Source organism: Puma concolor, chromosome D4 (assembly GCF_028749965.1).
Source record: "Puma concolor isolate L17-30 chromosome D4, mPumCon1.1.hap2, whole genome shotgun sequence".
In the NCBI taxonomy this organism is placed as follows: domain Eukaryota; kingdom Metazoa; phylum Chordata; class Mammalia; order Carnivora; family Felidae; genus Puma; species Puma concolor.
In genome coordinates, this window is record NC_141679.1 from 31411808 (window position 1) to 31555986 (window position 144179).

At 39.1% G+C, this 144179-nt stretch overlaps 2 protein-coding genes, 1 long non-coding RNA gene and 1 other non-coding gene across 4 annotated transcripts; 3 read left to right on the forward strand and 1 right to left on the reverse strand.

Annotated features, from left to right (window-relative positions):
- The first annotated feature begins 37137 nt into the window (after nt 1–37137).
- LOC147574799 (uncharacterized) lies at nt 37138–99563 on the forward strand. Its single transcript, XR_015243516.1, has 5 exons — nt 37138–37423; nt 65026–65268; nt 72430–72535; nt 76226–76421; nt 99244–99563. It is a non-coding gene; the product is annotated as an uncharacterized LOC147574799 (long non-coding RNA).
- Nucleotides 68962–69067, forward strand: LOC112868757 (U6 spliceosomal RNA). The gene has a single exon (XR_003224352.1). It is a non-coding gene; the product is annotated as a U6 spliceosomal RNA (small nuclear RNA).
- FAM240B (family with sequence similarity 240 member B) lies at nt 90642–99329 on the reverse strand. Its single transcript, XM_086685204.1, has 2 exons — nt 99166–99329; nt 90642–90993 (listed from the first exon to the last, which is right to left on the reverse strand). Exons 1-2 carry the CDS (start codon nt 99306–99308, stop codon nt 90900–90902), a joined length of 237 nt encoding a protein of 78 aa, XP_086541330.1. The 5' UTR covers nt 99309–99329; the 3' UTR covers nt 90642–90899.
- A 30649-nt stretch (nt 99564–130212) lies between the features above and the next one.
- LOC112868735 (immunoglobulin-binding protein 1-like) lies at nt 130213–131299 on the forward strand. The gene has a single exon (XM_086685203.1). It carries the CDS (start codon nt 130231–130233, stop codon nt 131260–131262), a length of 1032 nt encoding a protein of 343 aa, XP_086541329.1. The 5' UTR covers nt 130213–130230; the 3' UTR covers nt 131263–131299.
- Nucleotides 131300–144179: the final 12880 nt, after the last annotated feature.

Below are 144179 nucleotides of genomic sequence, written 5' to 3' on the forward strand. Positions count from 1 at the left end.
TGTGTACAGAGGAAAGATCATATGGAGACACAGGCAGATGGTGGCTATCTGTAAGCCAAGGAAAGAAACCTCTGGAAAAACCAAATGATACCTTGATTTTAGACAGCTAGCCTTCAGAACTGTGAGAAAGTAATTTCTGTTGGTTAAGCCTCTCAGTCTGTGGTATTTTGTTATGGCAGTACTAGGAAACCAACACAGACAGGTACAGTGAAAACTATAAAATATTTCAAAGGTAAAGAAAAATCCTAAATCACAGGGAATCGTAAAAGGAGATCAAAATAAAGTACATCATTTCATGGAACATAATGACTCGGTATTATTAAGATGTGAGTCATTCCCAAATTGAGCACAGATTTAAGGCAATCCCAATCAGAATCCCAGGAGGGTTTTTGAAGATAACGGCAAATAATTCTAAAATTTATATGGGAACACAAAGAATCCATATATTCCAAAACAGTTCTTAAAAGAACAATGTTGGAGGACTTAGCCTTCCTGATTTTAAATTTTTTTTTTTCAACGTTTTTTATTTATTTTTGGGACAGAGAGAGACAGAGCATGAACGGGGGAGGGGCAGAGAGAGAGGGAGACACAGAATCGGAAACAGGCTCCAGGCTCCGAGCTATCAGCCCAGAGCCTGACGCGGGGCTCGAACTCACGGACCGCGAGATCGTGACCTGGCTGAAGTCGGACGCTTAACCGACTGCGCCACCCAGGCGCCCCCTCCTGATTTTAAAATGTATTATAAGCTACATTAATTAAGAGTGTAGTATTAGCATTAAGATAGACATATAGATCAATGAAACAAAATAGAGTCCAGAAACAGACCCCTCATATACTTTATGGTCAATTACTTTTTTTGACAAAGGTGTCAAGGCAGTTCAATGGGGAAAGAATAATCTGTACAATTATTGTTGATACAATTGGATAGCAAAATGTGAAAAATGAACTCCAATTCCAGTTTTATATCATATAGAAAAATTACCTGGCAAGGGATCATAAACCTCATATTAAACCTAAAATTATGAAATTTTCAAAGAAAACAGGAGGAAAGCCTTAGTATGCAGTAGAGGATTCACTTTACCCAGAGAAAGGTCTGGCCCTTGTCCAGATCCCGGAGAGGTAAGCTCTAGGCTCTTGGGATGCCCTAGTTGATCAGATTTTGTTTATCTGATTTATGGTGGGTGGGGCTTGGTTCACATGGTATCACCTGACCTCTGGAGGGGCTGGAGACTGAGGTTAGTCAAGCAGGTGGTCAACTATGCCCATATTATGACCCCCTATAAAAACCTGGGACAGCAAAGCTTGGGTTGAGTTTCCCTGGTTGGCAATACTCTGCATGCCCTGCCATATATTGTTGCTGGGGACAAAGAGTACTTCCCACATGACTTCACTGGAATAGGAAGTGATGTATACCTCGTGTCTCTTTTCTTTGTGGATTTTAGTCTGCATCTGTTTGCTATAATAAACCATAACTATGAGTACAATGGCTTTTCTGAGTTCTGTGAGTTGTTCTAGTGATTTGTGCAGGGGCCTCCCAAATTGCACTTAGTGACTCTACATTAGACAGAGATCTCTGCAATAGGGCACAAAAAGCATGTACAGCCTCATTAGTTATTAGGGAAATGCAAATTAAAACCTAAGAACCTGCAATTAGACACCCAACAGAGTGGTGAAGATAGTAAGACTTAGAATACCAAATGTTAGTAAGGGTGCAGAGAAACTAGGACTCTCATACATTGTTAATAGGCATAAGAAATGGCATAGCCCCTTGGAAACACCAACGATTTTTAGTAAAGTTACTTATACACTTACCTTAAGACCCAGGAAGTTTGGGGGCGCCTAGGTGGCTCAGTCAGTTAAGTGTCTGACTCTTGGTTTTGGCTCAGGTCATGGTCTTGCAGCTTTGTGGGTTCTAGTCCTGTAGCTAGTCTCAGCGCTGGTAGCATGGAGCCTGCTTGGGATTCTCTCTCTCTCTCTCTCTCTCTCTCTCTCTCTCTCTCTCACTGTCTTTCTCTCTGTCTCTCTCCCTCCCCCTCTCCCACTTGTGATGTCTCGGTCTCTCTCAAAATAAATAAGTAAACCTAAAAAAAAGGTCCCAGGAAGTCAACTCTTCAGTATTTACACATAAGAAATGACATGTTCACACAAAGGTTTGCACTCAAACATTCATAAGTTTTATTCATAATGACCACAAATTGGAAAAAAAACCCTAAATATATGTCAGTTGTGAAGTGGATAACAGATTGTGGTATATGTACACAAATGAATATGACTCAGGAATAAAAAGAATAAACTACTGATATACAATCAACATGCCTTATAAAAGCATTATGCCAAGTGAAATAAACCAAAGGAGAGTATACACTGTATCATTCCATTATATATAATTGTAAAAAAGTCCAAACAATTATGATAGAAAGCAGAAGAGTGGTTTCTAGTGGCTGCTAAGGCCCTGAGGGGCGGGACTAGAAGAAGGATGGGAATGACAGCAAGGGTTACAAGGACACTATGATTTTGGTGGTAGAAATCAACTGCATTTATTTCTCAAAATTCAGTGAACTGGACAATAAAAATTGCTGTTAAATATACTTCTACAAATGCGATTAATATTAAAAAAGAATAAATAGATACATTCTTGAGGAAGTCACATGGTAAGGTGTGCTTGCCACTGGGACAGTGGCTGTAGTTCTCCAGCATCACATTTCTATACTGGTCCTCTGAGCAGGGTCCAGCTGCTTCTAGTCCTCCTGGGTAAACTCTGTAGTCATGTCCTTGTAGGACACTGCTGCCTGTAATAGTTGTTACAACTGTTGACTGTTGTTAAAGATGATTATTATGGCCCTTTGTCTTATATTTTGAGGTACTCATACATTGTACAAACATTTTTCTCCTTCCTTAATTAATTTGTATTTATTTATATTATATACGTATAATTCCAGTTAATAAAATACTGATTTTGGTACATAGAATAATAGTGCCCTAAAGATGTTTGTGGCCTACTTGTGAATATATACCTTCCATGGCAAATGGGACTTTACAGATTTGATTAAGGTTAAGTACTTTGAGGGGGTTCCTGGGTGGTTCAGTTGGTTAAGTGTCTGACTGGCTCAGATCATTATCTCACAGTTTGTGAGTTCGAGCCCTGCATTGAGCCTGCTTTGGATTCTCTGTCTCCCTCTCTCTCCCACTCCTTCACTCACTCACTCTGCCTCTCTCTCAAAAATAAATAAATAAACATTTTTAAAAATGTTTAAGTACTTTGAAATGAGGATATTATCCTAAATTATCTGGGTACGCACATCCTAATCACATGCATCCTTAAAAACAGAACATTTCCTAGCTTTGGTCAGAGCTGGGTCTGACAACAAAAGATGGCTCAGGGAATGTGACACTGCTTGCTCGGAAGATGGAGGAAGGTGCACATCGTGCAAGGAATAGGAGGTGGCCTCTGGAAACAATGAAAATGCAAAGGAACAGATTCTCCTCTACAGACTCCAGAAAGAAATGCAGATCTGCTGGCACTTTGATTTTAGCCGGGAGAGGCTTGTATGAGACTTCTGACCCTCAGACCTCTAAGATAATGACTTTATGTTGTTTTAAGCCACTAAATTTGTGGTTCTGTTAAGGCAGCAACAGAAAACTAATACACTAATGAAGCTTAGTGCTTTATTTTTTTGTAAGATAAAATTATAAATAAGTTTCCTGTTTTCCTCTAGAGGACATTTACCCCATTCAGATTCTCTGCCAGGGTAATGGGGAACCAACAGAGAGATACATGTAAACCCCGGGAGTATTATGTATGACCAGATTTGTCTTTCAGAAACAATGCTCTAGAACAGGAGTGAAGAATATCTTAAAACAGAAAAAAATCAACTTAAAGGATGACCAGCTATCGTAAGGCAAAGTAATGGGGATGAAGCAAAGGAAACCAAATCTATAAGAGAGAAAAACAAAACCCAGTCATTAATTTCTTGGGTGTCTACAGAGAAAAGATGCATGAGCAGTTGGGTGGGTGCTAATAATGCCATAAACTGAGATTGCAAGAACAGGAGAATGGCATTGGGCAGAGGGTCATAGTGAGGCAATCATGCTCATACTGTACTCAAAATATCTATGAACAAAGTGGTGGAATTATCCACTTCACTTTATATAATTCTGGAGCTTACAAGGGATGTCTAAGATGAAGACAAAAATTTAGGAGACATTAGCCATTAAAAAGTAGTAACTGATTCCACTCTGTAAGTTTACCAGCCCGAAGGAACTAGTATTGATTAATGCAGCAGTGAGTGCAGGGGGCTGAGTGCACCTAGGAACAGCCCTCAACTAAGAACAAAAACCAGGGGACAAAATGCTCCACCTCCTTTCCCAGGAGGAACCCTCTGAGAGGCATCCCCTGTGCTTCCTTGGAGTGTTCCCACAGAAAGTGAGCCCATGACCCACTGTGATCACTGTGACCACTCTTAGACTAGCTTTCCCTCTTTCCTGTCTTAATCTTTGTATCCTCACACCTCTTTCCTGGGAGTTTGTTCTACAACGTACCACCTGCACTTGAGCCATGCTCTTAGGGTCTGGGGGAATCCTTCACAATGGCTGGTTTGACGTTTTGCTCCAGCAGGAGCCAGATTCCTTGCAATGGCCTTTGAGGCCCCACATAACCCACCCTCTTCATCTGTTACTCTCCTGTTACTCATTCACCTCCAGTCACACTGGACTGCCTGCTGTCATGGAACCCCTCCAGCATTACTGTCTCAGGACATTTGCACTAATTACTTTCTCAGGATAAAACATTCTCTAGATACCTCAGTGGCTTACTACTTCATTTTCCTTAAAGTTTCTCTCAAATACCTTGTCATGGAAGCCTATTTATTTTATTTAAAATTATAATCTGTCCTTCTAACCCCCATCCATGCAACTTCTGCTGCTTAATTTTTTCCCACAGCAATTCTTCAACTTCTGACATACTATGTGTGGGGAATAAGTTTAGGAATTCCCTGAGCTTGCACCAATGGGTTAACAAGACTTAGGATGAAAGCACCCAAGATTAAGTAAACAGGGCGGAAGTACCCCAACATAGTATAAAAGCAGAAAGCTGCTTTCACAGGACAGAAGGTCCAGAATAGGTAAACAGGTAAACAGGGCTATAGATGGCCAGCAGGGTAAAATTACCCTGAGTAGAGCTAATGAGTAAAATTAAAGTGCCTTGTTGACCCTGAGGTAGCATGCTGTATCTGTCTTATCCTCTAGGCTAGCTAAGATAACCATCTGCCTGGTGCCTGTTCTTTTCTTTTCTTTTCTTTTCTTTTCTTTTCTTTTCTTTTCTTTTCTTTTCTTCTTTTCTTTTCTTTTCTTTTCTTTTCTTTCTTTTCTTTTCTTTCTTTTCTTTTCTTTTAAGAAATTTTTAATGTTTATTATTTATTTTTGAGACAGAGAAACAGAGTGTGAGTGGGGGAGGGGCAGAGAGACAGGAATACACAGAATCCGAAGCAGGCTCCAGGCTCTGTGCCTGAGATCATGACTGGAGCTGAAGTCAGATGCCTAACCGACTGAGCCACCCAGGTGCCCCGATTTTGTTTTCTATTGACCCAAACCTCTTAACACCGCATATCTTCAAAACCCACCTTTTGTCTCACACACATGAGTTAATGTTCACTGTTTCTTGTCTCTTTCTGCACGTTCATCATGTTTGTAAGCCTTCTGATCCTAATAAAAATGGAGGAAGGACCCTTACTCAGGGCTTTTGTCTCATCCCAGACATTAGCCTCTCTCACTCTTAATTCTTTGTCTGCTCTCTTGCTAGACAAGAGAGAACTCCAGACTAAAAGTCTGTGACAACTATGATGTACTTTTAAAAGTTTATTATCTGTTTTTTTAGTCACTGGAATGTATGTTACATGAGGAAAAATTTTTGTCTATTGTGTTCACTACTGTCTTACCAGTGACTAGAACAGTGCCTGGTGCATAGTAAATGTTCAATTAAATGAATGATGAATGAACAAATACTTTGCATGTAAAATGTTACAATCTCTATGGAAGACAATAGTGCGATATTTATCAAAATTAAAAATGCATTTACCTCTGACCAGGTAACCCCACTTCTAGCATTTAACCTATAATTCCCTTTCCCCTAGCCTTGGACACACATATATGGAATTATATATATATATATATATATATATATATATATGTATATATATATATATATATGGCTATATATATATATATGGCTATATATATATATATATATATATATATATATAGCTTCAGAAAGAAAAAAAATTTCACTAAGTGCTGATAGGAATAGCGTCTAGAATATATTATGTTAAAAAAAGCAAGGAATGGAACAGGATATATAGAATACAAATTGTTGGCTAAAAATTAGGATAAGCATAACCATCTTTGCTTGCCTTTTCATAATTAAAAATTGAAAGGTTATACAAAAAACTTAGAACAAAAGTGGTTTCTTACAGCAGGCAGAGGACACTGGGATAGATGAAGACAGGGATGGCCATGGGATTTTTTAATGTATACTTTTGCAGTAGGGGATCCACCCTGTCCAAAGAAAGGTTTGGCTCTTGTCCAGCTCCTGGGACATACTCTCTAAGCCCTGGGGATATCCTGCCTGATAAGAGTCTCTTTGCCTAAAGGACTGTGTTATATGCCATAGTCTATGCTAACAATGTAATTTATGATGCAGGCCTTGGGTCATGCAGTATCAGTTTGACCTCTGAAGACAAAGGTCAGCCATGCCTCTGTGACTAATTATCAATCAAATCTCTGGACATCAAGGTTTGAGTGGGCTTCTTGGCTAGCAATATTTCATGTGTGTTGCCACACATTGTTGCTGGAAGTATACAGTGTCCACATGACTCCACTAGGAAAAGACAACTGAAAGTTCAGATCTGGATTCTGCACTATGTATGTCTTTTTTTTGTTGATTTTATTCTGTATCTTTTTTTGTGTAATAAACCATACCCTTCAGTATAATGACTTTTCTGAGTTCGTAAGTCCTAGCAAATGATTGAACTTGTAGGTGGTCTTGTGGACCTTTCAAACTGCAATGCCTTTTTAGATTTTATAACCTTATGAATAGGCTATTTATGCAAAATAGAACAAAAATGCTGACAGCTGGGGGTGGAGTTGCAAAGCACTAAAATGGTGAGTGTGAGTCCTCTCTACTTTCAGCAGTTAGACAATGCTGCTGGCAGAAAATTCCAAGACCACACACAAATGTGGAAATTCTGGATTTTTGATTAGGCCAACTAGAACATATTTTGTTCTTTTTTAATTAACAGTCTCTGCATTAAAATGAAATTTCAAAAATAACGCAAACAGGAAACGCAAACACAGAAAATAACTTTAAAATCATGAGAATACTATAAACTGGGTTAAGAAAACACATTAAAACATAAAACTATAATTTTTATGAAACTAATGACAAATATTAAAATGTAGAAATGAAAGATAAACCCATGATCACTTAATAAAGTAGTTCAATAATCAAAATCTTCACTTTTGTGTGATAGATATTGTAGCCCCCACAAGACCCTCATTGTAAGTGAGTTTCAGAAAAGTCTACAAAAAGTCTCATATAAATTATTAGAAAAAACAAAGTAGAGAAAGAGCAGGGAAATGTATCCCAGGTCCTTTTATGAGCCTAAAAGCATGATACTATAATTGGGCAGACATATTAGAAAATTATAGGATGAACTAACTTGTGATATAGAAATAAAAATTCCAAAAATAGTATTAGGGAAAAGATCTCCACAGTGTCTCTCTCTCTCTCTATATGTGTGTATATATATATATATATATATATATATATATATACACATATACATATACATACACATATACATATCTACCACACTTGATTGCTAGTAGGGTCTATGCAGTGATTCAGAATAAGTTTATATTAGAAAATCTATCATATGTTCACAATATTTATAAAGAAAATACATTATACCTTTCCTTCATTTTTTAAAACACAATGTACTTTTAATGAGTTAAGCATATAGCTATTTCCATTAGCTTCTATACACACGTTTGCAAACAATGTCTTAATGAAGAGGTCAGTTGAAATGAAGAGGTCAGATGCATTATATGTAGTGTAGTTTCAAAGAGGTAAGCATGTGGCTATTCCCATATACTTCTATACTTAACTTTAAAAACACTTATATTTTAATGAAACAAGATGTTTGTTACTTGAAAGATGGTTTATACACAGTGTAGTGTCCATGACTAAAGCATACAGTGTGTCCCATACGCTTCTACACATGCTTTTACAAACCCTTGTACCTTAATGACAGGAGATACTACTTGAAAGAAGGTTTACACATGATATACTTTCAATGAATTAAGCATATAGCTATTTCCATTTGCATCTACACACACATTTATAAACATTTATATCGTAATAGAATTACTTGAAAGAAGGTTTCTACACAGTGTAAATTCAATGAGTTAAGCACAGGGCCATTCCCATATGCTTCTACACATTCCTTACAAACAGTTCTTTCTTAATAAAAAAAAGATGTTACTTGGCAAATGGTCTATACATAGTGTAGTGCCAGAGTGTTAAGCAGAGGGCTGTTCTCATGTGCTTCTATAAATACCTTTATAGATACATATCTTAATGAAAGAAGATTATGCTTTTCCTTCAACAGATACAGAAAAAGCACTCAGTGTAACTCATTGCACATTTATGACTAAGTTGAAATATAAGCAAACTGGAGGGAACCTAGGTAGCCTGGCAAAGGCTAGCTACCAAGAGCCAACAGCAAACATCAGAGTTAATGGGGGAAATTGTGTATATTTTCCCCTCAGTGTTTACTTGATCTATTTCTATTCTTACTTTTCCATTTACTACATGGATCCTTCAAACTTCATAAGTCCATTAAAATACAAAGTAAGGCTCACCTGAGATGTGTTCTTTTTCTGAGTCTCGAGAGAGTGTAGAGAACTGTGGTCCAGCTGAGGAGAAAGAAAGAGGAGGGTACCATGAGATCTGGCCTGTCTTGCAACTGATACATTCACCTCCCCAAGTCTCAGCACCCCCTCTGGGGGGCAGTTGCCCCATAGGAAAAGACCCTTTGGAACTTGAAAAACCATGGGAAGGAACCATGTAAAGATGGCACCCCTCGTCCATGTGTGGATGTGAAGTGATCAAGGGAACTTAAACCCGTAGCGTTTCATTGGTTGGGGAAAAACTCTTTTTCTATTGACTTAATAATTAATGTGTTCTTATGATTAATAGAAAAACTAAGAAACAGAGAATTATTAAAATTAAAGTACATGAAAAGATAAGCTAAACCTTTAATGCAATAGATACAGAAAAGTATTCAATATAACTCAATGAATATCCAGGATTAAAATCAAATCTATGAAAATAGCAACTGATGGGAGGCTACTTACTCTTTCATTAAAATTGATTATGGGTGCTTTAAGCTAAGGGTTTTTTTTCTTTTTTATTATTAAAAAAAAAATTTTTTTTAACATTTTATTTATTTTTGAGACAGAGAGCATGAACAGGGGAGGGTCAGAGAAAGAGGGAGACACAGAATCTGAAACAGGCTCCAGGCTCTGAGCTGTCAGCACAGAGCCCGGCGCGGGGCTTGAACTCACGGACCGCGAGATCATGACCTGAGCCGAAGTCGGACACTCAACCGACTGAGCCACCCAGGCGCCCCCTAAGGGTTTTTTTTAAACTTTTAAATTGTCTGAAGTTTCTCAAAAGGCTCTTGTGATGTTTTTGGTGACTTACCTGTGAAAAGGGAAAGAAGAGCACTGTTTTTACCTCCTCGCTTTGTCACAAACAAAGTACGTGTCCCTGGACAATTCACTGTTTTGAGGCCCAATTTCTTTAAAGCTTTTAAATGAGATAGAGATGACTAAGGAAACCCTTCATGAACTATCATTCTGGGATTCTGTGAGGTCAGGATAAAGTCACTAGTATACATGTGTGAGTGCAGCACAGCATTTATAAAGAGTGGAGAAAGGAGGGACTAGGGGCCTTTCAGGGGTTAGTGAAGACAGAATTTCCTCCCTTTGCCTGGTTATTTCTTACCCCGAGACCCCACCCTCACAAGCTTCCCAGTGAAGTGGCCTTTCCTAAGCAGCTTGTCCCTGGGCCATCCCTGCTCACCTCACTCATCTCAAGGGAGGTCCAAGTCTGCTCACTGGCACACTGTGTGGTGACTTATGGAGGTGGCATCATCACCAAAATTGGCTCGTTTTGGGTAGGGGGATCAACAGCTGCTTCTGGCCATGAAAATCTAGTGTCTGCTCCCTTCTGGGCTCTTCTGTCTCTGCTCTGAAGCTTTGAAGAGAGATCTGAGGTCAAAATGGTGTTCTTGTTATCAGAGGTCCCTGGTTTCCTACAAGAGTGGCTTTGTTCCAAGGGAGCTGGGACCTGGGCCTTGGAATCAAATTAATTTTAGGATCACAAGCCTGACTCTCCTGGAATATCAGACTTAAAACATAAACTGCCTGCAGAGCAGAAGGGACCAGGATAGGACGAAGGGATCTGAAGTGACATTAGAAATATGAAAATATATTTGTCACATGGTGAGATCCCAGCCATATTTACTTAGAATTTTACCGCTGGGGATTTAGGGACAGTTGAGTCTTCTGGATGCTGTGATATAAGGAAGAGTTATGAGACTGGGTGTAAAAGACATTACTCTCTGAATGTAAGCTTTATCACTGGCTAGCTTGTGACCTAAGCATATAATTTCACCAATCTGGACCTCAGTGTTTTTTTTTTTTTTTTTATGTTTATTTATTTTTGAGACAGAGAGAGAGAGAGAGAGAGAGAGAGACAGAGTGCAAGCAGGGGAGGGGCAGAGAGATAGAGGGAGACACAGAATCCTAAGCAGGCTCCAGGCTCTGAGCTGTCAGCACAGAGCCCTACCCATGAACTGTGAGATCATGAGCTGAGCCAAAGTCAGTCAGTCACTCAACAGATTGAGCCACCCAGGGTCCCCACAGTTCGTTTTTTAAATAGTGCATTATTTTGGGGGCACCTGGAGCCTGCTTCAGATTCTGTGTCTCCCTCTCTCTCTGCACCTCCCCCACTCACACTCTGTCTCTGTCTCAAAAATAAATAAGCATTAAAAATAATTTAATAAAAAATAAATAATAAAAAAATAAATAATACATTAATTTTTAAAAATGCAGATAATTATACCTACCTCACAAAATAGTTGTGAGATCTAATAACCACTCAACAAAAACAATAGCAGTTATCACTATTCTTAGTGAAGATACTTGGCTATGTGGTTTTCAGGTGACATTCCTCTAATAGTGAAGAGACAGTCATTATAAATGTCCTCATTTTCAGATAAGAAACCCAGATAAGAAATTTCAGATAAGACTTACCCAGGTTCCTTCTGTCATTGTGGATTTGTCACCTGGCTTAAAGGTGACAGAGGTGGAATTCAAGCACAGGGTCCACACATCCAGCCCTCAAGGACACCTGCTCCAAAGGAAGAGTCTGGATCCACTTGTGTCCAGACAGAGCTGAAAGGGCTGGGGTCACTCCCCCTGCTGCAGACCCCAAAAGGTCCTAGGGGTACCTCCTGGTGCTCACCCTGCACAGGAGCAAACACAACAAAGCTCAGAGATGCCCTACCAGTGAATACCAGAAGAGGGAGGTGGAATGAGGTATGCACAAATGCAAAAGAAGCCAAAGAGAATGGTCCCAGAAGTATGTACTTGAGTCAGTGGGATTCAAGGCTACTACTCCTACATTCAAACCTCATCCCCTGAGGTTGAGGTGATTTCTATGGCTTTTCTGCATTTTAAAAACATTTGAGGGGCACCTGGGTGGCTCAGTCGGTTAGGCAACTGACTCTTGGTTTCCATTCAGGTCATGATCTCATGGTTGCCTCCTACCAGCACAGCATGGATCCTGCTTGGGATTCTCTCTCCCTCTCTCCCTGACCCTTCCCCCACTCTCAAAATAAATACATAAACAAAAAAAAGTTTAGAAGATGTCTGTGAAACTTGAATATAGTCTGGACATTGGAGATATTAAGGAAAATTACAGTTATCTTTTGCCAAATAAGAAAAGACAAGGCTGTAAAACAATAAAGCAAAGCTGTAAAAGAAAGTGCTTATTTGGGGTCTTAGGAATTGCAATTGGGGAGATAAAAATTCAGGCAGAAACCTCAATTATGTTCTGAGGGTCTTACAGTTTTTAAAGGCAAAGGAGGAATTTTAGGCACATTACATAAGTTGTGTTTTTTTTTTTTTTTTTTTTTTTTGGTTGATACTGGCAAGATTCCAGTAACACTTTTTTGTATATAACTGGTTGGTAAGATTAGTGCTAGGCACAAAGTCCATTTAAATCCATTCTTGCATGCTGCTGATATTCATTCAGGATTTTTGCAATTTTACAAGCCAAATTCATCATTCTTCTGAGACTCGAGACAGGAGGCTTGCATAGATCCCATTTCCTCAAAGTCCTTCTATTTTAGGTGATGCAACAATGTTTACTTCATTTATTTTTATCATTCTTATTAATTATGAAAATAATGTTAGGTTATGTAGGAAAATTTGCTTATTTTTAAGAGTTATGCCAACTGAAGTATTTAGGAGTGAAACCTGTAATTTTACAATTCTCAATTAGGCACATAAAACAGAACAAAGTTTTAAAATCTTATAAAATGAGAAAATATATATGTATGCTTGTTTCCCTATGTTTTAATTTTGTTTGAAAAATTTTGTAGTAGAAAATTTTCTTTGAAATAAAACTTCAAAAATACAATTTCCTCTACTAGTGTGCCATTTAAACTCAAAACTGTCAAAAGAAGCCAAGGGACACATTTCTTGGGAATAAAGGTGTGAAATGTAGAAATAAGGGTAGAACATAGAACAGCATTATGATAAAATAATACCATCTGTGACCCAACATCTTTACCTCAGAAAAGAAAAAAAAAAGCAAGATAGCTTTTCAAAAACACAGAAGTAATACGTGAAAATACAAAGAAAGTTAGAACATGGTTATTATACAATCGTGCATCTTCCAGAGATGGGCATATTATAGGAACATCTTTTGTTTTTTATTCATTACACATATTGAACATGTTCTTGCTCAATATTAATATTATTTTACATTAATTATTTCTTCTATGACAAGGGCAGATTTTTTTTTTTAATAAAAAAAATTTTTTTTTCCAACGTTTATTTATTTTTAGGACAGAGAGAGACAGAGCATGAACGGGGGAGGGGCAGAGAGAGAGGGAGACACAGAATCGGAAACAGGCTCCAGGCTCTGAGCCATCAGCCCAAGGCCTGACGCGGGGCTCGAACTCACGGACCGCGAGATCGTGACCTGGCTGACGTCGGACGCTTAACCGACTGCGCCACCCAGGCGCCCCAAGGGCAGATTTTTAAAAAATGGATCCTATTCAAATCGGAGGAAGAAGTGAATAGTCATCAAGAAGTTAGTGCAATCTTTGTGAACACAAGCGTAAAGCTTTAATACTCAGCAGCTTTTCCAGAAAACTGCACTTGGGTACCCGCCCCAAGCCTCGCTCAGCGCCCAAGCGTCAGGTCTGGAAGGGCCCGTTCAGCCACCTCCGCCTCCCGCAAGGTCAGGAGTGAGGGACGCGGGCGGGGGAGAGGGTGGGAGCCGATGCGAAGGGAGTGCACGCCAGGGGGCGAGGGAGGTCAGGGGAAGGCGGGGGCGTCGGGGGTCGGGGTGGGGGACGGGACGTGTGTTCAGATCGAAGCTCCCGGGCGCGTCTTGCTACCTCGCTCTGCTGGGACTGGGAGAGTTCCCCAGCGGTGCGGCAGGCTCTCGTGCAGACCTGGGCGCGGGGGTGGGGAGTGGGGATGGTGTGCCTCCGCGGCTGTTCCCCGGCCACGGTGAAGCGGACTCGGTTTATCAGGCTGGGAACCGAGTCCTCTGTGTCAGTCGTGGATGTGCTCTGTTAAGCGGACTGAATTTTCCGTATTTTGCAAAAATGGACCTTATTTGGTATCATGTGGCTTCCTTGGGGAAAGGCAGAAAACGCAAAACCATGAACCTTTAATGCAGAAGGTAAATGCGGTAGTAGAGGCAGTTTAATAAAGTGTCGATCCACCAGTGTTTATTCATTTTATGCAAACAGGTTGTTCTTCGTTTTTATGTTGTCTTAGAAAATTAAGAGTAAGCTTTTGTGGGGAGGGGGAAATTCCTCTCCTTCTTGAGTTCTTTTGGCTGATCTAATTAAATTGCCAAAAGATTAACAGGAGGAAAAAAAATTCCATACATCTAGAAGTTTCATAGTTATGGGACCTAAGAGGTGACCAAGATAAGCAGCTTTTATACTTTTTAGAAAAATAAATAATAAATTTGTGAGGAATTGACAAGACAAAGAGGTTTGGGTATTAAATTAGTGAGGAATCTAGGCAGAATTTGTGTATACAGACTTCCTGGTTTTGAATGCCCTATCTTTGGTGATAAGAATGTCTTTCTATCTTCTGTGGCCAGGAGGGTGGGAGGGTGCCTTCACCTGGGAGATTTATCCTGCTTTCTGGAGACAAAGCAGGGTCAGAGTGTCATTCATTCTTGCACTGGCTGTTTCTTAAGTAATTTTAATTTTAAATAATCAATATTTCACAATAGCATTATCTTGGGTGTCTTGCCCTGAGCACCAACACTTTGCAAATTGTTTTTTTTTTTTCATCCTCCTTAAGTTCTATGCTGAACAAGTCTGTTAAATAACCTTGTTATTCCTTAAACACTTCTTTGTTTAAACATTTATTTAAAAGTTATAAATGTATGCACAATTGATCAAAATTCAATGCACAGTGGGATAAAGGAAATTTCCTCTCACTCTCAACTCCACTTTCCAAACATAACCCATGTTAACTGGACTTTATTCAGTGCAGACAAAAATAAACACAAGTTGTTGTTGTTTTTTTGTTTTTTGGTTTTTTTTTTTTTTAATTTTTTTTTTTCAACGTTTATTTATTTTTGGGACAGAGAGAGACAGAGCATGAGCGGGGGAGGGGCAGAGAGAGAGGGAGACACAGAATCGGAAACAGGCTCCAGGCTCTGAGCCATCAGCCCAGAGCCTGACGCGGGGCTCGAACTCCCGGACCTCGAGATCGTGACCTGGCTGAAGTCGGACGCTTAACCGACTGAGCCACCCAGGCGCCCCTGTTTTTTTTTTTAAAAAAACCTCTATGTTTACTTATTCACTTATTTTTATAGTTAACATTGTTTTGTGGTCCAGTTGTCTGGTCATGCTTTGTGGATGACCATATCTTGGTCTTTTTCCTAGTTGCATATTATTCTATGCAGGTGTATTGTATTTATTTAAATACTTTTTTGGTAAGTATTTTCTTTCCAGTTACCATTATCATAAATTATGTGCAGTGAATATCTTTGTCCATATGTCTTTGCATATTTGTGTGACTTCTGCTGTGCAGATGCCAAAAATATAGAATTTTTCCATTGAAATGTGTACCCATGTAAAAATTTGAAAGATGTTAACAAATAGTCTTCCAGAGATTGCCAGTTTATGTTGTTTCCGCCCACACTTTCCAGCACTGGATATTATTACAGAGGTGAGAAGAATTTATTTTGTATATTCACATTTTTATTGTGTTTGTATAATTTTTCTCTTTGATGGGTAAAACACTTTATAAATGAGCTCTTCCTCATATGTGTTCCAAGTGTTCTGCAGTCTATGTCGGGCATTGTCTTTGGTAATTACTTAAAACTTCTTATTATGGTTGTGGTTGGCCAGTGAAAGTGTTAAGTTTTCACAAAGTCTTTTTCTTTTTCATTATTATCATGCTATCCAAATTCTAGATATATAAATATTTACCCATTGTCTCTTCTAATATTTTATGTGTTTTCTTTAAATCTTTGTATGCATTTAACTTATTTTGGATAAGAATTGAAAGAGTGATACAGATTTTTCCTCCCAAATTAATGTTGATAGAGTGTACCATAATTTATTTAATAATCCATTATTATTTTTTAAATTAATTTGAAAACCCACTTTTATATGTATTAAAGTCCATATGGACTTGGATCTATTTGTGGACTCTCTATTCTGTTCCCTTGATTTGTCTATCATTGAACCATTTATTTATTTTCAGAATTTTTCCTGGCTATTCTCTCATACTATCTATCAAGATAAACTTTAGAATAAGTTTTAGCATTCAACCTATAAAATAATTGTGTTGAGATTCAGCTTAGCAATCTATTAAATTAATATGAATTAATTAGTGAGAAATGACATCTTTCTGAGAAGAACAATATGGTGTCTCCACTTATTCAAGTCTTTGTTGAATCCCTCAACAGGCTAATCATGTTGAACATAGAGACATATACACAGAGGTTTATTATATTCAATCTGATTATTTTTATTGTCATCAATAGCTATACATATATTTATGTATACATATACATATATGTTTATTTGTTGAGAGAGAGAGAGAGAGCATGTGCAAGTGGAGTAGTAGTAGAGGGAGAGGTTGAGGGAGAGGGAGAGAATCTTAAGCAGACTCCCCACCGTGGGGCTCTATCTCATGAATGGTAAGATCATGACCTGAGCTGAAATCAAGAGGTGGATACTTAACCGACTGAGCCACCCAGACACCCTTAGAAATATATTTTTGAGCAAGTTCTCTTTACTCTGTTGATGGTGTCTTTTGATGCATAAACATTTTTAATTTTTTTTTTTAATTTTTTTTTTCAACATTTATTTATTTTTGGGACAGAGAGAGACAAAGCATGAACGGGGGAGGGGCAGAGAGAGAGGGAGACAAAGAATCGGAAACAGGCTCCAGGCTCTGAGCCATCAGCCCAGAGCCCGACGTGGGGCTCGACCCCACGGACCGCGAGATCGTGACCTGGCTGAAGTCGGACGCTTAACCGACTGCGCCACCCAGGCGCCCCAACATTTTTAATTTTGATGAAACACCATTTACCTAATTTGCTCTCTTGTTGCTCATGCTTTTGGTACCATATTTAAGAATCCAATGCTGAATCCAAGATCAGGATGATTTACCCTATGTTTTCTTTAAAAGTTTTATGATCTTAGCTATTATTTTCTTTTTCTTTTTTTTAATATGAAATTTATTGTCAATCTGGTTTCTATACAACACCCAGTGCTCATTCCAACAGGTGTCTTAGCTATTATTTTAAACCATTGACCCATTTTGAGTTAATTTTTGCCTATGGTGTGAAGTAAGGACTCGACTTAACTTTTTTCCATGTGGATATTCACTTTTCCCAGTACCATTTGTTGAAGAGAATATTCTTTCCTCATTGAAAGGTCTTAACATCCTTGCCAAAAATTAATTGGTCACACATATGGGTTTATTTCTAGACTCTCCAGTCTATTCTATTGGTCTGATATATGTGTATCTTTATCTAGTATGCACTGTTTTGTTTACTGTAGCTTTGTAGTAAGTTTTGAAATCAAGAAGGTTAAATTCGCCAACTTTGTTCTTTTTCAAGAGTGTTTTGGCTACTTGGGACCCATTGGACTTCTGTGAATTTGAGATCAAGTTTTCCATTTCTGAGAAAGGAAAAAAAAAGGCCATTGAGGTTTTGATAAATATTGCACTGAATCTGTAGATCACTTTGGCTAATATTACCATGTTATTAGTATTAGATCTTTTCGGGTGCCTGGGTGGCTTAGTCAGTTAAGCATCCGGCTCTTAATTTCAGCTCAGGTCATGATCTCATGGTTTGTGAGATCAAGCCCCCATGTTGGGCTCTGTGTTGAGAGCACAGAGCCTGCTTGGGATTCTCTCTCCCTGTCTCTCTGCCCCTTCCCCCACATGTATGTGTGTCACATGCTCTTTCTCTAAATAAATAAATAAATAAACAAATAAATAAATAATTATATCTTTCAATCCATGAGCACAATGTGTATTTTTCATTTATTTGTGTCTTCTGTAATTTCTTTTAGCATCATGTTGTAGTTCTCAGGGTAGAAGTCTTTCACGTGAGCTACATGGTTAAATTTATTACTAGGTGTTTTATACTTGTGGATGCTATTTAAATTTCTTCTTCAGGTTGTTCATTGCTAGTGTTTCTTTGCATGATTTATACTTTTTTGTTGAAACTTAGGCATTTTGGATATTATAACTTGGTGACACCAGAAATCTGATTGTTCTCCCTCTTCAGAATTTGTTTTTGTTGCTTGCCTTAGGCTGTAGCTGTTTGCTTAATGACTTTTCTAAACTGTTTTGGTGAAGTCTATGTTCTTTGTCATGTTTGGTTTCTGAAGTCTCTATTCCTTTAGCTTATGTTCAGCTAGTGTTTGTACAGGTTTTCTTGGACACCAGGAAGTAGGTAGATATAAAGAGAGGTAGGTGATGAGAGAGAGACAGAGAGAGTCATTCCCAGTCTTTGCAGATTGGCTCTATGCTGGGATTTTTCTGCAGTGCTTAGCTAGGCCATTTGCAACTCTGCCTTCTTCTTTACTTCCTGCTTGACCCTAATGTTTAGCTAGAGGTAAAAACTTAGGATGTTTTCAGGTCTTTTTCTGAGCATGTATCATGTCCCATGCCTGCTAGTAGCTTTCTAAATCCCCCAGGTATATACTAGCACTTTTCAATGTCCTAATTTCCCAAAGAAACTCCCCAGATTTTCTTCTCAGGTTTTCAGCACTCTATTTTTGCCTCTACTGCATCCCCAGGCAGCTGCTGTTTATTCATTTGCCTTACAACATTCTCAAGGATTGCCCACGACTTTGCCATCCTGAGAGAGTTCTGAGTTAGGTAAAAGAGAGACAAGTACTTTTCAACAGCCCTTCAGGTTGCCCCCAGACAGATTACTTTGAGAATAAAGTCTGCTCTGGCCCCCACAACCAAAGACCAGAGTTACTCACTGGGATCATGGTCTTTACAATTGTCACTGAGCCAGGGAAGGGGGTGGAACAAGGGCAGGTAAAAGGGCCACAGACCTTTCCTACTGTTTTTAATTTGCCTTTTTCTTGATTCAACAATTTTTTTCTGGGTTGCTTGTAAACCTCTTATTGTTTTTCAGAGTTCTCCCAGCAATCACCTTCTAGTTTCTGTATCTATGAATTTGACTACTTCAGGTACTTCATATATGTGGAATCATACAATATTTGTCATTTGTGACTGGCTTATTTCACTTATTTCATTCAGTGTAACATCCTCAGGGTTCACCCATGTTCTAGTATGTTTCACAATAACCTTCCTTTATTTTTTTAAATTGTATTAAAAAAAGATAACAGGATTTACCATTTAAACCATTCGAAGTGTACATTATTAGTAATATTAATGTATTCACATTGTTGTTCAACAGATCTCCAGAACTTTTTCATTTTATAAAACTGAAATTCTATAATCATTGAACAACAACTCTTTATTTCTCCCTACCCCAGTCCTTAGCCACCAACATTCTAACTTTTGTTTCTATGAAGTTGACAGCTTTATATAACTCATATACGTGGAATCACACAGTATTTGTCTTTTTGTGAATGGCATATTTCACTTAATATAATGTCCTCAAAGTTTATCCATGTTGTAGCATGTAACAGAATTTTCTTCTTTTTTTAAGGTCAAAGAATATTCCATTGTATGTATATACATTTTTAAAATCTGTTTGTCCATCAATGACCATTTGAGTTGCTTTCTCCTCTTGGTTATTGTGAATAATGCTACAGTGAACATGAGTGTGTAAATATCTCTTTTGAGATCTTGCTTTTAATTATTTTGGATATATATCCAGAAGTGGGATTGCTGGATCATATGGTATTTCTATTTTTAATTTCTTGAGGAACCGTTTTCCATAATGGCTGTACCATTTACATTCTCACCAATAGTGCACAAGGATTCCAATTTCTACACATCTTCACCATGACTTGTTATTTTCTGTTTTTTTGATAGTAGCCATTGTAATGGGTGTGATGTGGTTTTTCAATGTGGTTTTGATGAGTGGTGTTGAACATCTTTTCATATGCTTATTGACCGTTTGTCATTGGAGAAATGTTTATTCAAGTCTTACCCATTTTTTTAAAATTAATGTTTATTTATCTTTGAAGGAGAGAGAGAGAGAGAGAGAGAGAGAGGGAGAGAGAGAGAGACAGAATCTGAAGCAGGCTCCAGGCTCTGAGCTGTCAGCGCAGAGCCCAATGTGGGGCTCAAACCCATGAACCATGAGATCATGACCTGAGTCTAAGTCAGACACTTAACCAACTGAGCCATCCAAGTGCCCCTGGTCTTACCCATTTTTTAATTAAGTTGTTTTGTTGTTGTTGTTGTTGAGTTTTAGAAGCTGTCTATATATTTTGGATATAAATTCTGTATCAGATATATGATTTCCAAATATTTTCTCCCACTTGATGGGTTTTGTGTTACTCTGGTGATAATGTTTTTTTTAATGAAGAAAAGTTTTTAATTTTGGTGAAGTTCAATTTGTTTTTCTTTTGTTTCCTGTGTCTTTGGTATTATAGCAAAGAAATCATTGCTAAATATAGTGTTATGAAAATTTTGCTCTATGTTTTCATTGAACAGTTTTCATACTATAAATTTTATGCCTGGGTCTTTTTCATTTGAATTAGTTTGTGTATATCATATTATATAAGGGTCCAACTTCATTCTTTCATATGGGTATATCCAGTTTTCCCAGACCATTTGTTGAAAAGACTGTTTGTTTTTCCCCATTAAATGGTCTTGATGCCCATATAAAAAAATATTGATCATATATGTGAGGGTTTATTTCTGAGCTCTTTATTTTATTCCAGTGACCTATATGTTTGTCTTTATGCCAATATAACACTGTTTTGATTATTGTAGACTTATAGTTAGTTTGAAATCTAATGCGAGACCACCAACTTTGTTCTTTTAAGATTGTTATGGTTATTTGGGATTCCCCGAGATTCCATATGAACTTTAGGAGGATTTTCCCTTCTGCTCCCCCAAAATTGCCACTAGGAATTTGATACAGGTTACACTGAATCTGTAGACCTATTAGATTGTGTTGACATCTTAACAATATTGGGGCTTCCAATCTGTAAATGGGGTATGTCTTTCCATTTATTTATATCTTCTTTAATTTCAGCAATCATTTGTAGTTTTTACCATATCCTTGGCCAAGTATTTAATTTTTTTAAATGCTATTATAAATGGAATTATTTCTTTGATGTTTTTATTTTATTTTTGGGAGAGGGAGAGAGACAGAGTGTGAGCTGGGGAGGGGCAGAGAGAGAGGGAGACACAGAATCTGAAGCAGGCTCCAGGCTCTGAGCTGTCAGCACAGAGCCTGACACAAGCCTAGAACTCACTGTGAGAATATGACCTGAGCCGAAGTTGGATGCTCAACTGACTGAGCCACCCAGGTGCCCCTAAATGGAATTATTGTCTAAATTTATTTTAAATATTTTTTATTTTGGTGTATAGAAATGCAAGTGATCTTTGTATATTGATTTTATATCTTCCTACTTTGCTGTATTCATTTATTAGTTCTAATAGTTATTTTTCATTCTTAGGATTTCTACTTCTAAGAGCATATCCTCTTCAAACAGATAATTTTTCCTTTCCAATTTGTATGCCTTTCTTTTGTATGTATTTCTTGTATGTATTTCTTTTCCTTGCCACATTCCAGTAATATATTGAATGTAAGTAGGGAAAGTGGGCATTCTTTCATTGTTCCTGACCTTGAAGGAAAAGTTTCATCTTTCACCATTGGGTATTATGTTTGCTTTGTGTTTTTCATATATGACTTTTATTATGTCGAGGTAGTAATGGAACCCAATTATTTTTTAACATACCCTACTCTATTGTTTAAAGTTTACATCATTCCATTTGGTATCTTCATTCTCCTTGTAAACCAGGGTATAAACAAGAAATATTACTAATAAATTATATTTTACATAAACATGTTTAAAATGTTAAGGTTATTTACAATTTAAATCGATAGCAGGTACTTATCTTTTAAGGGCCAGGTAGCCATATGCTTACATTTGTTTTGGAAGCAGTTTATATAAACATGTGCTTATTGGTGATGAAGCAAACATGTTCACAGGTTTAAGAGAAAAATCATGTTTATTAATACAGATTGTTTCTTTTTCCTTGTACAATACTATCCAATAACAGCAAACATAGGTAATGGTTTGGGGTCAAATATGCTTTCCATAATTTGTAAATTATGCATATCACACCCTCTTCACTGATAATAGCATCACATCCAGACTCTATAGAGTGACAAACGAGGCTCACCTTGATTTGATCCCTCCTGCCTCTCTGACCCTGGCTCAAACCAATTCCCCAGCAGGTCCCTTCATTGCAGCCAGGGCAGTGAGCCCTTGGAATGAATGTGTGTTCTCAGGCTCTTTCTGCCTAGAATGTTTTTCTTACCTCATCTTCCTTTGTTGAACTTCTGCTTACCTTTTGTGATATAGTTTCAGTTTCATTTCTTCCCTCTCAAACCTTTCTCTTTCCTCATCTTTCTTTTTTTTTTATTTAAAAAATTTTCTTAAAATGTCTTTATTTATTTTGGAGACAGAGAGAGACAGAGCATGAGCAGGGGAGGGGCAGGGAGAGAGGGAGACACAGAATCTGAAGCAGGCTCCAGGCTCTGAGCTGTCAGCACAGAGCCCGATGCGGGGCTCGAACTCCTGGACCGCAAGATCATGACCTGAGCCAAAGTCGTCCGGACGCTCAACCAACTGAGCCACCCAGGTGCCCCATCTTTCCTCATCTTTCTGGCCTAGCTGCCCAAATATGTGCTCACCTCTATCATAAGTCTTTAAAATGTGTCGCAATAGTCTGTTGTGATCATCTCCCTAGATAAATCTTGAGTCTCTGCAGGGCAGGGGTAGCATTTTTCATTATTGTACCCCCAGGGAGCATGTAGTATGGCAGGTGTCACAGGCCAGTGCCTAATAATTGTCTGACAGTCTAAATGAATTGAATTTGAATTTCATCCGGCTACCTACTATTCATGTAAACTTTCATTTAATATCTATTAAGCTCTACTAAAGACAAGGCAATGTGCTAAGGACAGGGGATGCAGACATATCAAAATTAAAATCTAACAGCTGCTTTCATTAAATGTCAGAATAGAGGTAAATACATGGTGCTACCAAATCAGTGCAAGAAGCAATTGCTTTTTACTGATGAGACATTAAGGAGACGTTTGACGTGGCTCTTCTGAGATGTACAGAATTTCATCAGTCCAGAGAACAGAGAAGTATTCAAGGCCATGGAACTGAAACATGGAAACATATGAACTTAAACATAAAAAGAATATGTGCTCATTTAAAAAATGCAAGCAAAGGGCGCCTGGGTGGCGCAGTCGGTTAAGCGTCCGACTTCAGCCAGGTCACGATCTCGCGGTCCGGGAGTTCGAGCCCCGCGTCGGGCTCTGGGCTGATGGCTCAGAGCCTGGAGCCTGTTTCCGATTCTGTGTCTCCCTCTCTCTCTCTGCCCCTCCCCCGTTCATGCTCTGTCTCTCTCTGTCCCAAAAATAAATAAACGTTGAAAAACAAATTAAAAAAATAAATAAATAAAAAATAAAAAATGCAAGCAATACTTTAAAGTATTTTAAGTCATGACCCCCCAGTTCCACACTCAGAGTTGGACGCTAACATTTTTCATTATACACATATATATGTTTTTGGTTATGTGCAGTCTTTGTTTTATAAAAATGGTATCATAATACATGTATTTTCTGCAGCTTGAGTTTTTCCTCATATCACAGACTACCTTCCATGTCACTACATCCAAATCCATAAACCTTTAAGTCATATTTTGGTATGGATGGATGCCCATGAAATAATTGTCTCTTTGACAGAATGATGAAAAAATTTAATGAATTGTATGCACATAGTTACATGCACACTTGTATGAAAAGAAACTGCCCATGTTTTTTATCCAGAACATGGAACAGAAAAGAACATATATGGATATATTTTTGCCTCTTTTCATTGTAAGAATTTTAGAACTTTTTCTCTTGGATTTATATTAGGTTTTATGAGTATCCCAGTCAGATTGCAGAAAGGTTGAAAAAGTAGAAGAGCCGTGACTTTTATAAGAATAAATAGGTAAAAACTAACACCAACTTGACAGGGTCAGCAGACTCAACTGGAACTACATTTGGTATCGTTTGACTTGTGATATAATAATAGATTTCTTCTCTCATCTCCTTAATTTGTTGATGTTTGCCTCAAAGTGATGGTAAGACAATTGTATAATCTCTTTAAGACATTATTTTCCTTTGGAAGAAAAAAAAAGAATATGTATAGATTATTTGGAACTATTTATATCGTATCTTATTTTCTGCCAAAATAAAACTCTTGTATTCTGGTAACACCTGTAGAACTTCCTGAATACCAGAATAAGAGCAAAATTTTGTGAATAAAAGCAAAAAAATTCTGCTAAAAAATGTTAAGCCAATGTAAACAATTCTTTCACAAAATAAATTCTCTGAATTTTTACTCTTTACCCAATGTATTAGGTTGAAACTTTAAATCTGCCAATATTCCATTATTATTACTGGCCAGAAACAATAGCCATTTCATATGATTTAAAGTAATACACTTATAAAAAATAAAGCTATTACAATTGAGGCCATTTAATAGACACTTTTATTTTTATACATTCATCTAAGTCAGTCTGCTTAAAGTAGAACTTTGTGGAAAAAAACAGATCTGAAGCCCAACTTTGACGCAAAAATGCATGTACATTTACATTTTAATATTCAGAGCAGTGATTGCTGCACACAGTTCGCCTGAAAGTACTCAGAATGTTAGATCATGAGAGAATGTAATGGAGGTGGCTGTGTCAAGTATGTTTCTATTAACAATATACCAAATTAGAAAAGAAATTTCCCTATTAAGATAATTTTCGATATAATATTTTCCTATAAAGAACAGGTAGGGTTGGCTAAAAGCACACATGTATCTACTGAAATGAAGACTGTGGTGGAGCCAGAGCTCTGGCCCCAGTTTTGCTGTGGTCCCTGACACTGTTGTGTGACTTTGGGTCAGTTAAACTCTTTGGGTTGATTCTTCCCTGAAAGAGTCTCATTTCTCTAGACTCTCTCATCTAGAGTCTAGATTTCTAAAGTTTCTTACAATTCTAAAATTTTGGATTATCTGTGCATTTCATTCCTTTTGTCAATATAATACTATGCTACTGAGTCAGCCATAAATTTGTCTCTCAGACATGTTTGTTATTGCTCATTCCTCTGCCTTAGGAATGTGCACTTAGAACAACACCAAAAAGGGAAAGAAATGAAATGTTTGGCTTGTTCCTGGTGTAGGCTATTTGGTCAGAACAAGACTCTACATGCATGATTGACAGGCTATGATATGCAGGCTAATCCTCTGGGCTGATGATATAATTTCTATTGTTTAGAAGAACTGAGGGGATGGGGGCTGTTAGAGGAAGAGCAGAAACAAACAAAAAAAATAATAATGAAGTCTGTTGTGTCACAGGATGGCTGTCCTGGATCTCACCTAGATTTTAGATCTTTCATGGATGTCAATGACCTGCTCTTACCTTGTTCAACCTCTGGGCTGTTATGGTGAGAATGGACTTTGCCCCTGCAGTGAGTGTGGGTATATGCTTCTGTGGGCCTATTTTTCAAAGTTGAAAAAGAAGGTTTGACTTCCCCTCCACTCTCTCCTTAAACACACTCTTGGGACAGAGCCAGGCTTGAAGGAGCTCTTAAAAGTAATTGTTGCCTCTGAATATTTCCCCTGAAATTCTTCACTTTGTCATTGTGTGTCAAGTTCTGATTAGGGATTTATTTGATTAACTGGCACAATTAACTTAAAACCAGCAGCCACACCCACTTTGTTGTGGTCTGCAGGCTTTCCTCTGAACACCTCACTAAGCTAGGGTTGAGCTATAGGCATATAAGGGGACAAATATGTGTGGGATTAATGGGTGGAGGAGGGCAGCGTTTGCTGCATGGAAGGATCAGGAGATAGGGTGTCAGTGTGTGAAGATAAAACAGGGGGAAAAGAAGATCTGAAATCAAAATGACAAGGAAGGGGTGCTTGGGTGGCTGGGTTGGTTAAGTGTCTGACTTTGGCTCAGGTCATGATGTCATGGTTCATGAGTTTGAGCCCTGCACCAGGCCTCTGCACTGGTGGTGCAGAGCCTGCTTGGGATTCTCTCTCTTTCTGCCCCTTTCCCACTTGTGCTCTCTCTCTCTGTCTCTCAAAATAAAAAAAGAAACTTAAACAACAACAAGAAATAACAAATGTTGGCAAGGATGTGGAGAAAGAAGAGCCCTCATGCACTGTTGGTGAGAATGTAAACTGGTGCAGCGACTGTGGAAAATAGTATGGAGGTTCCTCAAAAAATTAAAAATAGATAGGAAGCAAAAATAATATAAATACAGGGAGGGGTACAAAACATAAGAAACTCTTAAATATGGAGCAGAAACAGAGGGTTACTGGAGGGATTGTGGGAGGGGGGATGGGCTAAAAAAGTAAGGGGCATTAAGGAATCTACCCCTGAAATCATTGTTGCACTATATGCTAACTTGGATGTAAATTTTAAAAATTAAAAAAAAATTAAAAATAGAAATACTATATGATCTAATAATTCCACTATTGGGCATTTACCCACAAAAAACAAAAATACTAATCCCAAAAGATATATACACCCCTATGTTTACTGCAGCATTATTTATAATAGTCAAGATATGAAAACAATTCAAATATCCATAAATAAATGAATGGATAAAGAAGATGCAATATTATGCAGCCATAAAAAAGAATAAATCATGCCATTTGTGACAACATGGATGGACCTAGAGGGTATTATGCTAAGTGAAATAATTCAGACTAAGAAAGATAAATACCATATGATTCCACTCATAAGTGGAATCTGAAAAACAAACAAAGGAATAAACAAACAAAAAGCAGAATTAGAATTGTATATACAGAGAACAAAATGATGGTTGCCACAGGGGAGGGTGGTGAGGGATTGGGCAAGATGGGTGAAGGGGAGGGGGAGATATAGGCTTCCATTTATGCAATGAATAAGCCACAGGAATAAAAGGTACAGCATAATACAGCAAACGATATTGTAATAACAATGCTATGGAACAGATGGTAGCCACACTTGTGATGAACATAGCATAATTTATAAACTTGTCAAATCACTAAATTGTATACCTGAAACTAATGTAACACTGTGTGTCAACTATACTCAAACAAAAACATTTTTAAAAAAAGGGCTATAAGACCCTGACAAAGATAAACTTAGTTTATTTGGATAGTTGACCTGCAGGGTTGTAGCACTAGAAAAATAACCAGCAATCATGAGAGGATCTGCAATGCATAAAGAAACAAAGTGATTTAAGACCAGTATATTCTAGAGTAGATTCTGGTAAGAAATATTCGGTTTCAATTTCTTAACATTCGTATCTACCATTTGCAATTCAGCCACTAGATGACAGCCCAGCACTGTGCTCTTATATGGTATCTGAACTTGGCAAGCCCTGCAATTCGTTGCTAGTCTGGGAGGATACATTTTATTTTTTAAATAGGGTTTTGTGATTTTTTTTCTCATGAGGCTTGTTATCTTGCATACAGTAATTATTTCAGTATAGTTTCTTCTTATGTTTTCTTACTTCCTTTCTCCCATGAGTAACAACATCATGGTTGGGCTGGAAGATTTTTGATAGTTTCCTTGCCTAGATACACCTGCCTGTTAGTTCAGATCTCAGCCCTTCTCTGAGATACGGTGAAGATAGATGCCATGACTATACCTTTAAAGCTCTTTTCTCAGAAAATATATATTTTTTTTTACAAAATCATTTTTCCGAAAATTTTAACAGGAATTTAAAAGTCATATTTAAAAAGGAAAATTTCCTCAATGGTCTAAGTATAAAACAGATGAGGAAGAAAATAAATATTTAGTTGGCACTCTATAAAACATTTATTCACTCAGTAAATATGGATCCAGGGTCTACTTTGAGCAACTGAGATTATAAGAAATCATCATAGACCTAGCATGAATTGACAATCAGAGCTAATAACTACATGTACTCTTTTGTCCAATTATCTGTTTTAAAAAATAACTTTTTACTGTGGTAATTTACATATCATAAAGCTTTACTGTGGTAATTTACATATCATAAAATTTACCTATTTTAAGTGTGTAGTTAAATTACCATAACAATAGTTTTGGAATATTTTCACCATCCCCAAAAGATCCCTTGTGCTCATTTGCACACAATTACTTTTAAAATTCGATTGTTACAGGAAGATGCACTTGAATAAAATTATTTAATATTTAATGTGTTTAATGGAAGAAAATGTTTCTTTTCCCTTTGGGCATTTGTCCTCAAATCATCTACTCAAATTTTGTTCATAGCCCTCCATCACAAACTATCTGTTCTAACCAACAGATTTTTTTTTTAATCCTCACAGATCATAGGTTATTTCACCCCTACAGGTCTTTGCTTCTGTAAGTTCCCTTGCCTAGAGTCCTCTTTGGTCTGGTTTACTTACCCAAATCTCCCTTTATCCATTAGGCTGGACCTCAGCCTGCACCATTTCTCTGATGCCTCTGTGGCTGTGCCAACTTCCACCGGTCTTCACCTCATCATTTCTGGTTTGTTGAATATACTTTGTAGAATCTGAAGGTATTTCATATCTTTGCAATTTAGCTTTGAAAGCTTTCAGGCTGGGCTGATCAGATAAACTTTCTCCAATATTCCTGATCTCTGATACCCATCTCAACAAATGTGAGTTGATTGCATAGCAGCAGAGGGAAATGGTGACAAGATGGGACGTGGTTGACACTGCTGAATTGCAAGAAGATAAATTCAAAACTAGAAGAACAATCTGTGTGCCTAGTGACCTTCTAAAGTAGAAAGGAGAGAGAAGGGAATTATTGGGCGACTATTTCCAAGCTATATTTTTCATACAGTATTTTGCATAATTCTAACATATTTGCAAGTGAGATAACTGGGGTTCGGAGAAGCTAAGAAATATGACCAAGATTACATGGCTTTATATGAAATTAGAATTCAAACCCAGAAAGAGAGAAGCTACCCATCAACTCCCCATAACTAGAGTTCACCTAGGAAATTATCGCAGAGAACCTGAGCTTTGGGCCCCATAAAGTCATATTATACTCTGCTATCGTGGAAAGACACCAGGAATGAAAATAATAACTATTGTACAAAATAAAGTGAGGCATTACTGTGAGCGATGTTCAAATGCCATTGGGATTGAAGGGGGAAAGAGTTATTTCCTGTTAGGAGAAAAAGAAAAGTTTGATGGAAAATGTGGTATTTGAGATAAATCTTGAAGATTGGAAAGACCATTCAAGCTGTGGAAACAGTATATACAAAGGTGAGTGTGCAGAATTAATGAAGTAGTGTTGAGACTGCCCTCCTTAGGAAGGCTGACAAGGCTGGTGCTTGGCTAGTGTCTGGGGAATGAACTGGTAAACAGTTCTCTGCATTAATATGAAACTTTTCCTAAATGGTAGGAATGGCTCATCATGACTAGAGTGTGCAAACAATATGGTTTATGCTGAATACCTACTTTCTTTCTGAGAATCTGGAATTTTGGTATGTGTTAGGCAGAGAGTACCAGCTCCCAGTACAAATCTTGGACACTGAATCTCTAATGAGTTTTCCTGATAAAAAACATTTCACACATGCTGTCACATTTATTGCTGTGTGAATTAGTGGATCCTGTGTACTCCATTGGGCCTCTTGGAAGTTTGTGCCTAGTTTCCTCCAGAATTTGGTCTTGATGATTGTGTTTTGTATCCTTTCACTGTAATAAATAAATGAATATATTGTATGCTGAGTCCTGTGTATTCATAGCAAATCATAGAATCTGGGAGTGGTCTTGGGGACCACCGACACAGTGACAGAATTGGAAGCACATTGTGTGTTTAAAGGGTGGGAAGATTGGAGTATAAGGTATCTGTAGGAAGAAAAGGCAGGAAAAAGTAGACTGTTGTCACAAATGGCAGAATTTCCTTTTTCTTAATGGCTGAATGGTCCATTATATACACATACACATACATACATAGATACCTATATACATAAACACATACTTATGTATGTATTAGTTGACTATATATGCATGAGTTTATTACTGGGCTCTCACTTCTGTTCCACTGGCTTAAGTGTCTTTTTATGTTAGTAACATACTGTTTTGATTGTTATAGCTTGGTAATAAAGTCTGAAATCAGGAAGTGTGACATTTTCACCTTTGTTCTTTTTTAAGATTGCTTTTGCAGTTTTGGGTCTTTTGTGGTTCCACATGAATTTCAGAATTTTTTTCTACTTATGTGACAACACCATTGGAATTTTGATAAGGATTACATTTAATCTATAGATGGCTTTGGGTGGTGTGGACATTTAACAATATTAATTCTACCACTCCATGAATGTGAGATACCTTTCCATTTATTTATGTCTTCTTTAATTTCTTTCATCATTTTCCTACAGTTTTTGGTTTCACTTTCAGGTAAAATTTATTCCTAAGTATTTTTGTTGCTACTGTAAATGAAAATGGTTTAAAAATGTTTTTTTTCCTTCTAGATAGTTCATTGTTAGTATATGGAAACATAACTGGTTTTTGTATTTTGATGTATCCTGGAACTTTACTGAATTCATTTATTAGGTCTAATAATTTTTGGTGGAATATCTAGGATTTTCTATATCATGTTGTCAGTAAACAGATAATTTTACTTTGTACATTGCAAGTTAGATGACTTTTAATTCTTTTTTTTTGCCTAATTTCTCTGGTTGGCACCTCCAATACTATGTTGAATAGGAGTGGTAACAGTGGGCATCTTTGTCTGTTTCTTTTTTTTAATTTATTTTTTAATGTTTGTTTTAGAGAGAGAGAGAGAGAGAGCATGAGCAAGGGAGGGGCAGAGAGAGGGAGACACAGAACTCAAAGCAGTCTCTAGGCTCTGCTCTGTCAGCACAGAACCTGACGTGGGGCTTGAACTCATGACCTGAACAAAAGTTGGGCGCTCAACAGACAGAGCCACCCAGGTGCCCCATCTGTTTCTTGATCATAGATAGAAAGCTTTTAATTTTTCACCATTGAGTGTGGTGTTAGCTGTCATGTATAATCTTTATTATGTTTGATGCATGTTCATTCTCTACTGTTTCTTGAGAGTTTTGTAATCATGAAAGAATATTGAATTTTTTCAAATGCTTTTTTTGCATCTGTTGAGATGGTCATATTATTTTTATCTTTCATTTTATTAATGTGGTGTATCACACATATTGATTTGTGGGTGTTGAACCATCCTTGCATCTCAGGGATAAATCCCACTTGATCATGGTATATGATCCTCGAATGCACTCTTGAATCTGGTTTGCTAGTGCTTTGTCCAGAATTTTTGCATTTGTATTCATCAGGGGTATTGGCCTGTAGTTTTTTGTTTTTTTTTTTTTTACTTGAGGTATTCTTATCTGGCTTTGGTTTTATGGTAATGCTGAGCTTATAATATGAATTTGGGAGTGTTTCCTTCTCTTCAGTCATTTGGAATAGTTGAGAAGGATTGGAATTAATTCTTTTTTTTTTTAACTTTATTTATTTTGAGAGAGAGAGAGAGAGAGAGAGAGAGAGAGAGAGAGAGAGACAGGCAGACAGGGCTCAAACTCATGAACCATGAGATCATGACCTGAGCTGAGATCAAGAGTCACATGGTTAAACCAACTGAGCCACCCAGGTACCCCTGAAATTAATTCTTTTTTAAATGTTTGGTAGAATTTGGTAAATGTTCAGTCCTGGGCTTTTCTTTGTTGAGAACTTTTTGATTATTGGTTTAATTCATTACTCATTATTGGTCTGTTCAAATTTTCTATTTTTTCATAATTCAGTTTTAGTATATTGTATGTTTCTAGGAATTTATTCATTTTTTCTAAATTTGTCCAATTTGCTGGCATATAATTGTTCATAGCAGTCTCTTATGATCATTTGTGTTTCTGTAGTATCATTGTAAAGTCTCTCTTTCACAAGTAATTTTATTTATTTGAGTTCTCTTTTTTTCTTGGTAAGTCTAGCTAAATATCTATTTATCTTTTCAAAAAATAATCTTGTTTCATTGTTCTTTTCATTGTTTTTCTATTCTCTATTTGATATATTTCTGCTCTGATGTTTGCTATCTCCTGCCATTGCTTATTTGGGGCTTATTTTGTTTTATTTTTCTAGTTTCTTGAGGTATAAAGTTAGATTGCTTATGTGAGAACTTTATTTTTTAATGTTGGGATTTACTGCAATAAATTTCCCTTCTGGAAATGCTTTTGCTGCATCACAGTAGTTTTGGTATATTGTGTTTCCATTTTTGTTTGTCTCAAGATATTTTTTATTTCTCTTCTGATTTCATCTTTGACCCATTGGCTGTTTAGGAGTTTGTTGTTTAATTTCTACATATTTATGTATTTTCCATTTTTTTTCTGCACTGACAGCTCAAAGCCTGCTTGGGATTCTCTCTCTCCCCCTCTGTCTGCCTCTCCCCCCCACAAATAAATAAATAAACTTAAAAAAAGAAAGGAGATAATTACTATCTTTGCAATCTTTTTATAATATGCTGAAAATGGTTTTGTGACCTAACATTATATGACCTATACTGGAGAATGTTCCATGTGGGCTTGAGAAGAATGTGTATTCTGTTGCTATTGAGTGGAATGTTCTGTATATATCTCTTAGACCCATATGTTCTAAAGTATATTTCAAGTGATGTTTCCTTATTGATTTTTTATCTGGATGATCTATCCATTGCTGAAAGTGGGGCATTGAAGTCCCTTACTTACTATAATGTTGTGTATTACTCCCTTCAGATCTGCTAGAATTTTCCTAATATATTTAAATGTTACAATGTTGGGTGCATATATATCTACTATGGTTATATTTTCTTGAGGATAAAGGGAATTGATCCCTTTATCATTATGTAATGAACTTTTAAATTTCTTGTTAAAACTTTTGAATTAAAGTCTGCATTTTTTGGGATGCCTGGGTGGCTCAGTCAGTTGAGAACCCAACTCGATTTCAGCTCAGGTCATGATCTCATAGTTCATGGGTTTGAGCACTGCACTGGGCTCTGTGCTGACAGCGTGGAACCTGCTTGGCATTCTCTCTCTCTCTGTCTCTCTCTCTCCCTCTCTCTCTGTTCCACCCCCACTCATGCTTGCTCTTTTCTGTCTCTTCTCTCAAAAAATAAATAAGCATTAAAAAAGTTAAATAAATAAATAAATAAATAAATAAATAAATAAATAAAATAAAGTCTGTATTGTTTGATATAAGTATAGCTACTGCTGGTCTTTTTTGGTTTCCATTTGGATGAAATATCTTTTGCCCTCCTTTCACTTTGAGTCTATGTGTGTCTTTGAAGCTGAAGTGAGTCTCTTGAAAATAGCATATAGTTGAGTTTTGTTTTATTTTATCCATTCAGCCACTCTGCCTTTTTATTGGAGAATTTAATCCATTTACATTTAAAGTATTTATTGATAGGTAAGGACTTACTATTGACATCTTATTAATTGTCTTCTGGCTGTTTTGTAGTGCCTTTTTTTCTCTTTCTTTCTCCTTTACTGTCTTCCTTTGTGAACTGATGGTTTTCTGTAGTTGCAAACTTTGATTCCCTTGTTTTTATCTTCTGTTTATCTACATAGGTTTTTGTTTTGTGGTTATGCTGAGGCATACTTGAAATATCTTATTGATACAACAGTATATTTTTAGAAGATGAACAACATAACTTTGATTGTATTAAAAACTCTAACCTTTTACCCCCTCCTTACATATTTTATGTTTTTAACATCACAGTTACATCTTTTTATACTGTGTATCTATTAACCAATTATTGTGGCTATAGCTATTTTTAATACTTTTTTTCTTTAATCTTTATACTAGACCAGTGGTTAACACATACCATCTGATAGTATTAGAGTATTCTGAATCCGTCTATATGCTTACTTTTATCAGTGTATTCTACATTTTCATATGTTTTCATGTTGCTAATTAGTATCCTTTCATTTCAGCTTGAAGGTCTTCTTTTAGCATTTCTCCTAAGGCTAAGCTCCCTCAGCTTTTGTTTGTTTGGAAAAATTTTTATCATTACTTCATTTCTGAAGGACAATTTTTGTGGATAAAGCATTCTTGGTTGGCAGTTTTTCTTTCAACACTTTGAACATATCATCCCATGCTCTACTGGCCTGCAAGATTTCTGTTGAGAAATTCACTGAAGCTATGGAAGTTCTTTTATAGGTGAATACCTTTTTTCTCATGATATTTTTAAAATTGTCTTTGATTTTTGTCTTGGAGAAGATCATTTTGGATTGAAACTTTGAGGTGACCTAGTAGCTTCATTAACTTGGTTGTCCAGATCTCCCCCCAGGTTTGAGAAGTTCTCAGCTATTATTTATAAGATTTCTTCCCTCTGTTCCTCTCTCTTCCTGGTAGTACATAAAATTTTTTTCCTTTCCTTTCCTTTCCTTTCTTTTTTTCTTTTCTTCCTCCCTTATTGCCTTCCTTCCTTCCTTTCTTTTTCTTTCTCTTTCTCTCTTTCTCTCTTTCCTCTGGATAATCTCAAATAGTTGACATCTAATTTACTAATTCTCTCTTCTGCTTGGTTGAATGCCTTTGAAGATAAATCATGGTATTCTTTAACTCTAAGGTTTTTGTTTAGTTTTATAATTGTTTGTATTTTTTTGTTGAACCTCTCATTTTGTTTATGCATTATTTCCTTAATCAACTAATCTTTAGTTGTCTAGCTGTGTTTTCTTGTAGTTTATGGAATTTAAGAGGATTATTCTGAGTTCTTTGTCAGATATTTCATAGATCTCCATTTAATTTTGGAATCAGTCATTAGAGCTTTATTAATTTTCCTTAGTTTTGTCATGTTTCCTTGATTATTAATGGTCCTAATGGCCTTGTGCTGGTATCTGTGCATTTGAAGAAGAAGGCCTCTCTGTCAATCTTTATAGACTAGCTTTGGTAAGGAAGGGCCTTTGCCAGTCGGTTTATTCAGAGATTCTGGGTGAGTCATCTGGTCATATCTGAAGTTGGCTTGCTGCTGGAATCCTCAGGTGGGGGCAGTCCTGGTGCTTGGGTCATGAGGGCTTGTCTGGTGTCTGGGCTTACTGAAGTGGATTTGGTACTTGAGTCCGCATGATAGGCCTAGGATCTGGTCAGCATGTGTTGCTTGGATGTTGGGTCAGTGGAGGCTAACCAGGTGCCAGAGATTACTGTATGGGCCTGGTATTTGGTTTTGTGAAGTTGGAGCAGACTGGAAGCCTGGGTGCACAGGAGCCAACCTGAAGGCTGGGTTATGGGGGCTGGCTTAACATGAGGGTCAGCCTGAAGTCTGGGTCCATGGGAGTTGGTCTGTACCTTGGGGATTCTCTGACTCCTTCAGGGAATTTTTATTTTTATTGGTCTTCAGTTTTCAACAATTTTGTTATCTAAGCCTATTTATTTATTTATTTATTTATCACTTTTTCTTATCTTGTTTGGGGTTTGCTAAGCTTACTGGATCTGTAAGTTTATGTTTTTTGACACATTTGGAAGTTTTCATTTATTATTTCTTCAAATTTTTTTTTTCCTGCTCCATGCTTGTGCTTTTCTCCTTGTAGTATTCCACTGACGTGAATGTTAGATATTTTTGTATTGTTCAAAGGTCCCTGAAGTTCTGTTCATTTAATACTTCCTTTTCTCTGTTGTTCATATAGGATAATTTGTATTGATCTACCTTCAGATCCATTGACTCTATCCTTTGTCATCTCTGTTCTGCTATGGGCCCATCCTGTGGCATTTTTATTTCAGTGATGGTTGTTTTAGTTACAGAATTTCTGTGTTGCTCTTTATCTTTTTATTTTGTGTGGATACTTTCTATCTTTCTTTTCATTTCAAGAATATTTTTCCTTACTTGGGTTATTATAGGTGCTTTAAATAAATAGTACAATAGTTAATAAGTTAATAATAAAATAGTAATAAGTACATGAGTAAATAAATAAGTTAGAAATAAAGAAATAAAAGTCATAATAGCTGCTTTAAAGTCCAATATCTGTGTTATTTCATGGTTGGTATCTGTCACTGTCTTTTTCTTTTTTTCCTTGCACACTGAGATTTTCCTCATTCTTTATTTTTTTATTTTTTAAAAAATATTTTTAATGTTTATTTATTTTGAGGGAGAGAAAGACAGAGTGTGAGCAGGGGAGGGTCAGAGAGAGGGGGAGATACAGAATCCAAAGAAAGCTCCAGGCTCTGAGCAGTCAGCACAGAGCCCAATGCTTGTGAACTCTGAGATCATGACGTGAGTGGAAGTCGGATGCTTAACTGACTGAGCCACCCAGGCAGCACCCCCTGCTTTTTAAAAAAATTTTAATGGAGATTTTCCTCATTCTTTAAATGCTGAGTTATTCTTACTTGTACCCTGGATATTTTAGATATTATTTTATGAGAATCTGGGTCTTGTTTAAAACCTCAAGAGGGGCGCCTGGGTGGCTCAGTCGGTTAAGCGTTCAGCTCAGGTCATGATTTCATGGTCCGTGAGTTCGAGCCCGGCATCAGGCTCTGTGCTGACAGCTCAGAGCCTGGAGCCTGTTTCGGATTCTGTGTCTCCCTCTCTCTGACCCTCCCTCGTTCATGCTCTGTCTCTGTCTCAAAAAAAAATAAACGTTAAATTTTTTTTTAATAAAAAAAAAACATAACAAAAAACCTCAAGATAATGTCTTTGTTGTTGTTGTTTGACCAGCAATCATCCAGGTCAGAATCAATCTGCCAGTTCCTTCAGTGAACTGTATTCTATTGTCAGTTGTGAAAACATTGGCATGCCTATTTGGATTAGTGTTTCATGACCACTTTTAGTGACAAGCCTGAGACCAGGATTGGTCTACCATGCAGTTGAGTGTTCGAAGCCTGTAGAATTATATTTAGGATCATATCCATGTATTTACGGTTCAGAGGCTGGGCCAAGTAGTTACCAACAACTTCATGGGATCATCCTCATTTTGTATGAAGAAAAAGTTGTTTTTTTTACTTTTGCTGTTCAGCTTGGTTGCTTTTGATTAAGTTTCTTCCAGATCACTGATCCATTCCTCCTCATCCTCTAATCTGCTATTGATTCCTTATTATGTATTTTTTGAAATTTCAGTTATTGAGTTCATCTCCAGCTGGTGTTTTAAAATATTTGCTATCTCTTTGTTGAGGGTCTCAGTGAGATCTTGTGCTCTTTTCTGAAGTCCATTGAGTATATTTATGACCATTACTTTAAATTCTTTATTAGGCATATTGTTTATCTCTATTCTATTTAGCTTTTTTGCTGTTTCATCCTGTTCTCTCATTTGGAACACATTCTCCTGTCTCCTCATTTTGCCTAACTCTCTGTGTTTGTTTTTATATTTTAGGAAGATCAGCTATGTCTCCTGATCCTGCAAATAGTGGTTATATGAAGAAGAGGTTCCATGGTGCGCCCTTGTAACCAGAACCAGGTACTCCATGGGTGTTTCCTACGTGGGCTGTGTGCACCTTACTATTATTGCTGAGCTGTGTTTGCTTTCAGTTCTGTTGGCTGGTGCATGGGGCAGGGTTTGGTCCCTGCACCGCTAAGGGACCTGTTCACGGCTGTGTGGGCTTATAGTTGGGTGGTGTCAGCAGTCAAACCAGATGCCTGCCCTCAGCCCATCTGCCAGGGTGACATCATGCCAAACTTCAGGGCACTCTCCTTGCGCTGCCTCCTGAGAGATTTTTGTTGGTGGGTTAGGCTGGCAGTCAGACCAGATGACTGCCATCAGTCTGCCAGCTGGGGCTACAGTTGCACTGATGGACAGGAAGCTCTCTGCACTATCAGCTATAAGTTTTGGTTGCTGGGACTGTAGGTACTCTTTTGTGTATGGTTATCATCCCTTCTCCCCAGGGCAGAAGTCATTTTGGAGTGGTACTAGTCCCTGTTGAGGTTACTTGCAGGATGTATCAGGGCAGAAACTGCTTTGGACTGATGCGTTTTGAGTGGGGTGGATCTTTAGGAGAATGTGGGGGTGAGGTATGCAGTATTGGCAACATTGTTGGAGAGTGTTCACACTGGGTCCACAAGTCCAACTATGTAGCCTGGGGTGGAGAAGAGAAATGGTGCCTGTTAGCACTTTTGTTTTTGGAATAGTCTCTTAAAGATCCTTGCCTTTCCAGCACACACTCTGAGATTAGTACATGAGTCTTTATATATACCCCAGCTAATTTTCAAATTACTGCTTCTGTGCTGTGTCTTAGCTGGCTTATTTGTTATGCTGGCTCTTTAAGGAAGGGGACTCAGTTTCCTATTGCCCCCTGGTCTTCCTGGAGCTAAGCTCCCTGATTTTGAAAGTGCTTGGAGTGAAGCCCTGATGATTTGCCAGAGACCAGCTCCAGCAACCAGGTGTTCCCGAAGGATGCACGGCGTTGGCGAAAAAGTGAAAATAAAACAAAACTAAAATAAAAACAAAAAATAAAAATGGACACAGAAAACAGCAGTGTGTTGAACTGGCCGATTTATTGTAGCAAATGTGGCATTGTATTTGCTAGTGATTTCCTTATAGCATACGTCATCTATGTTTTTCTAACATTACCTAATTTTGAAAATATTCCTATGTGTAATCAACCTTTAAGAAGTAACATGGCGATTTTCTCGTAATGTTCCCTCATACCCTTTGATTATTGATTAATTTCTTACATTATTCCATTACACATCTATGTTTATCTATAATCTATAAAGCATTTGCTTTGCTGTTTTCATGAAAGGTCATCTATCTTTCAACACCTCAAGTGGAACAGTTATAGGGACATGACCTCCTAGTTGTTTTTCCCGAACCACTTGAAGCCAGAAGAACAATGTGTTTGCCTCGGTCCGAGGTGCCAAGAAGGGGCCATAAAAGCCTTAGAAACCCATGCCTCATACATTCTCAGAGAGACAATGCAGCTAGGAACTAATGAACCATTCTGTACCTTAACCGACTAGGTTCAATCATCATCATCTGGAATGCCTCCTGGGGGCCAAGTGGGCCTAGGGGTTAGAGTGACTTGTGCCTGTAGATACACTCCTTAGTTGCCGGAGTGAGGCTTTCAAATCCATATGTCTCTCCTTTATTGGCCTCCTTTGCTGACAAATGTATGAGGCTGTCCTTCCTGTAAGTAGAGCAGTCTCCATAGGGGATGGTAAGGGCTAAATGTAGGGCTGCACAATTTCTTGTGGAACCTTATTTTCTTTCCTAATGGTTCTTTTCTCAGGGGGCCTGTCGCGGGCAATTCCCCAACAGACAATACCCCAATACCCCAGGTACTCTTATTAAGGCCAAATTACCTACAAGCGGGAGTACAAGAAGCTTCACTGTTGGTGGGCTGCCTTGCAGTCATCAATCCGTCCACAGCCTGGGCCTTGCCATCAGGCTGGGATAGCTCGGCTTCCAGCAATGATTATAGAGACTCACAAAGTTAAGCTCCAGTGGCTTTCAAAGCTAAAAGTTATAGAGACTTACCTGCTCAGTGCAGGTCTCCTGTGCATGGAGTGCCTGGTGTGGGGTCTGATCCTCTCACTTTTCTGTGCTTGTGGTGTCCCTTCTATTTGTGGTTAGTATTGTTGGAGGCTTGGTTTTCAACCTTGTTTCTGCCCCTCTTATCCTTTCCAATGTGGCTTTTTCCCTATGGTTAACTGTGGAAAGTCTGTTCTGTCAGTCTTTGGGTCATTTTCAGAGTTAGTTCCACAGGTGTAGCTGTTATCTCAGCGTGTCCATGGGATGAGGTGAGCTATAGATCCTCCTACTCCATCGTTTTTCCAGAGATCTTCCTCATAATGTTTCTTAGATTAACAGGGACATAAAAACAAATGAAGAACTTTTAGCCTATTCTTCTCAAACTGTTCCAAAAAATATAAATGGAAGAAAAACTTTCAAAGTCATTCTACAAAGCCAACATTACCTTGATTCCAAATCCAAAGATCCCACTAAAAAGGAGAATTACAGGTCAATATCCTTCATGGACATGGATGCAAAAACTCTCAATAATACTAGCAAATTGAGTTCAACAGTACATTAGAAGGATTATTCACCATGATCAACTGGGATTTATTCCTGGGCTGCAGGGCTGGTTCAATATTCACAAATCAATCAATATGATACACCGCATTAATAAAAGAAAGGATTGGGGTGCCTGGGTGGCTCAGTTGGTTAAGTGTCTGACTTCGGCTGGGGTCATGATCTCATGGTTCATGAGTTTGAGCCCCAGATTGGGCTCTGTGCTGACAGCTTGGAGCCTGGAGCCTGCTTTGGATTCTCTGTCTCCTCTCTCTCTGCCACTCCCCTGCTTGCTTGCACTCTTTCTCTCTCAAAAATAAACATTAAAAAAAATTTTTAAAGAAAGGATAAGAACAATATGATTCTCTTAATAGATGCAGAAAAAGGATTTAATGAAATACAGCATCATTCTTGATAAAAACCCTCAACAGGGGCGCCTGGGTGGCGCAGTCGGTTAAGCGTCCGACTTCAGCCAGGTCACGATCTCGCGGTCCGTGAGTTCGAGCCCCGCGTCAGGCTCTGGGCTGATGGCTCAGAGCCTGGAGCCTGTTTCCGATTCTGTGTCTCCCTCTCTCTCTGCCCCTCCCCCGTTCATGCTCTGTCTCTCTCTGTCCCAAAAATAAATAAACATTGAAAAAAAAAATTTAAAAACCCTCAACAAAGTAGAGATAGAGATAACATACCTCAACATGATAAAGGCCATATGTGAAAGGCCCACAGTTAATATCATCCTCAATAAGTGGATTTTCCTCATAAGGAAAAACTGAGAGCCCTTCCCCTATGGTCAAGAATAAGACAAGGTTACTGTCTAACATAGTATTGGAAGTCCTAGCCTCAGCATTCAGACAACAGAAAGAAATAAGAAGCATCAAAATCGGTGAGGACGAAGTCAAACTTTCACTATCTGCAGACTCTTTCACTATTTTGTTATTCTATGTAGAAAATCCAAAAGACTCCACCAAAAAATTGCTAGAACCAATACATGCATTCAGCAAACTTGCAGGATATAAAATCAACAAGCAGAATATTTGTTGCATTTCTATACACCAATAATGAAGTAGTAGAAAAAGAAATCAAGGACTTGATACCATTCACAATTGCACCAAAAAAATAAGATATTTAGGAATAAACCTAACCAAAGAGGTAAAATATCTGCACTCTGAAAACTAAAGAACACTGATGAAAGAAACTGAAGAAGACACAAGGAAATGGAAAAGAATTCCATGCTCATGGATTGGAAGAACAAACATTGTTAGAATGTCTATACTACCCAAAGCAATCTACACTTTCAGTGCAATCCCTATCAAAACACCACGAGCATTTTTTGCAGAGCTAGAACCAACAACCCTAAAATTTGTATGGAACCATGAAAGATCCCAAATAGCCAAAGTAATCTTGAAAAAGAAAAACAAAACTGGAGGCATCATGATTCTGGTTTTCAAGCTATATTACAAAGCTGTAGTCATCAAGACAGTATGATACTGGCACAAAAACAGACACATTGATCAATGGAACAGAACAGAATACCCAGAAATGGATCTACAACTATATGGTCAACTAATCTTTGACAAAGCAGGAAAGAATATACAATGGCAAAAAGACGGTTTCTTCAACAAATGATAGTAGGAAAACTGGATGGCAACATACAGAATGAAACTGGATCCCTTTCTTCACCATACACACAAAAAAATTCAAAATGGATGAAAGACCTAAGTGTGAGACAGGAAACCATCAAAATCCTAGAAGAAAACACAGGCAGTAATCTCTGTGACCTCCACTGGATCAACTAGGCACATCACTGAAGGCAAGGGAAACCAAAGCAAACATGTACTATTGGGACTACATCAAGATAAGAAGCATCTGCACAGCGAAGGAAACAATCAACACGAAAAAGCAGTCTATGGACTGGAGAAAATATTTGCAAAAGACATATCTGATAAAGGGTTAGTATCCAAAATCTATAAAGAACATATCAAGCTCAACACCCAAAAAACAAATAACTGAGTTAGGAAATGGGCAGAAGACACGAACTGACACTTTTTAAAGAAGACATCCAGATGGCTAACAGATGAAAAGATGCTCAACATCATTCATCATGAGGGAAATACGTATCAAAACCATGATGAGATACCACCTCACACCTGTCAGAATGGCTAAAATTAACAACACAAGAAACAACAGGTGTTGATAAGGATACAGAGAAAGGGGAATCCTCTTACAGTGTTGGTGGGAAGGCAAACTGATGGAGCCACTCTGGAGAGCAATATGGAGGGTCCTCAAAAAGCTAAAATTAGAACTACCTTAAGATCCAGCAATTGAACTATTAGGTGTTTATCCAGAGGATGCAAATTCAAAGGGAGTACTTGCACCCCAATATTTATAGCAACATTATCAACAATAGTCAAACTATGGAGTGAGCCCAAATGTCCACTGACTGATGAATGGATAAAGAAGGTAAAGGTACACATAATGGAATATTACTCAGCCATCAAAAAGAATGAAATCTTGCCATTTGTGACAACATGAATGGAGCTAGAATGTATTATTCTAAGTGAAATAAGTGAATCAGATAAAGACAAATATGATTTCACTCACATGTGGGATTTAAGAAACAAAATAGATAAGCATATGGGAAGAGGGGTAAAAGGAGAAGAGAAGGAAACAAACCACAAGAGACTCTTAATGATAGAGAACAAACTGTGGGTTGATGGAGGAAAGTGTGTGGGAGATGGGCTAGGTTGGTGATGGGTACTAAGGAGGGCACTTGTGATGAGCACTGGTTGTTGTATGTGAATAATGAGTTACTGAATTCTACTCCTGAAACCAACATTGCACTGTATATTAACTAAAAAAAAATTAAATAAAAGAAGTGATTTACATGGATTAAAAAAATAAAAGAACTTCTAGTTAGCCAGGAGGACTGGAAAAACATATACATTTTGTTGAAGGAAGCCAGCAAGAGGAGTAAACTAGATGGTGCTGTTTGCTTGCATTATACACACTAGGTGATTTGAAAAGTTGAATTACATATTCAAAGGGTGGGGAAAGAGGAAATGAACCCATGAAATATCTTAAACCATGTGAAAATCCAAAATGGTCCTGAGGAAAGACAGTACTGTCTTTTATTTCTATAGTACTGTCAGTTATCTTTACTGTGTCAAAATGCATGATGTGATCAGGCACACCCACTCCTGGCAGGACATTTCCAACTGCCTGAGAGATGACAGTTATTCCTCAGACACATGAACCTCACACCATCATATGGGACCTGTCATCTCCAGGAAAATTAGAGTATTGATCTCTTTCCTGTGATGAACTCAAATCACTCTTGGAAATTGCCGTCTGTGCAGAGCAGTGGAACCAGGCAGTGGAGCGCAGGGACAAGAGGTCTTATGGAAAACTGCTGTCTGTGCTCTGATGTCTGATACTTTATAAGCTCAACACTAAAAATTAGAAGCAGACAGTAATCTGTAGTGTTCTGATGAGACAAGGACTTTGCGAAGAAAGCAAGAAACACCTAAATTCTCACTCTAACTGGGCTACCAGTCACTTTTCCATGTCTTGGTTCCTTTTGAATTTCCCTTCCTCTCACCACATCTCTTTTTTTTCCCCCTACCTGGGAGTTACTCCTTGTAGCAAACTTCAGAACTTCCTGCAAGGTTGGCAACTTGAAGCTCATTTATTTCTGCTAGTTTTTATTTAGTTTTTGTGGGGAGAAGTGGTCTAGGTAAGACATATTAGTAGTTCATCAAAGAGAAATGTTTCATTTTTCTTTTTCAGGTGGCATTTGAAACAATTCATGTATACATTCTATTATAATGTATGGCTGTTAGTCAGTGAATCTACTGAATAGCAAGCTTGACTTCCTAACTTTTACTTTTGAATGAGAAATATTTTTCTACTTTCTCTATCAAGGCATTTAAGCTTCAAAACAGAAGTAATGAAGCCATTCTTACTGTACCCCATTTATTTAACAGGAAAAGTACTTTTTAGGATGTTGGCTGACTTAAATTTTAAAATCTGAGTGTAAAGATTTTCTATTAATAGGCTTTGGATTATTTTATGGATGTTATTCACTGTATACATCTAGATGTACTATTGTGTATCATTGCAAAGTAAAGATTTTGGGTCCCACTCCACCATACATATTTTTCTCTCTGGCTTTAAAGAAAAACAACAACAACAACCAGATACATATATGGAGATGACAAGGAAAGTGTGCCCTGCCTGTAATATGTCAGTTTAATTATTCACAGCATTAGTAATGATGGGGAATGAAGGGGGGGGGATAGTGAAGTTTGGGAAAGAGAAACTCAAGAGTTGGTCATGATAGCAATTGTACTTGGAATAGTGAACCTGTGTGATGGGCAGTAAAAGACTGGAGTCACTTATAAAGGGTGACCCTTTATCACTAGACTTGCCTATCCTTCTCATGATGTTTTCATAGTGCCTACACATTGCATCATCACAGATTATTATTGGTGTGATGATTTGATAATCATTTTCTCTTCTACCAGACTACAAACTGTATGAGAGCAAAGGCTGGGTCTGTTTTCCTTACCATTATATTGCCACCATCTGACCCAGTGCCTGGCATACAGAAGGTGCCCATTGCACTTGGAATAAAATGCTAATCTTTTACTTTGGCTCACACAACTCTGTGTGACTGGCCTTTCCCCCATCAACATCACCAAAGTCCTTGGGAATGACTCCAGTATAAGTACGTGATGCCTGGATTAGGAGAGGAAGATGGAAAGCTTTCCTGCATGGCAGAATAGCAAAGACATAGGCTTACTCATTCTTTTATTAGATTCTTATTGAGAATTTTTGTTGTGCCAAGTAGTGGGGAAACAAAGGTGACATAAACAGATATGGGCCCTGCTACATGGTTTCTGTTCTTCTGGAATTTATAGTCTAGTGAGGGAGATAGACCTTAGTGTAATAGTCCCAAATATAGGTATATAATTACAAGTCAGTTGATCAGTCCTGTAAAATCAAGGAACAAGGAACGGGTGTCTACAATAGAATTTATCAGTGGAACCCAGCCTGCATCAGCAGAGTCAGGGAAGACTTCTCATAGCAAGTGACAGTTTTTCTGAGAGTTGAAGGAAGCCAGATGGGGCCAGTGCAAAGGCCTTGTATTGAGAGAGAGTAGAACTTCTTCCATGAACTACGGAAGCAAAGGAGCCTCATACCAGATGAAGTACAGAAGTTCCCAGATACCAGGCTAGAAAGGCCTTAAAGGTTTTAGTCTTTATTCTTAAATGGGTGGTTTTGAAGTAAATCAGAGGGTGGCATAATAGGTGTATCAGTTATCTATTGCTGCATAAGAAATTATCCCAATTTGTCATGGTTTAAAACAACTCACATTATTATTTCACAGTTCTGTGGATCATGAATTTGAGCATAGCTTAACTGGTTCCTCTGCCTCTAAGGATCTCCCACAAGGCTGTAATCCAAGTCAGCTGGGGCTGTGGTTATCTCAGGGCTCATCTAGGGGAGGATCCACATCCAAGCTTAGTCACATGGCTGTTGTCAAGCTTCAGGTCTTCACTAGCTGTTGGTTGGAGACTTCTGTTTATTGCCATGTGGGGCTCCATAGGGCTATGCACAACATGGTAATATGGCAGTTTGATTTCCTCAGAGTGGGAAAGAAAAGAAAGAACATACAATCTTTTTGTAACCTAATCTCAGTTGTGACATCTCATCACTTTTGCCAAATTCTAGATGCAGGAGCAAGTCACCTAGTAAAGCCCACACTCAAGAAGAAGGTATTACACAGTGATATGAACACCAGCAGGCAGGAATCACTGGGAGTCACTTTAGAGGCTACCTACTGCAGTGTGAAGACATTACAGAAGTCAGAGCAAATGTAGAGAGCAGAATTCAGAGGCTATTGTAGAAGTCAAGTCAAGAGATGACTGCAGATTGTAGCTTAGACTAGGGCAGTAGTAGTGGTGATAGTGAACACCAGGTGAACATATATAAATTTTTTTTTAATGTTTAGTTTTGAGACAGAGGGAGACAGAGAATGAGTGGGGGAGGGGCAGAGAGAGAGGGAGACACAGAATCTGAAACAGGCTGCAGGCTCTGAGCTGTCAGCACAGAGCCCGATGTGGGGCTCAAACCCACGAACCGTGAGATCATGACCTGAGCTGAAGTTGGATGCTTAACTGGCTGAGCCATCCAGGCGCCCCTAGGGGAACATATTTAGAAGGTAAAATTGATGGGTAATAGATTACCCGTAGATTAAACATGGGGGAAGTAGGGAAGGGAGAGATGTTATGGAAAATTCCTAGATATTTGCCTTGTGCATTGGATAGATGGTAGTACCATTCATGTATATAGAAAACATGAGAAAAAAAAATTAAGGAAGAAAAAAAAAGAATTACATTTTGATTAAGTGACATAGAAACTGCATGCAAGCAACCTAAGATTCTGGGTTACTTTACTGAAAATGCTGAGTTATTCAGGTGGATATCTTGACTTGAGACAGAGGTGAGGTCCAACTTAGAGATTTAAAAGGGCATCCGCATGTGGTTGAAGAAAGCTCAGGGTGATGAGAGGAGGAGCTAAGACTGAGTCTTGGTGAGACCCACATGTCATGGGGGGTAGAGAAGGAAGAGCCTAAAAGAAGGTAGATTAGGCATGGCTAGATCAGAGAGACAGTAGGGAAATCAGGAGAGAAGTTATTTCAGAGGCCCAGATTGGAGAATGTTCTGGAAGGAGGAAGAGATCAACAGCATCAGAGGCTGCTGGGAGACCATGTAGAATGAGGGCCACTGGAGACCATCACTTATCAACACTTACCCAGCATTTGCTAGATGTGACACTGTGCTGGGCCAAAGTATACAAAGGTGAACATGTCTTAGTCAGTTGCTACCTTCTGGACCTCTCAGTGAAGGGGTGTGTGGGAAAAGAACACAATGACTTATGCTTTTAAATCTCCCAACTACAGAGTGAAAGCTGCCATGTCAAATATTATCAACTATTTAAAATCTGGCTTTCTCTGAAGACCCATTGGGTAGCTGGATGGGGATGATGGCTCTTGCATGCAGGCTCCTAGGTAGGCTGCATGAGGCTGGGATATTTATTTATTTATTTATTTATGCTCATGCTCACTGGAATCAGGGCTCATGCTCACCTGCAGCAGGGCTCTAGCTCACCTTGTGTGGTACATGAACTCACAAACAATGAGATTATGACCTGAGTTGAAGTCAGATGCTTAATGACTGAGCCACCCAGGCACCCAAGGCTGGGAACTTTTCAATAAACAGATCCCAGCAACCTAGTCCCTGGAGATTCTAATTTAATAGGTGAAAAGGACCTCAGCAACTGAGTTTTTATAAATCCCAAGGTTATTCTGATCCTTAGGCAGAGTGGAGAACCCCTCACAGGGGTGGGTTGAATTTTGATTCTTCATGTGTCAGCACTTCTAATACACATGGTTCAGTCTTGCTGAGTCTTCTTTTCTTCTGTGGAATGTAGATAATAAGAGCTGAATTGGATCTGTTTGTGAAAGCATCTGGAGGAATGGCTCAAAAAAATATTAAAACCTGGGTGGTTGAAGATGATGCCTCTCAAACATTAATATGCATATGAATCATCTGGAGATTTTGGTATAGGTTCTGATTCAGTATAGGGTGGTGCCTACAAGTCTGCATTTCTAACACACTCTCATGTGATGTCAATGCTGCTGGTGTATGAACCACAGGCCCTTGGGTAGTAAGGGCTGGGTAAATATTCATGTGGGCTTATGAATGATGTCCTAGATGAGGTCTTAATGATATTGGCATACATTATTTCAAGATTGCTTTCCTATTTGATAAATAGTATCTTTTGCAATAATAATAACCAAAGAAATGCCATACTAACCCACAAGCTAGCACTCACAGAAACAGTAAACCCTCTAGCTCTGAGCATTGTGAGAATACAAATAAGTGGCCTATTTGCTAATTCACTTATAAGTGTAGTAAAGCACTATATATGACCATATATTGCAAAGGCATATGAATAAATCAATCTCACCCCCTGCAAAGGCAAGATATTTCAATATGCTTCATAACAAATTATTTAAAAATTTTTTAAACATTTTAATTTATTTTTAAGGGAGAGAGAGAGAGAGAGACAGAGTGTGTGGGGGGGAGGGGCAGAGAGCGAGGGAGGCACAGAATTGGAAGCAGGCTCCAGGCTCTGAGCTGTCAGCACAGAGCCTGAAGTGGGGCTCGAACCCACAAACTGCGAGATCATGACCTGAGCCAAAGTTGGATGCTTAACTGACTGAGCCACCCAGGCGCCCCCACCCCCCACCCCCAGATTACTTTTGATTAAAAAGCTTATTCAGGAGACAGATGCAAATTAACTTAGATGTGTTCCCTTCAGCAGCTTTTGAGGAATCTAAAGTATAAGAGTTCAGCATCCATAGGTTTTATTTTGGGTAAGCCCAGTGATGCTTTGTTTTCTTAAGCAGTAATTTTGGGCGTGTCTTCCACAATGCTCAGAATGGCAATTTCCAGTAGCACAGTCAGGGTATTTAGGAAGATGGTCATGAGAATGAGTTATTGAATATACTAACAGTTTCATGGAAAGAGATAGTTGTATGGTGTACCACTCGGGATGGCACATGCTGAACCTGTTTTAAGCTGATGACATTTGTGATAGGCTCCTCTTTAACAAGTAGAGCATACAGAAAAATAAGAAACACAGTGAAATTACTGCTCTCCATGAGAAATCAAGCTCTCATGGTTATAGAGAGGGTTTGAGAAGAGAGGGAGTGGAAAGCTGAGATGGCCTTCAGAGGTTCCAATAGTTCAGAAAAACCCTGACTTCATATATACTGCTCCATTGTCCCCATAATAACCCCAGTATTTGTCACACCAAAAACATTTCCATAAGGGCCAGGCTCTAACACTTATTTGCACTCACATTGTTTTAGACATTTTATATAATATTTCTTATTAATACTTAAATTACCTTATAAGGTGGAACTACTATTATTACCATTTTGAGATGAAAACTAAGGTCCAAAGTTTATATACAGTGGACCCTTGAACACCACAGGTTTGAACTGTGGGGTCCACTTATACCCAAGTGGTATGTGTTTTCATTTACATGTGGAATTTGAGAAACTTAACAGAAGATGAGGCGGGGAGGGAAGGGGAAAAATAGTTTCAAACATGGAGGGAGGCAAACCATAAGAGACTCTTAAATACAGAGAAGAGACTGAGGGTTGATGGGGGGCTGGGGGAGAGGGAAAAAAGGGTGATGGGCATTGAGGAGGGCACTTGGGATGAATACTGGGTGTTGTATGTAAGCAATGAATCGTGGGGATCTACTCCAGAAGCCAAAAACACACTGTATATATACCGTGTATGTTAGCTAACTTGACAATAAATTATACTTTAAAAAAAGGTCCCACCAAACAAACAATAACAACAACAACAGCAACAACAACAACAACAACAACAACAACAACAAAGAACTTCACTTGTATTGGTCTCAAGTTTCTTGTTGTAAAATAAATGAATTGAACCAGAAAACTAAAAAGCTCCTTCAATATTAGTCCTTTCCCAGTAGAACATTCTTCATTGTATTTCACTTCTAGCAGCATTCAAGGGTGAAAAAAAGATTAAGGATATTTATTTCACTGAGCTGTTTTGAGTAGCAAAGATACACTTTAAAGTCATTTTGAAAAAAAAAACTATGAAAGATTATACAATATAATAAAATGTTATAATGCATGGAATCAACTCAGTGTTGATTCAATATTGTCAAGATGTTAATTATTCCCAACTTAGTTACCAAGATTAGATTCAATATAATCCCAATAAAAAATCTCAAAAATGGGGCGCCTGGGTGGCGCAGTTGGTTAAGCGTCCAACTTCAGCCAGGTCACGATCTCGCGGTCCATGAGTTCGAGCCCCACGTCAGGCTCTGGGCTGATGGCTCAGAGCCTGGAGCCTGTTTCCGATTCTGTGTCTCCCTCTCTCTCTGCCCCTCCCCCGTTCATGCTCTGTCTCTCTCTGTCCCAAAAATAAATAAATGTTGAAAAAAAAAATTAAAAAAAAAATCTCAAAAGCTACTTTGTTGGTATTGACAAACTGATTCTAAAGTTTATAATGAGAGGCAAAAGACACAGAATAATCAACACAATATTAAAGAAGACCAAAGTCAGAAGACTGACACTGTCAGTGTGCACTCATGTGGCTGCAGGGTTTGCCATTAGTGTGCAATGGAGACCAAATAAGAGTTGGGTGGGCAGCATGCAGTTACACAGGTAAAAGAGCTAGTTGTGTCAGATAATTCTTTGTTGTGGGAGCCATCCTATGTATTGTAGGATGTTTAGTAGAATCTCTAGTACCTCCCCAACTGTGACAAAAATGTCTTCAGACATTTCCAAATGTCCCTTGGAAGGGCAAAGTCACTCCAAGTTGACAGCAACATCTCAAGAGAAATGAATGGTGTAGGTGCCTCCAAACTAGAAGGTAGTTTGAGCTTGTGGAAAATTTAATTCCATGTGTGATGTCTGTGTTGCTGGTGAAACATCAGGCACATGTGTTCCGACTGGATGGGCTTCCAGGGACTCAATGTTGGACAATATGGACATCTAAAATGAAAATGAAAAGGTGGGGAGCCTGGGTAACTCAGTTGGTTAAGCGTCCAACTCTCGATTTTGGCTCAAGTCATGATCTCATGGTTCGTAAGTTTGAGCCTCACATCAGGATTTGTGCTGACAGTGCTGAGCCTGTTTGGGATTCTCTCTTCCCTCTCTTTCTGCCCCTCCCATAATCTCTCTCCCCCTCTCTCAAAATAAGTAAAAATAAACTTTAAGAAAAGGAAAGAAAGAAAATCAAAAGACAACCTGTATTTTTTCCATTGGATACTCTTTCCTGCTTTGTCAAAGATTAGTTGGCCATACATTTGTAGGTCCAATTCTGGGTTCTCTATTCAATTCCATTGGTCTATGTGTCTGTTGTTGTGCCAATACCATAGTTTCTTGATGATTATAGCTTTGTAGTAGAGGCTAAAGTCTGGGATTGTGATGCCTCCCGCTTTGGTCTTCTTCAGTATTACTTTGGCTATTCAGGGTCTTTTGTGGTTCCATAAAAATTTTAGGATTGTTTGTTCTAGCTTTGAGAAGAATGCTGGTGCAATTTTTATTGGAATTGCATTGAATGTGTCAATTGCTTTGGGTAGTATTGACATTTTAACAATATTTATTCTTCCAATCCATGAACATGGAATGTTTTTCCATTTCTTTGTGTCTTCTTCAATTTCCTTCATAAGTTTTCTCTAGTTTTCAGCATACAGATCTTTTACATCTTTGGTTAGGTTTATTCCTAGGTATTTTATGGTTCTTGGTGCAATTGTAAATGGTATCCATTTCTTGGTTTCTCTTTCTGTTGCTTCATTATTGGTGTATAGAAATGGTGCTGGGAGAACTGGACAGCAACATTTAGAAGAATGAAACAGGACTGCCTTCTTACACCATACAAAAAAAACAAAAACAAAAAAAAAAACAAAACAAAACTCAAAATGGATGAAAGACCTAAATGTGAGACAGAAAACCATCAAAACCCTGGAGGAGAAAGCAGGCAAAAACCTCTTTGACCTCAGCCACAGCAATTTCTTGCTTAATACATCTCCAAATGCAAGGGAATTAAAAGCAAAAATGAACTATTGGGACCTCATCAAGATACAAAGCTTCTGCACAATGAAGGAATTAATCAGCAAAACTAAAAGGCAACTGACAGAATGGGAAAAGATATTTGCAAATGACATATCAGATAAAGGGCAAGTATCCAAATATATAAAGAATTTACCAAACTCAACACCCGAACAACAATCCAGTGAAGAAATGGGCAGAAGACATGAATAGACACTTTTCCAAAGAAGACATCCAAATGGCCAACAGACACATGAAAAGATGCTCAATGTCACTATTCAGGGAAATACAAATCACACCATAGTGAGATACTACCTCACACCAGTCAGAGTGGCTAAAATTAACAACTCAGGCAACAACAGATGTTGGCGAAGATGTGGAGAAACAGGAACCCTCTTGCACTGTTAGTGGGATTGCAAACTGGTGCAGTCACTCTGGAAAACAGTGTGGAGGTTCCTCAAAAAATTAAAAATAGAACCACCCTACAACCCAGCAATAGCACTACAAGGAATTTATCCAAAGGATACAGGAGTGCTGATTCATAGGGGCACATGCGCCCTTGGTTTATAGCAGTGCTTTCAACAATAGCCAAATTATGGAAAGAGCCTAAATGTCCATCAACTGATGAATGGATAAAGAAGATGTGGTTCATATATACAATGGAATACTACTTGGCAATGAAAAAGAATGAAATCATGCCATTTGCAGCAACATGGATGGAACTGGAAGGTATTATGCTGAGTGAAATAAGTCAGTCAGAGGACAGATATATGTTTTCATTCATATGTGGATCTTGAGAAACTTAACAAAAGACCATGGGGAAAGAGAAGGGGAAAAAATAGTTACAAACAGAGAGGGAGGGAGGCAAACCATAAGAGCCTCTTAAATACAGAGAACAAACTGAAGGTTGATGGTGGGGGGAGAGGGGAAAATAGGTGATGGGCATTGAGGAGGGCATTTGTTGGGATGAGCACTGGGTGTTGTACATAAGCAATGAATCATGGGAATCTACCCCAAAACCAAGAGCCCACTTTACACTCTGTATGTTAGCCAATTTGACAATAAATTATATTTAAAAAACAAAAAGAAACTTTTGGGGTATGTAGATGTGTTCATTATTTTGATTGTGGTGATGATTTCGTGGATATATATATAAATGCTAAAATTGATTATATTTTATGCTTTTAATATGTTCAGCTTATTATATGTCAGTTAAATAAACCACAAATTTTTTTGTTTATATAAAAAAAGGACAACCTGTAGAATGAAAGAAAATATTTTCAAACTATGTATTTGATAAGGAGTTAATATCCAAAATATGTAATGAGTTCATACAACTCAATAGGAAACAAAAATAAAAACAAAACAATCCAATTAAAAAATGGGTGTGAAGTACTTAAATAGATATTTTTCTAAAGAAGATACATAAATAGCCAACAGATATATGAAAAGGAGCTCAACATCCCCTATCATCAGAGAAATGCAGATCAAAAACTCAGTGAGATATCACCTCACACCTATCAGAATGACTATTATTGAAAGGACAAGAAATAACTAGTGTTTGTGAGGATGTGCAGAAAAGGAAACTTTTGTGTACTGTTGGTGGGAACATAAATTGGTGCAGCCACTATGGAAAGCAGTATGAAGGTTCCTCAAAAAATTGAAAAAAAAATTACCGAGGGGAGAGGGAAGATGGCGGCGTAGGAGGACGCTGGGCTCACCGCGCGTCCTGCTGATCACTTAGATTCCACCTACACCTGCCTAAATAACCCAGAAAACCGCAAGAGGATTAGCAGAACGGAGTCGCCAGAGCCAAGCGCAGACGAGAGGCCCACGGAGGAGGGTAGGAAGGGCGGCGAGGCGGTGCGCGCTCCACGGACTGGCGGGAGGGAGCCGGGGCGGAGGGGCGGCTCGCTGGCCAAGCAGAGCCCCCGAGACTGGCTTGCAAAACGCGGAGGGGCCTGAGGGACTGTGTTCCGACAGCAAGCGCGACTTAGCGGCTGGGAGGTCATAAGTTAACAGCTCTGCTCAGAAAGCGGGAAGGCTGGAGGACAAAGGGAAGGAGAGCTGCTGAGCCCCCTGACGACAGAGCTCAGTTTGGTGGGGAACAAAGGCGCTCGCCAGCGCCATCTCCCCTGCCCATTCCCCAGCCAAAATCCCAAAGAGAACCAGTTCCTGCCAGGGAACTTGCTCCCTCCGCGCAAACACCCAACTCTGCGCTTCTGCGGAGCCAAACCTCCGGCAGCGGATCTGACTCCCTCCTGCTGCCACAGGGCCCCTCCTGAAGTGGATCACCTAAGGAGAAGCAAGCTAAGCCTGCCCCTCCTGCCCCTGTGCACCTTGCCTACCCACCCCAGCTAAGACGCCAGATCCCCAGGATCACAAGCCTGGCAGTGTGCAAGTAGCCCAGACAGGCCACCCCACCCCACAGTGAATCCTGCCCCTAGGAGAGGGGAAGAGAAGGCACACACCAGTCTGACTGTGGACACAGCGGTGGGCTGGGGCAGACATCAGGTCGGACTGCGGCTCCGCCCACCAACTCCAGTTATACACCACAGCACAGGGGAAGTGCCCTGCAGGTCCTCACCACGCCAGGGACTATCCAAAATGACCAAGCGGAAGAATTCCCCTCAGAAGAATCTCCAGGAAATAACAACAGCTAATGAGCTGATCAAAAAGGATTTAAATAATATAACAGAAAGTGAATTTAGAATAATAGTCATAAAATTAATCGCTGGGCTTGAAAACAGTATAGCTGACAGCAGAGAATCTCTTGCTACAGAGATCAAGGGACTAAGGAACAGTCACGAGGAGCTGAAAAACGCTTTAAACGAAATGCATAACAAAATAGAAACCACCACGGCTCGGATTGAAGAGGCAGAGGAGAGAATAGGTGAACTAGAAGATAAAGTTATGGAAAAAGAGGAAGCTGAGAAAAAGAGAGATAAAAAAATCCAGGAGTATGAGGGGAAAATTAGAGAACTAAGTGATACACTAAAAAGAAATAATATACGCATAATTGGTATCCCAGAGGAGGAAGAGAGAGGGAAAGGTGCTGAAGGGGTACTTGAAGAAATAATAGCTGAGAACTTCCCTGAAGTGGGGAAGGAAAAAGGCATTGAAATCCAAGAGGCACAGAGAACTCCCTTCAGACGTAACTTGAATCGATCTTCTGCACGACATATCATAGTGAAACTGGCAAAATACAAGGATAAAGAGAAAATTCTGAAAGCAGCAAGGGGTAAACGTGCCCTCACATATAAAGGGAGACCTATAAGACTCGTGACTGATCTCTCTTTTGAAACTTGGCAGGCCAGAAAGAATTGGCACGAGATTTTCAGTGTGCTAGACAGAAAAAATACGCAGCCGAGAATCCTTTATCCAGCAAGTCTGTCATTTAGAATAGAAGGAGAGATAAAGGTCTTCCCAAACAAACAAAAACTGAAGGAATTTGTCACCACTAAACCGGCCCTACAAGAGATCCTAAGGGGGACCCTGTGAGACAAAGTACCAGAGACATCACTACAAGCATAAAACATACAGACATCACAATGACTCTAAACCCATATCTTTCTATAATAACACTGAATGTATATGGATTAAATGCGCCAACCAAAAGACATAGGGTATCAGAATGGATAAAAAAACAAGACCCATCTATTTGCTGTCTACAAGAGACTCATTTTAGACCTGAGGACACCTTTAGATTGAGAGTGAGGGGATGGAGAACTATTTATCATGCTACTGGAAGCCAAAAGAAAGCTGGAGTAGCCACACTTATATCAGACAAACTAGACTTTAAATTAAAGGCTGTAACAAGAGATGAAGAAGGACATTATATAATAGTGACAGGGTCTATCCATCAGGAAGAGCTAACAATTATAAATGTCTATGCGCCGAACACCGGAGCGCCCAAATATATAAAACAATTACTCATAAACATAAGCAACCTTATTGATAAGAATGTGGTAATTGCAGGGGACTTTAACACCCCACTTACAGAAATGGATAGATCATCTAGACGCACAGTCAATAAAGAAACAAGGGCCCTGAATGAGACATTGGATCAGATGGACTTGACAGATATATTTAGAACTCTGCATCCCAAAGCAACAGAATATACTTTCTTCTCGAGTGCACATGGAACATTCTCCAACACAGATCACATACTGGGTCACAAAACAGCCCTTCATAAGTTTACAAGAATTGAAATCATACCATGCATACTTTCAGACCACAATGCTATGAAGCTTGAAATCAACCACAGAAAAAAGTCTGGAAAACCTCCAAAAGCATGGAGGTTAAAGAACACCCTCCTAACGAATGAGTGGGTCAACCAGGCAATTAGAGAAGAAATTTAAAAATATATGGAAACAAACGAAAATGAAAATACAACAATCCAAACGCTTTGGGACGCAGCGAAGGCAGTCCTGAGAGGAAAATACATTGCAATCCAGGCCTATCTCAAGAAACAAGAAAAATCCCAAATACAAAATCTAACAGCACACCTAAAGGAAATAGAAGCAGAACAGCAAAGGCAGCCTAAACCCAGCAGAAGAAGAGAAATAATAAAGATCAGAGCAGAAATAAACAATATAGAATCTAAAAAAACTGTAGAGCAGATCAACGAAACCAAGAGTTGGTTTTTTGAAAAAATAAACAAAATTGACAAACCTCTAGCCAGGCTTCTCAAAAAGAAAAGGGAGATGACCCAAATAGATAAAATCATGAATGAAAATGGAATTATTACAACCAATCCCTCAGAGATACAAACAATCATCAGGGAATACTATGAAAAATTATATGCCAACAAATTGGACAACCTGGAAGAAATGGACAAATTCCTGAACACCCACACTCTTCCAAAACTCAATCAGGAGGAAATAGAAAGCTTGAACAGACCCATAACCAGCGAAGAAATTGAATCGGTTATCAAAAATCTCCCAACAAATAAGAGTCCAGGACCAGATGGCTTCCCAGGGGAGTTCGACCTGACGTTTAAAGCAGAGATAATACCTATCCTTGTCAAGCTATTCCAAGAAATAGAAGGGGAAGGAAAACTTCCAGACTCATTCTATGAAGCCAGTATTACTTTGATTCCTAAACCAGACAGAGACCCGGTAAAAAAAGAGAACTACAGGACAATATCCCTGATGAATATGGATGCAAAAATTCTCAATAAGATACTAGCAAATCGAATTCAACGGCATATAAAAAGAATTATTCACCATGATCAAGTGGGATTCATTCCTGGGATGCAGGGCTGGTTCAACATTCGCAAATCAATCAACGTGATACATCACATTAACAAAAAAAAAGAGAAGAACCATATGATCCTGTCAATCGATGCAGAAAAGGCCTTTGACAAAATCCAGCACCCTTTCTTAATAAAAACCCTTGAGAGAGTCGGGATAGAAGGAACATACTTAAAGATCATAAAAGCCATTTATGAAAAGCCCACAGCTAACATCATCCTCAACGGGGAAAAACTGAGAGCTTTTTCCCTGAGATCAGGAACACGACAGGGATGCCCACTCTCACCGCTGTTGTTTAACATAGTGCTGGAAGTTCTAGCATCAGCAATCAGACAACAAAAGGAAATCAAAGGCATCAAAATTGGCAAAGATGAAGTCAAGCTTTCGCTTTTTGCAGATGACATGATACTATACATGGAAAATCCGATAGACTCCACCAAAAGTCTGCTAGAACTGAGACATGAATTCAGCAAAGTTGCAGGATACAAAATCAATGTACAGAAATCAGTTGCATTCTTATACACTAACAATGAAGCAACAGAAAGACAAATAAAGAAACTGATCCCATTCACAACTGCACCAAGAAGCATAAAATACCTAGGAATAAATCTAACCAAAGATGTAAAGGATCTGTATGCTGAAAACTATAGAAAGCTTATGAAGGTAATTGAAGAAGATTTAAAGAAATGGAAAGACATTCCCTGCTCATGGATTGGAAGAATAAATATTGTCAAAATGTCAATACTACCCAAAGCTATGTACACATTCAATGCAATCCCAATCAAAATTGCACCAGCATTCTTCTCGAAACTAGAACAAGCAATCCTAAAATTCATATGGAACCACAAAAGGCCCCGGATAGCCAAAGTAATTTTGAAGAAGAAGACCAAAGCAGGAGGCATCACAATCCCAGACTTTAGCCTCTACTACAAAGCTGTCATCATCAAGACAGCATGGTATTGGCACAAAAACAGACACATAGACCAATGGAATAGAATGGAAACCCCAGAACTAGACCCTTAAAAATATGGCCAACTCATCTTTGACAAAGCAGGAAAGAACATCCAATGGAAAAAAGACAGTCTCTTTAACAAATGGTGCTGGGAGAACTGGACAGCAACATGCAGAAGGTTGAAACTAGACCACTTTCTCACACCATTCACAAAAATAAACTCAAAATGGATAAAGGACCTGAATGTGAGACAGGAAACCATCAAAACCTTAGAGGAGAAAGCAGGAAAAGACCTCTCTGACCTCAGCCGTAGCAATCTCTTACTCGACACATCCCCAAAGGCAAGGGAATTAAAAGCAAAAGTGAATTACTGGGACCTTATGAAGATCAAAAGCTTCTGCACAGCAAAGGAAACAACCAACAAAACTAAAAGGCAACCAACGGAATGGGAAAAGATATTTGCAAATGACATATCGGACAAAGGGCTAGTATCCAAAATCTATAAAGAGCTCACCAAACTCCACACCCGAAAAGCAAATAACCCAGTGAAGAAATGGGCAGAAAACATGAATAGACACTTCTCTAAAGAAGACATCCGGATGGCCAACAGGCACATGAAAAGATGTTCAGCGTCGCTCCTTATCAGGGAAATACAAATCAAAACCACACTCAGGTATCACCTCACGCCAGTCAGAGTGGCCAAAATGAACAAATCAGGAGACTATAGATGCTGGAGAGGATGTGGAGAAACGGGAACCCTCTTGCACTGTTGGTGGGAATGCAAACTGGTGCAGCCGCTCTGGAAAGCAGTGTGGAGGTTCCTCAGAAAATTAAAAATAGACCTACTCTATGACCCAGCAATAGCACTGCTAGGAATTTACCCAAGGGATACAGGAGTACTGATGCATAGGGGCACGTGTACCCCAATGTTTATAGCAGCACTCTCAACAATAGCCAAATTATGGAAAGAGCCTAAATGTCCATCAACTGATGAATGGATAAAGAAATTGTGGTTTATATACACAATGGAATACTACGTGGCAATGAGAAAAAATGAAATATGGCCTTTTGTAGCAACGTGGATGGAACTGGAGAGTGTGATGCTAAGTGAAATAAGCCATACAGAGAAAGACAGATACCATATGGTTTCACTCTTATGTGGATCCTGAGAAACTTAACAGGAACCCATGGGGGAGGGGAAGGAAAAAAAAAAAAAAAAAAGAGGTTAGAGTGGGAGAGAGCCAAAGCATAAGAGACTGTTGAGAACTGAGAACAAACTAAGGGTTGATGGGGGGTGGGAGGGAGGAGAGGGTGGGTGATGGGTATTGAGGAGGGCACCTTTTGGGATGAGCACTGGGTGTTGTATGGAAAACAATTTGACAATAAATTTCATATATAAATTAAAAAAAAATTACCATGCAATCCAGCAATTTCATTTCTGAGTATTTATCTGAAGAAAATAAAATACTAATTTGAAAAGGTGTATATATATATATATATATATATATATATATATATATATATATGCAATACTACTCAGCCACAAAAAATAAAATCTTGTCATTTTCAACAACATGAATTGACTTTGAGGGCATTATGTTAGCATAATAGTGAAATAAGCCAGACAGAGAAAGACAAATACCATATGATTTCACTTACACGTGGAACATAAAAAGCAAAGGTAATGAACACACAAAACCAAACCAAACTCATAGATAGAAAGAATAGACTGGTTGTTGCTAGAGGGAAGGGGGTTGGAAGAGTGGGCGAAATGGGTGAAGGGGATCAAGGAGTACAAACTTCCAGTTATGCAATTATTAAGTCATGGGGATATAAGGTACACCATAGTGACTGTAGTCAATATTATTGTATTGCAAATTTGAAAGTTGTTAAGAAAGCAAATCTTAACAGTTTTTATCACAGAAATTTTTTTTATAACTTTGTATGGTGACAGATAATAACTAGACTTATTGTGGTGATCATTTCACAATATGTGCAAGTGTTGAATAATTATGTTGTACACCTTAAACTAATATAACATGGGATGTCAATTATACTACAATAAAAAAATTAAAGCAGAAAAGGATATCATGTTATTATTTGTCACTAGTGCATTTGATCCCACAGGAAAGGCTGAGAGCACACAGTTTCTTGCTGTAGAGCACTCATTTCTAGGAAGTAAGTGGACTCTTTTGCATCTACTGGCCCGACACTTGAAACATGGTCTCCTCTGAGGCAAGGTCCTGTGACTAACACACTGCTTCATATCTGTTGGTCCAGTACTTCAGGTTTTATCAGAGGAGATTATAAACTAATGATATATCTTCCAAAACATCCAGTTCTTCAAATTACTATTTCTTGGGTTTATGTAGAAACAATTAAGGAAATCTGTGAAACAAGAACATAAATCACTAGATGAACATTTGACATTTAGTGAGCCATGATTAGTGATTAGAAAACACTCAGAGTAATGAGTAATAGAAGACTCTCAAAGCAATCTCAAATTATATAAAACTCCAGTTCTGCGGAATGACTAGAAAGCTAAATAGAAATGAGCTTTTCTCATTTAAGACATTTCTCACTTGCTGTTGTGAAATTATGGAAGACTGACAATTAGGAACAGAACAAAGCCCCTTCACTAAAGAGGCCCAAACAGTAAATAATGGAAAGAGATGAAAAGCAATGAGAGTAATCAAAGCCTGTAGTTTTTCTGTGCATCACTGAGACTTAATCTATGTCCTTTTAAAGTGTTTACTGAGAGGTTTCCTGTGCCAGAGTTTAACCACATTCTTTACTATTTGACTCTGTACTACTCTTTTTAATACTGCTCTTTAACTATAAATTAGTAATTAAACAACAAAGTAATAGAGTAGAAAAAAATTTAAGTCTTAACATACTTATATTAGTCTTAATTAAAGTTCTGAGTCAGTTTATTTGATATAATGATTACTGACGCCTACTTTTGTACTTAGATGGAAGAGCCATAAAAATCACATGTAGGAACTTGATAAACCTGTCTCAAGCAGGACCTCAGAGGAATGAACAACAATGAGCCTTTCCAAATTAAACAACCAGGACCTTGCCTCCTTGGCATTAATTCTTCTGATATGAGTAAGACACAGGCCTCACAGCAGAATGGCAAAGCTCTGAAAGCATTATCTCAAAGGACAAGAATAGAGCATACAAAGATATAAACCAGAGCTCAGAGAACTCCACAAACTGTAAATAGATGAGAGTGTGGAAATTATGAAAATGTCATTGGAAAGCCCTTGAAAAAATGCCTGGTGGAAGAGTCACAGACTCATTTCCCCTGATACTGTATAGAGATCTTGTTTAAAGAAGAAAGTAACTAGCTCAAGAAATAATCACCTGTCAGGAAATGATGAACGAACAGACTTTAGTGTGAGGACCTCCAGTGAGGACCAAGTCCTCTGCAGAAGTCTTCGTCTTCTGATGCTCCTGAGGTGGGGGGACGTGGGTAGGGGTACTTGTCACCCTTCTACCTGTGGGAAGTGATTTATGCCTGACTGCATGCTGGACAGGGGAACTGTCTGAAACCTAGGTAGACAGTCATACAAGACATGGCAGGGGCACTTCGATATAAATGTCTAGAAGAGTTGAAAGAAAAACAAAGATTTCAGACTATCTAGAGCCCTGAAAGAGCCTTCTACCAACTGTTTAGATCATTTAGATCATGGGGTTCTTCCCCAAGGGAATGACAGAAAATTAAGGAGGTGAAAGTCAAACTCAAATCCTGCTGCAGATCCACTTTTGGAAAACTCTATCTTTGTTCTGAACTCTCATGTTTCATGGGCTGATCCAATCAATGATTTAAGAAGAATATTAGCAAAGACAGAGCAATTAGCTCTACTCGAACATTCAGAATCCGAGAAGTGATGACATAATGACTTTGAAGCCTTCAGTCCTTGTTTACAAAGCAAACGAGACTAATATTCATGGCCTTTGGAAAGATGCTCTTTCATATTTGACACTGATTGATCTGATACAAATAGAAAACCTTGAGAAAGTATGAGTCTGCCTTCCTTAGAGGCCATCATTTATTATGTAAACACTGAGAGCCCCTTTGTTGTCCTTGCTGGGTCTGTCCATCAGAGCTACCTTTGCACACACCCAGCCCAGCCAGCTGCCCTCTGACCAGCCCTTTAGATGGATCTGCAGTCACCTCAGAAACCTCAGGGTCACCTAGTGATTAGCTCACTGGGTCTCTCTGTGCCCTAATGCCATTCTCCTCTGGCTCATGTAAGTGTCCTGTGTTAAACAAGGCTTTCACTCTACATAGACGCCTGAGACATCCCTATCTGGCTCACCACTGCCTCCTGGTCTGGTATCAAAGCAGCCTCTCCAGCAGCACTGCAGACCACAACTTACTCTGAAAATCAATCTGAATCTAAAATGTGTATGTCCTGGGGCACGTGAGTGGCTCATCAGTTAAGCGTCAGACTTTGACTCAGGTCATGATCTCACAGTCATGAGTTTGAGCCTTGTGTCAGCTCTGTACTGGGAGCCTGGAGCCAGCTTCAAATTCTGTGTGTCCCTCTCTCTCTGCCCCTCCCCACTCATGGTCTCTCTGTCTCTCTTTCTCTCTTTCTCAAAAATAAGTAAACATTAAAAAATTTTTAAAAAGAAATTAAAAATAAAAAAATACACTAAAATGTGTATATCCTACAGTGTTCTTGTGTGTGTTCTGTGGTTTTTTATCTTACCTGAAACACAAGGATGATGCTGACATCTACATTAGGAAGTATTCATAAATTGAAATTTGTTATCTGAAGAATCAGTCATATCTTTAATAGTGCCCAAGACAGGGCCTTCAACATGGTGATGGGAAACAGATGTGCTGACATGAATGAAATGATGCTGCTGAATGATTTTCATTCATTATTAGTCATTTCATTCATTATTAGGTGTGTCATATTTAGATTAGTTGCCAAATTATAGAATTATTCTCTTATCAGCTTTGTTACACTCTCATTCCTTGATGCCTGGAGCAGAATTCTTAAAATGTGAAAAAGGTTCATGTGCTGGAGGAGGAAGAAAGACTTTCTCTATTTGTTCATCCAAATGGCTAAATGTACTGAGACCAAGAGCTGGGAATCTAAAAACACTTCCTTCAATTTACACTAAGGAAAGCAACATTAAAATTACATTAAGCATGAACACCCCTGCTGAAGCAATTAAAAAACATTAAAAATTGTCAGGCAAACAGTTACCAACATAATGCAGCAAAAAGATTATATACCTGGAGTGTTGGGTCAGGTTTGGGTGTAGTCCTCGTAAGCCAGGAGATATTGAGCAAGTCACTGAATGTTTCCAAGTTTCAGTGTCCTCTTCTGAAAAATGTAGATGTTAACCTCACAGGGCTGCTGTGAAGAGTAAATGTGACAATAAATTTAAGAACATTTTGTCAGTGCTATTCAAATGGTCTCATTTTAAAATTTATTGCTTTTAAAGCTGTGTAAATTGCAGGTTGCGACTCTTAAGAATTCTTTACCACGTGGCAGGGTTCAGAGAGCATCATATGATGCTGATTCACAAATGTCAGCCACATCTAGCTTTGGGGCAGCTCTGGGAGTCTGTGGAGGTGAGCACTACCCTCCTCACATGCTGCTGCTGCTGCTGCTGCTGCTGCTGGGTTTCATCTGTTCTTCCTCCCATTTCTCTTCAAAATGCCATGGCCACCCCCATCAGTAGCACAGACCATACTTTGCACTTAAAGTGGATTCAATACTCTTTTTGTAGTTGACCTCCATGGTTAAGCACCAAGCATAATTAAGCTTCCATATGACAAAGTCTTGCAATTTCCAAAGAACTGACAAATGTACATTTGAAGATCAGTGTATTTGGAACTTGAGGACTACCTGCGCAATATTTTTTTATGTACAGACCTGGCATGATTTTTTTCTAAATTAGATAAAGAATATTAGTAGCTAAAGGCAATACCCTGACTAATGTGTAAAGCTATGAACAATAGTAAAATCATAAATTGTGATTTCATTTATGCTTCTGCTGCCAAAGCTTAATCAGATTAGGAGTAGAACAGAGATTCCTCAATCTGATAAAAGTTACCTATAAAACAATTTACAGATAAACATGGTGAAATACCAAATATATACCCCCTAAGTCAAGAAAAAGACCAGGAAGTTCACTCATATCACATTCTACTCAATCTTGTAGTGGAGGTCCTAACAGTACAGAAAGTCAAGAAAAAGAAATGAAAATTATAAAGGTCAAAAAGGAAGAATTAAAGGTATCTTTATTTGTAGATGGTGATTGCGTACATAAAAAATTCAAAGGAATTCATATGATGGAACTTTCTAAGGAACTGAAAATGTTATATATTTTTATCTAGATGGTGATTACATGGGTATATACTCATATAAAAAGTCACTCAGCTGTCCACTTAAGATTTATGAATTTTACTTTATATAAATTATACCTCAAAATAAGCTATAAGGATTTAAAGATAATTTACATTTATCTATAACACTGATACTTTTTTTTAATTTTTTTTAACGTTTATTTATTTTTGAGACAGAGAGAGACAGAGCATGAACAGGGGAAGGTCAGAGAGAGAGGGAGACACAGAATCTGAAATAGGCTCCAGGCTCTGAGTTGTCAGTACAGAGCCTGACGCAGGGCTCGAACTCACGGACCGTGAGATCATGACCTGAGCCGAAGTCAGATGCTTGCTTAACCAACTGAGCCACCCAGACACCCCTCACTGATACTTTTTAAAAATGATTTATTTTGAGAGAGAGAGAGAGAGAGAGGGCAAGCACGTGCAAGCAAGGGAGGGGCAGACAGAGAGAGGGAGAGAATTCTTAGCAGGCTCCGTGCTGTCAGCAAGAAGCCCAATTTGGGGCTCGAGCTCGTGAACCGCGAGATCATAACCTGGCCAAAATCAAGAGTTGGATGCTTAACTGACTGAACTACCCAGGCACCCCATATAACCAATGATATTTTTAAAACAGGCCTGCAAATTGTTTGACACTCTTCTCTTCAACATGTGGAGCTTAATTCCTTACCCCTGCAATGTGGATAGGACATGGTGACTCACTTCTAATGAACAGAAGTGATGCTGTGTTGATGTCCAATTCTAGGTCATAAAAAGATGTAGGTTCCACTAACTTCTCTCTCTTAGAATCTGTTTGCTCTGTAGGGAGCCAGCCATTATGTTATGGAGACATTCAAGCAGCCTTGAGGAGAGCACACATGGTGTGGAAATGAGGACTCAAACCAACAACCAGTACCAACTTGCCAGCATTGTGAATTGGCCAGTATGCACGTAGGTCTTCCGGCCTTTGAAACCATCAGATTCCTGAAGCCCTGATCTGCATTTTGACTACAACCTTGTGAGAGATCTGGAGGCAGAACCACTTGATTAAGCTGCTCCCACAAAACTGTAAGAGATATTAATGTTTATTGTTATTTTAAACCAGTAAATTTTGGGGTAATTTGTTATATAGCGATAGATAATATCTGTCTTCAGGGTTAGTGGTTACATTTGAAGGGTATACTTCACAACTCTAAATGATTGAAATGTTTGTTTATATCTTATGTTCTAATCTGGAAAACCAGTATTGAGTGCTGTGTATAAGGCATTATTTAAATTAGAACATATTTAGGCCTGATAGTAAAAAGGGCTAGCAATAATACTATGTTATTAAATTTCTAGTTGTGTCTTCCCACTTTTGGACCCCCAATAAGTACAAAGTCTCCACATGTTCAGAATAGGTTTTCTATAGGGGTGATAGGTAAGAGAACAAATTACTGAGTAAGAATGAGAGCATCATAATAAAGTTATTTTGGGGGGAATTTTTCCATAGTAGCAAATCAAGGCACAAAAATGGAGGACGATGCTTGGCAAAGTGAAATAATAGGAAGTAGAAGGAAACTGCCCCTTATTCAGGAAAACTTCTTAGCCTCTAACCAGTTGCATGTTGGGCTCATTATACTAATTTTGTTCTTACAAATGAGATTTCAAGTCCCTATAAATCATCTTGTTTATACTTTTGAAGCATCAAGAAGTCAGGTTGATACTCACTCAATGATAAATGTCTGGTTAGGACAATGCCTAACATCACCACAGCTGCTTCCCTAGCCAGCTACTTGTGCTTATGGGCCCCTCATCTTCAGCTTCCAGAGTTAGTTAGTTTGTTGTTGTTACAAGACACAAATCCTCCTACACACACTGAATGATCACACATAGCAATGCATGGCAATCATTTGTTTTGCTTTCAGTGAACTAAGAAATTTAACTCTCAGCATGATGCCATGCTTTGTAGCCCCTTTGCAAAAGGGCTTTCAGATTAGCCCTTTTGACATTAGCAGAAGAAAGCTGCACAGAGGTTTCCAACTCAGTGTGTCCGTCTTCAGTGCCTCTTCTGCAGCCTTTCCATTCCATAATTTCAACAGTAAGTTTGTTAAATGAGCACTTCAAAATACATGATCATGAATAATTTTAAATGACTTAAACTGTAAGTACTAAGAGCAAATAAGCACTTGATAATGGATATTGTAAGAACTTCCCCTCAATAAATCATTAGTATTTTTCTCTACAACTACTTGTGGTTTTCTCAGAGCATTAATTTTTTCTGAAAAGCAAGGAAAAGTTAAAAGAACAGGAATAAATACCTGAACAAGCAGGGTGTTGTTCTCCTTGACCACAGGCATGTTCTTGGTGCCTTTTACACACACAATGTGTCCTTGTGTGAGAACACACACCTTAGGGAGAAAATGAACAGGTATGGATGGTAATATGCGGTGAGTGGAAATTGTTCTTAGGCTGACAAAGTTAAGATTCAACCATAAAACCCTTTATTTCAGGAAATACAAAAACAGAAGCTTTTTATATCAGGAGAGAATTTTATAAGTAGGAATCACAGTGGGAATTAATGCTTAATCATAATCATAGTAACAATAGTGATGGTAACTTTTAAAAACATGAAAATAACATGCTCCCCATCCCCAAATTTGAAGACCTTTCTGCATTAAGTGGAAGTGAGACCATCTTACTTGTGTAAGATGAAGGAACTCTGGAAAGATTTCTTTGTTAAACAAAGGAACTTTGGAAAACATAAGATGGAAGTAGATAATAAAGAATTGAGGGATGTAAGTACACATTGCTATGTTAATAAAGCTAAGTCACTCACATTCAGCTCCAGTTGGAGTTCTGACAGTGGACATGAAAAGAAATGAGCTGTGGCCAAGGGAAGAGGAGGTGAGGGTCACAGGGAGTGTGGTGCTGAGGAGAACACGAGGCAGAGGTGATGAAAGGCAGATTTGTGATACAAAAAAAGGAAAACCTAATGGGGAGATGGGAGATGCCAGACTGAGGGACATTTTTGGTCACTGGAAACTTTGGCTCAGTGGTGCCAAGGCTGGACAGGGGTGGTGGTGGCAAAAGGACAGGTGTCAGAGGGTTTCAGTCTGTGACCTCAGGACAGGCGCCTCTCTCTCATTGCCTCCTCAGCCAAGAGCCCACGGGGTTATCTAAGCATGCTCTGATCTTGCAGTGGGAGCGTTATGCATTTCGTTCTTGCTTTGATCCGAGAGATTAGTGTGCTCTTTACCACCTTCTCCATGAAGAGGGTGGGGACAGTCAGGATTTAGAGGAAACCCGGGGGACCCGCCTACCAGATGCTATGCCTGGAGGCAGAGAGCATTCTAGCTTTTCCCCCAAGATAAAGTGAAATGGCAGAAAGCCAGGACAGGAACCAGCTCCCAGCCTGTGTCTGCACAAGGACACTCTGCAGTGGACACAGAGCCTGGGGGACAGTTCTTGGGCCCAGAGCTTTTTAGGGTTTTGTGTGTTACCAGGCAGTCTTGATCACTATGTGATACCTCTTCTCAGACTTTTCATCAGCCAGTGAGTCAACACACATTGAAAAACCAGACTGTACAATCAGTGCTAAGTGTTCAGTCATATTCAAGGGCTTTATAATCATAGGCCACATTTCTTTCTACTTTCTATGGCTTTGTCCAAGTGCACAGTGGCCAGAGAATCTTTGTTTATACCACTTCAAGGGTTCCATTATAATAGAAGTTGCCTCTGAAAGTGCAGCAGTTAATGTCATATAGAGCAAAATGAAATGAAAAGAAAAAGCCCCAACTGAGAGATATTGGACCCGCTGCTTGACCTCTGAATGTTTTCCCCTCATCTGTAAAATTAGGATACTGTTGTTGATGATGATGTTGATCCCTAGCTCCTGGTGTTATGAATAACACTTAAAGTGTGAAGGGTAATGTGTGTGTCAGCTGTCCTTGCTGTAACTCAGGGTTGGAGTCCTTGGTCCCATGAAAGCCTAGATCTGCTATTTCTGGCCCACAGCAGGGCTTCCTGGAGGTGAGCATGACGAGTTTTCTGTGAACTTGGTGGGTGCAGACAACCTCAGGTTCCAAGGGAAGCCATCTCCAGACCCCACTAGTACCTTATGGATGGTAGGGGCTTCTGTGCAGATATTGTGGGGCAGGATCATGCTTAGTGTCTTGCAGACTTGTGCCAAATAAGCTCTACTTTACATTAGTTTTTAGAAATTACAAACTGCTGCAGAGCTCTAACACTAGACTCAGTTGTTTTAAAACCTCAATAAATAGAATGAAAAGAAAACACACTATTTAAAGACTACCATGTATTTTCTTTTTTTATGAGAGGTAAAGCCCAAATTAGTAATTTTTCTATTTGAGAAAAGGGGAAAAAAAACCCAAAACAAAAAACCCTCTCCAAAGATGAAGCCAAGATCCTACTCTGGAATGGAGTTTAAGACAATGCAGAATTTTATTGTTTTCTACAATAGTGCCAAGGTGGTCTTTACTGTGGGTAGAATTGCATTTCTTCATTGTTTCATTGATTCATTTATTCACTTACTCATTTAACTAGGATGCTCTGAGCTACTATGTGCCTACCACTCCTCTACATCCTGAGTTCTGCCCTAATGGAGCTCACTCACAATCTAGTGAGGGGAGCAGACACCAATCAGACAATCATGTCACTCATGTGACAAGGGATGGGCCTGGTCTTGGAAGGCTTCCCTGAATAAGTGACTAAAGCTAAGATATGCAGGATGGGTCAGACTTGATAGTCAGAAGAGGGTGAGTACTCACTTCAGCAGCACATAGACTAGAACTGGAACAATACAGTGAAGATTAGCATAGTCCCTGCATAAGACTGACATGCAACTAGTGACACGTTCTGTATTTTTGCATGACAACACAAATGTATTTAATGCTATTCAGCTGTATACTTAAAATGGTTGAAATGGTACATTTTATGTTGTGTCTATTTTACGATAATAAAACAGAGGGGGATGGTGTTGAGAAGGTTCTGCTGCAAGCAGAAGGAAGAGCTGGTAGACATGTCTAGTGAGACATTTGAGAGCAAAGCCAGCAAAGCTGGTCTGTCAAGATTTGAGGGAGGTGGTCGGTGGCCCAAGATGAAGGTGGAGTTGCAAGCAGAGGCATCAAACCTGGATATTGATGATCTGTGTCCTGAAACCAGTGGGAGATTGTGGAGACTTTCATCAGGGCAGTGATATGTTTGTATTTTAAAAAATTACCCTCGGGGTGCCTGGGTGGCTCAGTCAGTTGAACGTCTGACTCTTGATTTCAGCTCAAGTCATGATCCCAGGGTCTATGGGACCAAACCAGAGTCGGGCTCTGTGCTGAGCCTGGAGCCTGCTTACAGTTCTTTCCCTCTCTCTCTGCTCTTCCCTTCCTGCTTGTGCTCTTTCTCTTTCTCTCTCAAATTAAAAAAATAAATAAATAAATAAAAATCGCCCTGGACTAGGGTGGAGACCAAGCAGAGGGGCAGCAGATGAAGATGATCAGTTAGGAAGCTGTCAGAGTTTTTCAGGAGGGACATACCCAATGCCAGTTGAACTAGGGCATTAGGGATGGAGAAAAGTGGATAGATTTGAGAAAATTCAGAGGGCATATGGCTGAACTCGATGGGTTGCTGAGAGGTGAGGGAAGGTGACCCAAGAGAGATTTCTGGTTTCTTGATAGATGGTGGTGCTGATGACTGGGACAGGAAGCACAGAGAGAAGGTGTTTGGAGAGGTGGATCACAGTTCTCGTTTTTGACATGATGAGTCTGTGGGCCTTAGGAGCTTTGCTACTGCCAGTACAAGAGCTCCTCCACATGGGCATTGACCCAGGGTTAACCGAGGCCCACACTGATTTCTGACAGTCTTTGGTGTTACTACCTGGCTCACAGCACAGTGCTGTTCCCTGAGGCGTATCTGTCACATGCCTCACACCACTGAGATACTTCATGAGAAGTATCATGACCACTCCCAAGAGAAAACAGATGGAACGCCCAGTCTGCTTCATTCAGCAGGCTGGCCTGTTCCACTGGGCAGCTGACAAAAACAATTTCTTCTTCTAATGACTGCTCCCAAAGAAGCTACATTGGCATTGTGACAGAATCTTGACAAAACTGTATGTGGTGTGGGTGGCAGATAAAACAGGGTTGTGTATACACAGCTGGGATGCCATCTGTGTGTCCAACTCTAGTCCTTTAGATCCAAGGATGAACCATCATGAAGGCTTCTGAAATGTCAGCATATCAAGCAGATGCTGGCAATGAATGACTGAAGCAAAGTGTCATGTCTAGTCATGGGCTTGAATCCTTGGAACAGCTGCCTTTTCATTTAATGATTTTGGAAAATAAAAAAACGTACACATTGGAGATCAATCCAGGCAGAAGTAACATTGTATTTTTGAGCTTCTCTCCTTCCTGCCTCTCTAGCCTCTCCATAATCCTGGGACTGTCTCAGACTCATTCTGAAGTAACTCCACTCTTTATTCATGCTCTGCTGATGAAAGATATGTAAAGGCTTCAATTGGACAACCAAATGTCAAGAAAACAACATTTTAAAAGGCTCTAGCTTTAGGACATACCACTTAGGCAACTAAGCATGTAATAAATGCCTATGATTAGTCACACATGCCTGAAGAAGTAAACACTGGCTGGCTTGAATGGCAAATTTGAATTATACTCACAGACCAAATTCTTCCATGGTATACAAAGGTGTACAGGCCAAATTCTGGGGTAAAATCAGAAATTGATGCTCCAGAAGTTACTGGTCATAACTGATTTAAAAGTGGATATGAGTATGAGATAAGCCTTACGGTTTAGTGCAAATATGTACTGAGGGAAACTTGTTAAATCTTGGCTGACAAATGTCAATTAAGATGACCTTTATGTGTCCTTGAAAAAATATAATAGGATGTAAGTGAGGGTTACATATAAACAAATATTATAAGCGTGACCAAGGAAAGATTCTACTATGAAAACAGAAGGGTGATAGTACATCTGGAGTGTAGGAAAGAGGGTCAAAAGGTGAGAATACATGGGTGTTTGCCTTTGTTCCAATTCCATACTCACCAAGCACAATTCTTTTATTTAATTTATCTCTGAATGTTGGCTTTGCTGTAGGTGGAAGAATTACCAAAAAACTGGTACAATCATTCTCCATCACCTAATCAAAACAGTCCTTGTTGTAAATTGCTATATTGTTACTCAGATTTATATAAATTCTTTGGTAAATTTGGTTGATGCTAGTCAGTTCCATAACCTTGAAACTGCTTTGATCTTCCCCCTGAGCCTACAATTTGTGGACTGGCAGTACATTTTGAACTTGTTAGCTAACAAACAGTATTTTGGTTTACAAAGAACATTTTGAATTTGACCATTTGGTCTATCTAAAGTCCCATTCCATATCAGGGTTGGTTTAAGTATTCCCTTACGTATGGCTCTTAGACAAAAGCTCAGTCTTTGTAATGTAACTATCCTCTTTTACCTCTTCTACAACATGGTGTCCTAAAGTATGAAGCTTGTTATATAAGGAATTTGCCTGGCCTTTGTCCTTCATTCCTAGGAATGAGACTAACTCCTAGGAATTTCCTGGGTAATAGGAATTCGTTACTCATAAGCCCCTTGGATTGTACCAGAGTTTATCTTAAGATGACTCAGAATGGAGGCTGGTCACCAGAAAGGCCAGCCATGTGATTGCAGGTTTGGTGCTTTGAGCCAGCCTGACCTCCTAGGAGGAGAGAGAAGCTTGATATAGAGTTCAATCACATGACCAACGATTCCATCAATCATGGCTATGTGACAAAATCCCAGTAAAAATTCTGGACACTGAAGTTTGTTAGAGCTTCCTGATTGGTGAATATATTGATGTGCTGGGAAGGTGATGTGCCCTCATTCCCTGGGGAGAGGGCATGGAAGCTCTGTGTTTATGACTCTTTCAGACCTTGCCCTATGTATCTTTTCATTTGTCCTGCCCTGATTTGAATCTTTTATTCAATCTTAAAATCTTAAAAACTGTGTTTTTAAGTACAGTGATTTCTTGAACTCCTTGAGTTAATCTAGTGAATTAGTGAAACAAAGGTGGAGAGTTGGGAATGGGAACCTCCTGGACTTGTCGTCATTTGGTCAGAAGTGCAGATGGCCTGGGGATCCCTGAATTTGTGGCTGGCATCTTAGTGGGGACAGTCTTGTTGGGTACCATGCCCCCTAACCTGTGGAGGTGGATGCTAACTCCAGGTGTTTGCATCAGATTTGAACAGAGTTGCTGTACACAAAGGCTGTACTCATGGCAGGTGCAGAGACGTACCTACGCTGCCCTGGTGTTCTCTGGATCCTTTCCGGGCCACATCCCCCAGGTAAGCTCAGTTTCTCTTACCTTCATTTCATTTCTTCATTCATGTCTTTTGTCTCTAGAGGCACATATGTATTGGGAAAGACTCATAAATATGTAAGTTGACATTTTTGGGTATTGCTACAGCATTGAAATAGCTTATAACTTTTTTAGTAGTTAAAAAGTCAAAATTTCTTAGGAGGTCTGAAAATCACATTTTCAACAACTTATGTCTGTGCATCCAGTATATGGGTGGTTACACAGGATAATGTTGAACCTGAGGGATGCCTATACCCTTCTCTGAAAAATTAATTCCAGTATCAAGCATTGAAGGGGACATAAGGTACTACTTGTGAACACAGAAGCTCTGATGCCTTAAGAAACAAACTTCGGTCAACTCGTCACCCGGAGGAGGCAGAGTTGGGGACCAGCTCTCCCCCCACCCTTCACTACTCGTCTCAGCCTGCCACACAAAATTCCTTGAGAGCATGGTATCTGCTGCAGGCTCTTTTGCTCCATCTCTGGGGTATGTATTATCCTTGGGAGCAGCAGATGCTCCTGTGGCAGCAGCTGCCATTCTCCACCTCAGGCCAGGTACAGATTTCTCAACCCTGGCTGCAGGTTAGAATCACCAGTGAAGGTTTGGTAAAATGCCCACAGCTGTCCCTACCTTCAGAAAATCTTGTTTACCCAGCCTAGGTAATTCTGGGTTCTGCTGGACATGACCTCACAAGGTGCTGTGCCTTACGGTTGCCTGCAGCCTGCTTGTTTGGTTAACACCAGGGGAAAAAGTCCTTGTCTGGCTGTATCTCCTGATGCACCTATGGGCTGGGCACATTCTTTCTCATTCTTAGCTTTTACTACTAGACAGAGAGGTGTCAGTTTGAAGTCCTTCATCTAGTTTTGCAGTTCTAGCGAAGCATTGCTAAATTAACATTAAGAAAACCCACAACTACATTATTTAATGAGAACTCAACATAGTGCTGAAGATTTTATATGCATTTTCTTTTCCTTAGCCTTGTTGTTGTGAAATATGACACACATACAGAAAGAGTTTACAGAACAAAAATATACATCTGAGAGAATTATCACAAAGCAAACACTCATATAAATGTTGCTTATATTAAAAAAGAAATACAACACGGCTAGCCCTCCAGAAAGTACCTCCCTTCTCACCAACCCCACGTTCCCCATCAAAGGTAGCCTCTACTCTCACATCTAAAGTAATCACTTCCCTGTTCCTTTTGATTGTTCATCACCAAATTTGTCTTTCCCCAGTTGGGTTTTGTCTTGCAGTTTGTGAATTTCACAAACATGGAATCTCACACTATGTGTTCTTCCGTGTTCAGTTTCTTTTGCTGTATATCACATTTGAGATTCATTGTTTTATGCAGCAGAAATTAATTTATCTTTATTGACATATAACATTCCATTGCATGAAAATAAATGCACTTATCCACTTTACTGTTGAATAGCATCTGAGCCAATTCCAGATTATGATCATTGAACATTCTTGCAGACATTTCCTGATGTACATGGAATTGCTGGGCTGTGGGCCATGTTCATCCTCCACTTCAGAAGACAATGCTGAGCTATTTTCCAGAGTGGCTGCATTAATTCTCATTCCACACTATACTCTCACCAACACTTGGTATTGTCAGTCATCCTCTTGCTAGCTGTGCTGGTGAGTGTGAATGGCAGCCCATCATGGTTTTGCTTTGCATTTCCCAACACAGTGCAGTTGAATGCCTACCCTCTTCTATGTTCATTGGTTACCTGGGTGTCTTCCCCTGAAAAGTGCCTGTTCAGTTCTTTTGCTCATTGCTCCCCCCAATTCTCTGCTCATCTCATGACTTTTAGGATATTCTGGATGCAAGCCTTCTCTGTTATACATGATAAAACAGCCCCTTCAATGCAAGACCTGACTCCTCACTCTCCCAAGTGTTGTACTGAGATAAACTGAGGATGCAATTTTAAAGCAGACCATGTACATTTTCTCAAGTGATCCTTCCAAAATTCCTGAGGTAGAATTATTGTCCCCATCCTGAGAGTGAGGAAATTTGTGCTTACAGAAGTTAGCTACCATGTCTAATAAATGGCAGACAGATTAGCTCTCAGATCTGCCTGACTACAAAACCCATGCACTTAATCCCCAGGCTCTACTAATAATGACTTTGTATTTGAGTCTTGGTCACATTCCCAGCAAGCAACACTTACAGATTTGTAGGTTTTGTAGATTTCTGTTTCTTTGTTAATCACTCTCCCAGCTATTGTTCCACACAGGATAGATACATATTGACTGTTGCCTATTAATTATTAAATATTTACCTAAATAATACAGTGAATTTAATCCTGGGAAAAGTCTTGGAAGAGAATGATTATTAGGCCACACTTGGTAAGAAGTTAGCTCTAGTTAACCTCTTTTACTTTTTTTTTTTTTTTTAAGCGTTAACTTATTTTTGAGACAGAGATAGAGCACGAAGCGGGGAAGGGGCAGAGAGAGAGACACACAGAACCTGAAGCAGGCTCCAGGCTCCGAGCTGTCAGCACAGAGCCCGACCCGGGGCTTGAACTCACAAACCCATGAGATCAAGACCTGAGCTGAAGTCTAACGCTCAACTGACTGAGCCACCCAGGCGCCCCTAACCTCTTTTACTTTTTAAATGAAGTTTTAACACTCAATCACTTAGCATGTTCTCCCAATCAAAAGACTTGACAGGAGAAAGACCAGTCAATGAGGATTCAGGTGACATCTTCTGGGACCCCCACCTGTCCGCTCAGCAACACAGGGTGCCTGCTTTGTGCTGCATTTGGGGGCACTTCACTGAGTGCTTGTGGCTGAGCTGGCAAGTGGAAAAGACAAGAATGATGTCAGAGTCCTGGTGTTTCATCCTATGTTCAGTGTGTGTCAGACAGACACAGGGCAGTGGAAAATAGTGGGATGGAAAAGGAATACCTGGCAAATGCAAACCAAAGAAAGCTGAATGGAAATCCCAATATTAGAATAACTCCAAACTCTGTGATTTCTTTGTTGCAGACAGCAAACATTTCCAACCCCGTCTGCCACCACATTGCTCAGTCCTGACATTCTCCCAAAGAGGAGTCCTTGCATTCTGATTCATTTTCAAATGGTCTTATAAGAAAGCTTAAAGTTCTTCCCTCTGCTTCTGGGTAAACAATGCCCGGTTGTGACCTGGATACTCTCCTAGGGTGAGGCCAGGAAGAGAAGGTTCAGCTCAGACCTGATTGTGAGTCATTGTCATTGATTCTGTTTTGCACCAAGACTCTATTCACAGCTGTGTATATGAGCAAATCCTCAGAGTCAGATAGTATATGTGTTAAAAAAGAAGCAACAAGCCCCAGATGGAACCTATCCCCCCACCCCCAGCAAACCAAGACTTAATTACAGTTTCAACCTGTCCCAGGAATGTGACCTTTTAACAATCGGTCTGAAATTTACTCATCAGCACTTTGTGAGGTAATCTGCATGATACAAACCCTGCTGGGTCTTTCCTCCCAGCCTGAAACAATCCTTTTGTTTTCTTTTGGTAATAACTTCCTTGCCAGGTCCTCCTTCCAGTAAAAAACCTTCCATTTGTACAACTCTTCCAGTATCTCTGTACTTGCTAGGTAGAATGCTGCCCAATTTATGAATCATTCAATAAAGCCAATGAGATCTTCAAACTTCACTTGGTTGAATTTTGTTTTTTAACAGTGTCATATTAAACTCTGGAGGGAAGAAGGGCACTTGTGGTTGACCTGGAAACAGAAATGGATCTGCCTGAAGTCTCCACCACTGGCGGAGGAGGGAAGACTGACTGGGACAGACGTCCAGGAGGTGGCACTGTGGAGTGTTGGCTTGGTGAACTTGATGACAGAGGGTGCCTGCAAAGTGAATTCTGCAGAAAAAGGTTAGTTGCTTGGTCTAAAAAGTTCAGCTTTCTCTTCCTTTCCCTTTTAAACTAGAGAAAGAGAAGAATACTTACAGAGAAACAGCTTATAAACTAGGGGGAGGAAAAGAATCAATGTTTAAGATGTTGATCCTTGTAAATTCAGTCTTTAGGACTGGTCCTCCCTTTGCAACTCACTCAACTTCCTGCATCGTGGAGCCCCTGGGTAGGGCCTCTGAGGGAGCCTTCCTTTGCACTGTATTCCTCAACACTTGAACTGGGTGTATGATACTATTTGAATTTTTAATATAGTGAAATACATGTGCAACTGCCCAACACCTGTTTCATGCTCTAGAGTGACTAGGATGCTTTCACAGACATGCATCAGCCCAGAGCAAGGGGTAGACTCCCTTCCTGTTCCTGCTTTGGGGCAGGGGCTCCAAACCTCTGCTGTGCCAGTGCCCGGGCACACAAGTTTTGACATATCTGTGCACCATCTGTTTTGTTATTTGCTAAATATTTTAAAATATGTGCTCACATTGTTTTATTTAAATAAATGCATTTTTAATGAAACAACTTTACATTTCTCAATCAGATTTTATCAATATATTAATATGTGTACACATCTTTTAAGCATTTTTAAATATTCAGTTGGTTAAGTCCGACTCTTGATTTCGGCTTTGGTCAGGATCTTATGGTTCCCCCCGCTTTGAGCTCCATGATAGCAGTGTGGAACCTGCTTGGGATTCTCTCTCTATCTCTCTCTGCCCCTCCCTTGCTCCTGCTCTCAGATGAGACAGCATAAGGCAGACTGGGGGCAAAGTACAAGCTAGCACACACGCCCCCTCCCACAAGATGGGATATGTGTAATATTTCTCAGGAGCTCCTGGCTGTCCAAAAACAAAGGAAAGGACAGAAAACAGATGGTTAAACCATTAAGAGTCTCCCATCAGTTTACAAATATCTTAGTACAATTATAAAAAAAAAAAAAAAAAAAAAGATGGACTCTTATCAATAGCCTAAAGTCCAAGAACTCCCTACTGTCATAATGTTAATGCTTTGCTAGAGGGAAAAACAACCTTAGCTTGACAATAGCTAGGCCTCCAGTAATCTGTGAGTCTTTATCATATGAAAATCTCTTTGGAAACTTCCCTTTTGACTTTACCTCCCCTAATTCCATAGTATATAACCAGTCACTCTTCACAACTCCAGTGCAGCTCTTTCTGCCCATGGGTGCTGTCCCCATGCTTTAATAAAATCACCTTTTTGCACCAAAGACTTATTCAAGAATTCTTTCTTGGCCATCAGCTCTGAGTCCCACCATCACCCCAAAACCCCATCACTCTCTATCTCTCAACAAACAAACAAACAAACAAGCAAAAAAAAAAACCCCACAACTGACTCCCCTGCTCTCTCTCTCAAAATAAATAAATAAACTAAAAAAAAAAAAAAAAAAAGCCTTTGGGGCACATGGATGGCTCAGTCAGTTAAGCATCCAACTTTGGCTTAGGTGATGATCTTGCAGTTCGAGAGTTTGAGCCCTGTGTCAGGTTCTGTGCTGACAGTTCAGAGCCTGGAGCCTGCTTCAGATTCTGTCTCCGTCTCTCTCTGCCCCTCCCCTGCTCACATTCTATCTCTCTCAAAAATATATAAGCATTACAAAAAAAATTTTTTTTTAAAAGAAAAAAGAAGCCTTTGACCACCGTTGGTCTGATTGCCACATAGTAGGCACTGGTGAAAAATAAACAAAAATTGAAAATACTGGTTACCAATTGCAATCAAGTAAGGAGACCCCCTCACCCAAGGATTCTAAAAACTGCACCACCTGCCTGGGATTGAATAGGACTTTTTTTTTTTTTTTTTAATTTTTTTTTTTTCAACGTTTATTTATTTTTGGGACAGAGAGAGACAGAGCATGAACGGGGGAGGGGCAGAGAGAGAGGGAGACACAGAATCAGAAACAGGCTCCAGGCTCCGAGCCATCAGCCCAGAGCCCGACGCGGGGCTTGAACTCACGGACCGCGAGATCGTGACCTGGCTGAAGTCGGACGCTTAACCGACTGCGCCACCCAGGCGCCCTGAATAGGACTTTTAAGGAGCCAGCCCATATTTATTGCACTGGGGTGCTGCCTGAACTTCAAGGAGGTATCCAAAGAGATGAAAAATTTCTCCTTGGGAGGAACTGTAATATATTTGGGGACCAGCCAAAAACAAATGATATTTAAAATATTGACTCCTTGGCAGAAGTTCACAGGCAGGGGCATCTGATCTGTTAAAGTCATCACCTCAAGAAGTGTCCTTCTGAAATTCAATGTACTAATACACATCCCACCATCCTACCCACCTGCCTCTTTCTCAAGGGAGCAGGATGTGTGGGATCTAGAATACTCCATATCTCCATTTATCCCAGTTACTCCAGTATGCACTATTCTAATAAAAAACTTCATTGTAGGGGCACCTGGGTGGCTTAGTTGGTTGAGCATCAGCTCCGCTCATGATCTTGGGGTTCACAAGTTTGAGCTCCATGCTGGGCTCTGTGCTGACAGCTCAGAGTCTGAGCCTGCTTCAGATTCTGTCTCTCTCTCTCTCTGTCCCTCCCCAGCTCACACTCTATCTTTCCCTCAAAATAAAAAAAACAAAAACAAACAAACAAAAAAACCCACTTTATTTTGAATGGAAACATTTCTAAGACTGTAAATTCCAAAGGCACAAAGAAAGGAAAGAGAAAAATACCCTAATTAAACCTCAGCTGAGAAGAAAACCCCCTCTGGCAGATGCACTGTGACCACAGTATACACAGGAAGAACCTCAGCATGGGCTAAAGCCAGTGTGGAGGTCAGAAGTCAAGGTGACCTTGGCTCCCAGCAGACTCGATCTAACTGCTTAAACCACACTCTTCCACCATCACCTCTTGTCAACAGGCCTCCTGCCATAGTAGCAAACAGTAAGCACAAAGTGCTCCCTGCCCTGTTGGGGTTGTACTTGGGGATATAAACACAAGTACAAAGAAAATGGAGGGGACTATGCATTTGATCAAGAAGAAAGGTGATCAAGAAGATAAGGCAATAATGGAAAACGTACACTGTGGACTTTAATGCTAAAATGTTAATAGCTAACATTTATTGCAGACTTTTGATGTTTCAGTGCTGTTCAAACACTTTGCTGATGAAATCTTCACAGCAGCTCTAAGAAGAAGGTATTTTAGAGATGAGGAAACTGAGGCTCAGAGAGGTTAGTGACTTGCTTAAAGTCTTCGGTTTGGAAGGTATAGCCCAGGACTCTCACCTGGCAGCTTTTGGGCTGGCTGGCCTCTCCAAGCCCAGACCACGTGGGACCATTGGAGAGTCCTGATGCATATTAGCATGTTAAGGAGTCTGAGAAGTTCAGCAGTAAACACTTAAAATCAAAGTTGTTTATAGTTCTTCAGTCCAGAGTTTCTCATACTTAGTTGACAATAAACCCCCTGTCCCTGCCTTTTAAAATGAGATTATTATTCTGCAAAACATATAAGGAAGTGAGAAAGGCCTCCGTGGGCATCTCTGTGTAGGAATGGGAGGAACGTCCCTTCCCAGATCAGCTGCTGACCTGCCTGTCTCCAAGTACTCCTGTCTCTGGCCAACCAGGCTCCCGGCATTTGTCAGGCTTGAGATTAGCCACTGAGGCCAGACAACTGGGCAGGATCACTAGGGTGCCACCTAGTCAGGGCCCTGAGGCCAGTGCCTGTATACTGGGGGCTGGGCCCTGAGAAGGACTTTTTTAATTATGAGATAGAGAGACTACAGTGATTTGAGGGGTATGGGAGGAAAAGGAGGGTATACGTATATCAGCTCAAAAAATCAAAGGATACAGGAAATAAAGCTGGCTCCAGAGTCCAGGGACCAAAATAAAACCATCTGTCAACTTTGCTTTCCTCTGTATTGGCTTCATTCTTGGAGAACACTCTCCCTGTGGTGACTGACAGAAGTTCCAGGCTTTAGTGTTGACAGACCCTATAGTTCCAGGCCAGGCCTCAGCCCCGCCTCTCTCTGGACCCATCTGAATCATGGGCCTTCCTGTGCTGATCTCTGGTACTTCTTTGATTTGCCAGGATTGTGTGATGGGCTGAGGTGTGGAGTTAGCCCTCCTTTTTTCACATGAAAGGTGAGTTGAAGATCTGCATCTCCCCTGCAGATACAGCCTGTTTTCTAAGGGTGCGGGTCAGTGGCTTGTCAGGCAAAACCCACAGTTCTGCTATTGGAGGTGAGCAGGGAGGTGGCTGTGAGGCAGGAGGTGTCGACTTTATGGGTGATTCTCTTCTTAGAGTTTATCCTATACAGGTAATTGGACACACATGCAAAAACAAACAAAAGAACAGCAAAAAAGCCCCAAGAAAGCCAAAAAACCCCCAAGCTATCCATTTAGATAGATAGATTATATTTATTGGAATGTTGCTGATTGTAGTGAAAAGTAGAAAGTCTATCAAAAGAGAATTGTTTAAATGAATTAGTTTCATTTGTTGGAGAGAAAGCATTTCTTACACACTTGAAGATCCTTCTAGCTTGACTAAGAATCAATTTGGTATGAGACAGATTAACAGGAGAAAATCATATTTAACAGTGTACATGTGGGGAATCCACACAGACATGGAAATTCCAAAGACAGGCAACATGTTTATATGAGCTAAGGAGAGGGGCAGGGTCTATGGATACAAAGGGGAGGAAGGCCATTAGTAGGAAGGTGAAAGGAGATGTCTAGAAAACAAAGGTTGTTCTTATATAGTTAAGTTCTTAGGTAAAGAGGAATCTCTGTTAATAGGTCTCATCCTGACATAGGCAGGCAGTTGAGGGGGAGGTAAAGATGTTTTCCTGAATCTGCTGGGTTTGATTGCTTTTAAGTCAAAATAATGTTCATGCTGAAGTGGCCCATCTTGGGGCAGCCTGCCCTTGTCCCCTACACATCCAAATATTATGCAACTGACAAAAAGAGGATGTATAACTGTAATTGTCAATTTTTGGATGTCCAAAACATATTGTTGAATGGAAAAATAGCTTACAAAAATTATTTGTGACAAGAGTCCACTTTTGAAAACTATCTTTTTTAGTTTATATGAATAGAGAGATGTTTGATAGTGTGATAGGGAATGATAGAATTCAGTAGGCAGAAAGGGAGAGCCTAGGGCTTAAAGATTTCTGGGTGAGGAAAAACACAAATTTTAAAACACTTCTTCTGGGAATGTCTGACCTCAGGCAAACTCCCTCAGGTGTAAAGTTCTTCTTAAGAATGTAACAGACACCACCTATTCCCCCTCAGGGTCCCTCAGGAATTTGACAAACAAAAGACCTGAATAAAAATAAGTAGACCATAAAAAATGTAGAACCCACGAGGAAAGTTATGGCAGTAGACCACCTCTCATACAATAGAAATTAGTTAATCAAAAAGGAATGACTAGGCATTTAGAGTTACCTAGCCACTAAGAGTAGACCCTAAGAAGGAACAAGGAGGAGGTGAAGGGGAATGACCAAAAGCCCTATAAAACAAAGACCCTTGCCTAAAGTCCTTGGTATTCACTTTCTTTCTTTTTTTTTTTTTTAATTTTTATTCAATTAATTTTAATTTTAATTTTTAATTTTTTTAAATGTTTATTTATTTTAGAAAAACAAGCCGGAGATGGGCAGAGAGAGCCAGAGACAGAATCCGAAACAGGCTGCAGGCTCTGAGCTGTCAGCACAGAGCCTGATGCGGGGCTCAAACTTATGAACCATGAGATCATGACCTGAGCCAAAGTCAGACACTTAACCGACTGAACCACCCAGGTGCCCTTATTTAATTTATCTTTTTAATTTACATCCAAGTTAGTTAGCATATAGTGCAACAATGATTTCAGGAGTAGATTCCTTAATGCCCCTTACCCATTTAGCCCAACCCCCTCCCACAACCGCTCCAGCAACCCTGTTTGTTCTCCATATTTAAGAGTCTCTTATGTTTTTGTCCCCCTCCCTGTTTTTATATTATTTTTGCTTCCCTTCCCTTATATTCATCTGTTTTGTACCTTAAAAGCCTTCTATGAGTAAAATCATATGATATTTGTCTTTCTCTGACTGACTAATTTCACTTAGCATAATACCCTCCAGTTCCATCCACGTAGTTGTGAACAGCAAGATTTCATTCTTTTTGATTGCCGGGTAATACTCCATTGTATATATATACCACCTCTTCTTTATCCATTCATCTGTTGATGGACATTTGGGTCCTTTCCATACTTTGGCTATTGTTGATAGAGCTGCTATAAACATTGGGGTGAATGTGCCCCTTCAAAACAGCACCCCTGTATCCCTTGGATAAATACCTAGTAGTACAATTCCTGGGTCATAGGGTAGTTCTATTTTTAATTTTTTGAGGAACCTCCATACTATTTCCCAGGGTGGCTGCACCAGTTTGCATTCCCACCAGCAATGCAAAAGAGGTCCTCTTTGTCCGCATCCTCACCAACATCTGTTGTTGCCTGAGTTGTTAATGTGAGCCATTCTGACAGGTATAAGGTGGTATCTCATTGTGGTTTTATTTGTATTTCCCTGATGATGAGTGATGTTGAGCATTTTTTTGATGTGTTGGTTGGCCATCTGGATGTCTTCTTTGGAGGAGTGTCTATTCATGTCTTTTGCCCATTTCTTCACTGAATTATTTGTTTTTTGGGTGTTGAGTTTGCTAAGTTCTTTATAGATTGTGGATACTAACCCTTTATTTGATATGTCATTTGCAAATATCTTTTCCCATTCTGTCAGTTGCCTTTCAGTTTTGCTGATGGTTTCCTTCGCTGTGCAGAAGTTTTTATTTTGATGAGGTCCCAATAGTTCACTTTTGCTTTTGTTTCCCTTGCCTCTGGAGACATGTTGAGTAAGAAGTTGCTGCGGCCAAGGTCAGAGAGGTTTTTGCCTGCTTTCTCCTTGAGGATTTTGATGTCATCCTGTGTTACATTTAGGTCTTTCATCCATTTTGAGTTTATTTTTGTGTATGGTATAAGAAAGTATAAGAAGGTTCATTTTTCTGCATGTCGCTGTCCAGTTTTCCCAGCACCACTTGCTGAAGAGACTGTCTTCATTCCATTGGATATTCTTTACTGCTTTGTCAAAGATTAGTTGGCCATATGTTTGTGGGTCCATTTCTGGCTTCTCTATTCTATTCCATTGATCTGTGTGTCTGTTCTTGTGCCAGTACCATACTGTCTTGATTATTACAGCTTTGTAATACAGCTTGAAGTCCGTCGGTATTCACTTTCAAATGCCCCCTCTCTGTAAAGAGAGCTTTCATACTATTCTTACTTTCTAAGCTTATACTCTAATAAACTTCTGCCTGCAGCTCATTTTATTCTGCATCCACCTCTTCATTCTTTGAAGCAGCGAGACAACAAATCCCGGGTATTGAGGTAAAAAATCTGGCAACAAGCTTTTAAAATATTAACAGTGTTTATTGTTGGGTGGGGGGCTTTGGGTAATTTTTATAAGCTTTTGCTTTTCTAAATTTTTACCATAAACATGTATATTTTTGTAATTGGAAAAAATTGCCATTATTTATTATTCAAAGAAAACTCATTATTTTCTAAGCTAATATAAGATGCCTGGTGTGAGAGAATCCTATTGTTTTCCTTTGGAATCTGTATGTTCTCAAGGAGCATATTGGCGAAGCAGGGGCTGAGGGGATTGACTGGAGCTCCTCCTTCTTCTTCCATCCTTGCTGTGGTGGTCTGGAGAGGCCTGGCTCCATGCCTCCCTTGCACTTTAGCAGTGCTTATCATGCTGGGGGAGGGGCCCACCTGAAAGTAACCCTCCAATTTACCCAGCAGTCTTTGGGTGTTGCCCATCTCATCTGATGACTAGGACAGTAAATCTTTCTAACCAGTGTCTCTCTCCCTCTCCCTTCTCCTCTCCATTTATGATAGCTCCCATGCAAAGCCTCCAAGTGCCATTGTGTCTCCTGGCTGGGCCATTGTGTCTCCATTTCAGCTTGTCTGTATCATAAACAGCACAAGGACTTGGGTACTGGGCTGGAAGTCAAGGGCTCTTCACAGTTTTAACTTTGAATTGCTTTGTGAAAAATACACTTTGTGTTCTAATTTCTTCCTTCACTAATACTGAATCATTTGTCCAACAGACAAAATGATCTTTTATTACTACTCATTGGCAAATATAAAGCTGTGGTTTAAATTCAGTAAAGCATTTTTTGAGCAGCTGAGCTCACCTCTAAATTGGCGCATTTCAAGATTTTGCTATTTTTCAGTCTATATCTCTGCAAGGTTATTAAAGGAAAAGTGCTAATTAATTTCAAAATAAAAAGCTAGAACTTTAAAGGTATTTACCTTGAGACAGGGCATGAGGCAAATTTGCTGCTGTGTTTTTCCCAATATTTCATCACTTTGACCACACTATTATTTGTACTTCCACTCACCTTGAACAGAATGGAGGATCACATAGGGGTATATTTTCCAAATCAGGCTGTTTGCATAATCATAGTTTTAACAAAGACAATCCCTAACATCTGTAGAGTGCATTCTCCACAGGGCTGCCAGGGTTGTTTTACTCAGTTACTAAGACAAGTTCTTAGCAAGTTACTGCCCTGCTTAAAAACGTTTGATGAGTCTCCATTGCCTTTGTGCTAAAGTCCAAACTCCTTAGCTAGCATTTCAAGAGCCTCCCACTTAACCTCAACCTACCTCTCCTTTCCCTCCCTCAACTCCCCTGCTGACAGCACAGTCCATTCTCTCTTTCAGGATCTGATCTCACCCCCTCTGTGAGACCTCCACACCTCACTGAGGCCGGACCATTCATAGCACCTCACATGCCCTTCTTATGGCCATACCACCCTGACTCAGTTTCCCCCCTGTTTATTGAAGTATAATTCAATAAACAACCTCTGAATTCACTTCCTGCTACTTCTCCTTTAATCTGTTTTCCCAATTGCAATCAAATGATCATTTAAACTTGCAGGTCTGCCAAAACCACTGCTTATATTGAAGTATAATTGACAAGTAAACATTGTATATATTTAAGGTACACAACAGTGATGTTTTGATACATACATACTTTGTGAAATGGTTACCACAATCAAGCTAATTAACATCTCCATCACCTCACATAAACCTTGTGTGTGTGTGTGTGTGTGTGTGTGTGTGTGTGAACACTTAAAGTCTTTTCTTTTAGCAGATTTCAAGTATACAATCCAGTGTTATTAACTACAGCGGTTGCCAGGGGCTGAGCAGTGTCAGAAATGGAGATGTTGGCCAAAGGGCACAAAGTTTCAGTTGTGCAGGATGACTAAGTTCTGGTGATTTAATGTACAGCCTGGTGACTGGCTTGGTTTTAACCGTTTGTCTTTTCCACTAGATCCTATGCCCTTTGGGAAGGCTGTTTTCCAGTCTGGCTAATTATCGCGATCTCCTGGAAAGCTTGATAAAAATACAAAATTTCCAGAGTACCACACCAGACCAACAGAATTAGAATCTCTGGGAGTGGAGGTGCGCCTGGGTGGCTCAGTCAGTTGGGCGTCCAACTTCAGCTCAGGTCATGAACTCACCGTTCCGGAGTTTAAGCCCTGCGTCGGGCTCTGTGCTGGCAGCTCAGGGCTTGGAGCCTGACTGCTCAGAGCCCGGAGACTGTTTTGGATTCTGTGTCTCCCTCTCTGTCTCTGTCTGTCCCCCACTCGTGCTCTGTCTCTCTCTCAAAAATAAATAAACATTAAAAAAAAAAAAAGAATCTCTGGGAGTGGAACCCAGGGATCTATAAATTCAAAAAAGTGATTCTGACCAGCAAGCAGGCTTGGTTACTACTGCCCCACATGAACCACCATCCATTCAGCCTTCCTGATGTGACAGCCCAGGTGGTTGGCAGAAGGGCAACGCACAGCGACCCTCCGAATGGGAAGCTACTGGTATCCCTTCTGTTACTCATCATGGCCATCCCCAATGTCCAATTGGCACTGATGAATCAAAATAAACCCATGGGGGCAAACTCGGGGATATTTTCTGGGGATGACCCCCAGGACAAAAAAAGAAACCTTATATCCAGCTGGTGCCACGCCTACCTGCCCATCCTCTACCTAAAGGAAAGATAGCCCCATATATTTCCCAGCCAAGGAGGGGAACAAAAGGGTTCGAAATCCCCACTCTAGCAACAAAGGAATGTATCCATGGATACAAGTTACTCCAGCCCCTAGGCCCACTTGGCCCCCAGGAGGCATTCCTAATGATAACTGGATCTGGTGGGTTAAGTTACAGAATGGTTCATTAGTTCCTAGGTATACCTTGTCTCTCTGGGAGCACATAGGGCGTGGATTCCCAGGGCCCTCTTGGCTCTCTCCTGGCACCCCAGACCAAAGCGAATACTTTTGTTCCTTGTACCACAAATGGTTCAAAGGAACAGTTAAGAAGTCATGTCCCTGTAAATGTTCCACTTGAGGTGTTGAGAGTTAGATGACCTTTCGTGAAAACAGCAAAGCAAATGCTTTATAAACTACAAATAAACGTAGATACATAATGAAAGTAGTATGAAGAAATTAATCAATAAACAAAAAAGCAGGAGGAAACATTACAAAGAAATAATCATGAAGTTCTTTAATGGGTGATTACACAAAGGAACATTTTTAGAATTAGGTAAAGCAGAGAAACATAGATGACGCACTCTACAAGGAAATTGCTAACACATATAATGCCACGCTTGCCACAATAAAGTCACCAGTCTAACACACTGCTGTTGTCTGTGTCCATTTGTTATTCTCGCCGACGCCATCATCCTTCAGGGACCCCTGGACCTGCTGGAGCTGGACTCCGGCAATTTTCTGTGAGCCCAGCCTAGTGACAGCCAGGAAGAGATAGGACGAGGAAGAGAGGTGAGGTACATAAGGTCTTGCCTTGTACCAGGTCCTGCTCTACAGGCTTTTACATCTGCTCATTTAATCCCAACCACTGTGAGAAATGGGGGATAGTATGCCCATTACTATAGTTAAGGAAAGCATAGCTCAGGGATTTCACCCTTGTTCCAAGGAGGTAGGTCTCCAGTGGTGACAGATCCAGCTGTGCTCTCTCTAAGCTCATATTCTTTTTACTTAACCCATGTTAATTAAATGTTAGTTAAAATAAGTTAACATTTATATTTTTATAATCTCCATTCCTTGCTCCCCTACATTCAGTTAACTGGCATGACCTGTCCACTCTATCTGCTCAAACCTGTTCTTGGCCATGTAGACATTGGAAACAATCTCTTAATTCACTTCCTGCCACTTCTCCTTTAATCTGTTTTCCCAATTGCAGTCAATTGATCATTTAAACTTGCAGATCTGCCAAAACCACTGCTTAGGGTATGTTTCACCACATATAAGGTTTTCATTTTTACGTAGACAAATATGTCTACTTTTTCCTTATAGCTTCGAGGTTTTCAGACTTGATAATGGATGTTTAAGCAAGCCATCCCTGCCTTCTAGACTACTAATGCAAATGATAATTCATGGGTCAGGTTTTATAATGTATAGTTATAGACTTAGAAAGGCAAACCTTAGAAAAATTACAGTCTGACTAAATAATTCACAGATGAGGAAATTAATAAACAAACAAGTGAAAAGAAAACCCCAACACTAGTGGCCAAAGAAATCAAGTGACGTCATCCCTCAGATCAGAAAATACAAAGAGCAGCTATGACACTTATTCCTGGCAGTGATATGGGGAGAAGGGTGAACTCTTATTGACTGCTTGTTCAGATGGGAATTTTGCCAGCCTGTCTGGAAAGCATTTTATAAGTAGGAACTGCAATACTGTTTGTTCTCATTTCCCATTCCTGGGAATATATCTATTTTCTAGCATAAAGCCACTAGAATAAAGGACTTTTGAATAAGAATATTTGCTGCTTCATTGTTTGAATGATAAAAACCTGAAAATTATGTGACTGTCCATCTCTAAAAGAATTGTTGACTTTATTATGGAACATCCACATCAGGGTATAATATGATCCCATGAAAAATATGAATTGGAGCTAAATTGACCTAGAAGCATTTATTTTATGTATTGATTTATCTTTATTTAAAAAAAATTTGTTTTTAATGTTTTATTTATTTGTTTTGAGTGAGAGAGAGGGGGTGGGGAGGGACAGAAAGAGAGGGAGAGAGAGAGAATCCCAAGTAGGTTCTGCACTATCAGTGCAGAGCTCAAGGCAGGGTCATATCCCAGGAAACTTGAGATCCTGACCTGAGCCGATACCAAGAATCAGACACTCAACAGACTGAGCCACACAGGTGCCCCACCTAGAAGCATTTATATGAGGAATGGTTGAGTGAGGAAAGCAAGATGCAGAAAAGTGATCTTATTTTGTAAAACGTTACTACACAAACACATTCACACAATGCCCTTTAGATATAGAGTGTGTGTGAGTATGTGTGTGTATGTGTATGTGTATGTCTGTGTGAATGTGTAAGTAAATGTAATTGTGAATGTGTGTCTCTGTATACAGCCATGTGAACATGGAGAAAATACAGGAGGACTCAAACCAGGCTATTAACATGGGTTACAGGGTACAGGGGTGGCAGATGGTAGGGAGTGCAGAAAAAGGGAGGGGGGCAAGTTAAGATGGTGAAAACAAAGGAGAAACAGTTAATAAAAGCCTACCAACATGTATGGTATAATCATTTATGCACTTATATGAAAGTATATATATGTGTGTATGTGAATTACAAAATTCGAAAAACTTAAAAATATAAGTCTAATTATTTCATTCTTCTACCTTAAAACCTGTGTCAATGGTTCAATCCAGAACTGAGAATCTTTTTTTTTCTTTTAATATTTATTTATTTTTGAAAGAGAGACAGAATATGAGCAGAGGAGGAGCAGAGAGAGAGGGAGACACAGGCTCCAGGCTCTAAGCTGTCAGTGCAGAGCCCGATGCGGGGCTCGAACCCACGAACTGCAAGATCATGCATGACCTGAGCCAAGGTCAGATGCTCAACCGACTGAGCCACCCAGGTGCCCCCAGAATTGGGAATCTTTAGCCTGGGCTCTAGAGGCCACTGCTCATCTTTCCACCCTCCTATAAAACAGTTCCCTCTTCAGTCTGTGTCACAGACACACATTTCCCAGTTCTTTACTTCCCTGTGAATTCCTAGTCCCCTCTGCTCTGCAGTTCAATGCTTCTCTTGGCTCTTCACATATGCCATTCTCCTCAGTCCAGGACATTTGACCCCTTTTCTTTTCGCAGATGGACTTTTACTCATTTTATAGGTCTCAGCTTAAATAGCAGTTTCCCAGTGGGCTTTCCCTGAACCGCCTATGTTCAGGGAAATATGTATTCCCATACCTGAACCCCTTATGTATTCCCATAGTTCTCTGTCCTTACTAAAATTGTATTTTATTATTAACCTCTTTTTCCAAACTTTGCTCAGATTTTTCCCAGCTGTAGTTTACTGCTTATATTTTATACCCAAATTGGAGAAGAGCCTATAGCAGGGGCCTGGATCTTATAACTATGGGGATGTGAAATCACCTCTCCAACCCTCTTGCCACTCCATGGCTCTCTTAGCTGTGAGAAGCCCTTTTAGTTTTCCAAGGAAAGCAGTTTATGCTACTATATGGCATTTATGAGGGATGGATGCCTTCCCCAGCATTGTCTCAGATTATCTTCCCAGGGTCTCTCTGGCCATGTGCATTCCTTGGTGCTCAGGACTCCTCTCTCTGTCCCCTAGAGAGGAACCATGGGCAGAAGAGCCCTAGCTACTGTGACAGATAGAACCTCTCCCACCCTGTGGTTATGCTCTGTAACTGAGAAGGAGCTACTGTGAGGGTGACTGTAAATTCCAGAATGTATCTGGGGCCAGCAGAGCTGCTCTAGCACCAGAGAGCTAAACAAGACAGGCATGAGGGAGTTAACACAGGGCACATACCAGAGAGGGCAACCACGTTTATTAAGCATTATTTTATTTTCATTGCATGTTTCTAGTTAAAGATGTTTATGAGAAAAGAATTCATATGAAGAGAAAGGAAAAATAATTAGTTCAGTTCATTTTCAAACTGTATTGTTTACCAGTTATTTTCATAATAATAGCTATATTCGCAAAAAGCAGTGACAGGAAGAAAAGATTGACTCTGTTTTTCTAGAAGACCCAGGGAAGCCAAATTCCCATCCAGATCATCGCCTTTGGTTAGCTAGATCAAACATTCAGATTTCAAAATGAAAAGAAAATGTGGAAATAAATTACACTACATGGATCATTGAAACCCGGGGAGTGCTAATTCTAAGAGCTTTTTATATTAAATAACCTGAGCTTCCCTGTCCCACTGGCGGTCACCCTGTCCATGGCAGAGAGGATTGAGTTGGATAATGACTCCCATTAGCACTGGGGGGAGTTTTCACATGTAAATCCCTTACAAATTGGAAAGCAAATAGAGAGTGTCCTGCTTAGTAAATCAACATAACTTGGGTGTTAGATTTTTCTCCTAGAAGAGTGCCCTTGGTGGCTTGTTATCTTTGAAGTGGATGAAGCAGGAGGCTCTCAGCCCACCGTATTTGTCTGCTTTTTCTTCTCATCAGGATTGTCCAGCATCTGTAGCCTTTTCTCCAGTCTCTGTTTCCATTCTTCTCTGAGCCTGAGGAGAGGAAAAATACAAATGCTTACTGCTTTTACCTCCACATCTGATGGTCCAATTGAAGTCTTTTGTTTTTCCTTCTAATAAATATTTTTGAGAAACACATGGCTTTTACAAATTAATGAAGAAATCAATAGATAAATGAGCAAAGTCTATGAATATGTGCTTTTATAATTTATTCCTTCCTAAATTGATTCAATATAATGTCAAACAAAATCCCAGAAGGACCTTTTGGTAGATATTGATAAACTTTATATGGCAAGGCAAAAGAAGTAGATTAGCCAAAACAATTTTGAAGAAGAAAGCTGGAGGACTCACATTACTTGATTCTGTGACAAGTATGGCAAGACAGTATGGCACTGATGAAAGAGCAAATAAATCAGTGGAACAGAATAGAATCTAAAAATAAGTATGTGCAAATACAGCCAATTGATTCTTGACAAGAGGCAAAAGCAGCTCAATGGAGAGAAGATATTTTTTTTAAAACAAATCATGCTGGAGCATCATACGTTTATATTCAAAAAATGGACTTTAGTCTATACTCCACATCTTATACAAAATGAACTCAAAATGGATCACAGACCTAAATATAAAATGTAAGACAATGTGGTAGAGTCCCCTCCCTAAGAAATGTTGTATGAAAAGACCTCTAGATAAGGGAAGGCAACCTGGCTATATGTGTATGTGATATCCCTCACGACTCTGTAACATGAGACCAGCCAATCAGATTATGTCTTTACATTACCCATATATGGGAGACAAAGAAGTAGAAAATTAATAAAAGGCTACACTAGGTGGCATTCGAGGCTCAATTTTTCTAGTAGGAACCCAACTGAGACCATGTTGGCATGAATAAAGTTGCTTCCTGGGAAGAAAGGCCAGAAAGGTGTCACTAGTTTCTATGCAAGAATCCTGCTGTCAGCTAAGGCTTCTAGAAGATAACCCCACAAAATAACATATTCATTATTTCCCTTGGATTAGGGAAAAAAAATTCTTAGATACAACACAAAAAGCATGATTCATAGAAAAAAGAATATTTGGGGGTATCAAAATTAAAAATTTGCTCTATGAATGATACTATGAAGAGAATAAAAGGCAAACCATAAATGGAGAAAATATTTGCAAATCACATATCTGTTAAGGGACTTGTTTCTAGAATATATAAAGTTCAAATTGAATGATAAGAAAATAATGTAGTGGGTAAAAAATTTGAACAGATATTTTACCAAAGAAGTTGTATGGATGGCAAATAAGCACATAAAAGTAATGCTTAACATAATTAGGAAAATGCAAATTAAAACGCAATAAGTTATCACTAACCTCATAGAATGACCACACACACACAAAGGAAAACAAATAAACAATGTCCCCCCTCAACCCACTCCATCAAAAAAACTCCAACAAAATTTAAAAAAACCCTTACAACTAAATGCAGATAAAGTGTTGGTCAGGATGCTGAGTAACTGAAAGTCTCTTACATTGCTGTGGAAATGCCAAATAGAACAGTAATTTGGGAAAATAGTTTGGCATTTACCATATGACCCAGCAATCTCAGTCTTGGGTACTGACTCGAGAGAAATGGAAACTTGTGTTCCACAGAAATCTGTATGTCAATGTTTACAGCAGTTTCATTCAAATCATCAAAACCCAAAAGTAACCTAAATGTCCTTCAAGTGGGAGTGGATCACCAAACTGTGATACATCCATATAACAGAATGATAAGGAATAGTCAGCTGACACACACAACAAGAATTAATCCCAAATACATTTTGCTGAGTGAAAAACGTCAGACTGAAAAGAATACATACTATATTTTTCATTTATTACACTCTGGAAAAAGCAAAATCATAGGGATGGAGAACACATCAGTGGTTGCCAGGGGCTGGAAGCTGGCAGAGGAAATGACCATAAAGGAACAGCATGAGGGGATTTTTCAGAGTGACAGAACCATGTCATATCTTGATTGTGGTAATTATATGACTCTAAGCACCTGTCAAAACTCATAGAACTGTACATACATGAAAAGAAGTGCATGGTGCTTATAAATCAATTAAGAAAAAATCTACAGTAAGATGGGCAGAGGATATAAATTGGCTGTACCAGAAGAAGAAATCCAGTTGTTTCCTATACATATAAAAAGATCTCAACCAAACTTATAATTAATTAAATTCAGTTTAAAACAGTGAGATGCTATTTTCACCCATCAGATTAATAGTGATTAAGAGTTTGACAATACACAGCGTGAGCAATCTTTCCACCTGGCACTCCCATACTCAGGGTGGGAGTTTAAATGAATACAACTTCTCTGCAAGACAAGAAATCAAGAGCTATCAAAATTTTCAAAACCAAAAAAACCAAAAAAAAACAACTCATCTTTTGACTTTTTAATTTTTATGAACATATCCCATAATTTTTGTCCATGTATGCAAAAATGTATGTGCAAGTATTCTTATTACAACATTGTTTGTGAAGCCAGAAAACAAAAAACAACCTAAGTGTTCTTTGATGTGATTGGTTAAATTAATTGTTAACATCATTGTAATGGAAAACATTAAAGAAGAACTGAATGTGCTGATATTGAAAAACTTCCAAGTAATTTAAAAAAGCAAGGTGCAGAAGTATAGTCTCATCTTGCATAAAAATATAGCACACATATTTATTTGATTATTCATTTTGAAGTTTTTGGGAAAGATATACAAGAAACTGTTGATGTCAGCTTTCCCTAGACAGCAAGTAGGAGCCCAAGTAAGAAGGAACTCCCTTCTAATTATATATTCTTTTGTGATGCTTGAATTAAAAAAAAAATGTGCTTGTGTTAGTTTCATAAGAATAAAAACAACCACAATGAAAAGATTGGGTAAATGCTTTCATTAGTTTGATAGAGTTGCCATAACAAAATGCTACAGAATGGGGGTCTTCAACAACAGAAATTTATTTGGTCCCAACTTTGGAGGCTGGAAGTCCAAGATCAAGGTGTCAGTAGATTTGGTTTCTCCCAAAGCCTCTCTCCTTTGCTTGCAGATAGCCTTCTTGCTTCACTCTCATGTGACCTTTTCTCTGGTGTGTGTGCATACCTGGTATCCCTTTGGGCATCCTAATCTCCTCTTTTTTAAAGGACATCAGTCAGATTGGATTAGGGCCCACGCTAAAGGTCTCATTTTAACCAAGTCACCTCTTTAAAGTCCTTATCTCAAAATACAGTCACACTCTGAATGTGTGAAGGTACACAATTCATTTCATAACAATGCTAATGCAAAGTAATGCATGCTTAACGCAGGAAGATCAGACTATATAATAAAGAATTTTAAAAAGTTGGATTCAATCTTAATTTTTTCACTCTTACAAATAACCCTAAAATGAGTAATGATAATACTTATTACTCTTTTCATATACCTATTTTCCTCAGAGGGATTCCTGGAGACAAGTAATTTAGAGGGTATAAATATTTTGAAGGCTCCAGGCACCTATTACTAAGTTGGCTTCTGGAAAGTTCTCACTTAAAACTCTGCTCACTTATGGGCCCAGGAAAGAATGGAAAGAATCTGGAGTGTCATCCTGTTGTTAGGTGTAGTTTTTGCTTAGCTACATTAGCAACCAAAGATCAAAAGCTGAAATATTGAGAGAAGAGTGAGGGTTATGGAGAATAATAATAAGACCTACCCTCACTCTACCTTAGATTAAATTAAGGTAATGGACATAAAAATACAGTTTGCTTCTTTGAAAGATGAGATAAAACATAGAATGGCTTCTCTCTCATAAGCAGGCAACTGCCTCAGAGGTCCTTGCATGGTTTATCTAAGAAGTGATGATTTTCTGGGGTGCCTGGGTGGCTCAGTTGGTTAAGGGTCGGTGACTCTTGATTTCAGCTCAGGTCGTGATTTACCAGTTCGTGGGTCCGTGGCTCTGTGCTGACAGTGAGGAGCCTGCTTGAGATCTTCTTTCTCCCTCTCACTCTGCCCCTACCCTGCTTGTGCTCTTTCTCTCAAAATAAATAAATAAACTTTAAAAAAAAAGAAGTGATGATTTATTGAACTTATATGACCTGTTGATATCACCTATTGTAATTTTCATAAGCTATATTTTCCATTATACTTGTTAAGTATGCATCTTAATTTGTAACCAAACTGCTGTCTTGTTATAAGCATCTCTGAAAGTTTCTATAACTGAATCTTCCTCCAAATGTACATGACTTGTCACTGAGATCTTTTAAAGCTCACTAATAAGGACTGCAGTCTATTTCATGGAACTCAATGGACTTTTTAATATAATGTGGATACATTCATTAATTAAAGGGGCTTTAACTTTTCTTGGGTATGATGGGTGTAAAAATGCACCGCTCAGAGTTGCTGCTGTGGGGAGCATCCACTTCCTTCCCTTTCTCTTTCCTGGAGGTTGGACCTATATCACCTTCTGATGACTCTCCTTAACTTCTCAGTTATAATTACAGGCTGATCATTTAGACTTAGGTGTCCATATAATTTATCATCTAAACTGAAGTACTTTTTTTAAAAAGTTTTTTTAACATTTACTTTATTTGTTTATTTACTTATTTGAGAGAGAGAGAGAGAGAATGAGAAGGGGAGGGAAAGAGAGAGGGAGACAGAAAATCCAAAACAGGCTCCTTGCTGTCGGCACAAAGCCTGATGTGGGGCTCAAATCCGTGAACCCTGAGATCATGACCTGAGCCGAAGTCAGATGCTTAACCAACTGAGCCACCCAGGCACCCCACTTTTAAAGTTTATTTATTTTGAGAGAGAGAGAGAGAGAGAGAGTGCTGAAAGGGAAGATAGAGAGGGAGAGAGAGAGAGAGTGCTGAAAGGGAAGATAGAGAGGGAGAGAGAGAGAATCCCAAGCAGGCTGCACACTTTCAGTACAGGCCCGATGAGGGACTCGAACTCATGAACTGTGAGATCATGACGAGCAGAAATCAAGAGTCAGATGCTTAACTGACTGAGCCACCCACGTGCCCCTAAATGGAGATACTTTTAAAATAAAAAGGGAAATTATGATCCATAACTGTAACAAAATGATAGACGTACACCTGGACTGCCCCAACAAACCAGGAGGTTTAGTCCTAGTACCTACACTGCATTTGATTTTCCTCAGATTGTCTCCATCACTTATTTGCAAACAGTTTTCAACTTCTCTGTGGACCACCCCTATTCCTATTGTGTTGCTTCTTTCTGGCCATTGTCAGAGAGAGTAAGGGGCTTTCCAGTTCTGAGGTCCCTCATCTTGCCTCATGATCTCGCCTCCAAGGCCTCTGCTAGACGCACCAGTTGCCAGGATAAATTGATTCTCTGCAGCTCTGGCTGAATTCCTCTGTCAGTGAACCTGCAGGAGAGTGTGCTAACAAGCATGTCCATGGTGAAACACCTGTTTCCACTCTACCCTGCTTTGCCACAAGTCTTGCTAGTCAGATCTGCCGAGAAGAACATAAAGCAATATTGATTTTGTTCTATCAGCAAAGGTGTTGGTGGGAACTTTTAGGGTTTTTGTCTTTTAGTGTTCACTCTGAATATTTCTGTATTGTTCAGAGGCTTGAATTTGCCTTTATAAGTGGAGAGTAGAATCAAAAAAGAGCCTGAGTATTATGTATGTGTGTCCAGTGTACTTATGTATAGTGAAGTATGGGAGATATAGGCCACAGGGACAGGATAGGGACTTCAGGGTTTATGATATTCGCTGGTCTGCAAGTGTATGTTGGAAGGTACACTCTTACTCTGTTTCAAACTATTTTCTCAGATCAGCAGGATTTAAACAAATATTCCAACGTTCTGCTCTTCGTATGAAAATAAATCTGAGATATTTAACAAAAATAATAACAAAACCACTAGGTTTTGGGTCTTTTTTTCACAGCTGACAAGGGAAATAGCTCTGGTTAATGAGACTCCACAACAGAGGAGCAAACAAACCATAGGAAGCTGCCTCTACTTCCTCACACCTTAAGATTTTCAATGCAGAGGCTCTGTCCAATTCTTTAACATTTATTTGTGGGACACAATGATGAAATGTTTCATGATGAGCACATTTTGAAGATTTATTCTCTTGGTTATAGAGGGGAGAGAAAACTGCACCCACTTGGAAGGGGGGTCATTTCTGAGGCACATGGGAATCTGGAGAATGATTTGTTTAAACATGTATTTTAACATTTTAAACAAAATTGTTTAATTATTTGTAAATTCATTTGTTCTATGGACCATTTGCAATCAGTTGCCTTTTTTATAACTTCATTTTGCCTAATTAGAAATGGCACAGTATCATTGTAGAGCCTTTGGAGAAGCTAGGAGAGCTCATACACACAAAATCTGCCATTCTGCCAATCAAAACTAATCACTCAGTATCAGCATATTTTCTTTTAATGTTTTTCTTGTATATACAGGTAGACTGTGTATGTATTTTGACAAAAATAAAATGATATCACAAATTATGCTTTTAATCCCATACCTTGAGGGTTCTGGACAGGAAGATGCGGTATAGGGTTCATGATGGGATCTGGCTCCCTGGTTTGTGGGCCAGGACTTGGGGGCAGAAGATGGCATGAATCACACAACTGATTTTCCTCACTCTCCTGGAATCTCCAGGACTGGATGCTCTAGTGTGTGACTCTTCTAGCATCTAGAAAAGCCTGATTTTGCTTGCTGGATAAATAGGAATGTAGCTGGAATGGTGGCAGAGCTCTTCTTTGGCTAGGAGAGAAGTTATTTCCCCTCAGGCGTTAATCAAGATTTTTAGAAGTTGATGTTGGTTCAACACATGTGAACTACACATGTTTTCAGCTTAGCATGTTCAGAAACATGGAGACATAGTGCCTCGCTGGCCAGCAGAATATTTAGCTGCCACTCCACTTGTGAGTGGGTGTCTTAGCAAAATAGACGACTTGACTGAGCTGTTCACATTTTAGGGACAGAGAACCCAGATAGTCTCTGAAAAGTTGAGTTGATCTGTCTGCTCCAAGGCTCTGCACATGTGAGAGCAGGTGCTGGCTCTTTTTTTCAAAGTGATGTTGACACATGTGACACATGTCTTCTCACATAAGGATATGTTCTCCTCTCCACAGGTTCCTTTGGCTAGAACAACAAGTTTACTTGCCAAAGAGGGGAATACCATCTTTCCCTTCCCCCAAGAATATTAATATGTATCTTCCCAAATGTGAGATCTCTCATAGTTCTGTTCTGTTGACTTAAATTTAGTGTACCTCATGTGCTGGGGATTACAACAGAGGCAAGGTGGGGGAAAGATTTTTTCAGTTTATCAAGATATAAATAATAGAACTTCATTTTTGTTTATATACAAAAAAGGCTCAACCTTATTTATGAATCACTGGTTCTCAATCAGAGGTGGCTTTGCCCTTGAGGGCATATTTGGTAACATCAGGAAATATTTTTTGTTGTTACAATGGGAATGGGAGTCCTACTGGAATGTAATGTTTTGAGGGATGTTAATAAACATCTTACAAAGCACAGGATAGCCCCCTGACCCCAAAGCATTATCTGGCCCTAAATGGCAATAATGCTAGATTTGGAAACCCTGGTAAATGTGGTGACAAGACTAAATGAGTAGATGAATTAATCATGTCTTGAATTTTCTATATGCTATGATGTTTTGACATCATAAGAACCTTGCTGGCCATGGAAAGGCCCAGAGCTAGCCTTTTCTTAGAGGTAACAAAAGGCCTGCTGTGAGCATGTCAACCAATCCTAAGTCTATGGCCCCAATCACCTCTAACTTCCACATGTGAAGCCATATTTTCCCTGCCCCAAATCACCCCAGGGCTAGGTTCCATACAACTAGAGAGCACATCTATAGCCAGAGCCCTCTGGAATTACTCAAACTAGACAGTGCTAAACTGTTTACTCTGCTCTGCCTTGCCTTTTGCTCAGGAACTCCAATAAAAACTCTGGCTTAGATGTTCCCCATGCTTCTGTCTTTTGCTTCCCCTGTGGCCCTAAATAGTATGTGGTGACCCTTCCTCTGATACCTGTGAATATAATCTTCATCCAAGTCTTGTTTTCCTTTACTCTCATGGCTGCACTGACGTTACCATACCATACTGAACATTTGCATTCTTAGAACAGTAATAATGAATAGAACTCAGTCTCTCATATTCACAATCTGGTGTATTTCTATAGAAATCTAATTTAAAAAATAGTAGAGAAATAATCCACATACTTTCTCAGGGCGCTCCTTCCCTGACGGTCTTCCTCCAGTTCCCTGTAACAAGTCTGTTTGCTAATTTCTTTTTCCCAGAAGCTTTTGAGTTCGTGACACGTTTCACAGCAGAAGACTTCCCGACGGATATATTGATTGTTCATCCCCTGAAAAATAAAAGAAAAAGAAATCCCAGAGCCATTCTAATTTTGGAGTGATGAAAGGTGAGTTTAAATCTAGACCCTTCTGTTTACACTTTTTGTGACTGTAGACAAATTACATAGTCACTATGATTTGTTTTCTCAACTGCAAATGGGAATAATAATGGTTCTGTCAGAAAATATAATATAAAAATTTTGAAATGAACAAAAACAAAAAAGGTGTCTAATAACCCGTAAAGATTATCTTCTTCTACCAGGGGCCTACCCATTTTATTGTCTTTGAGCTATTTTACAACTCTGAAATTATAGAAAAAATATAGTAATGCAAATGATTCTTGAACATAAAGAGTCAAATAAGTTTTGTCCAGGGGAATGCAACTGATAGTTGTGTGGATACCAAGCAATTTTAATCTACTTCTAATTCATTTCAGTATTCTTGATATCCTACATCTGTATGTTTTTTTAAAATTCTTTTTTTGAATTAGTTGTGATACCTTACTAGTTTTCCCATTAATTAATAAATTAAATAAAATATTTGACTAATTTATTATTATTTATTTATTTAATTTATTTCTTGTTCATTTTATTTTTATGATAGTTGTGATTTTAACTTAAAGAAAGAAGTCTTGACAGTTACTTCACAGTTGTGTGTATATGTATATAAAATGAGATGATACACGCAGAAGCTCTAAACATGGCAAATATGCAATCAACAAATGTTAAGCTCTTTCCATCTTTCCTCACAGAATAACAATAACCTCTACCATTTGTTGAGCACATAATGTGTGATAGGCCTTCTATACACACTTGCATTTGATTCTCCCTACAACTCTTGGAGGTGGGTGATTATACACTCATTGTTCAGATGAGGAAACTGAGAAATAGAATTTGCCTCTAACCTCATAACTGAACGTGGTAGAGTGGGACTTTGAACCTACGTCTGTCCATCTTCAAAGTGGGTACTCTTGGCTCTGAGATTCTCATCACAAGAAATGGCCACTATATCTGGAGATGGCCATATACAGAGCAAGCTCGTGTGGCATGTGTGTGTGTGTGTCCCGTGAAAGTGCACATGTTTAATGCTAAAAAGGGTTTACTTTTTATGTGAACATTGCCCATTTTCCAGATCTTAGTGGCTCTGGCAGGGAGCTAAATGCAGTGGACTACAGAAAAGATCCGTCTCTGCCTGCTTGACAGGCAGGTAGATGCAAAGGACTGCAGAAAAGATCCGTCTGATGAGCACTGGCTCAGACAAGAGCTCTGGCTCTAGCTCTGGCTGGAGATTAGGAAGGACCTGGACCTTACTGTTTTGCCATTGTTTTTGATACCTTGGAACAAAAAATAGGTGCTCAGTTATTCTTCATTAAATTAAATGACCTTTGTCAAGCTAATTTTTTTCTAAAAAAAGCTGGCCTGGAATTGCCAATGGCCCCTCTGAACTATCTCAGATGCTGAGGGAGGGTCTGGAAGGCGATTTTTGTACTTTCTGAGTAGGGGATGTGCTCAAATATATTTGCCTTCTGTAGTCTCAGGAGGTTTGTGTTGTGCCTGAGAGAGCCTCTCCGGATTCTGTCTGAGCCTTGCTTGAGTTCTGAAGTTCTGGCCTGGAGGTAGCACAGACTCCATCTACTAAGAGCTTATTTTCCACTTATTTTCTCCCCCAGGCTAATGGAATCAGTGCACAGAATTTGAAGAAATTCTTAGTCACTCAACATTGAAAGACTTGTTAAAAATATACATCAGAACTCATAGAACTAGAGTAGGTGGTGGCAAGACTGAATGAGTAGATAAATTAATCATGTCTTGAATTTTCTATATTTTATGATGTTTTGACATCATAAGAAGCTTGCTGGCCATGGAAAGGCCCAGAGCTAGCCTTTTCTTAGAGGTAACAAAAGGTCTGCTCTAAGCATGTCAACCAATCCTGAGTCTATGGCCCCAACCACCTCTTACTTCCACACATGAAGCCATAGTTTCCCTGCCCTCACCTATAGCAGTTAGTTTCCTATAGATTTAGTTCAAGCTGCGGAGGTGTCTTAAATTTTCTTATTTTCCTTACATGATTCTGCCTGTATAAATTCTAGATAAGAAAACAGTGCTTGCTTTGAGCAGGGAATAAGGCATTGATGCAAACATGTAACTTAAGTATACCAAGAGTAATAATGCATGACTTATACACACACTCCTTTATTACAAAATGCTCCTAAACATTTCAAGTTCATATTAGATATCTGGTATTCATAGAAAAGATAGTTTGGCCAAATAGGTACTCACTGGAATTTTTTTCTTTTCTTGAAATTTACAATTAACATTTTATTCTAAAGACTTTTTCATTAAAAAAAAAAAAAAGAGGCCTATGCAAGCACACAGACTGCTCACATCATCCTGTCATTTCACATTTACCCAATTTGGGAAAAAGGTGTGGTTTGGATATGGAAGGAAGATTTATTCTAGCAGACATTGTAGTTGCATAATTATGAGCTAGGTTAAGAGAAGCAGTTGTAAGCAGTGTGGTGTTCATACACTCAAGGAATAAATTAAATCAAAGTGAGACCTAAGGAAATCAGGCATCAGGATCTGAAGGATCTGATGCATGCTGCCTCTACTTCTTGTTCCCTCCAAAGGGCTGTGATCTTTGAGAAGACTTCAAGAATCATAAATTTAGATACTCTCAGTGAACAGGCAGGTGTCGTAAAGGAGTAAAGCTATTGGATCTGCACAACAGAAAGCAATGGGCACTGTGGTCATCTGTAGAGACACCTCATTCAAGCACAGAACACTGTGCTGGCTGAAAGAAGGATGGCTTCCTTGATGCAGTCTAAGGGTTCCCTCACTGCCCTTCTTAAGGGATGAATTCTCTATCTGCAGCTTTGGCACTATGGTTTTTTTCTTTAGCTTTCTTAAAACCTCTTCCCTGTGCTCTCCCTGCAGGGCATCTTGAACTATTTTACTTTCTCTCTGCTGGTTTCCTTCCTACTGAGTTTCTCTGTGTAGCCCCTTTCCTGCCTCTGCACCTGAGCATGTGATACTGTCCTTATTGGCCAGTCTCTCTTGCTGTCATCCCCGAAGCAACTAGGATTGGAACTCTTCACCAAGCCTTGCTTCGCCTACTAGGGGATGTGTGGAGACAGCTGTCCTGCCTGCCAACACAACTGCAGTCCTACCTCAGTCACCTTCCCTGGTGGCCATGCCTTGACAGCCAGGATGGCCAGGGAGCTGAATAAGAGGGCAGGACTGTTGTCACTATTGTGACTTTGGGCAATAAGCCCTTCATGTGTTCTGAGACCCAGTTCTATCATCCACAAAGTGGAGATGAAATGTGGTAATATGGATGAAAGTGCCAAATATATTGCCATTCACTCCCTAAATGTTCATATACCAACCTAGTACATGCTTGTCTTTGGGGAGCTCACAATCTGTTGTCCTATCCCTGGTAAGAGATCAAAAGTGTTAACTGAATTTGAACTACCACCTAAATAAGTTCTTGTTGTCTTTAGTTTATGCATGATATTAAATGCTTTGCTCCTTATTGACTCAGCATGTATTTAAGGTTTATTTATCTGTTGCTGGGCTGTCAGAATTAGAACTCCTTAGATCTCAGGGATAAGATGCTTCCCTTCTTGTCTGAGGTCCAGTGTTGGACTGCATACAGAGAAGCCTTTAGCAAAAGCTCTTGGTGATGAGTTTCACTCTTACATCACTTAAGATGTTATATTTGGGGATCTTTGTGGCCAGATCCTATAATCACATTCACTGAGTGATGCCCAATATGTTTAAGAATGTATATAAATAAGGCAGGGAACAGAAAATTTAAAAAGTCTATTTTTCCCTGGGAGTATTGATGAGAAACCTAAGCACTGACGGTTACTCTCTCTGCACTTGTAGCTGGTCCAGGCAGAGAAAATCACCCACTATATGCCCTATGTATATGGTGCTGCCCTATAGATGCTCCAATGAGGGTGGAAAGACATTACTTTCCCAAGTTGTTCTGAGTGGGATCAGGAAGAAGAGAAAGCCTCTGTGATCTCCTGTGGGACAGTTTGGTACTGCTTTTATAGTCACAAAATAAAAATACTATGGAATGTGAGGACACATAAACCTGTCAATTACCTGAAATCTCCTGAGTCACTTTTAAAGATTTTGAGATTAAGTTCCTATTTTTTACTGAGGGACTTTTCAAACTCAAGTGTCTTCCTTCTATTCTTGTGCAAGTGATTTTTTTTCTTTTATAAATCCAAGTTTGGATCTTTACATTCATCCTTTCTTAATTTTAGTTTGCTGCTTTCTTCTCACTATAGGTGCAGATTGGAGAGGAATAGGCTTCTCAAGTGAGCGTTGAGTGCTTCTGATTTATTTTTGGTCCCACTCTAATCCTGAGATTCTCTAAGAATATAGAGAACATATTCTCTAAGAATATAGGATAATTTCTTTTTCTTAATACTCAGAGAGCTGTGTTATTATTCACCCCCCATGGCTCAAAATTCGGGAGGAGCAAATTTAGATAACTCTAGTGGCCAGAAGTTCACATAAATGAGTTATTCTGGGTATTTTCATAATTAACACTTAGGAATGGTATCTGCTTCGCCTCCTTTAAAAATATATATCAGATTCACTGCATTTATCATTTTTGTATCTCTAATTCTGATTTAAAAAAACCCCTGAATACAGAGAGTTATTTCTTTTTAAAATAGACAATAGGGTATTGGCAATGGATACTCAGCCCTTACGAGACAACAAAGAGTGGAAGTGAGTCCAAGGATGCAGTAGGCCTCCCCCCACCAATGCGCCATTAAACTTGCTGCCACACATTCACCTACTGGCTGGTGGGCTGCTTATCTGTGATCTCTGGCTTTATTGAATACTAACTGAATACGCTTCACTCTTCAAAGTGCTTTACATCTTGCATTCAACTCTCACAATCTTATTCTTATCCACATTTGACAGAGGAGGTACAAAGAGGCAAGCCATTGCCCAAGGTCATTGATGCCCAAGGTCACTTCCATGGTGATGGAGCTGAGATTGAAACCCTACCCAGCTTCAAAGCCTGTGCTTGCCACTGTCACACTACCCAGCCAGTCAGCCAGCCAGAAAGACGATAGATCCTGGGAAGAACTGGGTCACATGAGAAGCACGCATCTGGTTAAGTTTGTTCTAAGCAATGTGCAAGTCATCAATTCTTTATCAAGGCAGAACTAGATTAACTTTTTTTTCAAGATTATTCCAGGCTTATTGCACTATGACAAACTTCCTTTCTCCTTTCTTATACCTTGTCAGAGGTGCCCACTGTTATCAGTTTTATATGTGTCATGATAAGGACTAAAACAAACACACACACAGGGCACTGATTCCTCCTATACCAGTACATAGTAAAATGTAACCTTCTTCTTACCATTCTGCCAAATGCTGGTTCTGTCATCTGGAGATTCTGCCTCTATAGCTACTGGGGAACACAGACACCAGCCCATTTCCTCTCAGGTGGTCTTTTTCCACCTTCAGTGAAAATATCTTTAGGAATGATGTTTCTAGGTCCAGTTGCTAAGATGACAGCAGCTGATTATAGGCCTAAGATGCTTTGATGAGTTTCTCTTCCCATTCCATCTTTAGACCCCACTGAACAGAGAGTGGAATGAGTTTTCTTCTCCTCTCCTCCTTCGCATATGGAATTTGGAGGATTATGTGAAAGTGGTTTTCCTCAGTGTAGCATCTTTTCAGAAAAAACTTTTTTTTTTTTTAACTTGCCTTCCAAAATCCAGTCGGGTTATTTGAATTTAAGTCTTGAGTCTCTCTCTACAGCTTTTCCTCCAATAAATATCCTTCAAAGCCACTTCAGATTTTGCCCACAGTGTGATATTTGGGTCTTAAGAAAAGGCGCAGGTGAAATAAAAAGCCACCTGGGGCAGTATGAGTGAGTTCTTGAGTAGTTGGAAATTTTAACTAAAAGAAGATATGTAAGAAAAAAAATACTTGTATTGAATGTGTCCATAATAACTCAGCCCTGTTGTGTTCTGTGGGGTTTGTCTGAATTAACTGGGATGACAATAAGTCATTAAAAGGGGAGACCAACAATTGTTATTCAAGTAACTAATAATTAAATAAATAAAGAAGGGGCTTTGAGTCCATGTGATCTTGGGAAACTTACATAACCTTTCTAAAGCTTAAATTTCTCATGTTAAAAAAATGGATTTTTCTAAGAATTAAATGAGATTACCAACCAATGCATTGAACATAATATCTTGTCTATGGAAAAATGCTCATTATCATCATCATTTATATTCATATTAGCAACCCACATTGAGTACAGTACCAAATGTTATTTAATTCTCAACATATTGTGCTAGATTTTATTATTCCCTTATTTGAGGATGAGGAAGTGAATCTGAGAGGTTAAGTGACTTTCCCCTAGTTCCAGAGGTAACAAGGGGGATAGCCAGAGATCAAGCCCAGACCTGTCGATTTCACAGTTCCTGGTCTATTTACTCATCGGGTGCTGACATCATGTATTAGTAACGATGAGCAATGAATCATGTTTTGCAGTTGCTAATGAGATCTTGAAAATTATCTCATTTAATGATATCAATAGCTCTGGGAAGTAGGTATTATTTCCCCAGACAACAGACAAGAAGCCAGGCTTAGAAGGTTTAAGTTCTTGTCCAAATCTCAGAACCAGTAAATGCCAGAGCTGAGCTCTAAAACTACTCTGTCTGACTCCAAAGATCCTGTCATCACCTCCCACAGTTTGAACCACTTTCCCCAGTCATTTAGGGAAAAGTTTACCTTCCAAAAAAAAAAAAAAAAAAAAAAAGGACTAATTAGTGTCTATCATCATGAGATATAATTACCCCAAGATGCTCTTCAAGAATATTGCTTGGATCCACCCAGGTCCAACCTACACTGTCAGTCCTGAGAGTCCCTATGGGCTTGGTCAGGAGCCTTGGTAACTAGAGCAGACAGCAGCTTGTGGAGGAGAGAGCTCTGGGCAGCCAGCTGGAGATGAGGGCCAGTAAGATCAGGAACATCAATATAGTTGATCAAATTTCAAAATGCTATAAAGGTCAATATTGAATCAATGGACAAAATTGGAATATGGACAATAACATGATCATATCAGTGTTAAATTTCTTGCAGTTAACACCTGTGCTGTGATTATGGAAGAGAATGACTTCTTAGGAAGTACCCACTGAGTTAGCTAGAGGTGAAGGCTCATGAGTCAACTAATTCTCAAAAAGTTCAGAAAAAATAGGTAGGTAAAACAAATAGTAAAGCAAACAGGGTGGTGATAGGAATACCTGAGTTAAAGTTATACGGGAATTCTTTGAACTATTTTGTAATGTTCCACAATCTTGAAATTATTTCCAAATAAAAAGTTAAAAAAATAAAAATTAATTTTCTCTCTTTTCAAGAGAAAAATTGCTATTTAGCTTTCTTCTCTCACATTTATTCCCAACTTCTTATTCAGATCACTAAGCTCTGTAGATAATCCCTACACACACTTTACCTTTTAAAGTTTTTTGTACTATTTTTTTAATTTTTTTTTTTTTTTTTTTAGTGTTTATTTTTGAGAGAAGGAGAGAGACAGCATGAGGCAGGAGGGCAAAGAGAGAGGTAGACAGAGGATCCAAGGTGGGCTCTGTGCTGACAGCAGAGAGCCCGATGTGGGGCTCAAACCCAAGACCTGTGAGATCATGACCTGAGCTGAAGTCAGACACTAAACGAGTGAGCCACCCAGGCGCCCCTGTACTGAGTATTTTATAATGCCAAAAAGTAAGAAAGTAAAAAATAGATGGAGCCATTGCAAGAAACTGAGGAGGCAACTTGAAAAAGCTCTCAATTACATTTTAAAAAATGTTTATTTATCTTTGGGGTTGGGGGTAGGGCATAGAGAAAAGAAGACAGAGGATCCAAAGCAGGCTGTGCACTAAGAGTGGAGAGCCTGATGTGAGGCTCAAACTCCCAAGCTGCCAGATCATGACCTGAGCCAAAGTCGGACCATTAACTGACTGAGCCACCCAGGTACCCTGGAAGAACCCTCAATTACAAAGCAACAAATATATATAACCTCATATTAGTTACAATCCAAAGAGTGAATCCAAACTGGTATACATTATTGAAAAAAATAAATGAGGGAGAAGGGACAATTATTCTTTTCAGGAGAATTCTGATGAATTAAATGTAGAAGGAAAGAGGGGAATAGAAAATCACCATGAGAACACCACAGTAATAATAATTGCTACAGGCAGGATCTATTAATGAATAGTAAAATTAGCAGATGAAACTCTGAAGACAAGATATTTGCATAGCCTCAAAAATATTCCTCCCCAAATTAACTAACTATTGTGGTGGTTTTATTTTATTTATTTATTTATTTAAAAAAAATTTTTTTAACGTTTATTTATTTTTGAGACAGAGAGAGACAGAGCATGAACGGGGGAGGGTCAGAGAGAGAGGGAGACACAGAATCTGAAACAGGCTCCAGGGTCTGAGCCATCAGCATAGAGCCTGACGTGGGGCTTGAACTCACGAACCGCGAGATTATGACCTGAGCCGAAGTCCGACGCTTAACTGACTGAGCCAGCCAGGTGCCCCACGATTGTGGTGGTTTTAACATATGACCACAGGTAGAGCTGAATTCTCCTCTCCTTGCATCTGGCATGACTCGGTGACTAAAGTAAAAATAGTAACTTTACAGTGGAGAAAAAAAGCACCAATCTACCCATGTGATCAAGGTGCACATCACTGGTAATGAGCAATGTTGATATTATATGCCATGCCCCTGATATGGTTTGACAGAGGCGCACATTGCCTCTGTGGTATACCTCTCCTAACACCAGAAAATTATCTATTCATGAAAATACTGCAGATAAATTAAAATTTGAGAACATTCTACAAAATACCTGACCACGACTCATTAAAAGTGTCAAGGTTACAAAAGGCAAGGAAATATTGAAAAGTTGTCACATATTGGAGACTAAGGAGACATTGTAATGTAAATATATGATCTATCTATCATCTATCTATCTATCATTATCTATCTGTATGTATGTATGTATGTATCTATCTATCTATCATCTACCACATAAATGCAATGTAGTATCCTAGATTGGATCCTCAAACAGAAAAAAAGGACATTAGTGGAAAAACTAAAGAAATCCAAATAAAGTCTGCAGTTAATTTTATTATACAAACGTTAATTTCATAGTTTTGATAAGGGTATCTGGTTATTTAAGATGTTGACATTAGAGTAAACTGGGTGACAAGCTTGTAACTCTGTCTAAATCCAAAATGACTTCAAAATAAAAAGTAAAAAAAAAAGGCCTTTATACAAGAGCATACATTTGACACTATGGACAGTTGTGGACAGTTATGGACCATTCTTTGCTGAGGAGTGTTTTCAATGCACACAAAGGAATCCTATCAGAGCCAACAGTGTCATGGAGCACAGCCCTACCTGTGTCATGGAAACAGTTTGCACTAGGAGTTAGGAGACCCCTGCATCCCATACGGGCAAGTTACTTACCCAACAACAGAAATAAGTCTGTTTTCTCATCTGTAAAATAAAACCATATGTATTTTCACAAAGTTAATGAATTTCAACTGAAAAAGCTGCTGTGGTAAATATTTAGTAACTGACACAGTACATGCTTAACAAAATCCTGGGTTGTCTAGTTTATATCTATAAATTAATGTTGATTACCTACAAATCAAAGGCCACAGATTCAGAAGCCTGTGTGGTCCAGATGTGTTTAGAACACTCTGCTTAGAACACTGGCCGCTCCCTGTGGCCAATTCTAGAACGTATGGTCCATTTGAAGGACCTACTCAGCTCCAACTGACTTGCCAGTGGAACACGTTCCCAGTGTTACCAGATATTTGAGCTTTCCAAGAGAAGCTGGAAATCTTGATTTTTTAAAAATGCATATAATCTCCTTATTTTAAAAAGTTAGTAATGAATTTAAGATGTTTTAAAGTATTGTATGAAACATCAGAATATGTCTGTTGATGGATTTGGCCTTTGGTCACCAGTCTTTGAACCCTATAGGGACTAACAGGGAAAACCTGAGTTCCCCATGAGCCATGTAGCTATGTTTTCGATTCCAAAACAAACATACCCTGGACATGTGTAAAGTTAAAATAAAACCTTGCAAAACAAACCAAAACAGAATGTAGCCTCCTCCACCTCCCAGGTCACTGTTAACCACTGCAGGTTTATATTGGTCACCTCTAGGTGGTTCCATTTGATCACCTAATTGGGGCTGGAAGGGAACTGAGAAGCCATTAAACTCATCCCACAGGTCCCTGGGTTTGTGTCTTCCCAAATCCTTTGAAACAATGGAGAGCTTCCACACCCGGCTGAATTGGGAGTAGGAGCTAGATCGCCATACTCTTGTCCCATTAACAGGGCTCTAAACTACTCTGAAGCAAGGAGCCTGCTTGATAGGGTACCCTTCACAGGGTGCATTTTAGACTTGCTTGTCCAATAGACAAAGCGCCTATAATTCTTTTGTGCTGACACCACTCATCTGGTCAATTAAAAATCCCCAAAGAATTTTGATCTAAAAATGATAGCTTCTTTAGCAAATTTTATATTCTATTCCTATTAAAAACTTTGAAAGGTAAGTTGGTTAAAATACAAAATTTTGCTAAAATATTGTTTCTCTCCTCCCTGCCTTTACCAAAAATCCCAGCCCAGTGGCTGACTGTCACTAGTTATTTTTATTGTTTTTTTCTGAACAGAAAGAGCGGGCTCTAACTAGATTCCAACTTCTCCAAATCATTGTTTCCAGAAACTTTTTTTTTTTTTTTAATTTTTAGCAAATGGAATGTCTGGAACAAATCCACCTTTATCATTTCTATTGTCCTGTTGAGTGAGAATAAAATATTGTGAGCAATAAAGCATAATTCATTGGAAACTCAAGAGGTGTGAGAGGCGGCTGTGTCGAAATGCACAACGTCAGCAGGAAGTTTGGAGTGGGAGGAGGGACAGGGAGCAGCAGAGCTGACAACGAAAGCAAACACTGCTGGCACACTTGGTGACAGTACTGAAGAAAATAGGACACTTGAGAGGAGAAATATGGAGACTTAGAGGTGCATTCACTTTCCTTTTTCTCCCTGGATATTGTAGGACAGTGTTTTTTCTTTGTTACCTTTTGTTGTGATGGTCCATGTAGTTGGGGACATGTATGATAATTACTGCATCACATAATTTATTCAATATTTCTCAGCAGGAAATCTCCCAAATAATTTGGCCAATGGATTACAAAGTTTTACACAATTAACAAAGATGGTCTTTTAAGACTGCATTTTAAAAAATGTAAATATAGTACATGTACATAGCAGAACACTTCAAAAAAGTACTGAAGGATACAAAATGAAAAGTCTTTCTCCTCCTTCCTCATTGCAGCCAGCTATACTTCCTGAAGATATCCACTGTTAATGATGATATTTCCATTTTCATGAAAGCCTATGTGCATATGTGTAGCAGGATTCTTGCACAGAGAGTCGTGATACTGAGGATTTTCTTTCCAAGAAGCAACTTTATTTGTGTCAGCTCAGCTCAGTTGGGTTCATACCCGAAGAACTGAGCCTGGAATGCCACGTGGTGTAGTTTTTTATACATTTTCTACTTCTTTGTCTCCCATATATGGTAACCCACAAACATGCAATCTGATTAAGTGGTCCCATGTTACAAGGTTGTGAGGGGTGTTGTCACGTATGCTCATAGCCAGGTTGCCTTGAGGTTTTTTTTTTTCTTTCTTTCTTTAGGGAGGGGACCTTACCACACATGCATATGTGTATATAACATTTTCTTTTTTGCAAATAGGACCATACTGCATGCATGGTTCTGAAGTTTGCTTTTTCACTTAAGAAAATATTTCCTTACTAGCCCACCTTGCTTTTTACAGTCCCCATTTTTTAGGGATATTCCATGATTTATTTAATCATTCTTGTATTGATGGACATTTAAATTAATTCCTGTCTGGATCTAGTAATAAAAATTGCAGTGAATCATACATTTTGTTCATATATATAAGTATATGTAGAGCATAAACTTCTGTTCATATGTTGAGTGTATAATATTGCCCTCTGCAGTTACATGAGTGTTGGAATATTTATGGACTTAGAGGCCCTCTTTCTTTCTTCATTTTTTTAAAAAAATTTTTAATGGTTATTTATTTTGAGAGAGAGAGAGAGAGAGAGAGACAGAGTGTGAGTGGGGGAGGGGCAGAGAGAGAGGGAGACACAGAATTCGAAGCAGGCTCTCGGAGCTGTCAGCACGCAGCCTGGGGCAGGGCTCAAACTCATGAACTGTGAGATCATGACCTGAGCCGAAATCAGATACTTAACAGACTGAGCCACCCAGGTGCCCCAACGCCCTCTTCTAAAGAAGTAATTCCGGGGCGCCTGGGTGGCTTAGTCAGTTGAGTGTCTGACTTCGGCTCAGGTCATGATCTCACAGCCAGGACCATGAGTTTGAGCCCTGCGTTGCCTCTGTGCTGACAGCTCAGAGCCTGGAGCCTGCTTCAGATTCTATGTATCCCTCACTCTCTGCCCCTCCCCCGCTCATGCTCTGTCTCTATCTCAAAAATGAATAAACATTAAGAAAAAAAAAAAGTACTTCCAGGGGCAGCTAGGTGGCTGAGTAGGTTAAGTGTCCAACTGTTGATTTTGGCTCAGGTCATGATCTCACAGTTCGTGAGTTCAAGCCCCACATGGGGCTCTGCACTGACACACGGAACCTGCTGAGATTTCTCTCTCTTCTCCTGTGCTTCCCTGGCTTGCTCTCACTCAAAAAATAAATAAATAAACATAAAAAAATATTTAAAAAAAAATAAAGAAGTACTTCTAGTCTCCACTAGGGCAGAAAAGACCAATGCATTCAGTTCTTTGTGAAAAGGCAAAGCACAGCTTTTGGTCTTGTACTCAGGAGACCATACCTAGATGTGCCACCCCAAGACAGACCATGGAAAGTAGTTGGCACTTAAAAAATATTTGCTGAATTAATGAATAAGCAAATCATGGTATGCTGATATACAGTCAGTATGTGCTTCAATGAAATTATGTTTCAAACGTAAAAAGTACTCATCATTCAAACAAACATAAATTTTAACTGGTTTTATTGCATTCTTGTGCTAAAAAGAATTGTTTTGATATTTTGTTCTAAAATAGTTTGAGATAAGAAAAAGAAATGCTCAAAGTTCTAATAGTGGATATGTTGAAATGGCCAGTTAAAATTTCTATTTCTCCTATTTTCTTTGGATGGTATTTAGCTTATGTTATTTCAACTATATTATTATTAACCATATAGTTATTTCTTATATATGTTTAAATGTGTATTATTTTATGAGTGTCATATTCTGTTTAAAATATTTCTTTTTTATTTTAGATTTTGGCAAAGATATCTCACTTCAGTCTCCTCATCTGTGAATGGAGGTTCTTTGACATTCCCTCTGGCTCTAATAGGGAAATCCATCAGCATCAAGTTCAATGGAATAATCTGTGCCTTCAACAGTACAGGGGCTTTGTATTTCAGTTTCTTCACTCCCAGATGAGAAAGAATACCTGATTGCCTTGCATATAAGTGAAGGGCAAATATCAATAATTAGACCTTTAGCAAAAAGGAGCTATTCTCTGATAAATAAACAGTTCTATTTTTCTGTATTCCTTATAGCAAAAGGTTTTTTTTTAAACTAAAGTTTATATCTGTAGAGAGGGTTAGTTTTATTGGCAGTAATTCATTACTAGTTTGAAAAGTCATAATTCCAATGGCAATTCTTAAATTTACTTTATAGATTAATTTACACTTAATGAAACTCCTTTTAAATAAATATCACTTTAATCAAATATCATTTATTAAACCTTGACTTCGTGTGAGGATCATGTACTTATGTCTATCTAAAGAAGAGCTACATCTTTTCAGGGTATTACATGATGGCCAATCATAGAAACTAAAATGAAAGAAAATTCTGCAGTTTAATCTCATAAATCCCAATTTACTCAGTCAAGTGAAAACCCAAAATTAAAGATTAATCCTTCTGACTGCCAGTTTTCCAAGAAGCCTCCATGGTTTGGGGAGCTATGGTGAATGTTTCCTTGGGACTAAGTTATCCATCAATCAATATGAGATATATTCTACATTTTGTTTAATCTTAAGAGAGATTTACTCTGTGAGATCAGCACAGATTTCTCTCTTTTTTAAAATATACTATTTAACTTGAAATTCGTGCATTGTTAACACATAGAAATCAGACATGGAAAGCCTCTGTCTAAATCTATTCCCAAACTGGTGCAAGGTAGGTGTTCAAAGTAGAGAGAAAATGAGCCCAAGTGGCCAAAAAAAGACAAACGTATAAGGAGTGTGTCTCAATTCCCAGCCCCAAATGTGAGCTGATCCCACACCTGACAACACAAGTTCAACACACTGTACCTTAAAGATGAATTTGCAGGTGAGCTGATATCCTGCTGGGGTACAAAGGAGAGTAAATTTCACAGACCTGCTCCTGACTCCTCAGCTCTGATTTGTGAAGGTCACGGGCACTGTCCTACAATCTCATTGTTACAGCCCTTTATATAGGAGTGGAGGAGTTACAGAAATCCCTGAGACTTTCAAGGTCACTTGAGCCTAATTAGTAGCAGAATCAGACAATATCTTTTCAGGGACATTGCAGCCTTCACTTGTGGTGAGAGATAGCTCTAAATAAATTCCATCTCTTGCTACCTGACCTGCTCAGGGCAGACAAGCTTCTGTTTTGGCTGGTCCCATGAGTGCTATGACTTGGCCTGAACTAAGAGTGATGATTTAGAACATGTACTGGATTATCCATGTACCCTGTTCTTCTGAGACTTGTGAAAAGCCATCCTCTGACCCTCGGTGTGCACAAGGGACTGGAATGGTGGGACAAGTCACTTTTGGGTGTAATATTACAGGAAGACTTAGAGAGGCATCTTGTTCTTTGGAGCCATTAATCCTTGAATGGAATCTGGTGATGACATATCACGGTCTGCTTAGTTCTCTAACCAGTTGGAGCAGGAATTGACCTCTGGTGAGTGTTTTCCAATAAAATGCATCCAAGTGAGATCGACTTCTCATTTTAGAGTGGCTCTTATCCCATTATGGAGGAGCACATTTTGTCCTTAGGAAAAACATTTAGAATAGTCACTCATCTGATAACAAAAATAGCTCTGGTTTTCATCAACTCCTTCTACCATGCTACTAATTGAATACTTATTACTTGGTTCAGTGAGTTAGAAATTTATAACTTACATGACGTGTGATAATCTTGACCAATATTGATATTCAAATTTTATCTTGCTGAAGTGGTAATATTTAATGTTGGTCTATGAAAGTCATTTAACAAGCCGGTTTACTTTCAACTGGATGCCTACTTTAATAGCAGAACCAAATTTTAGAGATGAGATTTTTTTTCATTAAGAGTGAGAGGAGTTAATTCTGAAACCATTCTGCAGGGTACCACCTATACAAAACCAACAGTATAAAAGAGAAAACCTCAATACAAAATATTTCCAAGGAGCACACTGAAATCACAGAAGTGAAGTTTACATATACACCATTTAAGAAAGTACAGTGAAAACTGAATAACTAGCAGAAGACATAGATGACAGTCTTTTTCCCCTTCCTCCCTTCCCCCATGTCTTCCTTCTCCCCTCTTCCTCCCTTCCCTCCCTCCCTCCTTCTTTCTTCCTTCCTTCCTTCCTTCCTTCCTTCCTTCCTTCCTTCCCTCTCACTTTGCCCTCTACCCCTCTCACTCTTCTCTCTAGTCCTTCTCTTTATCACTGATATTCCTAAAGCGCTGACAATCATTTTGGTTACATGAGATTCCTCAGTCTTTATTTAAGCCATTAGCAAGATGCCAAGAGAAAGGTTATCAAAATACTATTTTGTAGTATTATTTCACCTCATTTATGACAATTCTGTAAATTCCTATTCTACTAACATGGAATTTTGCACAATTAATAATTTGTTATATTTTAAAGAATGAGATTTGTGTTCTTCCTAGTTCAACTGTGGTTTTAATTTATAAGTATCTGCATGTCCAAATTTTGATCTTACTTTTATATTTTATGGATTGGGAGGAGAGGGGCATGGTCTCACAGCTAGAAAGTGGCAGAATTGGAATCTGAATTCGGGCTATCCAACTTTCAAGCTTTTACTCAAATGAAATGTTCACTTACAAGGAAGCATGTCTCTGTCCCAAGCCCCATGTGTTTCCACCATTCATTCCCCTATAGTGAAAAAAGGGGAAGAAAGAAGAAAACATAATACAACATGTGCTCAGGTCAGACTCCTACAGGATCCCTCTTCCTGGAAGGTACATCAGGGCCCGGAAAAACTCTTTGGCCAAGGCAGCATCTACATGGGAGCAGAAACAAAGTAGGGGCATCTGGTTAGGGGGAGCCTCTTCAAATACTCACCAGGGAGTCTGTTTTAAGAATTAATGTGGGATGGGGTGCCTGGATGGCTTGGTTGGTTAAGCATCCTACTCTTGATTTTGCCTGAGGTTATGATCTCATGGCTTGTGAGTTCAAGCCCCGCATTGGGATTCTTTCTCTCCCTCTCTGCCTCTCCCTTGCTCATGCTCTCTTTCTCTCCCAAAATAAATAAAACTTAAAAAAAAAAAGAAGAATTAGTGTGGGATGTCCCAGCACAGCTCTTGGCACAGACATTCACTCAATAGATTGTTGCCATTATTACTATTATTAATATTATTATTAGCCACAGCCTTCCTTCTTTCTCCTTGTTTTGAAACAGGGAATTCATGCCATTTCACTTGTTGAACTTTAATGTTTTTGCCTCTCTGGGGTTGCGTCAGAGAACAGAAGGGATGCTCCAAGGTTTACTGAGCGTCACCTGCATTTAGCAGAGGCATGCACACAGACTGGGCTCTGGGGCCTGACAGATTAGATGCAAAGGAAGCAAAAAAGAAAAAGCACAAAAGGAGAAATATTCTGTAGAAGAAAATTACACCCATATTTACTTTAAAACAATCTGCCACCATCTGGGCCACAGCAGCCTTGCCAGTGAGAGAGGACTGATGTAAACTAGAGCCCTGACTCTCTTCTCTTGAGCATACATGTCTGGGAGTTCTTAGTTCCAACCTAGAAGATTCGCAGATGAGCTCTTGGAATGAGTCCCTCTGGGACTAGCTGGGATTGGAGGTGAAGGTGATCATGAAGGAATCAAATGCCAATGAAAGGTAAGGAGAAACCTGTTCATTAACAAGTGTAAAATTGGAAGTCTCTCACCTGATGTTTTATTTCAAACTGCCTGGTTTAAAATCTTGCATTGCAAGGCACTGATGGCTTAATCTGACCATGGCCTGGGCCTGTGTTTTAGTCAGCCAGTACTTGACCTTCCCCAGCACTTTTCCCCCACTACCAGGTATCTAGTCTGAGTTCTATTTCCTTTGTTTTATGATAACCAGTTCCAGTTTAGCTGTCAGATATGTGGGTTAAAATTTGTACCTGGGACTTGTTTTCACCAGGTATGGTAAGGCAGACAAACATGGAAATGAGTTATGAAAGAAGAAGTTGATGGGGCGCCTGGGTAGCTCAGTCAGTTAAAGCGTCTGACTTTGGCTCAGGTCATGATCTCACAGTTTGTGAGTTCAAGACTCATGTCAGACTCTGTACTGACAGCTCAGAGCCTGGAGCCTACTTCAGATTCTGTGTTTCCCTCTCTTTCTTCCCCTTCCCCACTTGTGCTCTCTTTTTCTCCCTCCCTCTCAAAAATATATAAATAAACTTTAAAAGAAAAGATACTCATAGATCTCTAGAATTAGGAGGTATGGCACTTCATGGACCCAGAGCCACATTGGAAAGGACCAGGATCAGTCAGGGGCAGAGAGGCATGAGAGGGGAGAGCGAGGCCTAGAGCCTTTAGTGTTGTTGTTTTTTTGTTTTTTTGTTTTTTTTTAGTGAAGAAACGGGTGAGGTAACGAAGGTATTCTGAATAAGTTTAGGATTGGCTACTTTGAATAATTTTGGCCAGCTGAAGACTATAAGGGTGGTACCTAGTTGTTGGGTACCTGGCTCTGGGGTGATTTAGGGCAGGGTAAATATTGGCTTGGGATGTGATAGTTTTTTAGAGGAGGCAGTGGGGATGTGGGCTTTGTATTGGCTGATTTGTATATAAAGGGTGTGCTAGAAGGGATTAATTTGCTGTCTCTAGGAATTAGCTAGGAGGCACAATCTCTTCAGGACCAAAGCCCCAAAGGCTAGAGCATCAGGAATATATATTTAAAAAAAAAAAAAAGAAAGAAAAAAAAAGAAGAAAATATAGTTAATACAGTTAAGATAACAGCTAGTAGACCCTCCTGTATAACTTCTATATATTCCCTCTTGCTTCTAATGCCGTGCCAGCTAAGCTCAAAGCATGGGGTGTTGGCCCTGCACCCCCACTGACTATGGTCTGGGCATACCTGGTCACTGTGAATGGTCCCAGAAACCTGGCCACTGGAGCTTCTAGATAAGTGGTTACTTGGGCAGAGTCTAACTCTGGAACCCTCCTGTCTTCTCATAAAGGTCTCACCCCTTTACTTCCCATTCTTCCAGCTTTCTCTTGATGGCTGTATTTTTTCAGGTTGAGACCCCCCGAGGCCTCTCCCATTCTTAGCCAGTAAACCCTGTTAAGGGTGTCAGCAAGAGGAAGTTGGGGTGGCAGAGAAGTCTAGGGGGTTTTGTTAAGCCCTTGCCTTTTTTCTGGGCTTGTGACCTTGGGGAACTTTTATATGTGTACATCTATACATTGTTATTTTCTAAAGAGAAGGTCATAACTTTCGTCAAATCCTCAAAGGGTTCATGACTCTAAAAAGTTTGCTGACAACAACAATAATAACATCTAACATCTATTGAATATTTCCTATATTCCAAGTGTTATTTTAAACTTTCTAAGTATTAACTCTTTTTTTTTTTTCAACTTTTTTTTTTATTTTTTTTTATTTTTGGGACAGAGAGAGACAGAGCATGAACAGGGGAGGGGCAGAGAGAGAGGGAGACACAGAATCAGAAACAGGCCCCAGGCTCTGAGCCATCAGCCCAGAGCCTGACGCGGGGCTCGAACTCACGGACCGCGAGATCATGACTTGGCTGAAGTCGGACGCTTAACCGACTGCGCCACCCAGGCGCCCCAACTCTTTTAATCCTCATTCGATCTTCTGAGAAACAGAGGCTAGATAAATTGCTTGCAGTCACAGAGATCACCAGGGATCAGCAACTATAGCCCCTAGGCCAAATTTGGGCCTTTTTTAATTTGCCTCTTTTTAATTTATTTATTTTTATTGTGGTTAAATACACATAGTGTAAAATTCACCATTGTAAAATGTTCCATTCAGTGACAGTTGGTATATTCACAATGTTGTGCAATCATCACCACTATATAGTTCCAGAACATTTTCATCACCTCTAAAGGAAATCCCATATTCATTAAGCAGTCAGTTCTATCCTCCCTTCCCCAGTCCCTGGCAACCACTAATCCCCTTTCTGTCTATGGATTTATCTACAGTAGTCCCTCCTTATCTGTGGTTTTGCTTTCCATGGTTCCTGTTACCCGTGGTCAACTGTTCTCCAGAAGATGATCCTCCTTTTGACATATTGTCCAGGGTCAAGAACAGCCTAACACTACATTATAATGTGTATGTCATGCACCTCACTTTATCTCATCATATAGGCATTTTATCATCTCACATCATCACAAGAAGGGGGAGTGTAGTATAATAAGATATTTTGAGAGATAAAAACCACATTCACCTACATTTTATTATAGTATATTGTTATAATTGTTCTATTACATTATTAGCTATTGCTGTTAATCTCTTCCTGAGAATTAAACTCTATTACAGGTATGCATGTATAGGAAAAAATATAATATATATAGGACTCTGTACTACCTTCAGGCATCCACTGGGGTCTTGGAACATACCTCCCATGGATAAGAGGGGAATATTGTATTTTGGATAGTTCACATAAATGGAATCACAATATGTGACCTTTTGTGTTTGGCTTCTTTCACTTGCCATAATGTTTTCAAGTTTAATTCATATTCTAGCATGTATCAGAACTAGATTACTTTTCATGGATGAATAACATTCTGTTGTATGGCTATGTCACATTTTATTTATTATTTCATCAGTTAATAAGATATTTGAGTTGTTTCTACCTTTTGACTATTATGAATAGTACTGCTATTAAAATTTGTGTATAAATTTCTTTAAGACATGGCTTTTTTTTAATTAAAAAATTTTTAATGTTTATTTTTGAGAGAGAGACAGTGTGAACAGGGGTGGGGAAGAGAGAGAGAGGGAGACATAGAGTCCAAAGCAGGCTCCAGGCTCTGAGCTGACAGCACAGAGCCTGATGTGGGGCTTGAACTCACCAGCCGTGAGATCATGACCTGAGCTGAGGTCAGACCCTTTACTGATTGAGCCACCCAGATACCCCAAACACCTGTTTTTAATTCTTTTTTTTTTTAAGTTTATTTATTTGTAAAGAGACAGAGCCAGTGGGGGAGGGGCAGAGAGAGGGAGAGAGAGAGAATCCCAAGTAGGTTGTCAGGGCTGGAGCCTGATGTGGGACTCGAACTCACAAAACGTGAGATAATGCTGAGCAAAAAACTAGAGTCAGAGGCTTAACTGAACCACTCAGGCACCCCCTGGCTTTAATTCTAATGATACTTCTTTTCAAAAATAAGGTTTTATGGAACAAAGTCATATTCATTCATTTGCACACTGTTGCTATGGTGGCTTTCATGCTGCAACAACAGAATTGCCCTTAACAGAAAACATTTGCCAACTCCAGTTTGAACCACTCCACTAAGCTGCTAAGAACATGTGTTAAGATGTACAGTACTTCCTGAGATTAAAACCCCCCTCCACCTTCCCTTGCTCTAAGTGCAGTGCACAGCTTTGCTCTAAACCTGTGCCTCAGATGAGGAGGGCTGCTCTAAAAGACTGCAAAGCTTGGGAGGGAGGTTTGGGGAGAGGCATTCAGAAATAAAGAGGAATCCTGTTTCTTTACCAATGTTCCTTATCCTTAATACCCATCACAGTTCCCCCGGAATGGGAGGTGTAGCCTGGAATGATCTATCTCAGTACTGGTGGTCTCAGAACCCATCATCATCATCATCATCATCATCATCATCAATTATCATCATCATTTCCTGCTAAAAAGACATCCAGCAACTTCAGTGACTTCAAATGGAGAATATGCCAGTGGCTCTAACAGCAAGATTGGAGTCTTATTTTATTTTATTGTATTTTATTGTATTTTATTTATTTTATTTTTGTTTTTTTGCCCAGCATACAGAGTTTATTTGGTGTCTGACTTTAATAATATTTTTTTGTTTTGCTGTCACACATGTCTGCAAATGTTTGTTAATCATCCTATCGTTTTCTTTCAGTATATGTTCACAGAGCAACAAGGGGCATAAATGGAGTTAATTAGTATGAAAATGTATGGGCAGCTTGTTTTTAAAATCATTTTAAAAGCTGATTGCTGTTCATCATCTTCCCCTCCTACCATATGTAATCTCGATTCCTCTGTAGTTCTGTTTATGACTGTCCAAAGCAAGATTATTTTCTTATACTTTTCATAATAAAAATGATCACATAGAGTGTCAACCAAAAGGTTTATTTGTTTAATTAGGGTTCTCTTCTTCTTTTAATAGGTGTGCACAACTCCCATTAATGTTAATGTGAATTACGAAAGAGGAGGATGGAAAATAGACCTCTTTATCTCATTCCTTTTCCTGGATAATAAAGTTTAGATTTGTTAACAGATCAGAACAAAAGTCCAGTGGAAAAAAAAAAAGTCAGCTTAACTTTTAAAGAAATTGATATGCTAAAAAGAACTTTCACAGGCTTTAAAGTGGAAGATACATATTAATAAATAAACTTCATTAGCATTTAAGGTGAAATATAATCATTTAAGAGACAAGAGGAAGATGGCGGCGTAGGAGGACGCTGGGCTCACCGCGCGTCCTGCTGATCACTTAGATTCCACCTACACCTGCCTAAATAACCCAGAAAACCACCAGAGGATTAGCAGAACGGAGTCGCCGGAGCCAAGCGCAGACGAGAGGCCCACGGAAGAGGGTAGGAAGGGCGGCGAGGCGGTGCGCGCTCCACGGACTGGCGGGAGGGAGCCGGGGCGGAGGGGCGGCTCACCGGCCAAGCAGAGCCCCCGAGTCTGGCTTGCAAAAAGCGGAGGGGCCTGAGGGACTGTGTTCCGACAGCAAGCGCGACTTAGCGTCTGGGAAGTCATAAGTTAACAGCTCTGCTCAGAAAGCGGGAAGGCTGGAGGACAAAGGGAAGGAGAGCTGCTGAGCCCCCGGACGACAGAGCTCAGTTTGGTGGGGAACAAAGGCGCTCGCCAGCGCCATCTCCCCCGCCCATCCCCCAGCCAAAATCCCAAAGAGAACCAGTTCCTGCCAGGGAACTTGCTCGCTCCGCGCAAACACCCAACTCTGCGCTTCTGCGGAGCCAAACCTCCGGCAGTGGATCTGACTCCCTCCTGCTGCCACAGGGCCCCTCCTGAAGTGGATCACCTAAGGAGAAGCAAGCTAAGCCTGCCCCTCCTGCCCCTGTGCACCTTGCCTACCCACCCTAGCTAAGACGCCAGATCCCCAGCATCACAAGCCTGGCAGTGTGCAAGTAGCCCAGACGGACTACCCCACCCCACAGTGAATCCCGCCCCTAGGAGAGGGGAAGAGAAGGCACGCACCAGTCTGACTGTGGCCCCAGCGGTGGGCTGGGAGCAGACATCAGGTCTGACTGCGGCTCCGCCCACCAACTCCAGTTATACACCACAGCACAGGGGAAGTGCCCTGCAGGTCCTCACCACGCCAGGGACTATCCAAAATGACCAAGCGGAAGAATTCCCCTCAGAAGAATCTCCAGGAAATAACAACAGCTAATGAGCTGATCAAAAAGGATTTAAATAATATAACAGAAAGTGAATTTAGAATAATAGTCATAAAATTAATCGCTGGGCTTGAAAACAGTATAGAGGACAGCAGAGAATCTCTTGCTACAGAGATCAAGGGACTAAGGAACAGTCACGAGGAGCTGAAAAACGCTTTAAACGAAATGCATAACAAAATGGAAACCACCACGGCTCGGATTGAAGAGGCAGAGGAGAGAATAGGTGAACTAGAAGATAAAGTTATGGAAAAAGAGGAAGCTGAGAAAAAGAGGGATAAAAAAATCCAGGAATATGAGGGGAAAATTAGAGAACTAAGTGATACACTAAAAAGAAATAATATACGCATAATTGGTATCCCAGAGGAGGAAGAGAGAGGGAAAGGTGCTGAAGGGGTACTTGAAGAAATAATAGCTGACAACTTCCCTGAAGTGGGGAAGGAAAAAGGCATTGAAATCCAAGAGGCACAGAGAACTCCCTTCAGACGTAACTTGAATCGATCTTCTGCACGACATATCATAGTGAAACTGGCAAAATACAAGGATAAAGAGAAAATTCTGAAAGCAGCAAGGGGTAAACGTGCCCTCACATATAAAGGGAGACCTATAAGACTCGTGACTGATCTCTCTTTTGAAACGTGGCAGGCCAGAAAGAATTGGCACGAGATTTTCAGTGTGCTAGACAGAAAAAATACGCAGCCGAGAATCCTTTATCCAGCAAGTCTGTCATTTAGAATAGAAGGAGAGATAAAGGTCTTCCCAAACAAACAAAAACTGAAGGAATTTGTCACCACTAAACCAGCCCTACAAGAGATCCTAAGGGGGACCCTGTGAGACAAAGTACCAGAGACATCACTACAAGCATAAAACATACAGACATCACAATGACTCTAAACCCATATCTTTCTATAATAACACTGAATGTAAATGGATTAAATGCGCCAACCAAAAGACATAGGGTATCAGAATGGATAAAAAAAACAAGACCCATCTATTTGCTGTCTACAAGAGACTCATTTTAGACCTGAGGACACCTTTAGATTGAGAGTGAGGGGATGGAGAACTATTTATCATGCTACTGGAAGCCAAAAGAAAGCTGGAGTAGCCATACTTATATCAGACAAACTAGACTTTAAATTAAAGGCTGTAACAAGAGATGAAGAAGGACATTATATAATAGTGACAGGGTCTATCCATCAGGAAGAGCTAACAATTATAAATGTCTATGCGCCGAATACCGGAGCGCCCAAATATATAAAACAATTACTCATAAACACAAGCAACCTTATTGAGAAGAATGTGGTAATTGCAGGGGACTTTAACACCCCACTTACAGAAATGGATAGATCATCTAGACACACGATCAATAAAGAAACAAGGGCCCTGAATGAGACATTGGATCAGATGGACTTGACAGATATATTTAGAACTCTGCATCCCAAAGCAACAGAATATACTTTCTTCTCGAGTGCACATGGAACATTCTCCAAGATAGATCATATACTGGGTCACAAAACAGCCCTTCATAAGTTTACAAGAATTGAAATCATACCATGCATACTTTCAGACCACAACGCTATGAAGCTTGAAATCAACCACAGAAAAAAGTCTGGAAAACCTCCAAAAGCATGGAGGTTAAAGAACACCCTCCTAACGAATGAGTGGGTCAACCAGGCAATTAGAGAAGAAATTAAAAATTATATGGAAACAAACGAAAATGAAAATACAACAATCCAAACGCTTTGGGACGCAGCAAAGGCAGTCCTGAGAGGAAAATACATTGCAATCCAGGCCTATCTCAAGAAACAAGAAAAATCCCAAATACAAAATCTAACAGCACACCTAAAGGAAATAGAAGCAGAACAGCAAAGGCAGCCTAAACCCAGCAGAAGAAGAGAAATAATAAAGATCAGAGCAGAAATAAACAATATAGAATCTAAAAAAACTGTAGAGCAGATCAACGAAACCAAGAGTTGGTTTTTTGAAAAAATAAACAAAATTGACAAACCTCTAGCCAGGCTTCTCAAAAAGAAAAGGGAGATGACCCAAATAGATAAAATCATGAATGAAAATGGAATTATTACAACCAATCCCTCAGAGATACAAACAATTATCAGGGAATACTATGAAAAATTATTTGCCAACAAATTGGACAACCTAGAAGAAATGGACAAATTCCTGAACACCCACACTCTTCCAAAACTCAATCAGGAGGAAATAGAAAGCTTGAACAGACCCATCACCAGCGAAGAAATTGAATCGGTTATCAAAAATCTCCCAACAAATAAGAGTCCAGGACCAGATGGCTTCCCAGGGGAGTTCTACCAGACGTTTAAAGCAGAGATAATACCTATCCTTCTCAAGCTATTCCAAGAAATAGAAAGGGAAGGAAAACTTCCAGACTCATTCTATGAAGCCAGTATTACTTTGATTCCTAAACCAGACAGAGACCCAGTAAAAAAAGAGAACTACAGGCCAATATCCCTGATGAATATGGATGCCAAAATTCTCAATAAGATACTAGCAAATCGAATTCAACGGCATATAAAAAGAATTATTCACCATGATCAAGTGGGATTCATTCCTGGGATGCAGGGCTGGTTCAACATTCGCAAATCAATCAACGTGATACATCACATTAACAAAAAAAAAGAGAAGAACCATATGATCCTGTCAATCGATGCAGAAAAGGCCTTTGACAAAATCCAGCACCCTTTCTTAATAAAAACTCTTGAGAAAGTCGGGATAGAAGGAACATACTTAAAGACCATAAAAGCCATTTATGAAAAGCCCACAGCTAACATCATCCTCAACGGGGAAAAACTGAGAGCTTTTTCCCTGAGATCAGGAACACGACAGGGATGCCCACTCTCACCGCTGTTTATTAACATAGTGCTGGAAGTTCTAGCATCAGCAATCAGACAACAAAAGGAAATCAAAGGCATCAAAATTGGCAAAGATGAAGTCAAGCTTTCGCTCTTTGCAGATGACATGATATTATACATGGAAAATCCGATAGACTCCACCAAAAGTCTGCTAGAACTGATACATGAATTCAGCAAAGTTGCAGGATACAAAATCAATGTACAGAAATCAGTTGCATTCTTATACACTAACAATGAAGCAACAGAAAGACAAATAAAGAAACTGATCCCATTCACAATTGCACCAAGAAGCATAAAATACCTAGGAATCAATCTAACCAAAGATGTAAAGGATCTGTATGCTGAAAACTATAGAAAGCTTATGAAGGTAATTGAAGAAGATTTAAAGAAATGGAAAGACATTCCCTGCTCATGGATTGGAAGAATAAATATTGTCAAAATGTCAATACTACCCAAAGCTATGTACACATTCAATGCAATCCCAATCAAAATTGCACCAGCATTCTTCTCGAAACTAGAACAAGCAATCCTAAAATTCATATGGAACCACAAAAGGCCCCGGATAGCCAAAGTAATTTTGAAGAAGAAGACCAAAGCAGGAGGCATCACAATCCCAGACTTTAGCCTCTACTACAAAGCTGTCATCATCAAGACAGCATGGTATTGGCACAAAAACAGACACATAGACCAATGGAATAGAATGGAAACCCCAGAACTAGACCCATAAAAATATGGCCAACTCATCTTTGACAAAGCAGGAAAGAACATCCAATGGAAAAAAGACAGTCTCTTTAACAAATGGTGCTGGGAGAACTGGACAGCAACATGCAGAAGGTTGAAACTAGACCACTTTCTCACACCATTTACAAAAATAAACTCAAAATGGATAAAGGACCTGAATGTGAGACAGGAAACCATCAACACCTTAGAGGAGAAAGCAGGAAAAGACCTCTCTGACCTCAGCCGTAGCAATCTCTTACTCGACACATCCCCAAAGGCAAGGGAATTAAAAGCAAAAGTGAATTCCTGGGACCTTATGAAGATAAAAAGCTTCTGCACAGCAAAGGAAACAACCAACAAAACTAAAAGGCAACCAACGGAATGGGAAAAGATATTTGCAAATGACATATCGGACAAAGGGCTAGTATCCAAAATCTATAAAGAGCTCACCAAACTCCACACCCGAAAAGCAAATAACCCAGTGAAGAAATGGGCAGAAAACATGAATAGACACTTGTCTAAAGAAGATATCCGGATGGCCAACAGGCACATGAAAAGATGTTCAGCGTCGCTCCTTATCAGGGAAATACAAATCAAAACCACACTCAGATATCACCTCACGCCAGTCAGAGTGGCCAAAATGAACAAATCAGGAGACTATAGATGCTGGAGAGGATGTGGAGAAACGGGAACCCTCTTGCACTGTTGGTGGGAATGCAAATTGGTGCAGCCGCTCTGGAAAGCAGTGTGGAGGTTCCTCAGAAAATTAAAAATAGACCTACCCTATGACCCAGCAATAGCACTGCTAGGAATTTATCCAAGGGACACAGGAGTACTGATGCATAGGGGCACTTGTACCCCAATGTTCATAGCAGCACTCTCAACAATAGCCAAATTATGGAAAGAGCCTAAATGTCCATCAACTGATGAATGGATAAAGAAATTGTGGTTTATATACACAATGGAGTACTACGTGGCAATGAGAAAAAATGAAATATGGCCTTTTGTAGCAACGTGGATGGAACTGGAGAGTGTGATGCTAAGTGAAATAAGCCATACAGAGAAAGACAGATACCATATGGTTTCACTCTTAAGTGGATCCTGAGAAACTTAAGAGAAACCCATGGGGGAGGGGAACAAAAAAAAAAAAAAAAGAGGTTAGAGTGGGAGAGAGCCAAAGCATAAGAGACTGTTGAGAACTGAGAACAAACTAAGGGTTGATGGGGGGTGGGAGGGAGGAGAGGGTGGGTGATGGGTACTGAGGAGGGCACCTTTTGGGATGAGCACTGGGTGTTGTATGGAAACCAATTTGACAATAAATTTCATATATAAATAAAAAAAAAAGAAATATAATCATTTAAAACGCTGAATTAATACAATGCAAAGGATTTCCTAATGGACCTATTTGCATACTCACATTAATAACTAATAAAACATATTCTGAGATGTAAGACATAGCATTTTGCACAAATCAGCAGGATTGCTGGCTGATGGAAGGGAGGGGATGGCAAGAGAGTGGGATCTCGGATGCCACAGGATTCCTGGCAGTGCCTCCGACAGAATCAGGAACATCAGGATGAGCTGGTGACTTAGATGGGTGGATGACAAATTAGACTTTAGCTATGTTGAAGCTGAGGTTGAGGCAAAGCCACCATGCATAAATGATCAGCAGTTAGCTGGGAAGCAAGATTGGAATGTCTCCAAAATCCTGTTAGATATTATTTAGCATGATTGAGATAAGAGTACTAGATGTGCAATCCAATACAATTTGTGTATCTCTTATCCATTTTTCGATTTGTGTATCTCTATCTGTCTGTAATTGTTCTGGAAAGTATTTTTCTTATATGGTTATTATGCCAAAGATTCAAGTCTTATCCCTTAATTATGAACCGTCTCATATTATTAAATTGTTGTTTCATAGGTTGACTTAAGACAGGAAAATCCAACGAATAGCAAACATAAAAAAAAATATGGGTTCTACAGGGTGTATGAAAGTATATACAGAATTATGGCTGGTGTCAATTCATTTTTAGATACTAATACAATAGCAGCAATGATTAAAAGGCATCTTGGTATTATTATCAGTTCAAAATCTGGCTTTCGGCAGGCAGATTCACTTCTCAATGTCACTTTCTTTATTATCTGCAAAGTAAAGCTACTATTTGCCACCCTCATCTCCCATGCATCTTAAAGATGGATGCTAGAAAATTACATTGAAGTTCTCAGATAAAAGGTGCTAAACAAAGAACTAATTTCATTTTTCCCTCAAGCAAATTATTAAATCTATACATGTCATTATCTAATAATATTAAGTAAACATTGCACAAGGACATGACATTGTGCTGGACATGGTACAAAGCAAATTAGGCAAATGCAGTCTCAACTAGGAACTTATAAGTGTTTATATATATGAGTAAACCTGTTGTTAACATGGAGTCTTATTTTAACTGACTAGTGGAATCACTTAAGGCTTAAAAATAGAGGATGCTCATCTTGTCCTTTGTACTGCATGTGATTCACATGCATGTACTGCATGTGATTCACATTTGTATGCTCCCCAAAACTTTGACAGTGCTTGAGCAGCCAAGATAGACATAGTTAAAAGTGTGGAGAGTTCCTTTTATTTATCTAATATGAAACATGGATGAACCTGGTTTTTAATTGCATGCTGATTTGTAGTGTAAGATTTGCTAAGAAAGCAAATAATACAATGAAATCAAGAATACTTCTGATTACATTTACATTAACAGGTTGTTTTGTAGGAAGCAGATAAAGCCTCAAAGCATGCTGTTCAAGTAAGTGCTTTGTTAATGGCAGTAAGAATTGTCTTATGGGAAAATCATTATGAACAGATAGTCCCAAAAGTGAGCCAGAATCCTTGTCACCAGACATATTTTAGTATCATTATGCTTTCTTTTTTATCTGCTTTTGTGCAATAAAACAATTCTTCTGACAATATTTGTGTAAATACTCTAAAATTAGCTGACTGTGTACAGCATGGATAAGGCGTGGAGTGTGTACTGAATAAATGAAAAGAGAATGGACATGGTGGTGGGAGCCAGGGACCTCCCAAATGTCTGCTCCCAACCGGGTTCCTGACTGAGGTCAAGAAGGCATTTGAACTTTCAGAATCTTAGTTATCTATAAACTGAGTGGATGGGAAAATGTTTTCTAAGACTCCTAAGGACTTGAAAGTCCATAATTTAAAACTCCACTTTTACAGCCAAAAAGCCTGGCATGTAGAGGTCATTTGAAATATCTGTTAATTAAACAAAAAGAAAATAAACGTAAGTTGAGATTTCAAATGTGAGTAAAATATCACAAATCAAGGAAAATCTTATTTTTATCTTTATTGTGTCCTGCTGGTTTGGTTTCCAAGACTATAATTATAAATGAGGGGTGATTACATTTTTTTTCATGAGGTCTCTTTCACTGTTGAAACCTCTTTCTATATGGCCATGTAATGACAGATAAAAGGTTAATGTCAATCAGCAAAAGATAAATAATCTAAGAACAGTGGGCAACAACAAATGGGCAAAAGAATAGGCAGCTCTTAGAAGAAATTCAGAGATTAAATAAATATTTAAATATCCAACCAACCTCAATATTAAAGAAATACAAAGTAAACTAATACTAAAATATTTTCAGGTATTTGATGATAAAGACATTGATGACACCCAGTGCTAGGATGTGGGGAAGCAGAAACTCTTATACTCTTCTGGTGGGAGCCTGACTTAAAAAGCATGTACCATAACTTTCATTCATTTTTAGGAAATAATTTGCTTTAATTTTCTAATGAGTAAAACATCGGTGTAAAGATTTACTGGTGTAAAAGATTGAAATAGTGAGAATGTGTTTAATGATGTGTTTAAACATGAATGTTTCTCTTCACCACCGTTTCTTCCCACGCTGCTCCCATCTCATTCTTCTCGCTAGATGTAACCACAGCTACCAATTTGCTGTGCATTTTTCTAGTGTTTTTCTATCATATGCATGCAAATGTATGTGCATATACCCATATATGATACGCTTCTTACTGAGCGGACTCGTACTACTTGTACAGATCATCAACTTGCTTTCATCACTTAAACAGATGTATTTATCTTTTCTCCACAACCACTTGTACAATGATGGCACTCCTTTTAATAGTTGCATAGTTTGCCTTGGTATGGTTATAGCGATAATCAGTGGGAGGGGGACATCTTGCCTCCCAGAGTACCTATGATAATGTTTACAGACATTTTGCTGGAGGGAAGGGGTGCTACTGCCGTCTAGTGGGAGAAGTCAGAGACTCTGGTAAACACCTTTCAATTCACAGGACAGGAGCCTGCTGCAAAGAATATTGAGGTCAAAAGTTAATAGCGCTGCTTCCGCCTTCCTCCTTCCCCCAAGATGGCAACAGCCGGAGACGCTTTACTGCTACTGCGGCTCCCCGCGCTGTTCGAAACCAGCAAGCAGCTTCTGGACGAAGTGGAAGCAGCGACTGAACCCACCGGTTCCCAGATAATTCAAGATAAGGTATTCAGGGGACTAGACCTCCTTAAGAAGGCTGCTGAAATGTTATCGCAGCTCGACTTGTTCAGCCGAAATGAAGACTTGGAAGAGATTGCTTCCACAGACCTGAAGTACCTGATGGTCTCAGCTTTTCAAGGAGCGCTCGCCATGAAACAAGTCAACCCCAGCAAGCGTTTAGATCATTTGCAGTGGGCTCGAGAACACTTTTTAAACTACTTAACTCAGTGCCAGTATTATCATGTGGCAGAGTTTGAGCTGCCCCAAACCAACTCAGCTGATAATAATACTGCTAGTTCCTCCATGGCGTGTCCCAGCCTCGTTGCTGTGGCATCTGAAAGACAGGCTAAAATAGAGAGATACAAGCAGAAGAAGGAGGTGGAGCATAGGTTGTTTGCACTGAAATCTGCTGTGGAAAGTGGTCAAGCAGATGATGAGTGTGTTCGTGAATATTACCTTCTTCACCTTCGAAGGTGGATCGGTATTAGCTTAGAAGAGATTGAGAGCATTGACCAGGAGATGAAGATCCTGAGAGAAGACGACTCCTCAAAAGACGCATCAACTTCTTACTCATCTCCTCAGGACAGGCCTCCAATGAAACCCTTCGTTCTCACTCGGAATGTGGCCCAAGCCAAAGTATTTGGAGCTGGTTATCCAAGTCTGGCATCTATGACGGTGAATGACTGGTATGATCAGCATCAGAAATATGGAGCATTACCAGATCAGGGCATAGCCAAGATAACACCAGAGCTCAAAAGAGCAGCTCAGCAACAGGAAGATCAGGAACAAAAGGAGGCAGAGGAGGAGGAGGAGGAGGAGGAGGGGGAAGAAACACTCCACAGAGTTCGGGAGTGGGATGACTGGAAGGGCACCCATCCCAGAGGCTATGGCAACCGACAGAACATGGGTTAGTCTTACCACAAGATGGGACTTCAGGGACTCACATCTTCCCAGACAAGGAAAGCCATGCAGTCTTCCCCTACCTGGGCTCCTGCTTCAGCTGTGTAAAATGAAGATGCTTAATCTTGCTTTATGTTCAATAAAATGTCAAACAAGTAAGTGTGTATTTGTACTCTAGGTGATCAGCCAGCAATCTTGTTTTGGTGTTATCATCCTCATCATGGTGTATTCCAGTTTCGTAAGTGGAAAGAAAAAAGTACTGACAAATGGCTCTGTATAATCAATGGCTATATTAATTCTCTTAAAAAATAATAAAAGTCCCTTTATTAAAAAAAAAGTAAATAGTGCTGAGGTCAGAAAATTCTATAACATAAAATTTTCCTTATTTCCAGTTATTTAGATTTTGTTAATCAATCATATATATACTTACATCTTTATGCATGTTGTGCACGTCAGTGGTAGATCCAGACTTTGTGAGTACTTTAGCTTATACAATATTGGTCTTTAGGAATATGATTATGCAAATAATTGCATAAAAATATAACTGCTGTGGTTTATGCAAGTGAGTGGCCCTTAAGCTTCCCTGTAAATAGTTTCTGTTTTAATTATTTCTATAAGAGAGATTCCTTGAGGTGGAACTGCTAGGTCAATGAACATGGCCCCTATCATATATCAAATGTTTGTCCCCCCCCCCCCCCGGAATTCATATGTTGAAATCTAATCTCCATCCAACGTGATGATATTTGAATGTGGGGGCCTTTGGGATGTAATTAGGTCACGAGGGTGATTAGGTCATGAGGGTCATTCACTAATCTTCTGACTGAATGCCCTTGTAAAAGAGACCCCAGAAAACTTCCTTACTCCCTCTGCCATGTGAAGAAACATGTAAAGGAGGAGGTCATCTATGAACCATGAAGGGGGCTCTGATTATACAGCAGAATCTGACCTTGCTGCCACCCTAAACTTGGACCTCTAGCTTCTAGAACAGTGAGAAATAAATTTCTGTTGTTTATAAGCAACCCAGTCTATCGTATTTTTGTTATAGCAGCCACACTGATGAAAACAGCTTTTTATATTTTGGGCAATGACATTAGATTGCCTTTCAAAAAAGCTACTGAAACTTAACCTTCAAATGAAAAAAAAAAGTCTTTTTCAGAGGGTTTATCAATATGTATCAACATTTTACCTAGCAAGTTAACTTAGGAATCTCATTTTTTGAATTTAATCCAACAGAAATGATCGTTAATTGGACATGGATATATGTGTATGATATGTGGTCAGAATAGCATTGTAATCAGCAAGGAATTGGAAACCAATTCAAGCCTAACACAGGACACTGGTTAAAAGAATTGTGATGTAAATTTACAATATGCTGGTATAGAAAGATTAGACATGTCAAGCAGGCTTATGGGGTATGTTTAAAGCCCATAAACTTCAGAACCTAATGCTGTGTCTTTACAGCGTCCAGCTGCCTCTGTGTCTCTTTATTGCAGGCTCCCAGCATTCTCTAACAGATGAGAGGTAGGAAGGTGATGATAGAGTTTGGTGTTCTGTTTGGTACCCAGACCTTCTTGTTGAGAGGCAAATTCAGGTCAGTGGTTTGGCCCATCTCTAGGGATTGAGAACCACGGGATCAAGCCCTTTCTGTGAGAGTCATTGGACTTATTTCTACTTCCCTTACTTGGAGTTTTAAGGCAGTGACATTTGGTGCAAGGGCAGCTTTGAAAAGTGCTAAGAGACCCTAAATCCACTGGATGAGAAGGTTGGTCTGGGAATTCTTGTAACAGATTTTCCTAGGTGGCCATTAAAAAGTGGTTGAGTAGTATCTATGTGTTTGTTTCATAATATATTGTAAGTGGGAAAAAGAGCTATATAAATTAGCCTTTGTAAAATGAATATGTTCATTTACATATCAATACAGGCTACCTATGTGTTTTAAATTTCATATAAGCATATATGACAGATACGTGTTGAAAAAATGAGAAGATATACACCAAGTTTGTTAATGGTAGTTGTCTCAGCAATATGGTCAAACAGGAGACTTTTATTCTTTTCCTTATACAAAAGTGTATTTTTTTTCTTTCAATAGGCATATGTTGCGTTTGTAATTGCAAAAACAATGAAGGGAGAAAATATGTCCATTGCTTTGACGTAGGAATAAATAAATGAAAAAGATTACCACACTAGTCTGTATTAAGTATAACTTAAAAAAAATTTTAGAGAGATGATAATGAGAACATGTACAATTTTAATTTATATTTCAGATACATACAAGGTATGTGGGCAAAATAGGAGCAAATAGGATATTCACAGGTGCCTGGACATCACCTACCCAAATCTATTTTTCAGACACAATAATTCCAATTGTCCTCTCTTTAGTTGGCCGATTCTTTCTTCTGTCTGCTGCAATCTGCTGTTATATCCCTCTTGTGAATTTTTCAATTCAGTTATTGTACTTTTTAGCTCTAGAATTTCTGTTTGGTTCTTTTTTTAAAAAATGATTTATATTTTTTTGTTGATATTCTCTTTTCATACATCATTTTCCTGATTTCCTTTTGTTCTCTTTATATGCTGTCCTTTAGCCTTTTAAGCTTATTTAAGACAGTTGTTTTAACATCTTTGTCTTGTAAATCTAATGTTTGCTCTTCCTCAGGGATGATTTCTCTCAATTATTTTGTTCCTATGAAGAGCCATGTTTTCCTGTTTCTTTGCATGCCTGTGATTTTTTTGTTGTTGTTGAAAATTGGGCATTTGACTATTATAATGTGGTAACTCTGAAAATCAGATTTACTGCCATCCCCAAGGTTTGATTCTTTTTTAATTGTTGAAGGTTATATTAGTCTGTTTTGTTTTGAAAAATTTCAAAGCTATTTTTTTCAAAGACCATTAGTTGTTGTGTCTTACCACTGAAGTCTCTGTTCCTTTAGGTCAGGTTCAGCTAATGTTTTGACAGATTTCCTGAATGCCAGAAGCTCTCCCAATATTTATAGATTAGCTCTGTGCTAGAACACACCTTCAACAGTTATCTAGGCTTGCTCTGACCCTAGAGATCAACCCAAGGTGAAAGCTCAAAGTCTTCTCAGATCTTTTCTTAGCATGCCTCTTGCCTGGGCATATGAATAGCTTTCTGAATTCTCCAATGTACACTGCTGCTGCTTTGAATGTCCTAATTTCCCAAATAGTCTTACCTTAGCTTTTCCTCCATGCCTCAGATGGTCTATTGTATATCTTCACCTGGAATCTCTTGAAGTAGGCACCTTGTGGCTTTTATAAGCAACGTCCACTGCTTCTCTACCTGAGTTCTAAGTTACGTAAAACAGAGATGAGCATCTTGTATCAATCATCTAAGTATTCCCTGGATAGGTTAGAATAGATGCACATAGTAATTTGGAAATAAAGTCTGCCTCCTCTGGACCATGGTAAGGAACTGGCAAACTTGCTGCTACCAATCAAGACCAGGACTGCCATTGTGCTGGGGAGGTAGTGGCACAAGGATGAATAAATATGTAACAAAATTTTCCTTATATTTTGAAGATGACTTTTTCTTGATTGGGCATTTTCTTGGTTGTTGTAAATATTTTACTGTTTTCTAGAGCTCTTGGCAAAGTTGTTTCAGCTTTTTTTTTTTTTTTTTTTTTTTTTTTTTTTTTTAGTGTTTCTGTGAGAGAACAGGAGCTTAGAGCCTTCTAGTCTGCCATTTTGCTGGCATCTCCTCTGACAATAATGTGTTCAACAGAATAGTATATTGCAGGAGGGAACAGTGTAAGAAGGAAGGAAACCACACTGGATTCTGAATTTTATTCACTGAAGTATGACTTGATAAATTCCTTTAGGTATTGGGGAAAAAACAGACTACAATTGTCAAGTTCTTAGTTTATTTTTTTTTTATTTTTTTTTCAACGTTTATTTATTTTCACGACAGAGAGAGACAGAGCATGAACAGGGGAGGGGCAGAGAGAGAGGGAGACACAGAATCGGAAACAGGCTCCAGGCTCTGAGCCATCAGCCCAGAGCCTGACGCGGGGCTCGAACTCACGGACCGCGAGATCGTGACCTGGCTGAAGTCGGACGCTTAACCGACTGTGCCACCCAGGCGCCCCTCAAGTTCTTAGTTTAAAAGGGATTAAAATAGAAGATGTTTGCTTTAAACTTTGAAATTGTAATTTTTTTCTCTTAGACACCTCATAAGAACTCTTACACATTAAAGTGTTGAAGCCAATAAAAGGCCATTTCCTGAAGGACAGATGGATGAGGCCCTCAGCATCACTAGAGAAGTTGCTGACAGTTCTCATCAGCCTTCTTGGCACTAATCTCACAGTAATCAAAATTAAAGAAGTTGTCCTGGCAGAGCAGGCTAGTGACATATATGCAACAAATGCTAGGTAAACATAAGCTTGGCATGGACACATTTTAGAAGAATAAAACCCAATTCATATAAAAAGGAGTTCATGAAGAGATAGTTTCTTTTAAGGATTAATATTTACTTCAGTTTAATGAGAAACAATGGGATTTGTTGTGATATTTGGAAAGACAATTTGTTTATTATTTTTTAATATTGGAAATGCATATTTTACTTTCATAGATATATACTCTTCATATACAGGATACATTGTAAGAATATGACATAAGCTGTTTGCCAGTTCACAACGATAATCAAATTTATGGGAAGGACTTGGCTAAACAAATATATATGTATATATATATATTTATGCATATAATCACTTACATATTATACCCACTGTTCATCCCAACAAGTGTCATCCTTAATGCCCATCACCCATTTAGACATCCCCTCACACAGCACCCCTCTAGCAACCCTCAGTCTGTTCTCTGTATTTAAGAGTCTCTTATGGTTTGACTCCCTCTGTTTTTATCTTATTTTTCCTTCCTTTCCCCAATGTTCATCTGTTTTGTTTTTTAATTCCACATATGAGTAAAATCATATGATATTTGTTTTTCTCTGACTGACTTATTTCGCTCAGCATAATACACTCTAGTTCCATCCACCTTGTTGCAAATGGCAACATCAAAAAAAGTTTCATTTTTTTCATCACCAAGTAGTATGACATTTTATACCATATCTTCTTTATCCATTCATCAGTTGATTAACATTTGAGGTCTTTCCATAATTTGCCTATTGTTGCTAGCTCTACTATAAACATTGGGATGCATGTGCTCATTCAAACCAACATTTTTGTACCCTTTGGATAAATTTCTAGTAGTGCAATTGCTGGGTCATAGGGTAGTTCTATTTTTAATTTTTGAGGAACCTCCATACTGTTTTCCAGAGTGGCTGCACCACTTTGCATTCCCACAAACAGTGCAAAAGTGTTCTCCTTTCTCTGCATCTTCACCAACATCTGTTGTTTCCTGAGTTGTTAATTTTAGCCATTCTGACAGGTGTGAGGTGGTATCTCATTGTGGTTTTGATTTGTATTTCCCTTATGATGAGTGATGTTGAGCATCTTTTCATGTGTCTGTTAGCCACATTGATGTCTTCTTTGGAAGTGTCCACGTCTTTTGCCCATTTCTTCACTGGATTATTTGTGTTTTTTTGGGTGTTGAATTTGATAAGTTCTTTATAGATTTTGGACCCTTTACCTGATATGTCATTTGCAAATATCTTTTCCCATTCTATTGGTTGCCTTTTAGTTTTATTGATTGTTTCCTTTACTGCACAGAAGGTTTTTTATCTTGATGAGGTCCCAGTAGTTCATTTTTGTTTATGTTGTCCTTGCCTCTGCAGGCATGTCTAGTACAAAGTTGCTGTGGTTGAGGTCAAAGAGGTTGTTGCCTATTTTCTCCTCTAGGCTTTCCATGGTTTCCTGTCTTACATTTAGAACTTTCATCCATTTTGAGCTTATTTTTGGTTTTGGTGTAAGAAAGTGGTCCAGGTTCATTCTTCTGCATGTCGCCGTCCAGTTTATCCAACACCATTTGCTGAAGAGACTGTCTTTTTTCCACTGGATATTCTTTCCTGCTTTGTTGAAAGTTAGTTAGCCATACATTTGTGGGTCCAGTTCTGGGTTCTCCATTCTGTTCCACTGATCTATGTGTCTGTTTTCTTGTGCCAGTACCATACTGTCTTGATGATTACACCTTTGCCATATAACTTGAAGTCTGGAATTGTGAGGCCTCCAGTTTTGGTTTTCTTTTTCAACATTACTTTGGCTATTCAGGGTCTTTTCTGGTTCCATACAAATTTTAGAATTGTTTTTTTCTAGCTCTGTGAAGAATGCTGGTGTTATTTTGAATGGGATTGCATTGAATGTATGGATTCCTTTGGGTAGTATCAACATTTTAAGAATATTTGTTCTTCCAATCCATTGAGCATGAAGTGTTTTTTCCATTTCTCTGTGTCTTCTTCAGTTTCTTTCATAAGCTTTCTATAGTTTTCAGTTAACAGAACTTTTACTCTTTGGTTAGGTTTATTCCTAGGTATTTATGGTTTTTGGTGCAATTGTAGATGGGATCGATTCCTTGGTTTCTCTTTCTGCTGCTTCATTATTGCTGTATAGAAATGCAACCAATTTCTGTATGTTGATTTTATATCCTGAGACTTTGCTGAATTCATGTATCACCTCTGGTTGTTTTTTGGTGGTCTTTCAGGTTTTCCATGTAGAGTATCATGTCATCTGTGAAGAGTGAAAGTTTGACTTCTTCCTTGACAATGTGAATGCCTTTTATTTCTTTTTGTTGTCTGATTGCTAGGGCTAGGACTTCCAACTTTATGTTAAACAACAGAGGTGAGAGTGGACATCCCTGTTGTGTTCCTAATCTCAGGGGGAAATCTCTCAGTTTTTCTCCATTGAGGATGATGTTAGCTGTAGGTCTTTCATATATAGCCTTTAATATGTTGAGTTATGTTTCTTCTACCCCCACTTTATTGAAGGTTTTTATGAAGAAAGGATGTTGTATTTTGTCAAATTTTTTTCTGCATCTATTGAGAGGATCATGTGGTTCTTATCCTTTATTTTATTAATGTGATGTATCATGTTGATTGATTTGTGGATATTGAGCCATCCCTGCAGCCCATGAATAAATGCCAATTGTTCATGGCATATAGTTTTTTTTAATGTATTGTTGGATTCATTTTGCTTGTATCTTGTTAAAAATTTTTGCATCCATGTTCACCAGGGAAATTGGTCTGTGATTCTCCTTTTTAGTGGAGTCTGTGTCTGGATTTGGAATCAAGGTAATGCTGCCCTCATGAATGAGTTTGGAAGTTTTCCTTCCATTTCTGTTTTTTGGAACAGCTTCAAAAGAATAGGTATTAATTATTCTTTAAATGTGTGGGAGACTTCCTTTGGGAAGCTATTAGGCCCTGGACTATCGTTTGTTGGGAGATTTTTGATTACTAATTCAAATTCTTTACTGGTTATGGGTCTGTTTAAATTTTCTATTTATTCCTGTTCCAGTTTTGGTAGTTTATGTTTCTAAAAATTTATCCACTTCTTCCAGATTGCCCAATTTTTTGGATTTAATTGCTCATAATATTCTTTTGTATATCTGTGGTGTTGTGATCTCTCCTCTTTCATTCATTATTTTATCTATTTGGGTCTTTTCCTTTTTCTTTTGATGAATCCAGCTAGAGGTTTATCAACTTTAATTCTTTCAAAGAACCAGCTCCTACTGTTTTTTTTTTTTTTTCACTATCATTGATTTCTGCTCTAATCTTTATTATTTCCCCTCTTTTGTTGTTTTGGGACTTTATTTGCTGTTCTTTTTCCATCTCCTTTAGGTGTAAAGTTAGGTTGTGTATTTGAGACTTCTCTTCCTTCTGTAAGAAGTCCTGGATTGCTATATGCTTAATTGTTATAACCGCCCTTACTGCATCCCAAAGGCTTTGGACAGTTCTGTTTTCATTTTCATTGGCTTCCATGTACTTTTTTATTTGCTCTTAATTTCTTGGTTAACCCATTCATTCTTTAGTAAAATGTTTTTTAATCTCCCAGTATTTGTGGTTTTTCCAAGTTTTTTATTGTTGTTGACTGTAAGTTTCATAGTGGTATGTTCTGAAAATATGCATGATATTATCTTGAGCTTTTTTGTACTTGTTGAGGGCTGATTTGTGACCCAGTATGTGACCTATTCTGGAGAATGTTCCATGTGCACTCGAAACAAATGTGTATTATGCTGCTTTAGGATGAAATGTTCTGAATGTTTCTGTTAAGTCCATTTGGTCCAGTGTGTCATTCAAAGCTATTGTTTCTTTGTTGGTTTTCTGCTTGCATGATCTGTCCATTGCTGTCCATTGTTGTAAGTGGGGTGTTGAATCCCTTACTATTATAGTATCATTACTGATGAGTTTCTTTATGTTTGTAATTAATTGATTTATATATTTGGGTGCTTTCAAGTTGGAGACATAAATATTTATAATCACTAGATCTTGGTGGATAGACCCCTTAATTATGATATAATGCCCTTCTTCATCTCTTGTTATAGTCTTTGCTTTAAAATCTTGTTTTTCTGATTTAAGTATGGCTAGCTATTCTGGATTTCTTTTGATGTCCATTAGCATGATAGATAGTTCTCCATCCCCTCACTTTCAATCTGCAGGTGTCTTTAAGTCTAAAATGAGTCTTTTGTAAGCAGCGTATTGATGAATTTTATTTTTTTTATCCATTCTGATACCCTATATCTTTTGTTTGGAGCATTTAGTCTAAATTAGATTGAGAGATGTGAATTTAGTGCCATTGTGTGGTCTGTAGATTTGGTGTTTCCGGTAATGTTGTCTATTCCTTTCCAGTCTTTGTTGCTTTTGGTCTTTTTTATCTTGCTTTTTTTTTCTTCCACTCAGAGTCCCCCTTAAAATTTCTTGCAGGGCTGGTTTAGTGGCCATGAACTCCTTTAGTTTTTGTTTGTTTGGGAAACTTTTTTTTTTTTTAACAGTTATTTATTTTTGAGACAGAGAGAGACAGAGAATGAGCAGGGGAGGGGCAGGGAGAGAGGGAGACACAGAATCTGAAGGAGGCTCCAGGCTCTGGGATGTCAGCACAGAGCCTGACATGGGGCTTGAAACATGAACTGTGAGATCATGACCTGAGCTGAAGTTGGATCCTTAACTGACTGAGCTAACCAGGTGCCCCTGGGAAACTCTTTATCTTTTCTTCTATTTTGAATGGCAGACTTGCTGGATAAAGATTTCTTGGCTGCATATTTTTCCAATTCAGCACGTTGAATATATCCGGTCACTCCTTTCTGGACTGCCAAGTTTCTGGACAGATTCAGATATAGATTTGCCACAAACCTGTTCTCTCTTCCCTTGTAGGTTAAGAACTTTTTTCCTTTGGTGCCTTTATGATTCTTTCCTTGTCTGTGTATTTTGTGAATTTGACTATGATTTGCCTCGGTGATGTTTGGTTTTTATTGAATTTAATGGGAGTTCTCTGTGCTTCTTGAATTTTGCTTTTTGTGTCTTCCCCCAGATTAGGAAAGTTTTCAGGTATAATTTGTTCACATAAACCTTCTGCCCCTGTCTTTCTCTTCATCTTCTGTAACTTCTGTGATATGAATATTATTCCTCTTTAATAAGTTGTTGAGTTCTCTAAGTCTTCTATTGTGATCTTTTGCCTTTATTTACCTCCTTTTTTCTGCTTTATTATTTTCCATAATTTTATCTTCTGTATCAGTGATTTGCTGCTTTGCTTTATCTATCCTTGTCATCATGACATCAATTCGAGAGTATATCTCAGATATAGCATTTTTAATTTTGGCCTGACTAGCTTTTAGTTCTTTTATCTCTGAAGAAAGGGATTGTCTGGTATCTTCTATGCTTTTTTAACCCTAGCTAGTATCCTTATAATCATGGTATTAAATTCTAGTTCAGACATCTTACTTATATCTTGTTGATTAAATCCTTGGCATTTATTTCTTCTTATTCTTTTTTTTTGGAGGAGGTGAATTTCTCCATCTTGTCATTTTGGAGGGATTAAAAACTAATAAAATAAAAAATTAAAATTAAAAAATTGAAAACAAAGCAAAACAAACAACAAAATCAAAGGAAGCTAGAAGCTGGGTGTGTTTCATACTGCTTGTTGAGAGAAGCTTGATAGAATAGAGAAAATAGAGAAAGGGGAAAAAGTTTAAAAATTTAAAAACAAAATAATTTAAGTAATAGAATAAAATAAAATACTGAAAATAAAATGAATAAAAAATAAAAAAAATTTCTCTTTCAGTCTCCAAAAAAGAAAAAGAAATAAAATAAAGAAAAGAAAAACATGAACAAAAACAGAAGCAAAGAAAATGAACAAACAAGCAAACAGAATGAAATCTGAATGAAGTTACATCTCTTTTCCCCTAGTATGGAAACTTTTCAGCAAACTATAGCCCATAGACTAAACAGATGTAAGGGATTCATGCTGGTCTTCTATGGGATGTGCCTGGAGGGGACAAGTGGGCAGGGCTCAGTGTAATGGCCCTATTCTCCATTTGGTGGCACTGCTTAGTTCACTGCGGTAAATTCCTGAGTGCTTGCACGCTAGAGGTGGAAATGGCTTCACCCAGCTCTTTAGTCTCTGGTGTGGGTATTTTGTGCCCTCACACACATGTGATCAAGCACCCCTCCTTTCTCAGGCTTCTGTCAGCTCCCCGCCTTTACCCTGTATCCAAGCTGTCTTCCTGCCAGGTGAAGACACCCTCCAGAGTTTTATCTCAGATGAGGCTATGTTTCAAAACCCCACACTTCAAGGGCACCTGGGTGGCTCAGTTGGTTAAGCATATAACTTCAGCTCAGGTCATAATCTCATGGTTTGTGAGTTCAAGCCCTGCAATGGGCTCTCTGTTGTCAGCACAGAACATGCTTTGGATCCTCTGTCTCCCACTCTGCCCTTCTCCCTCACCCCCTCTGTCTCTCTCTGTCTCTCTTTCTCTCTCCAAAATAAATAAAACTTAAAAAAAAAAAAAAACAACCAAACCACACTTCAGTGATCCCTGTGACTTGGACCTGTACTGATTCTCTGGGGGACGGGGAGGGAGGGTATCACTGAGCAATGGCCAGGTGCCAGCTTGTCCCAGAAAATATATGCATGATCACGCAGTGGCAGCTCAGAGTGTATGGTAAGTCACAATACACAGCTGGTGCCAGGTTTTGCTGCACCCTGGTGTCTTTGTTCCAATATCAATAAATATGGCAGCTCTCCAGGGTCCACTGGGACTTTTGCCCAAGGGGAGGCCATTTGGCCTCTACCAAACTGCACTCCAAGCAGGGGAACCACTTCTCCCCATGTGGCACATGGACACCTCAGGCCATGCCATCTGCTTCCGGGGATTCACCCTACTTCCTCATTAGATTATCACCAGGCACTGAGTTTTGAACCTTTAGACTCTTGCTCAACTGTTTATAGAATCATGGAGATGTTGAAATCTCCTTTTCCCCTGTCAATCATTTTGGGGAACAGATTTGTTCAGGCCTCTGCAAGTGTTTTCACTTTTTCTCTCTCTTTCTCTCCAGCTACTTTTGTGGGGAGCACTCTCCCCCTTACTGTTTCTCTCTCTGTCTTCTCTCTGAAAAAATGACTCCTAACCCTCTGAGGCTCTGAGGCTTTTCTCTCCCCCAATTCACCTCTCTGCACTGCTTACCTGACAAGTTCTGGTTCAAATTATAAAGATTATTGCATTAATCCTCAGATCAATTTCCTAGGTGTTCAAAATGGTTTGATGCTGATCTAGCTGCATTTCAGGGATGAGACAAGCTCAGGATTCCCCTACTGCTCTGTCATATTAACTCCATCCTTGTTTATTATTTTTTGAAAATGTAAACAGATTGGATAACCCAGATCTAAAATAGTGATTTTTCAACCTTCACTGCACATTGGATTATCTGAATATACGTCAAAATTATGAATAACCAGAGTGAACCATAGACTAATCAAATTAGAATCTCTGGAGGAGGTTTTCTCAAACAATTTTTTTGAGATATAGTGTATATACCTTAAATTAACCTATTTGAAGTATACAGCTTAATGATTTTTAAAAGTAAATTCATAAAGTTGTGCAACTATTAGTATAATCAAGTTTCAGAACACTCTCATCATTCCACAAAGATTCCCCTTGCCAGTTTGCAGTCAATCCCCACTACTACCCTTTTCTGGATGTTTCATAGAAATGAAATCATATAATATGTGGGCTTTTACATCTGTTTTCTCTCTGTTTACATTATCCATATGTTTATGTTTGTTGTCTTTTTTCCATTAGATCCCTTAGCTTATAAATCATAATTGTTTTATTTTATTATTTTTTAATGTTTATTTGAGAAGAGAGAGAGCATGAGCGGGGGAGAGGCAGAGAGGGAGACACAGAATCCGAAGCAGGCTCCAAGCTCTGAGCTGTCAGCACAGAGCCCGATGTAGGGCTTGAACTCACAAACTGAGAAATCATGACCTGAGCCAAAGTCAGATGCTCAACCGACTGAACCACCCAGGAGCTCCAAATCATAATTGTTTTAAGTTCCTGGTCTGATAATCCCAAAATCTTTTCCATCTTTGAGTCTGGTTCTAATCCTTGTTCTTTTTCTTCAGACTATATGTTTTTCCTCTTGATGTGCTGTATAATTCTTCTGAAAGCCAAACATAATATACTGGATAAAAGGAACTGAGGTAAGTAAACCTTTAGTGTGGGGTTTTATTTATCTGGCTACAAGTTAGACTGTGTTTACTGTTTGCTGTAGCTGTAGGTGTCAGAGGCTAAAATTTTCTCTGGTATCTTTGTTTTTGTCTTCTGTTGTTATTGGATTTCCCTAGAGACTTTTTTTTTTTAACACAGTAAACTCCAAACCCAGAGTGGAACCTAACTCTGGGCTTGAACTCACAGCCCTGAGATTAGGACCCTGAGATCAATGCCTGTGCAGAGATCAAGAATTGGTTGCTTAATGGACAGGTGCCCTTCCTTAGAGACTTCTTTTTTTTTTTTTTTCAACGTTTATTTATTTT

Excerpts from the sequence above, each read along its gene's own strand:
- LOC112868735 (XM_086685203.1), top strand. The coding sequence starts at position 130,231 with ATGGCAACAGCCGGAGACGCTTTACTGCTACTGCGGCTCCCCGCGCTG.
- FAM240B (XM_086685204.1), bottom strand. The coding sequence starts at position 99,308 with ATGAACAATCAATATATCCGTCGGGAAGTCTTCTGCTGTGAAACGTGT. Across the intron at positions 90,994-99,165 it reads GGAAGGAGCGCCCTGAGAAA|GCTCAGAGAAGAATGGAAAC; the intron begins GTATGTGGATTA and ends TCCTCTCCTCAG.